Here is a 103,991-nt window from a genome sequence, read left to right as displayed (position 1 = left end):
GAGTTAGTGTGCATTGTGAGGGTGTGAGCGAGTGGTGTGTTTATTGTGAGTGTGGTGTGTGCATTGTGAGTGTGTGAGCGAGTGGTGTGTGTATTGTGAGTGTGTGAGCGAGTGGTGTGTGTATTATGAGTGAATGCTGTGTGCATTGTGAGTGTGTGAGCGAGTGGTGTGTTTATTGTGAGTGTGGTGTGTGCATTGTGAGTGTGTGAGCGAGTGGTGTGTGCATTGTGAGTGTGAGCGAGTGGTGTGTGCATTGTGAGTGTGGTGTGTGCATTGTGAGTGTGTGAGCGAGTGGTGTGTGCATTGTGAGTGTGGTGTGTGCATTGTGAGTGTGGTGTGTGCATTGTGAGTGTGTGAGCGAGTGGTGTGTGCATTGTGAGTGTGAGCGAGTGGTGTGTGCATTGTGAGTGTGGTGTGTGCATTGTGAGTGTGTGAGCGAGTGGTGTGTGCATTGTGAGTGTGGTGTGTGCATTGTGAGTGTGTGAGCGAGTGGTGTGTGCATTGTGAGTGTGGTGTGTGCATTGTGAGTGTGTGAGCGAGTGGTGTGTGCATTGTGAGTGTGGTGTGTGCATTGTGAGTGTGGTGTGTGCATTGTGAGTGTGTGAGCGAGTGGTGTGTGCATTGTGAGTGTGGTGTGTGCATTGTGAGTGCGGTGTAGATGATGCGGGTGTGCATTACATGGGGGGGGGGGGGGTGATGTAATGCGGGAGTGATTTTGAAATCGAGTCTGGGCCAAGTTCTCCTTCTCCCTCCCCCCGTCTACTCCCCCCCCCCGAATCCCTCCCACCCGGGCCCCCGGTGCCGCTGTAGTATATATGAACTCACACACGCGACTCGGGCAGCTGCTAGCGGCACAGTCTGCATGCGGCACAGACTCGGATTCAAGAGACTGACACACTGAGACACAGACTCCGAGACACTGACACACACTCAGAACCACTGACACGCACTTATCGACAGTCTGAGATACGCAGACTCGGACACAGGCTCAAAGAAGGCAGAGACGCAGAGACCGACTGACTCGAAGTGACTCGGATACCGGTACAGAGGGAGTCGGGGACACACTCATCCCGGCAACACACACTAAGACAGATGCACAGGGCCGACTCAGAGACACAAACTCACACACATACCCATCGACTTCGAGACAAACAAAAACACACACACATAGGCTTACACAGACGTACACGCGCATATATAGACCGGAACAACTGCAGACATGTGGGCGGTCATAGGATCCGTACATAGACACAAACACATCTGCACATAGACACACACCTGCCCAAAGCCATATGCATAGACTCAGAGAACACGCGCAGACCCGGCCCCTCAAAGCGTCCGTGAAGGTCAACAACAACAATAGCAGCAGCAGCATCATCATCATCAGCAGCGGCAGCAGCAGCAGACGCACCTGCCTAACCCGGAGTGGCGAGGAGACCTGTCCGCTCACCACCACGAGGAGCTCAGGTGAGCACCGCCCAGGTGAGAGAGACGCTGGAGGCAGGTCGCAGGGCGAGGGAGACGCAGAAGATGGATCTTGAACGAGGCATCGAAGACAATGTTGACTCGGGAAGGCCTCGCCGAGTCTCAAGGGCCATGTTCAGGAGGGTGCTGCGACACGGGGATGTCCAAAAGCTTTGCACAGATGGGTTCAAGAATCCAATGCTGCACTGCCATAGGCACGGGATCTGAAGTCTCAGATCTGCGACGAGTGATTTAGTGTGAGTCTGTGTGAGATTATTCATTTGGTGAATTCCAATGTTGTGGGGAGCGGTGGCGCAGTGGTTAGCGCACCTCGCTGAGAACCCTACCGTCCGAGTCCGCTTCCCGCTCACGGTCAAAAATCGGTGGCGAAAGTCTGAACCGATCCTGGGCCTCCACTGAGTCGACTCAGCCTTAAAATGAGTACCTGGTACTGTGTGTAAACATCAGAACTGGGAAGACAACCCCTCGTGTGCCGTGCCGCCTTCATCGGTACTCGCTTACAGCACTCGCCCCAACTGTTGAGGCTATAGAGGATATCATTGTCTTTGAATGTCAGTGTGTGTGTGTAATTGTGGGTTGTGATATATTTTATGAATGCGTGTTGTGCTGGGAGTGTTTTGAATGGGTGTTTGTGAGTTGGAAAGAGAGGCTGTGTGCGCGTGTGTGTGACTTCGTCTGAATGGGTGATTGTGAAAGGGGGACGTGAGTGTGTGGCTGTGTGTACGTTTGTGTGAGAGTGACTGTGAGTGTATTTATGGGGATCATTGTGTGAGTGTTACTATACTTGGAGTGTATGCATCAATCTGTGTGTCAGAGCGCATGTGAGTGGTGTGATTGTGCGAGTGTGAATCGGTTATTTTGAGCGCGTGTCCGTCTGTGAATCTTGTGAGTTTATCTCGGGGGATCGTTGTCTGATTGTATATGGGAGTGTGCAAGTGAGTATGTGTATGGGACTGTATATGTGTGCGATACTGTCTTTGTGTAGTGCCACTGGGGAGCCAAATGCGGCTGGGTGCTGTGCTGGCCACCCACCCCCTCGTGTGCCGTGCCGGCCTTCATAGCTGCTCGCTCACAGCACTTGCCCCAAGAGTCTGTTAAGGCTACACGGGGGATCTTTGTCTTGTTCGTGCAGTGCAGTGGCCAGCGCGTTGCGCTACGAACCCGGCGACCCGAGTTCGATTCCTGCTCGCGACAAACGTCCGTGACGAATCACTGTCCTGGGCCTGCCCTAGGTCGACTCAGCCTCAAATAAGCACCCCACCTGATAAAGTGTGGACACATCAGCACTGGGAAGACAAAGGCGGCCAGGCGCGATGCTGGCCACCACCCCGTCCGCCTCGTCCGTCTTAACAATGGGCGCTCCTGGCTAATGGCACTTGCCCCGGCAACACGCGTGAGCTACACGGGGCGGGGGGGGATCTTTGATCATTGCCTTTGTCTCGTGTTTGTATGCGTGAGGCTGTATGCTCGTGTGCGTTGAACCCGGCGTCCCCTCCCCCTTCATCGCCCCCCCCCCATTAGAGTTATTTTTAGCGCCGCCGTGAGGCTGAGATTTTACATCAAATCCCAGACGGTGGGGTGCGGAGTTGAGCAGAGAGGGGGGGGGTCCCAGAGAGAGGCACGGCGGTTGTTATGACTGCGTTGAGGGTGGGGGGCAGGAAAGGAGGGGGGGGCGGGGGGGGGGGTCTTGGAGGGGGCTGTCGGGGAGGAGGGGGAGCGTGAGGCAGCAGGGAGGAGCGGGGAATGTGAAGAAGGAGAGATGAGCCGATGGGATGTAAGATCGACGGGGAGAGACCGGGGGGGCGGGACGTGGGGGGCGGGGCTGTGGAGCTGCCTTGGATGACTCCCAACTCCACCCTCCGCTCCACCCTCCACTCCACCCTCCGCTCCACCCTCCGTCCCATTCCGCTCTCTTTGTCTCCTCTCCCTGACTCAACGCTCTTCATCTGCGGCGCGCAAACTCAGCGGTGGAACGCGAGATGGAATGTTTGGGGGGGGGGGCGGGCGGGGGAGGAGGAGGGTTGGGGATGGAGTGTAGAGGGGGCGGGGGTGCCTGTACCGAGTGGGGGGAAGAAGCGGTAGGGGGGGTCACCTATACCTGGACTAGACCACGTGACTCTTGTGTAGTGGGTGAGGAGGGGCGGGGTTCAGGGGCTGTGACCCAGCGCTGTGGAGGTGGTAGCGAGGGTTGGTGGATCACACACAGATGCCGTGAAACTCACTTCCCACGGAAAGGGCGCTATATACATTCGACATATAATTGAGGAGTCGCACCCTGGCTCTACCAGCACAAGGCGGTACAGTGAGCGTGTGCTCCATCTGTTCCGTCTGTACGGGATCGAGTGTTGCTCCCTTGCGCGCGTTGGGGAATTTCTCCCGGTGCTCCGATTTCCCCCAACATGTGAACGATCATCACCAATTGGCCGATAACTCCTTCATACGCAGAGGATCGCAGAGCGTGGGCAAGCGTCGATGGCGCCGGCTCCTCGCCACCGCGTGACTGCTGCTGCTGCTGCTTTACCCGTTCCTCGTCTGTCTCCGCCTCGCGCTTCCGAGTCGCCACCTTCCCTCTCGACTGCGAGCGAGGAGCGAATACCGCGACATGACGACGACGACGACGACGACGACGACGATGATGATGATGATGGGAGTCGTTGAAACCTGGGCAGGATTAGGGACCCCCCGTCGAGAGGTCGCCGGTTCTCGGATGAGGTTACGGATCTCGTCTCTGTCATTTGCCAGGAATGCGCGGAATGCGACCGCATTCACAGTCGCAGCGAGCGCGACAAAGACAAAGATCCCCCGTGTAGCCTTAGACGGGCTGTTGAGGCAAGTGCTGTGCAGGTCGGAACCGCACACGGAACGGGTCGTGTGGCGAATAATCACTCCCAGCCGCCTTTGTCTCCTCGGTGCTGATGTCGGACTCGGTGTGGTCATCCCGACAGACGTTGGCATCGCTGGGGAGCTTGGGTCAGGGCAGGGGGTGATGGTGGGGGCACGGGGGCCTGGAGGTCATGGTGGGGGCACGGGTGGCTGGGGGTGATGGTGGGGGCACGGGGCCCTGGGGGTGATGGTGGGGGCACGGGGGATGGGGTCATAGGTGGGGCATGGGGGGCTGGGGGTAATGGTGGGGGCACGGGGCCTGGGGGTCATGGTGGGGGCACGGGGGATGGGTTGATGGTGTCCTCGGGGATCGATGTGTGTCTGGTTGCGTTGTGCTCCCGGTGCGTCTGGTTGCGATGGGGGTGTGGTAGGGCTGTGCTCGTGTGTGTTCAGGTCATGGTCGGGGGGGAGCGGGGTGATAGTGGGGAGCGGTGGCGCAGCAGTTAGCGCAATGTGCTTCGAACCTGGCGACCCGAGTTAAATTTTCGCTCACGACCAATAACAATTGCGGAATATGCGAACCGGTGCTGGGCCTCCCCTATGTCGACTTAGCCCTAAATGAGCACCTGGTGTGGTGTGTAAATATCGCCGCTCGGGATATAAAGGCGGCCGGGCGTGGTGTTGGCCACGCGCCCCCCCCCCCTCATGTGCCGTGCCGGCTTTAATAAGTGCTACTCGCTAACAGCAATTGCCCCAAAAGGTTCTTAAGTCTATACGGGGGATCTTTGTCTTGTTCTGGTGAGGTTGTGGTAGGGGATGTGCTAAGGATGTGGTAGGGGTGTTGCTCATGGTGTGGCCGTGATCGTGGGGGTGTGATCTGGCAAGGCTGGGAGGGGACCCCGTGAAGGGGACCCTGTCCCTGACACCGCTGTCCCCGCGTCTCTGTGCCACCCTCCCCCGTCTCTGTGGGATTGGGGAATTGAAATTGACCCCGTGGCTGCTCGCACACGTCTCAGGGTGGGTTCGGGTTGCCACCTTTTCCACTGTAGACCAGACCCGTACAACCTCCTCAGTCGTCACTCGGTCTATTATATATCGTTCAATATGTAAAGACGACTTGACAGACTTCTCTTGAGATGGCACTTCATTGAAGACACGTTCACTTGACACAGGCGGAGACCCCCTCTACAACAGCCCCGAGTCTCCCACTCATCTCCCCCTTTTATACCGACACGAGGCCACGCCCCCCTTCCCGAACCTTCTCGCCGACTCTGGACGCTCGCTCCACCGGCAGATTCCTCCGTCCTCTTCCGTCGCCTGACCACGCTCCCTTCTCGATCATTCCCGTAGCCACCGGTCCCTTCGCACTCACAGCTGACTCCCCTGTCCTTACCTCCCCTGGCCACTAGTGCATTCACACTGTAGGCTGACTCCCCTGTCCTTACCTCCCCTGGCCACTAGTGCATTCATACAGTAGGCTGACTCCCCTGTCATTACCTTCGTGGCCACTAGTCCACTCACACCGCATGGTGACTCTGCTATAATTACACATCAATTCCTGCCACCTGAACACAAGTGCCATCACACAGATCAGAATTTCTGTCAAACCCGGCAGGTGGCAACCCTAATGTGGAACGATTCACTCTTGCCCCGCACCACCTCTCAACCGCCCCAGCCTCATTGGCGATTCAATTCATAGTCGATAATATAATCAATTTAATAATCGCGTTATATTGCATTGTTTAATTGTGGTCAATGTAGCGGCCACTAGTGGCTGCATGGTTCATGTGATATGATTGTGGCCAACGTCAGATTAATAATGTGAATCGGTTAATCGATTCATCCATCCAATACACAAAGACAAAGATCCCCCGTGTAGCCTATACGGGCTGTTTGGGCAAGTTTCAGTTTCATTTATTTGGTATAGCCCTGTGAGCCATTCGGCTCTTAAATCGGGTGCAATCGCAATAAACAACAAACAAAACATCAACAAGAAAACATCTTAAAGTGACTATGTGACGATGTGCAAACAGAAAAAAAATCCAGGAAAAGACAGCAAAATATTCCAGAAAAAGCACCGTACACCAACAATGTGTGCAAAAATCCCAGTGGGACGCAAGTCAAACAACAATAACAACCACAAGACAACTTAGATTAAGGCCATCAGTCTAACTCCGTACTACAACAAACTAACATGGCCAAACCAAAAAACTTTTCGAAATCACCAAAAAAAAGCCATAAAAGCAATGAAACAGTGATCATAGGAATTGTGACCGAATTTTCACAATAAACGACATAAAACAACATGTACCACCAAACCCTGCAGCCATAGCTGGCTGCATGAGTCACTCCACAACAGCAGGAGCATCAGTCGGAGTATCAAAATGTTTTCAATGCACCTTTAAGATCAGCACACTATGAAGGCCGGGGGATGGTGTTGGGTGGCGTGGCTAAAAGCACGACCGGTCGCCTTTGTCTCTCCAGCGCTGATATTTACACACCATACCAGGCACTCATATTTAAAGGCTGAGTCGACCTATGGGAGACCCAGGACCGGTTCAAATATTCGCTACTAATAATTGGTCGTGAGCGGGAATCGAACTTGGGTCGTTGGGTTCTTAGCGCAGCTCACTAACCACTTAGGTTTTTTCGGTAAAGTCACGTAGGTAAAACATTAAAATTAATAAAAGTAAAATAAAATAAAATCACGACGTTTCGGAGGCAACACAAGCTTCCGTCTTCAGGTGGAACCGTCACAGCCACGACAGCTGTATCAAGTAAATGAGAGATTACAAGAGCTACCACTCCGTATATATAATGGTTGGAGAGGGGAAGGGCCAAGTATGGCACACTTTTTGTTAATATGGTAAGGTGAGGCTTAAGACTAAGAATAGACTGCATAACAAAAGGCTGAGCCTTTGTTATGGAGAGGTACGGTTTGTGACTAAGCCTGGCCTACATAACAAAAGTGTGAAAAAAGAAACAACTAAACATGGTAAAACAAGCCTGGCTGTCTATCAATAACCTGTAATAGTTGTCTGTCAAATAAAATGGTCCAAATAAGTGTAGTTAAATCTTTTTTGCATGGTTAATCACATCTTTCCAATGATTACTCAGTTTGTAACCATCATCACGGTTTAAATTGTCTGTGTTTGTATATTTGTATGGCTTCGTGTACAAACCTTTGATGGTAGCCAGGAGGTTTGCAGAGCACCTTGGTCTCGGAAAAGACAATTTCATGAGAGCCCACAGAGTTGTAGCAATGATCGGCAACGGCCGAAGAATCAGTTCTGCCGTGTTTCAGATCTGACTTGTGCTCGAGGACACGATCAGAAACATGACGTTTCCTTTCTCCAATGTAGCAATCACCACAACTGCAACTCAATTTGTAGACTCCAGGATACTGTAAGTCAGGAACGACATCCTTCACAGATGGAATCAGATCACGGATTTTATGCACTGTACTGAATCGGACTTGGATCTTATGTTTGAATGAGGGTACCCCTATGGGCTCCCCCTTGTCACCAGTTATAGCCAACATGTTCATGGAAAAGTTTGAATCAGACGCCATCCAGACATCCACCCTGCGTACTTCCCTGTAGAAGAGGTATGTGGATGACACTTTCGTCATCTGGCCACATGGCCTCCCAGCATTGAACCACTTCTTGGACCACATCAATTCTAGACACCCATCCATCAGATTCACCATGGAAGTGGAGAAAGATGGTAAACTACCATTCTTGGATATTCTGTTTGAGAGGAGGCCTGACGGATCCTTGGGACATTCTGTCTACAGGAAAGCCACCCACACAGATTGCTACTTGAAACCGGATTCCCACCACCACCCATCTCAAAATAATTCTCTCATCAAAACGCTATACCACAGAGCCCATGGCATTTCTGACCAACACCACCTGGCCGGTGAATTAAGACATGTACATCGGGCCCTCAGGATGAACGGATACTCTGACTGCACTATCCGCCAAGCTGTTTCTCCCACCACACAGAAACAGCCACATGAAACTCCGACCAAAACTATCACGTTACCATACATAGCAGGCGTGACCAAAAAGATCTCCAAAATTCTAAACAAACATAAGATCCAAGTCCGATTCAGTACAGTGCATAAAATCCGTGATCTGATTCCATCTGTGAAGGATGTCGTTCCTGACTTACAGTATCCTGGAGTCTACAAATTGAGTTGCAGTTGTGGTGATTGCTACATTGGAGAAAGGAAACGTCATGTTTCTGATCGTGTCCGCGAGCACAAGTCAGATCTGAAACACGGCAGAACTGATTCTTCGGCCGTTGCCGATCATTGCTATAACTCTGTGGGCTCTCATGAAAGTGTCTTTTCCGAGACCAAGGTGCTCTGCAAACCTCCTGGCTACCATCAAAGGTTTGTACACGAAGCCATACAAATATACAAACACAGACATAATTTCAACCGTGATGATGGTTACAAACTGAGTAATCATTGGAAAGATGTGATTAACCATGCAAAAAAGATTTAACTACACTTATTTGGACCATCTTATTTGACAGACAACTATTACAGGTTATTGATAGACAGCCAGGCTTGTTTTACCATGTTTAGTTGTTTCTTTTTTCACACTTTTGTTATGTAGGCCAGGCTTAGTCACAAACCGTACCTCTCCATAACAAAGGCTCAGACTTTTGTTATGCAGTCTATTCTTAGTCTTAAGCCTCACCATACCACATTAATAAAAAGTGTGCCATACTTGGCCCTTCCCCTCTCCAACCATTATATATACGGAGTGGTAGCTCTTGTGATCTCTCATTTACTTGATACAGCTGTCGTGGCTGTGACGGTTCCACCTGAAGACGGAAGCTTGTGTTGCCTCCGAAACGTCGTGATTTTATTTTATTTTACTTTTATTAATTTTAATGTTTTTCCTGCGTGACTTTACCGAAAAAACCTAAGAATATGAATCCTTGCAGTCACGAAAGCTTCAAATCTAGAACTGTGAGTGTACACAACAACAACAACCGCCATTCGCCACTAAGTGGCGCTGACGTCACCACGACGCTTGTGCTAGGCTATGTGCACGTTAAGGCCACGTGAAGTGTTGAACGCCCGCTGGCAGGAGGTCAGGTGGCAGAACCTAGGTGCCATGGGTCGACTGACTCAGATGACTGGCCGATGTACCACCTGTGTCCCCTACTGTGCCATCTTGCCTCCAACTGCCCAGTAGCATCCTTCACGAGCCTCCTTTACAGAGGCCGATCTTGACACTGCTGGTACCTGTCATCGGCAAGTCTACTCAGCTCCACATCCTCTTGTACCACATCACTTCATCTCTTCTCTAGCCCGTGCCATGCCCGTTTAGCCCCCTCTATCCGGCCAAACAAAAGCTGTTTAGGCATGCGGTGGCTGGGCATGCGGGCTACATGACCCAGCTAAAGCAGCCTTGCCTTCTGGAGGCGCTCGTTGATAGGACTTTGTCCAGATCTTTCAAGGATTTGTAAGCTCCTCAAATAATCCAGCCTGGTTAAACCCAGGATGGATCGTAGGCAGGCAAGCCTACATATTTCTAACCAGCGAAGATGTTCCATTAGGGAGATCCACGTTTCGCAAGCATAGAGAAGGGAGGGCATGACCGTGGCCGAGAAGACATGAAGCTTTGTGTGGAGCGACAGACCAGGTAGCTTCCACACAGCGTTACGCAGCAGATGAAAAGATAATGCTGCTTATCTGAAACGGATTGAGACCTCTGCTATCAAACCGGAGCCGGTCATGAGCACAATGCCCAGGTATGGAAAACTCTCCACTCTCTCCACAACTACCTCATTACCAATTTGGAGATGTTGGGGTGGAATGTCTGATAGTGTAAAATACCTAGGCAGGTGCTTAGTTTTCATGGGACTTAGTGACACGTTCCAGTTTCAGCAGCAGCGCCTCCAACTCCTCCGAGTGAGCAGCAATCACGCAGATCATCGGCATACGTAACATGGTTGACCAATAGGCAGCCATCCTTTGACCACACCCAGGCATCGATCAGCCTCCCATTATATCTGTACCAGATGAAAATTCCTACGGTACACCCATCGAAGGCTTCACGAAATACGTGGTCGAAATAGATGTTAATTAATGTGGGAGCCAGAGGACATCCCTGTCGCAACCCAAGGTGAACAGGGATTGGCTCCGACTCCCGGTCACGTAGTTTTACCCGGGCCTGCTCACCATCATGAAGGTCCTTAATAATTTTGAGCAGAGGGTCAGGGACTCCGAAAGCATGAAGAACAACCCAGAGCCCAGACCTACTTATGGTAGCATAGGCCTTGACCAGGTCAATAAAGCAGAGATGTAGTTTTTGTTGGAATTTCCTACACCTCCGCTGTAGCAGATGGACAGAAAATATGGCATCTATGCAGGACTGCCCTTTCCTGAAACCATATTGGGACCGCCGCAAGCCTCTCCTCAACGTGTCTAGCAAGGCGATGTTGAATAATCCTTGCCAGTGTAATGTGAGGTTATATCCGGGTCGTTGACGGATTACAACTCGTCACGACGATTGGCTCTGCCAGTCCTGATTCATAGCCAATGGGGGGAAGCCTAGGGGCGTGGCCCTGACGTAATGGAAAGGTGACAGCTGGTTGTAGAGGATTGGTTCTGCTTGCTTTAGCCACAGCCAATGGGGAGACGAGTCAGGGGCGTGGTCCCGGGAGCCTCTGGAATATTCCATAGAGGCTAACCAGGATTGGTGGAAACGTACCACGTGACCCGGGTATTAAATAGGGTTGGAGACGAACGACACGTGGTCAGAACGGGAACGAACAGAGGAAGGGGGCCATGCGGGAGCGGGGCTCCGGGTTGCCACGTGGTGGTGCGTCTCTCTCTATCTATCCCTCTCACGCTGCCTGCCAGCAGTGTGAAGGGAAGCTGTAATACAAGTTGAATAAAAGACGGATTCCAGAAGTCGCCTCAACGACCTTTATTACATTGGTGTCAGAAGTATCTCTTGAGACCATTTGGACGATCATTTAAAATGTCCAAGCACCTCAAGAAGAAGAACCCACCGGACCCTCCATCGGAGGAAGAAGTTGAGGCGGATGAGGACGAGCTGCTGGGAGCTGCGGGTCCTCTGCCTCCGGCTGCTGCCGGAGGCAGGCTGGAGAGGCGACGTCTTCGACTGCGGATGAGGGATGGCGGCGATTGGCGGAGCAAATTGATTCGCTCCGTGCGATTTTGCTGAATCTGGTGACGGCGGTCGCATCTTCAGGGGCCCTCGGTCGGCCGCATGGAATGCAACCAAGAGCCGATGGCCAGGATTTTCAACGGCATTCGACGTCCGCCATTGCTCCGGCCGCGGAGGGAGAGGCCTCCATCTTAGGAGGGGCTGCTAACACGCGGCCGCCGGACGCCATCTTGGGCAGGGCTGTCGACATGCGGCCGCCGGGCACCATCTTGAGCGGGCGTGATGCCACGCGGGCGCCGGACGCCATTCTGACGGAGCCGCGAAATACGCGGGAAGCGGGATTGGGGACGCTCGAGGCGTCCGACATTCACCGCGGACATCGCCTTCCTCAAATCAAGGAATTTGTCGCAGGGGGCGATTGGAGTGCGTTCACGTGGCGCTTCGAGTCAGCCTTTCGGTCGGTGTGATGGACGGAGGCGGAGGCACTGGAGGCGCTGCCCACGCTGCTGGATGATGTCTCCTTGGCAGTCTTCCGATCCATCCCGGCGAGCAAGAAGAAGACGCTGTGTGACGCTTTTACGGAAATGGCGGAGTTTTACGAACCGCCAACGGCGGCTACAAGGAGATTGATGTCGCGTCGTCGAGGACCAGAGGAATCGCCCTTGGCATACCGAGGGGCGCTGTTAGCGCTTGCCATGGCTGCCTACCCCGACTCGTCCGCTGATCTCCTGGATCCTCTCATCCTTTCCAGAACGACTGAGCTGGCCCAGGAACTTAACATCTCATTGCCAGTGTGCGGACACGAACCGCTTACGTCGTGATGGGCGGCGCGCTGCATGGACGCCAAGTTCAACCTAAAACGCTGGGATCAGATGGCGGCATGGACGGGGAATCCCGAAATAGATGATCCACCATTGGGGTGGTCTCCAAGTCGAGTCATCCACGGCTCCAATGACTCCAGCGACGACGAGGTGATGGCTGCTGTTCCTCGCTGGGCCCCGAAACGCCGGCCGCGCGAGCGGCGTGATGGGGCCGGACGACCACGTACGGAGACCGGGACGAGCGACCGCCGGGTTTCAAGTGTGGCCGACGAGGCCATTTCGCCCGTGATTGCTGCTGCCGACCTCTGCCTTCTCAGCTCCCGTCGGGCCGGCTTCCATCTCCTCCACCGGACGCAGATCCACGGCACCCTCAGACAAGTCGGCACACATCGGACACCCGGCAGGTCTTGTCACATGACCCATCCACTCGCACACATGTTTGCACTCCGGACGGTAATTGTGGTGTACCTGTGTCGATGCCGCACTCTGCAACACAATGGAAAAAATTGGCCCGTAGGGTGGTGGCTGCCGCGTCGGGGTCCTCGACGGTACAGGGTACCATCGATGGCATCGATGTTCGTATTCTGGTGGACACTGGCGCGTCGGCCACCATCATTTCCGATGTTATTTTTCATCTCCTGTCCATTCCTACGTCACGGATCCGACCGGCTAATGATGCGTGCGTTGCTGCTAATGGGGGTGGCATAGGTATTTTGGGGCGAGTTGATGTGCGCATTGCTATCGGGAATATCACCGCGGAGGGACCAGTTTTTATCTCACATTCACTGGCCGTCCCATGCCTATTGGGCACCGATATCTTGCGCCGCATGCCAATTAAAATACTCGTCGACCAAGGTTGCTTGGAAATGCCAGGGGGCCGTAGGATGTCGTTCCTGCCGTCCCTGCTGGGCCGTTCGCCCCCAGGTAACGCTGTTAACGCGATTGTTGCTGCCACGGTGCAGGTGCCGTCGGGCTCGCAAATGCTTATTCCGCTGTGTTACCGAAAGCGTTTGGATGCTGCGGACGGTGCGACGGGTGTGCTGTTGTCCCCGTCGAATTCTGTGGCTAAATCCTTTTCCCTAGTGGCGGCTCAAACTATCGTTCGGCCTGGTCAGGCTCCGTTTATACAAGTGTTAAATGGAGGCCCGGACCGGGTCGTCGTCCCGGCTGGCTCGGTATTGGCTCACGCCACTACCGACTTCACCAGCTTTGAGGGTGAACCACCCACTAAAATGGCCACGATACGATCGTTCACACGATCGATGGATCGCGGAATTGTGCGGGGAAAATACATCTTTGTCGCACACGCAAAGGAGCGCCTTGCAATCATTATTGTCGGAGTGCGCTGACGTTTTCAGTAAAAACGATTTGGATCTGGGCGTTACCTCGCTCTTGTAGCACCATATTGACACCGGTGCGGCGGGACCGATTTGTATGTACCCGCATCGTATGAGCCCTGCTGAAATGGAACACGTGCGTGGCGCGGTGGACGACATGTTGATGGCCGATATAATTTCGCCGTCCAACAGTCCTTGGGGCGCGCCGGTGGTGCTGGTTAAGAAAAAAGATGGGGGGACGAGGTTTTGTGTGGATTTCCGCCGATTGAATAAGATATCCGTGGCAGACGCATACCCCTTGCCATGGATGGACGACTCGTTGGACGCTTTGTCAGGGGCAATTTTTTTCTCTACCCTCGACCTGTCATCTGGCTTTTGGCAGCTTCCCCTCAATGACGAGTCCAAACCAAAAATGGCGTTCCGCACGCCACAAGGCCTCTTTGAGTTTAACCGCTTACCTATGGGCTTGAATGCGGCACTGGCGACGTTCCAACGCCTGATGGAACTGGTGCTGGCGGGGCTGCAGTGGGAAACGTGCCTCATATATTTGGACAATATCATCGTTTTCAGCCGCACGTTCGAAGAACACCTCCAACGACTGGAGACTGTCTTTCAGAGGATGCGCTCGGCTGACATAAAATTTAAACCAAAGAAGTGCCACCTTTTGCAACGGTCCGTCCGATACTTGGGTCACATCGTCAGCTCTGACGGTGTGTCCATGGACCCTCAGAAAACGGCGTGTGTTCGAGAGTGGCCCACGCCCACTTCGGTGGGCGACGTACGGCGGTTTATTGGGTTCGCATCCTACTATCGCCGTTTTGTTAAGAACGTTGCGACGCTGGTTAAGCCACTGCATGTTTTGACGGGGAAAAATCAGAGATTTAAATGGGGCCCGGAGGAGGAGCGCTCTTTTCAATCTCTTCGGGATCACCTGGCCACCGCGCCGACGCTCGACTACCCAGACTTTTCCCAGCCGTTCATCCTTGACACGGATGCTAGTGATATCGGCATAGGAGCCGTTTTGTCGCAACGGAAAGACGGGGTCGAGCGAGTGGTGGCATGCGGCAGCAGGGTTCTGTCCCCTGCCGAGACGCGATATTGCATGACGCGACGGGAACTGTTAGCAGTCGTACATTTTGTTCATCAGTACCGGCCGTACCTGTATGGAAGGAAATTCCTCGTGCGCACTGAGTACGCAGCTTTGCAATATTCTTTGAAATTGGAACAACCATCGGGTCAATTGGCTCGGTGGTTAGAATCATTGCAGGAGTTTTCCTTCAATATCACGTACCGCAAGGGTACTCGCCATGGCAACGCGGACGCTCTCTCCAGGTTGCCCCCGACTCCTCCCTGCGCCTGTCTGACGGGTACGCACCGCTGTGCAGCGCTGCCTACCTCGCCCTGTCGGGTTATGGGGGCGATGTCGAACGATGAAGGCCAGGATGTACCCGTTGGCGCCGACGATACGCTGCATTTGCCGCACTCGGTGTGGCTACGCGAGCAGGAGGCTGATGCCTCTCTGGCTCCGCTGCGGGAACTGATCGGGAAACCGAGATCTCATTTGGCGGGATGGAAATGGCAGATGTTTCGGGGCCAGGCGGGATAACTGATGTGTACGGAGGGATTGTCTGACCGTTCACACCTGGTTGTGCCGACATCCCTTCGCCACGACCTGCTCCGTGCTCTGCACGCCAACAAGCTAATGCACCTCAGCGTGCAGAAAATGTTGCCCGCGATGCAGCAGGATTTCTTTTGGCCTGGCATGACAGCTGATGTCACTAACTTTATCTGGTCATGCCATGATTGTGCAAAGAGGAAACCGCCTCGTCAAAATTACGTCCCGCCACTACGTTCGATTGAGGTGTCCCGTATTAATGAGCTAGTTGCTCTGGACATCCTGGGCCCGTTCCCTCCATCGGCTAGGGGAAACAAATACCTTTTGGTCGGGGTCGAATCTTTTTCTTGCTGGCCTATGGCCTGGCCCTTGCCTGACCAAACGGCCTCGTCCATCACCGAGGCTTTCTTGAATGTATACGTCATGGATAAAGGAGCACCCGAAGGGCTGCTCACAGATCAAGGACGTAACTTCTCCAAATTGCTCAAGGATGTATGCTCTGCGCTGGGTACAAAGAAAATCCGCACTTCCCCTTACCATCCGCAAACGGATGGCATGGTGGAACAATTTAACTGCACCCTTTCGGCCATGCTTTGTCACACGGTGAGTGAAAAACAAACCGATTGGGACTTGCACATACCGGGCGTCCTGGCGGCATACCGCATGGTTCCGCACGCGTCCACAGGATATTCGCCATTTTTCCTGATGTATGGCCATGAGAATGTATCCCCGAATGATGTGCAACTGGGTGCAGCGGGGAAACAACCGTCCCCTTCCTTGCCTGATCATGTACGGGACTCGCTTAAATGGGTTACGGAGGTACGAGAAGCCGCCAGATGTGCGACGGCCCGTACGCAGGCAAGGAACGAGAGGTATGCGCGTCGATCGCGAACTGACATGCGCTGGTTGGTGGGCGATATGGCATGGCTCCATTACCCTCAGGTGCCAGTGGGTACATCCCCTAAACTGCACAAGCCTTGGCGGGGGCCTGTGAGGCTGGTGGACATTCGGAATCCCCAGAGTGTTCGCATCCAGTATGGCCAACGTCGTTGGTATGTCCATTCGTCGTGGCTCAAGCCATACGTTGACCTGCGTGCTGGCCCTTCATCTCCACTTGTTGACCTGCCGGGGTCTGGCGTGCCGAATGTGCCACTTGCCTCGCCGATTGAGCTGATTGATCCCCAGCGGGGCTGTGTTCTACCCCCCGCAGACGCACAGGTTTTGAAGGACGACGAGACCCCGGACGTTCCACCTCCAAAGGGGCCTGTCCCAGATACAACAGAAACCGAAACTTCTTCTCCACGGCAACCACCTCCTGCTGAACAGTCGGCGAGGCAACCACGAACGAAAGGAGGAGAGGGTCCGGCGTTGCGTATGCGGTCGAAGTCTCTCCTGTTTCGCTAATACTGCTTGCCTTGCGATCTGTCACCCTGGTGTTACTGTGCTCCAGGGGCGCCCTAATGTATGTCTGTTGTTTAATGTTTTACATTCCTCAGCGCGTTGATGCCTACTCCCCCTTACCTTGTTAATGCGTCTCAGACGCCCTAAGATTATTCACAGGGATTCGGCCTGTCACCCCTTTTCCCAGCCGAGACGGCTGACTTTTTACACCGGGGGAAGGGGGGGGTGTGATGAAATGTGAGGTTATATCCGGGTCGTTGACGGATTACAACTCGTCACGACGATTGGCTCTGCCGGTCCTGGTTCATAGCCAATGAGGGGAAGCCTAGGGGCGTGGCCCTGACGTAATGGAAAGGTGACAGCTGGTTGTAGAGGATTGGTTCTGCTGGCTTTAGCCACAGCCAATGGGGAGACGAGTCAGGGGCGTGATCCCGGGAGCCTCTGGAATATTCCATAGAGGCTAACCAGGATTGGTGGAAACGTACCACGTGACCCGGGTATTAAATAGGGTTGGAGACGAACGACACGTGGTCAGAACGGGAACGAACAGAGGAAGGGGGCCATGCGGGAGCGGGGCTCCGGGTTGCCACGTGGCGGTGCGTCTCTCTCTATCTATCCCTCTCACGCTGCCTGCCAGCAGTGTGAAGGGAAGCTGTAATACAAGTTGAATAAAAGACGGATTCCAGAAGTCGCCTCAACGACCTTTATTACACCAGGACCTTTCCCGGCACACTGAGGAGTGAGATGCCCCTGTAGTTGTTACAGCTTGCGCGGTCCCCCTTCTTAAAGAGGGAGACCACGAGGGCATTCTTCCAATCCTGTTGAACCCGTCCAGTGGTCCAGACTGTTGTTATGATGTCATATAGGGCAGTCTGCGCACAAACGCCACCCTCCCTCAGCATTTCGCTTGGGAGATCATCTCTGCCCGGTGCTTTTCCTGCTCTCTGACTCTGGATCACCCTCTGTGCTTCAACGGATGGCACCTCAGCCAGCCACTCACAGCGGGTAACTACATCTTCCAATATTCGAGGCACGGCAACCTCAGCAGGGTCATCACCACTTTGCCCCATGATATTTTCCAGGCTGAGAGATTTCCCTTCCCCCAAGACCTCACATAAATGCTCAGCAAATCTGCAAACCTGTTCCTGGGGGTCAGAGATTGGATCACCTTTCTTTCCCCTGATGATGGTGATAGCTGTGGGGCTGCAAGTTAATTTTTCGATGGAGTTAAAGAGTAATTTGTGATTGCGGGCCACTGAGGTAGACTCCATCTCCTCAGCAACCCGCGACCACCACCCATCCTTACAGCGCCTCACGGCTCTCCGAACCTCAGAGCGAAGGTTGCGGTAGGCCTCCTCATGCTCTCATGTGGGATGCTGTAAACGGCAGGAGTGGGCATGTGGCTTTTTCTCAGCCAGCGTGAACACCTCCTCTGTCAGTCAGGGTATCTGGGAGGTTTGGACCGTGTACCCAAAGCAGCCATTGCAGCCGCATGAGCCACAATCCTAAACCTTGCCCATTCCCCTCAACATCAGGAGGAGTGGGGAACAATACCAATCCCAGCTACAAGCGATGATGAAATTCTCGCTTGCAACTTTCATCAGCTAGCCGAGACCAGGCCACTGTGGGTTTTAATAGGGTCCTTGGTGTACACCCACCACCGGAGTGGAAGAATGGCAGGCGCATCTTACAGATGACAAGCCGATGTTCAGTGGGCCGATCAGCTCCACGGTAAGTCCTGGTGTCAAGGATATGGGCCCGCATCCGCTGTTCCTTCACTACATAGTCCAGCAGATGTTCTTGCTTGGACCCGGCGTGCATCCATGATGATGTGTGGATGCGCCGTTTCCCGAACAGCGTATTTGTAATTACAAGCCCATGGGCTTCACAACAGTTTAGCAGTCCCCTACCGTTGTTATTGAGCTGATCTAGTCCATGCCTTCCAATCACTCCAGACCAGGTGCCAGGATCATGACTAACTCGGGCATTAAAGTCACCCAACAAGTTGACTCTATCCCGAGGGTCCACTTTAGCTAGCACCTGTGACAGGAGGTCATAGAAGGCATCTGAGTCATCGGCTTTGTCTGCATCCCTCCATTGATCTTCGGTGGAGGCATACGTAACCACGACCACCACTCCTCGCCTCTGGTTAATGGGAAGGCGAGCCCAAACGGGTATGGGGCTTACAGCTTCCCACACCTCACCGCGACGCTCCCACGCTCCCTTCATTCTTTTGTTCAGAAGAAGAGCCACTCCCTGTTGTTTGGCAGTCTCCTGCCCCGAGTAGAGGACTGTCCACCCCTCATGGTGGCAGGAGCCAGAGCCGTCCACCGGATCTCCTGTACACACACATGTACATACACACATACTTGTACGCGCCTGTATACACACACCTGTCTGTACACACACAAGACAAATATCCTCCTATCCCCTTTTAACAGACTGTTAGGGCAAGTGTTGTAAGCGAACACATATTAAGGCTGGCACAGCACACGAGGGGGCGGGTGGCCAGACCCATGCCCGGCCACCTTTATCTCCCCATTGGTAATGTTTACACACCACACCAGGGACTTATTTGAGGCTGAGTCGACCTAGGGGAGGCACATTATCGGTTCAGATAATCGTTACTGGTGCTGGCTGTGAGCGGGAATCGAACTTGGTCTCTGGGTTCGTAGCGCAGCGCGCTAACGGCTACACTACCGCTCCCCATACACACACACATGTAGACACACCACACACACACCTGTACACACACACCACACACCTGTACATCACTCTGCATTCTTTCAGGTTCAGGGACGGAGTGTGTGCCTGTTGGGGAGGTTTGGCTGCGGCTGTCAGTGCACGGCAAGTGGGGCGATCGGGTGGTCCGGGGGGGGGTAAGGGGAAGGGCCAGACGGGTGCCCCCATGCCCCCACCCCCGGCACTCTCTTCCCCAGTGGGAGTATTATTATCAGGCCTAATCCCACTCACGTGCATCGTCACACATACACACACTCACGGCCTATATGGAGACAACGCGCACACACTCACTTGCTATATACAGATCACAAAGACAAAGAACCCCCGTATAGCCTTAACCGACTCTTGAGGCATCTATGAAAGGCCGGCACGGCACACGAGGGGGTGGGTGGTCAGCACCACGCCTGGCCGCCTTTGTCTCCCTCGTGGCAAATTAGGCTTAGTCGATCTAACGGAGGCCCAGGGACCGATTCAGACATCAATCGCCACTGATGTTGGCCGTGGCCGGAAATAGATTTGGGGTCACCGGGTTCCAAACGCAGCGTCCTACAAATGACGACAAAGATTCCCCCAAGTCGCCTTCCGCGTCTCTACTCAACAACATGAAATGCAGACAATGGGCGACAGACACGCACACGGCAGCAATTTCAGCCACACAGACACACTACGCATACTGTAGGCGGAAGCACAGAGCCTATGTAGACTGTGTACATTGATATAGATGCCCGGGTTCGTAGCGCGGTGGTGCACTAACCACTGCAGACAATACACAACACATAAATATAACAACAGCAACAACAACCTCCGTCCACCACTAAGTGGTCGTGACGTTCCCACGGCGCTTGTGCCATGCTAGGTGCACTTTGAGGCCACGTGAAGTGTCAAATTCCCGCTGTGACAGGTCACTGAACAGACCCAGGTGCCACGGGTTGACTGACTGACATATTGGACACACACACACACTGTGTGCACTGTGGACATGCAGTCTGTATGTCGACTGTAGTGGACAAGAGACCCTGGGGGACACTGGGCGGCTCTGTGTGCGCTCCCCTCTCGGCGCACGGCCCCGTGACGCGGATCAAGGCAGCATTGATGCGCCGCGCTGCGCGTCTCTTTGTGTACACGTGACGCGTGCCTGGGAGCGGTGGCGCGGTGGTTAGCGCACCGCGCTTCGAACCCGGCCTCCCGAGTTCAATAAGAGCGGCGCATAATCTGAACCAGTCCCCTGGGTCTTTCCTGGGCCGATTCAGCCTGACATGAGTACGTGGTGCGGTCTGTAGAAATTCGGTGTTGGGGAGACAAAGGCGGACGGGCGCGGGTTTATCCACATCGCCTTCTCGTGCGCCGGTTCTGCCTCGATAGGTGTTCGCTAACAGCAAAGTGCTGTTCGCGACCACCTTGTAGGTCTCAACAAGTCAGGAACTGCAATAATCATGCCACCTCTCTGGCCTCTCTATGCACTGTGGAGAAGGGCCATTGCGCGATACGTTTTCCATTATACTGCAGTTTGTTGTTTTAAGGTCACACGCACCCACGCAGTGTCATTGACGAACGTGTTGCGTTTGTATTATTATTAAAGTCTGTGCGATTTCTGGTTGTCCCACACGCGGTCACCTGCAAACGATGCGTATTCCACATGGCTGCCGCTAGAGGGCAGGCGTGTCACGTGATCAAAAAAATCACGGCGGACCTTGCACGACTGCACATCGGAAGAGCTGCGAGCAGCCGAAATTCGTCGTCGTTGTTATTGTTGTCATGGTTGTTGTTGACACTGCGGCTGCAGAGACCGAGGGGCACGTGTGAACGGGCGAAGCTGCGATGCAGCAATCGCTGTGTGCATCGCGGCGGTGTGCAGTGTCAATCGGTGGGCCGGCTGCAGTCAGAGTCAGACTCTTTATTTAGACTGCAGTCAGAATCAGACTCTTTATTTAGAGATTGTGGGAGGAATCCGATGAGCTGTGGAGCTTTTTTTCACGGATGACCAGCAGGGTCGGTCAGACACGACAAAAAAGCGATATGAGTGTAAGATAGATGAATGGTAAGCGAGTCACAAATACATAAATAATAAATATAGGTACAAATTGCAGTTTTACATAAATTCCTGCACATCTTTCAACACGCAATGGAAGCTTGGGCAACGCGGCATTCAGTCGCCAGGCGGTGAAGTGAGTCGGCTTGTCGCTGCACAGGAAGCTCCCAGGTCTTCTCGGCCACAGTTAGACGCCGTCCATAAATGACGTCACGCGATTTTGGACGGTTTATGACTCCCCCCCTTCGTCACACGGCTTCACACGGCGTCACAAAAAGTCAGACCCCCCCCTCAAGTATGACGTCACAGCTCTGCCCCTCCCCCCAAAAATATAACATGCTTTGAACTATTGTCATTGTAGTGCGTATTTAATGTGGCACTGTACTCTGATGTTGTAGGAGAAAGCATTTATTAAAAAGTCTATTTAATGAAGTAGAACGTGTTGTCTATATGTATTTAAAGTTGCGCATTTTGATGTAACGTCACATTTCTCAAACCCCCACCTCTCGTCACACATCGTCACAAATGTCTGACCCCCCCCCTAGGTGCGTGACGTCATTTATGGACGGACTCTTATGCCTTCCGTTCTCGATATTTTGCAACACGTGGAGCCCTCTGAAGGAACATCTGCGCCGGTTTCAAATATTTAGGCTGGCCTGCCTATGTTCCATCCTGGGCTTAACCAGGCTGGATTGTGTGAGGAGCGCACAAATCCTTGAAAGATGTGGACACAGTCCCATCGGTGAGCTCCTCCGACAGGCGAAGCTACGTTCTTGGGGTCACGTAGCCCGCGTGCCCAGCCACCGCATTCGCAAGCAGCTTCTGTTTCGTCGTATCGAGGGGGCTAAACGGGTGCGACACGGGCTGGAGAAGAGATTGACAGATCTGGAGCAGCGTGGACGTCCCGATTACCTGTACCAGAGGTGTCAAGATCGGCCACGGTAAAGGAGGCTCGTGAAGGACGCTGCTGCTGGGCAGTTGGAGGCAGTCGCTCTCCAGCAGTAATGTAGGGCGGAGGAGCGACGCTCACAACAACGAGCAGAGCGCCGGGCGACTAAACCGCTGTAAGTTGGCATCGTGGGGAGCACAGGCGGTGCAGTCATCCCAGTCAATCGACCCATGTCACCTGGGTCTGTCCCGTGCCTGCTGCCAGTAGAGAACCATCGACACTTTACGTGGTCTCACGTTGCACCTAGTCTGGCACAAGCGCCGTGGTTACGTCACCCCCCCCCTCCCCCAATTAGTGTTGTTGTTGTGTTGGTTACGTATCTACTCAACGTATAGTTCACGTGTTGGCAGCGTCTATGAATGCGCTTACCTGTCCAGTGTCCCCTCCACCCCTCCCCCACCGTGCTGCAGGAACTGAGAGCCCAGGTGGAGGATTCGCGATGCGGAGAAGAGGTTAGAGGAAGAGGTGGACGAAGAGAGAGAGAGAGAGTAAATGTGAAGACGAGGAGGGGAACAGAGGCACTCGAGAAGGAGAGGAGGAAGGGGTGAGAGGAGGGAAGGTTGAGTGAGAGGAGGAGTGGTCACGTGTCCCTGCAGCCATGAGACTCGGGTTTGCGCTCTGCTGGTGTCTCATTCACTTGGGCGCCTCGCGGGCAGGTGATGACACATCCTCATCACCACATCATTACACAGTGGCCCCTCATCACACACCTCATTACTCACATCACTGCTCATATCCCACCTCATCACTAAGCTCATCATCTCCATCTATACACAGTATCACCCCATCGCTCACGTCACCACACGCTTCACGTAAAAACCTTATCACCTCCATTATTTAGATCCTGTGTCTTGGTGTACATCTATATTGTTTAACCCGAACACGTCATCATCTTCATCTGAACACCTCACGATGTTTGTATTGATGATAATGAAGTTTGCATTGATGATATTTTTGATTATAACGATGATAATGTTTGTCATAATGTAGATGATCGTTCAAGTTTCTCGCCTTATCGCAGTTTGCCCGGACCGGGACCCGACGCTGATTGGCTGGAACCCGGGTCACAACCCCGAGAACCGCGTGCTGATTGGTCGAGGGAGGAGGCTGCTGCTGGTCGCCTCGGCAACCGTGCACTCGCTGCACATCCTGCACGGGGGTAACCCTGGCGACTACGGCCACGGAGCACCACGATGATGATCATATTTGTGATGTTAAGGCATTGTACTGTACCCGTGCTGCCCCGTGCTTGACTGCCCCACACTGTACCGTGCTGCCCCGTGCCTGACTGCCCCACACTGTACCGTGCTGCCCCGTGCCTGACTGCCCCACACTGTACCGTGCTGCCCCGTGCCTGACTGCCCCACACTGTACCGTGCTGCCCTGTGCCTGACTGCCCCACACTGTACCGTGCTGCCCCGTGCTTGACTGCCCCACACTGTACCGTGCTGCCCCGTGCCTGACTGCCCCACACTGTACCGTGCTGCCCCGTGCCTGACTGCCCCACACTGTACCGTGCTGCCCTGTGCCTGACTGCCCCACACTGTACCGTGCTGCCCCGTGCTTGACTGCCCCACACTGTACCGTGCTGCCCCGTGCCTGACTGCCCCACACTGTACCGTGCTGCCCCGTGCTTGACTGCCCCACACTGTACCGTGCTGCCCCGTGCTTGACTGCCCCATGTTGTCCCGTGCTGAACCCGTGCTTCACTGCTCCATGCTGCCCTGTCTCTGGCTGCCCAACGCGCTGCCCCCGCCTGCAGGGAGGCTGGTGATAGCGGACGGACTGCGCGAGCCGCTGGTGCTGCGTGCACGCCACGTGCTCGTGGAACTAGGCGGGGAGTTGCACGTGGGCAGCGAGGGCTGCCCTTACCGGGGCAGCGCCACCCTCGTCCTGTACGGACGGTGAGCGGCACCGGGGACGGGGTGGGTGTATGTACGTGTGTGTGTGTAGGCAATGCCTACCATCAGTAGTAGGAGCGACGCTCACAACAACGAGCGGAGCGCCGGGTGGCTAAAGCACAGCAAGTTGGCACAGTAGGGGGCACAGGTGGTGCATCAGCCAGTCATCTCGGTCATCTCAGTCGACCCGTGGCACCTGCTGGGTCTGCCCCGTGACCTCCTGCCAGCGGGCGTTCGATACTTCACGTGGCCTCAAGGTGCACATGGCCTGGCACAAGCGTCGGGGTGATGTCACCGCCACTTAGTGGCGAATGGCGGTTGTTGTTGGTCTGTATGTGTGTGTGTGTCTGTATGTGTGTGTGTGCCTGTATGTGTGTGGCTGTATGTGTGTGTGTGTGGCTGTATGTGTGTGTGTGTCTGTATGTGTGTGTCTGTATGTGTGTGTGGCTGTATGTGTGTGTGTGTCTGTATGTGTGTGTGTCTGTATGTGTGTGTGTAACAAGCTGAGTGGTGGTGTAACGGTTAGCGCTACGCTGCGCTATGAACCCGGCGACCCCAGTTCGATTCGAGTTCGATTCCTGCTCAAGGCTAACACCAGTGACGATGATCTGAACCGGTCCTAGGCCTCCTCTAGGTCGACTCTGCCTCAAATGAGTACCTGGTGTGGTGTGTAAACATCGCCACTGGGGAGACAAAGGCGGCCGTGCGTGGCGCTGGCCACCCACCCCCTCGTGTGCCGTGCCGGCCTTCATAGGAACTCGCTAGCAGCACTTGTCCCAACAGTCTGTTAAGGCTGTATGGGCGATCTTTGTTTTTGGGTGTGTGGGTGTGTGTGGGTGTGTGTGGGTGTGTGTGTGCGTGGGTGTGTGGGTGTGTGTGTGCGTGGGTGTGTGTGGGTGTGTGTGTGTGTGCGTGTGTGGGTGTGTGTGGGTGTGTGTGTGGGTGTGTGTGTGCGTGGGTGTGTGGGTGGGTGTGTGTGTGGGTGTGCGTCATGAGTGTATCTTGGGGGTGTGACCGCGTGGCTGGTTTTAAATATCAACTCGCACGGCACTTAGCTACCACGTGCCTGCGTGTGTGCGCATCACCCCATCACCACCACCACCACCAAAGAAAGAGATACCCCGTATAGCCTGAACAGGCTGTCGAGGCGAGTGCTGCTGGCGAGGGGATGAGTGGCCAGCACCACACCCGCCCGCCTTTGTCGCCCCAGTGGTGACTGCTATTTACGCACCGCACCAGGTACTCATTTAAGACTAAGTCGACCTGAGGGAGCCCCGTGACACGTTCAGATAATCGTCACTGATGTTGGCCGTGAGCTGAAATCGAACTCGGGTCGCCAGGTTCGTAGCGCAGCGCGTTACTCCACACCACCACCATCACCACCATCCCCATCACCACCACCACCATCACCATCCCCATCACCACCACCATCACCACCATCCCCATCACCACCACCATCACCACCACCCCCATCACCACCACCACCATCACCACCATCCCCATCACCACCACCACCATCACCACCATCCCCATCACCACCACCATCACCACCATCCCCATCACCACCACCATCACCACCACCCCCATCACCACCACCATCACCACCACCCCCATCACCACCACCACCATCACCACCATCCCCATCACCACCACCATCACCACCATCCCCATCACCACCACCACCATCACCACCATCCCCATCACCACCACCACCATCACCACCATCCCCATCACCACCACCATCACCACCATCCCCATCACCACCACCATCACCACCACCCCCATCACCACCACCACCATCACCACCATCCCCATCACCACCACCACCATCACCACCATCCCCATCACCACCACCATCACCACCATCCCCATCACCACCACCATCACCACCACCCCCATCACCCCCACCACCATCACCACCATCCCCATCACCACCACCACCATCACCACCATCCCCATCACCACCACCATCACCACCACCACCACCACCACCATCACCACCATCCCCATCACCACCACCATCACCGTTACCATCATCTCCCCCATCACCACTACCACTATTAACCCCACAATCATCATGTAGGGCCAAGTGCTGTTGGCGAGCACCTACGAAGGCCGGCACGGCACACGAGGGGGCGGGTGGCCAGCACCACGCCCCAGTGTCGATGTTTACACACCGCGCCAGGAACGCATCGCCACCACCACCCCCATTATCACCATCTCGTCACCCCCATCACCCTCTCGTCACCCCCATCACTCTCTCACCTCCTCTTTACCCCTCACATCCTCCATCACAATCTCACCTCTCCCAACCAACCTCCCTCACCTCCCTCGTCATCCCTTCCCCTCCCCCTGTACCCCCCCCCCCCCGCAGCTCGGATGAAGAGGCGGAGCCCGCTGACCCCCAGTTTGGCCGCAAGTTCGTGGGGGTGGGCCCCGGGGGTACCCTGGAGCTGCACGGCGAGAGGAAGCTGTCGTGGACCCTCCTCAACAGGACCCTGCTGCCCCCGCCAGGAGCCCCGGGGGACTCGGAGCGGGGCGCCGCGGACTACGACTTCGAGCGGAGCTGGGGCCACAGGGGCCTCGTGGTCCACGCCATCGCCCCCACCACGGGCGAGGTGCTGTGGGTGGACAGGTGAGCGGCGAGGTGACGGGCTGAGGTGACGGGTTGTGTGGGCAGGTGAGGGCGTGATTGGATAAGTAAGGGGTTGTGTGGGAAATTGGGTGGACAGGTGACGGATGGTGAGGGGTGAGTGGAGGGGTGAGTGGATAGGTGAGTGGTGAGTAGAGGGTCGTCTCTCCCGTGTGCGCACGTCCCAGCGACCCTGTGTCTCCACGCCGTCATCAGTCTCCCCGCGTGTCTCCCCGCGTGCCCCCCGCCGCGTGTCCCAGGTTCGACACGCACCGGCGCACGGAGGAGGGCAAGCGCCTGGTGTCGGCGCTGTCGCGCTCGCGGCCCGGCACGCTGCTCGCTGTCGCCGTGAACGACGAGGCGGCCAGGGACCTCGAGGGCAACGCCCGGGCCGCGCTGAGCGCCCTGGGGGCCCGGCACGCTGGCCAGCTGGCATTCAGGTGCGGAGGATGTTCCCAAAGATAGCGATGGCGATGGTGTTGATGATGGGGGACGAATGCGATGATGAATATGGTGATCCGGCCCAGCGGTTGCGCGCTCATCGCTTTGTGCAGCAGGCCGCCCTGGTAAATACTGCGGCGTGTGTAATGAAGTGTACAAACGCCTCGCGCCGTCTGCTTCAAAGATACCGTCGCGTCTTTCGCCATTCAGCTTGTGCCACACAGGGATAGCTGGCACTGGGGGTGACCTTTGAAACGTGTTGAGATGTAAGTGGCTTATCGCGTGAAAGAGGGCTCTGAGACGTCACCGGCGTGAAGGAGAGCCGCCTCTATCGAGCACACAAACTCATCGGCGTCATTACCATTGCGATGGTGATGCACTTGATGCTCAAGATCACCAAGTCGATCTCGAAGAGGAGGAGGAGGAATCTGATGAATTCGGTGATGATTGCTCTGATGGTGGCGGTGTCTCTGCGTGCGCGTCGCAGGAACCCGTGGGCGCTCGTGGTCGTGCAGGGAGACCCCTCCACCGCCGTGGAGGCTCACGCCACCTACCAAGGTGCGCACACCTGCACACGTGTACACACACCTACACACGTGCGCACACACCTGCACACGTGCACACACCTGCACACGTGTACACACACCTGCACACGTGTACACACACCTGCACACGTGTTCACACACCTACACACGTGTTCACACACCTGCACACGTGTGCACACACCTACACACGTGCGCACACACCTTCACACGTGTACACACACCTACACACGTGTGCAAACACCTGCACACGTGTACACACACCTACACACGTGCGCACACACCTACACACGTGCGCACACACCTTCACACGTGTACACACACCTACACACGTGTGCAAACACCTGCACACGTGTACACACATCTACACACGTGCGCACACACCTACACACGTGCACACACACCTACACACGTGTACACACACCTACACACGTGTTCACACACCTGCACACCTGCACACGTGCACACGTGTGCACACACCTGCACACGTGTACACACACCTACACACGTGTACACACACCTACACACGTGTACACACACCTGCACACGTGTACACACCTACACACGTGTACACACACCTACACACGTGTACACACACCTGCACATGTGTACACACACCTGCACACGTGTTCACACACCTGCACACGTGTGCACACACCTACACACGTGTACACACACCTGCACGCGTGTTCACACACCTACACACGTGTACACACACCTGCACACGTGTACACACACCTGTACACGTGTACACACACCTACACATGAGCACTCACCTGCATCAACAACAATAACCGCCATTCGCCACTAAGTGGCGGTGACGTTACCACGGCGCTTGTGCCAGGCTATGTGCACGTTGAGGCCACGTGCACTCACCTGCACACACCTACACACCTGCACTCACCTGTACACGTACACACACCTGCATACGGGCACTCACCTGCACAGTGCACACCTATACAGGTGCGGCAGGGGCGAGGAGGAGAGCGCCCTTCCATGGTGCGGAGGGCTCTCTGGAGTCTCGAGTCAAGGCGAGAGCTCACGTGACCCCGTGGTCCGCACACCGGTTTCCACACAGAGCACGTGGACCCCGTGGGTCCGAGTCAGTGGTGATGAAAACTCCACATTCGTGTGCCGAGGGCGAGTCCGGTCAACGAGAAAGTGTCCCCCCCCCACCCACCCACCCCAGGTGAGCGCACCCCCGTCTCGGCCGCCGTGTCCGCGCTGCTGAGAACGCGCGACGGAGCCGACTTCAGCGTGAGCGCAGTGAGCGAGTGGGCCCCAGGTGCGACTCCATCACTCACTCACTCACATGCTCACTCACACACTCACTCACACGTTCACTCACTCACTCACATGCTCACTCACACACTCACTCACACGTTCACTCACTCACTCACATGCTCACACACTCACTCACACACTCACTCACTCACACACTCACTCACTTACATGCTCACTCACTCACACACTCACTCACACACACACTCACTCACACACTCACTCACTCACACACTCACCCACACACTCACTCACACACTCACTCACACACTCAGTCTCTCACACTCTCACTTTCTCACACGCTCACTCACTCACACACTCACTCACACACTCACTCACTCACTCACACGCTCACCCACACACTCACTCACACACACACTCACTCACACTCTCACTCACTCACATGCTCACTCACACACTCACCCCGCGGACTCACCAGGAGCAGCAGCAGCAGAAGCGTGAGAAGCAAGGGCAGCTCGAGCAGGGGCGAGTCGCCGCGTGTCCCCACGGCTGATCCCACGAGTGACCTCACGAGTGACCCCACGAGCCCCCCCCCTCTCTCCGCGTGACCCCACCCCGCGCCCCCGCGCCGCCGCCAGGCCCCGAGGAGTGGAGTCCGTGGCTGGCGCGGCCCGGGAGGTCGCGCGGCCCCCAGCGGCTCTTCGAGCTGCAGGCGCTGCACCGCGGCCTGCTCTGCGACCGGCCCTCCCGGGTCGAGGTGACCCCTCCCCTCACCCCACACATCCCCCACTGCCCCTCCCCTCACTCCACACATCGCCTCCCCCACAGCCCCTCCCCTCACCCCACACATCCCCCACAGCCCCTCCCCTCACCCCACACATCACCTCCCCCGCAGCCCCTCCCCTGACCCCACACATCCCCCGCAGCCCCTCCCCTCACTCCACACATCGCCTCCCCCGCAGCCCCTCCCCTCACCCCACACATCCTTCGCAGCCCCTCCCCTCACTCCACACATCGCCTCCCCCACAGTCCCTTTTCTCACCCCACACATCGCCTCCCCCGCAGCCCCTCCCCTCACCCACACATCCCCCACAGCCCCTCCCCTCACCCCACACATCACCTCCCCCGCAGCCCCTCCCCTCACCCCACACATCCCCCGCAGCCCCTCCCCTCACTCCACACATCGCCTCCCCCACAGCCCCTCCCCTCACCCCACACATCCCCCGCAGCCCCTCCCCTCACCCCACACATTCCCCGCAGCCCCTCCCCTCACTCCACACATCCCCCGCAGCCCCTCCCCTCACCCCACACATCCCCCGCAGCCCCTCCCCTCACTCCACACATCGCCTCTCCCACAGCCCCTCCCCTCACCCCAGAGCCCCCCCCCCCCCCCGCTAGCCCTACAAAGATCCCCGTGTCGCCTGATCAGACATCTGGGGCCAGTGCTGTCAGCGAGCAGCACCGATGTCGGGGTGGGTGGGCAGCACCACGCCCGGCCGCTTTTGTCTCCCCGGTGGCGATGTTTACTACACACCGCGCCAGGTACTCATCGGAGGCTGAGTCGACCTGAGGGGAGGCCCGGGACGAGTTCAGACAATCGTCGTCGGTGTTGGCCGTGAAGGGGCACATCGAACTCGGGCCGTCACCACACCACTCAACCCACAACCTCCGCATGTGTAGCTCCACCTGGTGCCGCAGGTGCGTGTGGAGGTACAGGTGCAGTCAACAGGTAACAGGTAACAGGTGTGGACCCCCCCCTCCCCGCCCGTGCAGGTGCGCGCGCGCCACGGCGCCGCCGTGACGGAGCTGCAGGCCGAGCTCGTCCTCAAGAGCCTCAAGGTGTTCGGCTTCTCGTGCCGCCCCCGCGCGCGCCCAGACTCCCCCTGCCCCCCCTACCTCGTCAGGTTCCTGTGCCCCGGCCGAGGTGAGGGGGGCGAGGTGTGGTGGGGGGAGGGGTGGGGATACGGGGGGGGGGGTGATCTCTCTGATCCCCTCTCTTCTGCACCCCTCGGTCACCTGTGACCTCTCCTAGAGCCATGGCTCACGCTTCCCTGATCCCTTCTCTCTTGATCCCCTCTGCCGCTCCCTCTCTCCCCCCCCCCCTTTCTTCTTCCCGATTCCCCTCTCAGCTTTCTCCTCATCCCCTCCACATTCATCCCCTCTCCCTGGACCGCGTTTTCTCTGATCCCCTTTCCCTCGAATAAACTCTCCATCTCTCCTCCCCTGAGCTTCCTCCTCCCTCTCCCTCTCGCTCCCTCTCCTCCACCCCTGTTGCTGTAGGAGCACGATCATCATCACCGCAATGATCACACGACAGCCGTGGGAAGCAGTGGCCCTTGCACCCTGCTGACCCCCCCCGCCCCTCCCCCAGTGTGGCCCCGCGTGCGCGTGCGGGTGCAGCGGCTGCGTAACTGCTCGGTGCTGGAGGTGGCGGACGACGCGCGGTCGTGGCGCCCGGGAGACGAGGTGGTGGTGTCCAGCACCGACTTCTCCATGCACCAGGCGGAGCGCTTCTCTCTGCTGCCCTGCCCCGAGTGCGGCCCCCGCCAGCTGAAGGCCGCGGGGCTGCCCCGCTATGTGCACGTGGGCGGCGAGGTGGACGGGGTGGACATGCGCGCCGAGGTGGCGCTGCTCACGCGCGGAGTCGTCATCGCGGCCGAGACGCAGCCGCGCTGCTACGCCGACAACCTCTGCCACCTCTTCGCCTACGACACCTTCGGGGGGCACATTAAGGTGCCCACCCCCCCCCCCCCCTACACGTTTGCTCTCCCCTCCCCTGAGTCCTCTCTAGGGTATGGCGATTTGGGGCGATTGCCCCAGACCCCGCGCTTTGGGGGGCCCCGCGCTTTGACGTCATCTACCTCGCCTGCTGTGCAGGAGATCGTGGGTTCGATCCCGACTCTGATGCCTGCTGTATATTTGGAGTTTGCGTGTCTCTCTTTTTGTGGTCGCATGGATTTTTCTCCGGGTCCTCCGGTTTTCCCCTCCACATTTAGAATCAACATCACGCGTTTAGAGTATTTGGCTGCTACACTTTCCACGCGATATGCCGCTTCGTTGAGCTATCATTTGTGACCAGGTCGTTTCTGAGTGGGCCTTACCTGGTCAAATAAAAATAGTTTCGTATGGATGTGATACTTCTGGTTTAGTTTGAAGGCGTAGGGGGGCTCACACGGTGGGTGATTTGCCCCGGGCTCCGCCCCCCCCCCCCATCCTATGGACGTCTCTGCCCCTCCCAATCATCTGGCGCACGCACGCGGCCAGTGCTTCAGCGCGATAGAGGCGGCCAGCCAGGGTTGGTGGATCGCTCGCGGATGTTGAGAAACTCCGCACCCCGCGGGCATCGAGGAGGGGCCAAGCCCCCGAGGGGAGGGCGGTGCCGCAGGCACGAGGCCTCCACCTGCTCCGTCTGCACGGGGATCGAGTGTTTCTCCCTCGCTCATACGCGTGGGTTTCATTTTTCAGCAAACATGTTCGTATACAGAGGATCGCAGAGCTTGGGCAATTGTTGTTAGTGCCGGCTCCTCACCACCGCGTGGCTGCTTCTGCTGCTGCCTTCCCGCTCCTCGCCTGTGGTGCCTCCTCCTGGCGCCTCCTCTGAGTCGCCTCCTCTCCCTCTCTACGAGAGAGAGCGAATGAGCGAGCGAATTACTGTGCTGTGGTACAATGTGACATTGTCATCATCATCATCATTATAATGACAGCTGACCCCCACCCGGGGTTAACCCCCCCCCCCGCGCCCCGGCTGAGGGCAGGTGGAGGCCGGCTTCCGCTCGGTGCACATCGAGGGCGTGGAGTTGCGCCACATGGGACAGCAGCTGCTGGGCCACTACCCCGTGCACTTCCACCTGGCGGGGGACGTGGACGCGCTGGGGGGGTACGAGCCCCCCACGTACGTGCGCTCCGTCACGGTGCGGCACTCCTTCTCGCGCTGCGTCACCATCCACGCCACCAGCGGACTCCTGGTGAGCATGGGGGGCACGCTGGGGGGAGGGGGTGGAGGCAATGGGGAAGATTGCCCCCACCCTAATCCAGTGGGCTGTCACTCGCACCTCCGATTACCACGGTTGGCTACGTACGGTGTGAAAGAAGTTAAATATACATCTGAATCCGCTGGCTGTTACTGTCGACTCGCGATTCCGGAGCAGCTGATCACGACAGCTGATCGCAGAGCCAGCTGATCGTGACAGCTGATCGCTGAGCAGCTGATCGTGACAGTTGATCGCTGAGCAGCTGATCGTGACAGCTGATCGCTGAGCAGCTGATCGTGACAGCTCATCGCTGAGCAGCTGATCGTGACAGCTGATAGCTGAGCAGCTGATCGTGACAGCTGATAGCTGAGCAGCTGATCGTGACAGCTGATCGCTGAGCAGCTGATCGTGACAGCTCATCGCTGAGCAGCTGATCGTGACAGCTGATAGCTGAGCAGCTGATCGTGACAGCTGATAGCTGAGCAGCTGATCGTGACAGCTGATAGCTGAGCAGCTGATCGTGACAGCTGATCGCAGAGCAGCTGATCGTGACAGCTGATCACTGAGCAGCTGATCGCTGAGCAGCTGATCGCAGAGCAGCTTGCAGCAATAACGCGCGTTCACTCAAGCCGCACGACTCTCGATCCAAGCGTCTGCACCAGTTCCGCTGACCGCTTCCCACGTCCTTGCGGGGACCCCCCCCCCCTCTCTACCCCCTCGCCCCCCCCTCCCCCCCCCCAGGTGGAGGACGTGGTGGGGTACGACATTCTGGGCCACTGCTTCTTCCTGGAGGACGGCCCCGAGCAGAGGAACACGCTGCGACACTGCGTGGGGCTGCTCGTCAAGCCCGGCTCGCTGCTGCCCTCGGACCGCGACGGCAAGATGTGCCGCGCGGCCGCGGCCCTCGAGGCCTTCCCGGGCTACGAGCCGCGGCCCCGGCAGGACTGCAGGTGAGGCGGGGTGGGAGGGGACGTGGACTCCCGCAACGTGTCAGCTCTACTGCGGCCAATGCTGCGATGAGTTCGTCCGTTTCCATCGTTCCTCGGTAGCCGAGGTTTAACCGCGAGTTGGCCTCTCCCAGGCCACGCGTGGCCCTGCCTGCAGCAGCTCTAGCGACGAGTCCCACGCTGAGCCCCCTGTCCTCGCAGCAGCAGCAGGACCAGGAGCAGCGTCGTCAATCCCGGCCTCATCTGGGTCGGCCCCGGCCGTCTCCGGGTTTCCCGCAGGACGCGTCCGGGTGGACGATCGCCGTCCCGATTCACAATCGAGTTGTGAGTCGGGCCGCTGATTGGCTCCGGCCAAATTCCAAATGGGTTGTTCGGCTGCTGCTGCCGCTGCTGCTGCTGCGTCGGGTGGTGGAGGGTCTCACGACAAACAAAAAATGTTGTTGGCCCGAACGTCACATAGCCAAACTAAATATAATTCTGGATCAAGCGGATTGTTGTGTTCGATCGTGCGAGAGAGCCCGAGAGTGACCCGGCTGTGGGGTCACCGCACGGTGGAGAACGGTCAATCACGTGGTGGCCGTGGCTCAGGTGTCGGTGACGCGTCAGCCTTGACCTGCGGTCCACGTCATCTCTGATTGGCTGCCGTCCGCTGGGGGGGGGGGGGGGAGCGGGGGGATCGCTCGGAATCGCTGGGTGAGCACAGGACACACGGGGCTCTGTCGAGCTTGGGATGGGACCCGGACGAATCACTTGGGACAGAGTTGAACTCAGCGGGGTCAGCGGCGAGCGGTGAGCACGAGGCGTCTGGCTGGCTGGGTGTGTGTGGGGTGTGCGTGGGGTACGTGGGTGTGTGTGGGTGTGTGTGGGGTGTGTGTGGGGTTCGTGGGGTGTGTGTGGGGTGTGTGGGGTGTGTATGGGGTGTATGGGGGTGTGGGGGTGTGTGTGGGGTGCGTGGGGTGCGTGGGGTGTGCGTCTGCCCCCTCTGGCACGTGACTTCCACTGCCTCTCCCTCAGTCTCGCCCCTCTCTGCTCCCTCACCACCCACAGCGCCGTGTCCACGTTCTGGATCTCGAACCCCAACAACAACGTCATCGATTGCGCTGCTGCGGGGTCAGAGGTGAGGGACCCCCGAGACCACGGGGGGGGGGGGGGTAGGGTGGGGATCTGCCGTGCCGGACACGGGACGGCAGACCGCTGCCTCTCCGACCTGCCGTGACGTCGGTCGGGGTGCGCAGCGCGCCGCTGATTTCGCGGGCAGCGCGTGGCCACTCTGAACCGCCAGGCGCAACTTTCACGACTGCATTCGCCAGCCAGTGGCGTAGTGACCACCACGTGGTCAGCTCAGGGGCTGCGGCAATCCGTCAGGTGGGGCCACAGTATTTGATTTGTCTCGCATGGTGGCACCTAGGCTATTATACATCCTCTTGCCTAATCACATCATTAAGCATTTTGAAAACAAATTTTTTGGTGGTTGTCAAGGGGGCCCAAACTCGTAGCTTTGGCCACCAGGGGTAGAGGGGGGGGGGCAAGGCGCCCCCTGTCCCCCCTCCTCGTTACTCCACTGGTACCCAGGTGAAGCCCGCCGAAGTCTCAGTTGCTCATCGCAGCGGCCGATGTCGTCAGCGGCCGATGTCGTCAGCGCACGTGGGAAGTGATCGCATCATCTGAGCGGGCGTCGATTCTCAATGTGGAGAAGGGCAAAGCCGGAGAAGCCCGGAGAGCGATTCTCACGACCACCACAGGGAGAGAGAGAGAGACCACGCGGACTCCAAATATAGAGGGGTCAGGAGTCGGGATCGAACCTACGACCTCCTGCGCATCAGGCGAGGGAGGTGCACACACAGGCGTGCCGCGTGTACACGTGTTGAGTGACACGTGTACACACAGACACGTGTACACACAGACACGTGTACACGTGTTGAGTGACACGTGTACACACAGCACGCCTGTGTGTACACGTGTTGAGTGACACGTGCACACACAGGCGTGTGCGTGTACACGTGTTGAGTGACACGTGTACACAGGCCTGTGCGTGTACACGTGTTGAGTGACACGTGTACACAGGCGTGCCGTGTGTACACGTGTTGAGTGACACGTGCACACACAGGCGTGCCGTGTGTACACGTGTTGAGTGACACGTGCACACACAGGCGTGCTGCGTGTACACGTGTTGAGTGACACGTGCACACACAGGCGTGCCGTGTGTACACGTGTTGAGTGACACGTGTACACAGGCATGCCGTGTGTACACGTGTTGAGTGACACGTGCACACACAGGCGTGCCGTGTGTACACGTGTTGAGTGGCACGTGCACACACAGGCGTGTGCGTGTACACGTGTTGAGTGACACGTGTACACAGGCGTGCCGTGTGTACACGTGTTGAGTGGCACGTGCACACACATGCGTGCTGCGTGTACACGTGTTGAGTGACACGTGCACACACAGGCGTGCTGCGTGTACACGTGTTGAGTGACACGTGCACACACAGGCGTGCGCGTGTACACGTGTTGAGTGACACGTGCACACACAGGCGTGCCGTGTGTACACGTGTTGAGTGACACGTGCAGACACAGACACGTGCACACACAGGCGTGCCGCGTGCTGCTGTGCGTGCTGCGTGCAGGAGGTGGGTTTCTGGTTCATCTTCCACCACGTGGCCACGGGCCTCTCCGCAGGCTCCTACCCCCCCGGCTACACGGAGCATCTCCCCCTCGGGGAGTTCACGGGAAACCGGGCCCACTCCAACTACCGGGTGATGGGGGTGACGGTGTCTGGGTGTGTGATGGGCGTGACGGTGTCTGGGTGTGTGATGGGGTGACGGTGTCTGGGTGTGTGATGGGCGTGACGGTGTCTGGGTGTGTGATGGGGTGACGGTGTCTGGGTGTGTGATGGCGTGACGGTGTCTGGGTGTGTGATGGGGTGACGGTGTCTGGGTGTGTGATGGGGTGACGGTGTCTGGGTGTGTGATGGGGTGACGGTGTCTGGGTGTGTGATGGCGTGACGGTGTCTGGGTGTGTGATGGGGGTGACGGTGTCTGGGTGTGTGATGGGGTGACGGTGTCTGGGTGTGTGATGGCGTGACGGTGTCTGGGTGTGTGATGGGGTGACGGTGTCTGGGTGTGTGATGGCGTGACGGTGTCTGGGTGTGTGATGGGGTGACGGTGTCTGGGTGTGTGATGGGGTGACGGTGTCTGGGTGTGTGATGGGGTGACGGTGTCTGGGTGTGTGATGGCGTGACGGTGTCTGGGTGTGTGATGGGGGTGACGGTGTCTGGGTGTGTGATGGGGTGACGGTGTCTGGGTGTGTGATGGCGTGACGGTGTCTGGGTGTGTGATGGGGTGACGGTGTCTGGGTGTGTGATGGGGTGACGGTGTCTGGGTGTGTGATGTCGTGACGGTGTCTGGGTGTGTGATGGGGTGACGGTGTCTGGGTGTGTGATGGGGTGACGGTGTCTGGGTGTGTGATGGGGTGACGGTGTCTGGGTGTGTGATGGGGTGACGGTGTCTGGGTGTGTGATGGGGTGACGGTGTCTGGGTGTGTGATGGGGTGACGGTGTCTGGGTGTGTGATGGGGTGACGGTGTCTGGGTGTGTGATGGCGTGACGGTGTCTGGGTGTGTGATGGGGTGACGGTGTCTGGGTGTGTGATGGGGTGACGGTGTCTGGGTGTGTGATGGCGTGACGGTGTCTGGGTGTGTGATGGGGGTGACGGTGTCTGGGTGTGTGATGGGGTGACGGTGTCTGGGTGTGTGATGGGGTGACGGTGTCTGGGTGTGTGATGGGGTGACGGTGTCTGGGTGTGTGATGGCGTGACGGTGTCTGGGTGTGTGATGGGGTGACGGTGTCTGGGTGTGTGATGGGGTGACGGTGTCTGGGTGTGTGATTGCGTGACGGTGTCTGGGTGTGTGATGGGGTGACGGTGTCTGGGTGTGTGATGGGGTGACGGTGTCTGGGTGTGTGATGGGGTGACGGTATCTGGGTATGTGATGGGGTGATGGTGTCTGGGTGTGTGATGGGGTGACGGTGTCTGGGTGTGTGATGGCGTGACGGTGTCTGGGTGTGTGATGGGGTGACGGTGTCTGGGTGTGTGATGGGGTGACGGTGTCTGGGTGTGTGATGGGGGTGACGGTGTCTGGGTGTGTGATGGGGGTGACGGTGTCTGGGTGTGTGATGGGGGTGACGGTGTCTGGGTGTGTGATGGCGTGACGGTGTCTGGGTGTGTGATGGGGTGACGGTGTCTGGGTGTGTGATGGGGTGACGGTGTCTGGGTGTGTGATGGGGTGACGGTGTCTGGGTGTGTGATGGGGTGACGGTGTCTGGGTGTGTGATGGGGTGACGGTGTCTGGGTATGTGATGGCGTGACGGTGTCTGGGTGTGTGATGGGGTGACGGTGTCTGGGTGTGTGATGGGGTGACGGTGTCTGGGTGTGTGATGGGGTGACGGTGTCTGGGTGTGTGATGGGGTGACGGTGTCTGGGTGTGTGATGGCGTGACGGTGTCTGGGTGTGTGATGGGGTGACGGTGTCTGGGTGTGTGATGGGGTGACGGTGTCTGGGTGTGTGATTGCGTGACGGTGTCTGGGTGTGTGATGGGGTGACGGTGTCTGGGTGTGTGATGGGGTGACGGTGTCTGGGTGTGTGATGGGGTGACGGTATCTGGGTATGTGATGGGGTGATGGTGTCTGGGTGTGTGATGGGGTGACGGTGTCTGGGTGTGTGATGGCGTGACGGTGTCTGGGTGTGTGATGGGGTGACGGTGTCTGGGTGTGTGATGGGGTGACGGTGTCTGGGTGTGTGATGGGGGTGACGGTGTCTGGGTGTGTGATGGGGGTGACGGTGTCTGGGTGTGTGATGGGGGTGACGGTGTCTGGGTGTGTGATGGCGTGACGGTGTCTGGGTGTGTGATGGGGTGACGGTGTCTGGGTGTGTGATGGGGTGACGGTGTCTGGGTGTGTGATGGGGTGACGGTGTCTGGGTGTGTGATGGGGTGACGGTGTCTGGGTGTGTGATGGGGTGACGGTGTCTGGGTATGTGATGGCGTGACGGTGTCTGGGTGTGTGATGGGGTGACGGTGTCTGGGTGTGTGATGGGGTGACGGTGTCTGGGTGTGTGATGGGGTGACGGTGTCTGGGTGTGTGATGGGGTGACGGTGTCTGGGTGTGTGATGGGGTGACGGTGTCTGGGTGTGTGATGGGGTTCTTGGGCTGATTTCCATTGTCGTGGCCGTGACTCCTCGCCTTCCCCCCCCCCCCCCTGCTCTAGGCTGGGATGATCCTCGATCATGGAGTCAAAACAACGGAGCCGAACGAGCGAGACAAGAGGCCCTACCTGAGCATCGTGGGAGCCAGGTACCAGGGGTGGTGGGGGCAGCAGGGGGCAGCAGGGGGCATGGGGGTAGCTGATTAGTAGTAGGGGGGGGCAGGTTAGACGAACACCAATTTGGATGACAATTCCAAAGCAGGAAGTGGGGAAGAACACTGACCTTGTGACCCCATGTGGTGTGAGCGTGTGACACCGTGTGACCCCACGTGGTGAGAGCGTGTGACACCGTGTGACCCCACGTGGTGAGAGCGTGTGACACCGTGTGACCCCACGTGGTGAGAGCGTGTGACCCCACGTGTGACCCCACGTGGTGAGATCGTGTGACACCGTGTGACCCCACGTGGTGAGAGCGTGTGACACCGTGTGACCCCACGTGGTGAGAGCGTGTGACCCCGTGTGACCCCACGTGGTGAGAGCGTGTGATCCCACGTGTGACCCCACGTGGTGAGAGCGTGTGACCCCACCTGTGACCCCACGTGGTGAGAGCGTGTGACACTGTGTGACCCCACGTGGTGTGAGCGTGTGACACCGTGTGACCCCACGTGGTGAGAGCGTGTGACACCGTGTGACCCCACGTGGTGAGAGCGTGTGATCCCACGTGTGACCCCACGTGGTGAGAGCGTGTGACCCCACCTGTGACCCCACGTGGTGAGAGCGTGTGACCCCGTGTGACCCCACGTGGTGAGAGCGTGTGATCCCACGTGTGACCCCACGTGGTGAGAGCGTGTGACCCCACCTGTGACCCCACGTGGTGAGAGCGTGTGACACTGTGTGACCCCACGTGGTGTGAGCGTGTGACACCGTGTGACCCCACGTGGTGAGAGCGTGTGACACCGTGTGACCCCACGTGGTGAGAGCGTGTGATCCCACGTGTGACCCCACGTGGTGAGAGCGTGTGACCCCACCTGTGACCCCACGTGGTGAGAGCGTGTGACACTGTGTGACCCCACGTGGTGTGAGCGTGTGACACCGTGTGACCCCACGTGGTGAGAGCGTGTGGCACCGTGTGACCCCACGTGGTGTGAGCGTGTGACACCGTGTGACCCCACGTGGTGTGAGCGTGTGACACCGTGTGACCCCACGTGGTGAGAGCGTGTGACCCCACGTGTGACCCCACGTGGTGTGAGCGTGTGACACCGTGTGACCCCACGTGGTGTGAGCGTGTGACACCGTGTGACCCCACGTGGTGTGAGCGTGTGACACCGTGTGACCCCGCGTGTCACCCAGTTGAGAGTGCGAGCCCTCCCCGACCTCAGGCACGGAAGCGGTGACCCCATGACACCGCGTGACCCCAGGTACGGACCCCACGAGGACGCGGACCCTCGCAAGCCGCGCGTCCCGGCGCTCATCCAGGGCTTCACCGCTTTCAAGAACCAGCAGCACGGCGCGTGGCTCCGTGGCGGGGACGTCAGGCTCGACCACTGCCAGTGAGGACCGCGACCCGGTGACCCCCGTGACCCCTCTATGACCCTCATGCAGCCCTGCATCCGGCACCACGGGGAGTGATCAGAGAATGCTTCCCTGGCACGCTGCGTGGGGTCTGTGGTGCATCCGCGCATCGTTGCACGTGCGCGGATGTGGGGAGCGGTGACCCGAGTTCGATTCCGACTCACGAAAAATAATTGCTGATGACACGATGCTGATGATGATGTTGACGATAATGATGATGATGCTGGTGATGACGATGATGTTGGTGATGATGATGTTGACGATGATGATGATGACGATGCTGTTGGTGATGATGTGGTGATGATGGTGTTGATGATGGTGTTAATGTGGTGATGATGGTGTTAATGTGGTGATGATGATGTTGATGATGGTTTTAATGTGGTGATGATGGTGTTAATGTGGTGATGATGGTGTCAATGCTATGATGTTGATGGTGTTAATGTGGTGATGATGGTGTTGATGATGGTTTTAATGTGATGATGGTGTTGGTGATGGTGTTAATGTGATGATGTTGGTGTTGATGATGGTGTTAATGTGGTGATGATGGTGTTGATGATGGTGTTAATGTGGTGATGATGGTGTTAATGTGCTGATGATGGTGTTGATGATGGTGTTAATGTGGTGATGATGGTGTTAATGTAGTGATTATGGTGTCAATGCTATAATGTTGATGGTGTTAATGTGGTGATGGTGGTGTTGATGATGGTGTTAATGTGGTGATGATGGTGTTGTTGATGGTGTTAATGTGGTGATGTTGGTGTTGATGATGGTGTTAATCTGGTGATGATGGTGTTAATGTGGTGATGATGTTGATGATGGTGTTAATGTGGTGATGATGGTGTCAATGCTATAATGTTGATGGTGTTAATGTGGTGATGATGGTGTTGATGATGGTGTTACTGTGGTGATGATGGTGTTAATGTGGTGATGATGGTGTTAATGTGGTGATGATGGTGTTAATGTGGTGATGATGGTGTTAATGTGGTGATGTTGGTGTTGATGATGGTGTTAATGTGGTGATGTTGGTGTTGATGATGGTGTTAATGTGGTGATGTTGGTGTTGATGATGGTGTTAATGTGGTGATGATGGTGTTGATGATGGTGTTAATGTGGTGATGATGGTGTTAATGTGGTGATGATGATGTTGATGCGTGCAGATTCGCGGACAACGGCATCGGGTTGACCCTGGCGAGGTGAGTGACCCGGACGACGCCACAGCCCGGCCGGTCGGATTGCGTAGCGAAGCGTCGATGAATAACGCGTCATGAAGCAGGGCCATTGCCCGAAGCGTCGCCTCGACATTTGTCCTGCTAAGGGGCCGTCCATAAATGACGTCACGCACCTAGGGAGGGGGTGGGGTGAGACATTTATGACGATGTGTGACGAGGGGGGGGGGAGGTTTGAGAAATGTGACGTCACATCAAAATGCGCAACTTAAAAAAAATATAGACAACACATTCTACTTAATTAAAGTGTAGCGCCACATTGAATACGCACTAACAATGACAATAATTTAAAGCGATTTGAAGCAGGTTATATTTTCAATTATAGAAATATGGTTTGGGGGGGGGGGGCAGAGCTTCGTGACGTCATATTTGAGGGGGGTCTGACTTTTTGTGACGCCGTGTGACGAGGGGGGGGGGGTCAAAAATCGTCAAAAATCGCGTGACGTCATTTATGGACGGCAGTGAAGGCGACGCCAGTGCCGCCGTCCGTGCTGGGTCCGTGTCCCCCGGCGGCCACGAGCAGTCGCTGTGTCCGTGTCGAATCGTGCCGCTCGCGGTCGGACACTCGAGTTCGAACCCCGAGCGCGGCCAACATCGGTGACGAAAGTCCGAGCCGGTCCCGGGCCTCCCCCAGGGTGGACTCGGCTCCAAACGAGCGCCTGGTGCGGCGTGTCGACGTCAGCACTTGGGGGGGGGCAAAGGCGGTCGGGGCAGGCGTTGGTCCTGACCACGCCACCTCGCTCATACGCGCTGCTCGCGAACAGCACTTGCCCCAACAGCCTTCGTGGGCTACGCGCCGGGGCACCTTTGCCTGTGTCTGCGTAGCGGCGGGACGTTCCCGGATGACGAGGGCTCCATGCAGGAGGTGCGCAACTCTCTCTTCGTGGGGGGAGAGCGGCAACCTGGGCACCCCGGGGGGGCCCGGGGCGGTCGCCTGGGGCCCGGGGGGCACCGACGGCAAGAACCGCACCCTGCCGCGCGCCAGGCGAGTCCCCCCCCCACCCCCCCACGCCTGTCACCTGTCACTCACACCGCCTCCCCCCCACCCCCCACACCTGTCACTCACACCGCCTCCCACCCCCCCCACCTGTCACTCACACCGCCTCCCACCCCCCCCCCACACCTGTCACTCACACCGCCTCCCACCCCCCCCCCACCTGTCACTCACACCGCCTCCCCCCACCCCTCACACCTATCACCTGTCACTCACACTGCCTCCCCCCCACCCCTTCCCCCACCTGTCACTCACACCGCCTCCCCCCACCCCTCACACCTGTCACTCACACTGCCTCCCCCCACCCCTCACACCTGTCACCTGTCACTCACACTGCCTCCCCCCACCCCCTTCCCCCACCTGTCACTCACACCACCTCCCCCCACCCCTCACACCTGTCACTCACACCGCCTCCCCCCACCCCTCACACCTGTCACTCACACTGCCTCCCTCCACCCCTCACACCTGTCACCTGTCACTCACACTGCCTCCCCCCACCCCTTCCCCCACCTGTCACTCACACCGCCTCCCCCCACCCCTCACACCTGTCACTCACACCGCCTCCCCCCACCCCCCACACCTGTCACTCACACCGCCTCCCACCCCCCCCCCACCTGTCACTCACACTGCCTCCCCCCACCCCTCACACCTGTCACCTGTCACTCACACTGCCTCCCCCCACCCCTTCCCCCACCTGTCACTCACACCGCCTCCCCCCACCCCTCACACCTGTCACTCACACCGCCTCCCCCCACCCCCCACACCTGTCACTCACACCGCCTCCCCCCACCCCTCACACCTGTCACTCACACCGCCTCCCCCCACCCCCCACACCTGTCACTCACACCGCCTCCCCCCACCCCTCACACCTGTCACCTGTCACTCACACTGCCTCCCCCCACCCCTTCCCCCACCTGTCACTCACACCGCCTCCCCCACCCCCTCACACCTGTCACTCACACCGCCTCCCCCCAACCCCCCACACCTGTCACTCACACCGCCTCCCCCACCCCTCACACCTGTCACCTGTCACTCACACTGCCTCCCCCCCACCCCTTCCCCCACCTGTCACTCACACCGCCTCCCCCCACCCCTCACACCTGTCACTCACACCGCCTCCCCCCACCCCTCACACCTGTCACTCACACCGCCTCCCCCCACCCCCCACACCTGTCACTCACACCGCCTCCCCCCACCCCTCACACCTGTCACCTGTCACTCACACTGCCTCCCCCCACCCCTTCCCCCACCTGTCACTCACAACCGCCTCCCCCCACCCCTCACACCTGTCACTCACACCGCCTCCCCCCACCCCCCACACCTGTCACTCACACCGCCTCCCCCACCCCTCACACCTGTCACCTGTCACTCACACTGCCTCCCCCCACCCCTTCCCCCACCTGTCACTCACACCGCCTCCCCCCACCCCCCACACCTGTCACTCACACCGCCTCCCCCCACCCCTCACACCTGTCACCTGTCACTCACACCGCCTCCCCCCCACCCCCCACACCTGTCACTCACACCGCCTCCCTCCACCCCCCCCACCTGTCACTGACACCGCCTCCTCCACCCCTCACACCTGTCACCTGTCACTCACACCGCCTCCCCCCACCCCCCACACCTGTCACTCACACCGCCTCCCCCCACCCCCCACACCTGTCACTCACACCGCCTCCCTCCACCCCCCCCACCTGTCACTGACACCGCCTCCTCCCACCCCCTCACACCTGTCACCTGTCACTCACACCGCCTCCCCCCACCCCCCACACCTGTCACCTGTCACTCACACCGCCTCCCCCACCCCCCACACCTGTCACTCACACCGCCTCCCCCCACCCCCCACACCTGTCACTCACACCGCCTCCCCCCACCCCTCACACCTGTCACCTGTCACTCACACCGCCTCCCCCCACCCCTCACACCTGTCACCTGTCACTCACACCGCCTCCCCCCACCCCCCCACACCTGTCACTCACACCCCCCCCCCCCCCCCGCAATACCTGTCACTCACGCGATGTGCTGGGCAGCCGCTTCTGAAGAGAGAGAGGGGGAACTCGCTGCTGTGGTGAGCTGACCCCTCTCTGACCCCTCTCTGACCCCTCTCTGACCCCTCTCTGACCCCCTCTCTCTGGCCCCCGCCCCCGTCCCCGCGTAGGAACTTCCCGATGCGGGGCCTGCAGGTGTACGACGGCCCCATCCTGGTGCGGGACGTTCTGTTCCGCGCTTCGCGGCGCTCGGCTCGCGACTCGCCAGCGCCATCGGATTCCGCCTCAACAACTCGTGGCAGAGCTGCCCGCAGAACAACGTCACGGGCGTGCGCTTCGAGGACGTGCCGGTACACGGGGAGGGGTGCAGCAGGGGTACACGGGGAGGGGTGCAGGAGGGGGTACGCGGGGAGGGGTGCAGGAGGGGTACACGGGGAGGGGGTGCAGCAGGGGTACACGGGGAGGGGGTGCAGCAGGGGTACACGGGAGGGGTGCAGCAGGGGTACACGGGGAGGGGTGCAGGAGGGGTACACGGGGAGGGGTGCAGCAGGGGTACGCGGGGAGGGGTGCAGCAGGGGTACACGGGGAGGGGTGCAGGAGGGGTACACGGGGAGGGGTGCAGGAGGGGTGCAGGAGGGGTACGTGGGGAGGGGTGCAGGAGGGGTACACGGGGAGGGGTGCAGGAGGGGTGCAGGAGGGGTACACGGGGGAGGGGTGCAGGAGGGGTGCAGCAGGGGTACACGGGGAGGGGGTGCAGGAGGGGTACACGGGGAGGGGGTGCAGGAGGGGTACACGGGGAGGGGTGCAGGAGGGGTACACGGGGAGGGGTGCAGGAGGGGTGCAGGAGGGGTGCAGGAGGGGTACGCGGGGGAGGGGTGCAGCAGGGGTACACGGGGAGGGGTGCAGGAGGGGTGCAGGAGGGGTACACGGGGAGGGGTGCAGGAGGGGGTGCAGGAGGGGGTACACGGGGAGGGGTGCAGGAGGGGGTACGCGGGGAGGGGTGCAGGAGGGGTGCAGGAGGGGTGCAGGAGGGGGTACGCGGGGAGGGGGTGCAGCAGGGGGTACACGGGGAGGGGTGCAGGAGGGGTACACGGGGAGGGGTGCAGGAGGGGTACGCGGGGAGGGGTGCAGGAGGGGTACACGGGGAGGGGTGCAGGAGGGGTACACGGGGAGGGGTGCAGGAGGGGTACACGGGGAGGGGTGCAGGAGGGTGCAGGAGGGGTACACGGGGAGGGGTGCAGGAGGGGTACACGGGGAGGGGTGCAGGAGGGGTGCAGAGGGGTACACGGGGAGGGGTGCAGGAGGGGTACACGGGGAGGGGTGCAGGAGGGGTGCAGGAGGGGTACACGGGGAGGGGTGCAGGAGGGGTACACGGGGGAGGGGTGCAGGAGGGGTGCAGGAGGGGTGCAGGAGGGGTACGCGGGGAGGGGTGCAGGAGGGGTACGCGGGGAGGGGTGCAGGAGGGGTACGCGGGGAGGGGTGCAGGAGGGGTGCAGGAGGGGTACACGGGGAGGGGTGCAGGAGGGGTACGTGGGGAGGGGTGCAGGAGGGGTACGTGGGGAGGGGTGCAGGAGGGGTACGTGGGGAGGGGTGCAGGAGGGGTACGCGGGGAGGGGTGCAGGAGGGGTACGTGGGGAGGGGTGCAGGAGGGGTACGTGGGGAGGGGTGCAGGAGGGGTACGTGGGGAGGGGTGCAGGAGGGGTACGTGGGGAGGGGTGCAGGAGGGGTACGTGGGGAGGGGTGCAGGAGGGGTACGTGGGGAGGGGTGCAGGAGGGGTACGTGGGGAGGGGTGCAGGAGGGGTACGTGGGGAGGGGTGCAGGAGGGGTACGCGGGGAGGGGTGCAGGAGGGGTACGTGGGGAGGGGTGCAGGAGGGGTGCAGGAGGGGTACACGGGGAGGGGTGCAGGAGGGGTACGTGGGGAGGGGTGCAGGAGGGGTGCAGGAGGGGTGCAGGAGGGGTGCAGCAGGGGTACGTGGGGAGGGGTGCAGCAGGGGTACACGGGGAGGGGTGCAGGAGGGGTGCAGGAGGGGTACACGGGGAGGGGTGCAGGAGGGGTCGTGTACGCGTGGACTGGGGCGACACACACGGAGAGTGCCCAGCAGCGACTCTGGCGAGACTCCCGCCGTCTCTATCCCCAGTCTGGAGCGGCTTCTGCCACCCCTCACCCCTCCCCTCTACTCCTTCACCTGCCCTGTCCACTGCCCTCACCCCTCCCCCTTCCACTACTCACCTCCCCCTTACTCTCACCCCCTGCTGCTCCAACACCTCTCCTTTCCCTCTGCTCACCACGAACCCTCCTCCCCCCTCTCGTCCCCTCTCCCGTCACCCCCCTCTCATTCTCCCCCCCCCCCCCCCCCCGTAGCTGTGGAGCCGCGTGTTCTTCGGGCGGCCGGGCCCGTGGTTCCACCGCATGGAGCTGGACGGGGACCGCACGGCCATCTTCCGCGACGGCGACGGATCGGTGAGCGGCTTCCCCGGCGCCTTCCTCCTGCGCCACGACAACTTCCTGCTGCGCAACCCGGACTGCCTCGACGTGCCGGACTGGCGCGCCGCGCTCTGCAGCGGCCGCTACGCGCAGGTCAGCACGGGGGCCGGACCCCCCGCGGGGTGATGGCGGGGGTCAGGGCTCGGGCCGCGCCTGCACGCGTTGGGCGACGAATCGGGCGTGTGGACGGGCGAGGAGGTCACCCGAGGGGTCACCCGAGGGGTCACCCGAGTGCCCCCGCAACCCCCGTCGCGAGAAACGCCCCCCTCCCCTTGCTGACCCCAGCGCCATGCCCCCCGCAGCTCTACATCCAGGCGCGCAACCCGGCGTGGCTGCGTCTGCGCGTGGTGCGGAACGACTACCCGGGCCGGGGGATGACGCTGGAGGGGGCGCTGAGCCGCGGGGGCCACTACCAGCAGTACCAGCCCGTGGTGGCGCTGCGCCGCGGCTACACGCTGCACTGGGACGGGCCCGCGCCCGAGGAGGTCACCATCTGGCCCATCAACTTCGACAGGTGCCGGCACACGCGACCCGCCGGCCGTAGCCTCACGGCGCCGGCGGAGCCGCTCACACCGCCGGCGTGGACAGGGGGCGGCATCGTGCCGGCCGTCTGGCGCGCCGGGAGATAGGAGTCGAACGGCGCCACCCTCGGATCGCGGGCGCACCGTGCGAACCATTGCACCGCGGCACCACATCCACCACATCCACCACATCCACCACATCCACTACACCTCCCGCTGTGGCTGTGTTTGGCTACGGATGCTCTGCCTTCTCCAGGCGATGCCAGCGTGCTGGAGAATACGCCCACAACACGGCGCACGCACATCAAGTATACCCCCGGCTACAAGTCACGTGCCACGCACTCCAGCCTAGACCAGCGGCGACCCGGGAATAAAATGTTGAGCAAGAACAAAAATGTAAGCCCTCATCTTTGCCGAACGCAAACCACCCTCCCTCGCCCCCCCCCCCCCCAGGGCCGAGTGGGTGCTGCTGGCGCTGTGCTACCCGCGCGGCACGGCGTTCAGCGTGGTGCGGGACGTGCACGAGCGGCGAGGGCGCAGCACCAGGAAGGTCGGCGCCTTCTCACGCGCCGCCGCGCTGCACAAGCTCTCCACGCCGGCGCTGCTGCACGGGCGGAGGGACCTCTACTACTGGGACGAGGACGCCGGGTACACGCGGGGGGGGGGGGTACACGCGGGGGGGTGGGGGTACACGCGGGGGGGGGGGGTACACGCGGGGGGGGGGGTACACGCGGGGGGGGGGGTACACGCGGGGGGGGGGGGGTACACGCGGGGGGGGGGGGGGGGGTACACGCGGGGTGCAGCAGGGGTGGTACAAACGAGTGGGGCAGGGTCTCCGTGAATACTCTCGCGCTCACTCTCTCGATGCCCCAATGTACACAGGTGCCCCCCAGGGTAGACAGGTCCCCGTGAGTACCCACTCAGCCTTTCCACCCGTGCCCCCCCCCCCCCCTCCACCAGGCTGCTCTTCCTCCGCGTGCGCTCCCACTTTGCGCGCGAGGGCCACGCGTTCTGCTCGGTGCACGGCTGCGAGCGCGTCAAGGTGAAGGCTCACCTGCCTCACCTGCCTCACGCCGCCGTGGCCGTGGCCGACTGCGAGGCGCGCGCCTACCCCAAGTACGCGACGGTCCCCGTGGCCCAGCTGCCCATGCCGCGCCGCCTCGCCCGGCGCGACCCGGTACGGTGGGGGGGGGGGGCCCTTACGAGCGGGGGGGGGGGGCCCTCACGAGGGGGGGGGGGGGTCACTGTGTCATGGGGGTCATCCGGGGCTTGTCGGCTTCACTGGACGCACGTGTCGGGTTCACCGGTTACATCAATGAGTCGTCAGGGTCAATGAGTCATCAGGGTCAATGAGTCGTCGGTCACCGGGACACCATTCGAAAAGAGCTTCTTAGTTCAAGTTGGGTCTTACCTGAAATAAACCGACTGAACCGACCGATGAGGTCTCCGTGTCACCGTGGGACACCCGCTTCACTGGGGGGGTCACGGGTCACCCTGGCACTGGACCCTGCGCATTTAGCTTGTGGGGGAGACGGCTGGCGCTGCGCTAACAGCGCTTGCCCCAAAAGTGCGTACGTTGACCTTCTTTCGCACCGTACGTAGGCGAGCGTGCCAATCGGAGGCGAGCGAGTGGAAGCGTGGTGGTCAGTGCGCTGCGCTACGAACCTGGCGGCCCGAGTCTCCGTCGCGTGCCGTGGCGGCCTCCACAGCTGTGTCAAGGCGATGCGGGGGGGGGGCATCTTCTGTCGTTGTCAGGACGCGCGGGAGGAGTTTGTGGAGGTGAAGCTCGAGTCGCACTCGCTGCGCTACAAGCGGCAGTACGAGTACGCCGTCGCCGTGGTAACGCCTACACACCCCACGACGACACCCCACGATTACACCCCACGACGACACCCCGCGGGGTGTTGCCTCCCAGGCCGAACGAGGCGGAGGCGGCGGCAGCGGCTTTATTCATTCTGCGCTGCTTTCACTGCCAACATCTTCGCGCTGAATCTTTTTGATTCAATTTGCGAGGGGTGGGGTGCGTTTTGAGGTCCGAGGGGCTGTGGGTCACGCGGCCGCGTCTCGCGGGCCCTACTACGTACGTAGAACTTCTTTCGCACCGTACGTAGCCAATCGTGCTAATCGTGCTAAGCAGTGCCATCGCCACCGCCGCCCCCAGGTGGACGGCGTAAGCTTCGCGCACGCCGAGGACGGCCTGCAGCTGCTGGTGCTGGACGGCGGCACGGGGAAGGTGGCGGCGCGCAAGACGTTCGACGCGCAGGCGCTGCGCCACCACCCGGGCAGCCTGCAGCTGTACGTGACGCGCGGCGTGCGCGACGGGTGAGCGCCGGGGGGGGGGACACACACACACACACAGGCATCGCCGCAGTGCTACCCAGGCCCCTGCGTGTCCGTCACCCGCTGACCCTCTTGTGTGGGTGACTCCACCCCCCCCCCCCAACTCTACCTGTGTGACTGGGCAGCTCTGTGGTCCTGCTGACCTCGCGAGGTCACCTGCTGGCCGCCGAGGAGACCCTGAGGACCAAGGTGCTCCCGTTCTTAGGGGCGGAGGTCAGCAGCACGCGACTGCACGGTGAGAAACGTTCTCACCACCGCCACCACCATCGTCACTACCATCGCCACCACCATCATCACTACCATCGCTCCCATCACTTCCATGTTGAACGTTTTTCGCACCGCACGTAGCCACCGTGCTAATCGGGGGTGCGTGTGTTCGTACGTCCGTGTGCGTCTGTTTAAGCGTCTGGGGAGTGGTGGTGCAGTGGTTAGCGCGCTCTACTACGATCCTGGCACCTCGAGTTCGACTCCCGCTCACGAATATTTGAACCGGTCTTGAGTCTCCCCTATGCCAACTCAGCCTTAAAATGAGTATCCCTGGCACGATAAAATATCAACATTTGGAGAGACAAAGGTGGCCGAGTGTGGCGATCCTGGCGACTCGCCACCATCGTGCGAGGTGCCGACCTTCACGGATGCCACTCGCTCACAGCGCTTGCCCCAACAGTCCGTTAAAGGCTACGCGGGGCCCCTTTGTCTTTGTAGACCGGCTGGTGTTCGTCGGGTACAAGGGCCCCGTGCGGCCCGACTGGGTGCGTCTCGTGAGCGACCGCTACTCGGCAAAGCTGCACCAGCTCATCACCGTACCGCCGCGGCGCCAGTGATGCCCGAGGAGGAGACACGGGGGAGAGGAGAGACACGGGAGGAGACACGGGAGAGGAGACACGGGAGGAGGAGATACACGGGGGAGAGGAGACACGGGAGGAGACACGGGAGGAGACACGGGAGGAGACACGGGGGGAGGAGAGACACGGGAGGAGAGACACGGGAGGAGAGGAGACACGGGGGAGAGGAGAGACACGGGAGGAGACACTGGAGAGGAGACACGGGAGGAGACACGGGAGAGGAGACACGGGAGGAGGAGAGACACGGGGGAGAGGAGACACGGGAGGAGACACGGGAGGAGACACGGGGGGAGGAGAGACACGGGAGGAGACACGGGGGGAGGAGAGACACGGGAGAGGAGACACGGGAGGAGAGACACGGGGGAGAGGAGACACGGGAGGAGACACGGGGGAGAGGAGACACGGGAGGAGACACGGGGGGAGGAGAGACACGGGAGGAGACACGGGAGGAGAGACACGGGGGGAGGAGACACGGGAGGAGAGGAGACACGGGAGGAGAGGAGACACGGGGGGAGGAGAGACACGGGAGGAGACACGGGAGGAGAGACACGGGGGAGAGGAGACACGGGGGAGGAGAGACACGGGAGGAGACACGGGAGGAGAGGAGACACGGGAGGAGGAGAGACACGGGGGAGAGGAGACACGGGAGGAGAGGAGACACGGGAGGAGAGGAGACACGGGGGAGAGGAGAGACACGGGAGGAGAGGAGACACGGGAGGAGGAGAGACACGGGGGAGAGGAGACACGGGAGGAGAGGAGACACGGGAGGAGGAGAGACACGGGGGAGAGGAGACACGGGAGGAGAGGAGACACGGGGGAGGAGAGACACGGGAGGAGACACGGGAGGAGAGGAGACACGGGAGGAGAGGAGACACGGGGGAGGAGAGACACGGGAGGAGACACGGGAGGAGGAGAGACACGGGAGGAGAGGAGACACGGGGGAGAGGAGAGACACGGGAGGAGAGGAGACACGGGAGGAGGAGAGACACGGGGGAGAGGAGACACGGGAGGAGAGGAGACACGGGGGAGGAGAGACACGGGAGGAGACACGGGAGGAGAGGAGACACGGGAGGAGGAGAGACACGGGAGGAGAGGAGACACGGGGGAGAGGAGACACGGGAGGAGAGGAGACGGGAGGAAAGATACGGGGGGAAATAAACGGGAGGCGCAAGATAGAGACGGGAGAAGATGATGGCAGGAGGTAAACGAGAGTCGGGAGGGCGCCAAGGGGTGCAGAGACTGTGGCCTCACCCTGCTCGTGTCTCCCGGCGGCAAGGTGGGAGGCGCCGGTGGGACCGGGTGACCACGAGCCCCGCGGGACCCAAACCCCCGGGGGGGGGGGGGGGGGAAGCTCCGCAGAGAGACCGGCGGCACGGAGAGAGAGGAGAGATGGCGGGAGGGGACGTGGAGCAGGCGGGGGGCAAGCGATGCCGGTCTGACCGAGGGATGGACTATGACGCCCACGCCGCCACCCCACCACCATCCCGTGAGGGGCATTGCACGGGGGGAGGGGGGGGCATGTTCAGTGCCCTCTTCTGGTGAGTGCCTTGACACTCGACCTCGGACAGCAGCAAGGGGTCACAAGGGCGACTACAGTCGCACTTTAAGCATCGGTTTAGCGATACACTCAAGAGATGGTCGCCACGTGATGAGGTGACGTCACAATGCCGGATAGCACGTGACACTCATCGCATGGTGATGGCGGCCATCGTTTTGACTTTAATGGTGACGTGAGTGTGCCGGCTGTTGTCATGCGACGTCACTTGCCGGTCACGTGATGTTGCTGGTAATTACGTGACAACGCCGATTGGTCTGGTGACATTTCTGGTTGTCAAGCGACGATGATATTGGTTGCCATGCGAGGATGTTGGTCGTCGCATGGAGATGCCGGTTGTCATGGGAGCGCGTGGACACGGCATGAAGGACCGCGGTCGTGACGATGGCGGTCGTGTCCGGACGGTGTCCGCCGGGGTCCTCGGCTCGGGTCTCCTGCACCACTCGAGAGGCACCTCGTGCGGGGACCCCTCGTGTGGGGACCCCTCGTCGTGGGACCCCGAGTCCCGGGGACCCCGAGTCGCGGGGACCCCGAGTCCGTTGAGCTCTGGCAGTGCGCGGCGAGTCACAAGCGAGACGGGAACGGCCGCCGTGCTCGCAGCAGTGACACGGCACGAGCACTATCACAACAGCGTGGCGTTGGCAGTGACATGATGCACAATACTCGCACAGAGCACACGCCCCGTGGTACCAGCAGACTCCACACCGTAGACTACCGCTACACTGTGAAGTCACCAGGTTGTGTCTGTGTGCATGCCCTGTGTGCAGAATTCACTCCATAAGACAAGCAACGACAAAGATTCCCCGTATAACCTTGAACAGACGTTGAGGCAAGTGCTGTTAGCGAGCACCTATGAAGGCCGGCACTGCACACGAAGGGGGCGTGATGTGACTAGCACCCGCACCCGGCCGCCTTTGTCTCCCCAGTCCTGATGTTTACTACACACTGCACCAGGTACTCATTTCTTTATTCTGGGCCCATCTAGGGGGAGGCCCAAGACCCGTTCAGTGAATCACCACTGTTATTGTTTGCGAGCGGCAATCAATCACGGGGTTCGAAGTGCAGTGCGCTAACCACTGTGCCACCGCTCCCCACGCACACGACCCCGACACCGATCGCACAACGGCGCACAAATGCGGTTCTCCGCGTACACCGATGCGCGTTAACATTTTGCGAATAAAATTCAACTGTTGTACTTGTGTCTCCTGCGCATACTCAAGTCTCTCTCAAGGCCGCTTTCCTTCCGCACACCACACCCTCGCCACTCACCAAACCACACCCTCACCACAGAATTTACGGCACGTGCCCATCTTGATCCTGACGTTTATTGTCGCTCAAGAATCTCCCCCACCCACCCCCGACTGATCACACCCCTCGCCCCGCCCCCCCCACCCCCTCCTCCCTCTCCTCCCAGTCCCTCCCCTCCCACTGCCCCCGTCCTTCGCTCCCCGCGCCTCCCGAATTACCTCCCCCCACCATCTGCACCACCTCCCAGGGCCCGACCACCTCCTCCACATCGCACTCTGCAGGCCTGGCCCCCTGCCCCGGCCCGGCGGCCACCGAGCAGCGGAGGGGCCCGGCGGCCACCGCGGCTCCTCCCGGCGCCACCTCCCGGCAGCACGGGGAGGGCGACGGCTCCATTAGCCCCTCCTCCTGCTCCTGGTGTGCGCGCTGCTGCCCCGGTGCGCTCCTTCGCTCCGGCGATTCCCTGGGCGCCAGTTCCTCCTCTCGCTCTAGCAGCCCGCTGCCCTCTTCACCTGCGAGCACGCGCACACACGGACAACAATCCCCCGTGTAGCCTTAACAGACTCTTAGGGCAAGTGCTGTTAGCGAGCACCGATGAAGGCTGGCACGAGCATGCACACACACGTACACACACGTACACACACGTACACACACACGTGCACATGTGTTAGCAGTGACAAAGTGCACGGCGCTTCCTTATCCAGGTCGCGCCGACTACGACCCCCTGACCCTCCACTCGGGACACGAATGACTTCAGACCCCTTTTTAGACTACCCCTGTAACTCCTTCACTCGGGAACTGTTCCTAGCACCCCCTTGCCCCCCCCCCCCGGCCTCCAGTCCCTCGCCCCGACTTGCACGTCACCCCCGGAACCCACACCCGACCTCGTCCTGATAGTCTCACAGGAAGCGATTTCCACGACCGGAGAAAGTGAGGAGATATTTCGAGAAAGTAGAATTAACGCTGCTGCCGATGTTGGGTTCTGCTTGATAGTGACACCAGCGCTGATCTACGTTACCCAGCAACCCGTGACGTTACTCGGCTACCCAGGACACTGGACGTGACGTTACCCGGCTACCCAGGACACTGGACGTGACGTTACTCGGCTACCCAGGACACTGGACGTGACGTTACTCGGCTACCCAGGACACTGGACGTGACGTTACTCGGCTACCCAGGACACTGGACGTGACGTTACCTGGCTACCCAGGACACTGGACGTGACGTTACTCGGCTACCCAGGACACTGAACGTGACGTTACTCAGCTACCCAGGACACTGGACGTGACGTTACTCAGCTACCCAGGACACTGAACGTGACGTTACTCAGCTACCCAGGACACTGAACGTGACGTTACTCGGCTACCCAGGACACTGGACGTGACGTTACTCAGCTACCCAGGACACTGGACGTGACGTTACTCAGCTACCCAGGACACTGGACGTGATGTTACTCAGCTACCCAGGACACTGGACGTGACGTTACTCAGCTACCCAGGACACTGAACGTGACGTTACTCGGCTACCCAGGACACTGGACGTGACGTTACTCAGCTACCCAGGACACTGGACGTGACGTTACTCAGCTACCCAGGACACTGGACGTGATGTTACTCAGCTACCCAGGACACTGGACGTGACGTTACTCAGCTACCCAGGATGCTGGACGTGACGTTACTCAGCTACCCAGGACACTGGACGTGACGTTACTCAGCTACCCAGGACACTGGACGTGACGTTACTCAGCTACCCAGGACGCTGGACGTGACGTTACTCAGCTACCCAGGACACTGGACGTGACGTTACTCAGCTACCCAGGACGCTGGACGTGACGTTACTCGGCTACCCAGGACGCTGGACGTGACGTTACTCGGCTACCCAGGACGCTGGACGTGACGTTACTCAGCTACCCAGGATACTGGACGTGACGTTACCCGGCTACCCAGGACACTGGACGTGACGTTACTCAGCTACCCAGGACACTGGACGTGACGTTACTCAGCTACCCAGGACGCTGGACGTGACGTTACTCAGCTACCCAGGACACTGGACGTGACGTTACCCGGCTACCCACGATACTGGACGTGACGTTACTCGGCTACCCAGGACACTGGACGTGACGTTACCCGGCTACCCACGATACTGGACGTGACGTTACTCGGCTACCCACGATACTGGACGTGACGTTACTCAGCTACCCAGGACACTGGACGTGACGTTACCCGGCTACCCACGATACTGGACGTGACGTTACTCGGCTACCCAGGACACTGGACGTGACGTTACTCGGCTACCCAGGACACTGGACGTGACGTTACCCGGCTACCCACGATACTGGACGTGACGTTACCCGGCTACCCAGGACACTGGACGTGACGTTACTCGGCTACCCAGGACACTGGACGTGACGTTACTCAGCTACCCAGGGCACCGGACGTGACGTTTTCGTTCGCAGGGCGTGTCCAGCAGGGTGTGGACCGACATGTGCCACAGCAAATCCGCTCGACTCTGGACATGTACGGCTATCCAATGCTGGATGAGCAATGCAGGGACAGTGATGGGCACCTCATCACTAAACCAACAGAGGTGTCGCAATGATGACGATTAGAATGACGACGAAAGCGATGATGACGACGAGTACGCACAGAGTCTCCGGGAGAGTCGGTACGCGGACGAGAGGGAGATGCCGAGCTGCTCGGCGGCGTCGGCGACGGCGCGCCGCGGCCCCGGGAGGAGCGGCGCGCCGCGGCGCTCGTCCCCGGGGGTCACGGCCGTCTGCGGGCGGCCCGCGCGGCCCGCGCGCCGGTCGCGCACGCTGCCGCAGGCCTCGAACTTGCGCACGACCTTCCAGACGGTCTTGGCCGAGGGCGGGCGCCGCGTGGAGTAGTGGACGGCGAACGCGCGCCGCGCGGCCTCGAGCGAGCGGCCGCCCTCGTAGTAGGCCCGCACGCAGACCACGCGCTCCGCCACGCTGAGGAGCGTCATGGCCGCCCGCGCCGCCTGCACACGGGCGGGGGGGGGGATGGGGAGCGGGACGGACACCGGAGTGCAACCAATCATTGTTTCCTCAATGGGTATTTTCCAGGGGCCCGCCGCGAGACTGGAGTTGGTGGCACGCGACTGGTGGTAGTAGTAGTACACTGGATGTGGTGCGCATTGTTGTTCAGCCGATATGAAACCCCTGGGGTGCACCGGCGCTCCGGCGAGAACGATCCGACGTGCCGTCGGGGGTTTGCTGGTCGTGGTTCTACTCCGCGGTTCGCGTCCAAGCGGAACGCGACACAACTCCCAGAATCCACCAGTAAGTACCCCAATCCACGGAGTACCCAGGGTCCGCCGTGACCCCCTCCCCACCCTGTAAGCCACGTGAGCTGTGGATCGGGACATTCGTGACCGAAAAACAAATCACAATTATCTGGGTCTCTTCCCGGGAACAGCCAATTCCTCCCAGATTCCTTCTTGCGCGCGTCTCCAGCGTATCGTAATCACATTATGATGTTATAATCACGTACTTATGATATACATACACAAACGCAGGGAGAATCACCCAGCTGCAGGGAGAATCACCCAGCTGATTCCTCACGTTGGAGACTGGACGCGCGTGAGATGGGTGTGAGAATCGAGTTGAATCCGCGCAGCTGGCTCAGTACAGTCCATGAGGGCCACACCGGTGCACCTCAGAGGGGGTTGGGAGGCCTGCTTTTTAAGGCCGAGTCGACCTAGTGGAGGCCCAGAACCGGTTCAGAGAGTGTTGGTTGTGAGCGGGGATTGAGGCCGGGGTCGCCGGGTTCGTAGCGCGGCGCGGAGAACCGCTGCACTACCGCTCCACCACGCCCGGCCGCCTTCGTCTCTCCCGCGTACTCACGTTCACCGCACGCGCAACCCCCTCTACCCGTCCAAGGCAGTTGTCAACCTATCACGGTGGTGGTAGTCCCGTGAGTGTGTGTACGTGAGTGTGTGTACGTGAGTGTGTACGTGTGTGTGTACGTGAGTGTGTGTACGTGTGTGTGTGTGTACGTGAGTGTGTGTACGTGAGTGTGTACGTGTGTGTGTACGTGTGTGTGTGTACGTGAGTGTGTGTACGTGTGTGTGTACGTGAGTGTGTGTACGTGTGTGTGTACGTGAGTGTGTGTACGTGTGTGTGTGTGTACGTGAGTGTGTGTACGTGAGTGTGTGTACGTGAGTGTGTGTACGTGTGTGTGTACGTGAGTGTGTGTACGTGAGTGTGTGTACGTGTGTGTGTACGTGAGTGTGTGTACGTGTGTGTGTGTGTACGTGAGTGTGTGTACGTGAGTGTGTGTACGTGAGTGTGTGTACGTGAGTGTGTACGTGTGTGTGTACGTGAGTGTGTGTACGTGAGTGTGTGTACGTGAGTGTGTACGTGAGTGTGTACGTGTGTGTGTACGTGAGTGTGTACGTGTGTGTGTACGTGAGTGTGTGTACGTGAGTGTGTACGTGAGTGTGTACGTGTGTGTGTACGTGTGTGTGTACGTGAGTGTGTACGTGTGTGTGTACGTGAGTGTGTGTACGTGTGTGTGTACGTGTGTGTGTACGTGTGTGTGTACGTGAGTGTGTACGTGTGTGTGTACGTGAGTGTGTGTACGTGTGTGTGTGTGTACGTGAGTGTGTGTACGTGAGTGTGTACGTGTGTGTGTACGTGTGTGTGTGTACGTGAGTGTGTGTACGTGAGTGTGTACGTGTGTGTGTACGTGAGTGTGTGTACGTGAGTGTGTGTACGTGAGTGTGTGTACGTGAGTGTGTGTACGTGTGTGTGTACGTGAGTGTGTGTACGTGAGTGTGTACGTGTGTGTGTGTACGTGAGTGTGTGTACGTGAGTGTGTACGTGTGTGTGTACGTGTGTGTGTGTACGTGAGTGTGTGTACGTGAGTGTGTACGTGTGTGTGTACGTGAGTGTGTGTACGTGTGTGTGTGTGTACGTGAGTGTGTGTACGTGAGTGTGTACGTGTGTGTGTACGTGAGTGTGTGTACGTGTGTGTGTGTGTACGTGAGTGTGTGTACGTGAGTGTGTACGTGTGTGTGTACGTGTGTGTGTGTACTCGACTGTAATGAACACGAGAACCAAGGCCGCTACCGGCGGCCCCGGCAGGAGGACACGGACCTCGACTCGGTTGGGGGGTGGCGCTGCAGGCGGGTGGGGGGTGGGGAGGAGGCGAGTCCAGCAGTGGAGAGAGCGCGGCGGAGACGCCGCCAGCCACCTGCCCCCCCGCCTGGGGCTGTCCACGACGGCGCGCGCGCTCGCGACCTCCGACCTCCTCACGCGGGGCGCCACGTGACTGGGGCCGTGACGTCACGCGCTGCGAGCTGCCCACTGCTCACTCCCCCCGCGCTCACCCCCCCCCCCCGAGCTCACCCCCCCCTCTCGCTCACCCTCCCTCTCGCTCCCCCTCTCAACCCCCTCCTTTCTTCTGTTCCCCCTCACTCCCCCTCTCACCACCCCCTCCCTTTCACCTCTCCTCACCCCCATCTCCTCTCACTCCCCTCACCCCCCCTCTCACCCCCCCTCTCACCCCCCCCTCTCACCCCCTCTCAGCCCCCCCTCTCAGCCCCCCCTCTCAGCCCCCCCCTCTCAACCTCCCCCTCTCACCCCCCTCTCACCCCCCGCTCACCCCCCCTCTCAGCCACCCCTCTCACACCCCTCCCCCTCTCACCCCCCCCGCCTCTCACTCCCCCCCCCTCTCACCCCCCCCCCCCTCTCAGCCCCCCTCTCAACCTCCCCCCACTCTCAGCCTCCGCCCTCTCACCCCCCCGCTCACCCCCCCTCTCAGCCTCCTCTCAGCCACCCCTCTCACACCCCTCCCCCTCTCACCCCCTCCCCCTTTCACCCCTCCCCCTCTCACCCCCCCTCTCACCCCCCCCTCTCACCCCCCTCTCAACCTCCCCCCTCTCAACCTCCCCCCTCTCACCCCCCCTCTCACCCCCCCCTCTCACCCCCCCCCTCTCACCCCCCCTCTCACCCCCCCCTCTCACCCCCCCTCTCACCCCCCCCTCTCACCCCCCCCTCTCACCCCCCCCTCTCACCCCCCCTCTCACCCCCCCCCTCTCACCCCCCCCTCTCACCCCCCCTCTCACCCCCCCTCTCACCCCCCCTCTCACCCCATGCCCCTCTCACCCCCCCCTCTCACCCCCCCTCTCACCCCCCCTCTCACCCCCCCCTCTCACCCCCCCCTCTCACCCCCCCCCTCTCACCCCCCCCTCTCACCCCCCCCTCTCACCCCCCCTCTCAGCCCCCCCCCTCTCAGCCCCCCCCCTCTCAGCCCCCCTCTCAGCCTCCGCCCCTCTCACCCCCCGTTCACCCCCCCTGTTCTCGCCCTCTGACAGGCAACGCCGCCATTGTAAATCGGCGAGGAATCGATTACTGGAATATGAAAACCGGTTACTCTCCGGTGAAATGTTGTCATGCATTAAATTGGTGGAATCGATTAGTCAAATCGATTAATACATTGAACTGATGCAACCGATTATGGTATATTCGATTGGCGTGCTAAACCGGTGTAATATTTTCTTCGATTTTCGTTGATACTGTGCATTGTCCATTAATAGTATTGATGAACTATCGCCCATGATGAACTATCGTTCATCAATAGTTTAGAAACTCAGCGCGTTCCTCAATAACAATACTGCGCGCGTAGCCTTCTAATGAAAACTCTATAATCGGCGGCGTTTCGGGCAATGGCCCTTCAACCTATGTGCTGCGAAGAAAAAGGCCAATTTCTCGAAACGTCGCCTGTTATCGTCGTGTCTTTAGCGATGATTATGATTTTGTGTCACGTGTCTAATGGTGACAGCCCCCCTCCCAGGGCCCCCCCTGCCCCCCTCCCAGGGCCCCCCCTGCCCCCCTCCCAGGGCCCCCCTGCCCCCCCCCCCGCCCCCCGTGAAGTGCCCGCTCCGCTAATGAGGCCGCGCCGCGCGCTCCTCATTAGCGAGCGGGACGTGGCGCCCGGACCCCCCCGACTCCATTCACGAACGCAACCCGCCCCCTCCCTCCCGGCGGGGAGCCGAGAAGAAAGGGGATCGAGGTGGGGCCTAAGACGCGAGGGGGACCCCCCTCACCCCGCTGCCCCCCCCCCCCACCACGTAGACCCCTCTCGGGGTCCGTGACCCCGTGGCTCGGGGAGTCGAGGTTCGCGTGGCGTCACTGGGGAGCTTTGGTGGCACGGGTCGAAACACGTGGGGCGGGGTTGACACACACACACACACCTCTATCCACCTGCACACACCTGTACACGCCAGTGCATTCACACACACACACACACTATCACACACCTAAACAAATACCTGTGCATACCATCACAACCATACATCTACACACATGCATGTTGGTTCGTCAATGCATCGGTGGACGAGTGAGTAAATGAATGAGTAGGTGGGTGAGTGAATAGTTAAGTAGGTGGGTGTGTGAAGGGTGAATGAATGAGTCGGTAAGTGGGTGTTGCGGTGATGCTTGTGCGGGTAAGTGGGTGAGTGAATGATTGTGTGCAATGAGTGTGTAGGCGAGCGAGCGCCTGTGTAGGTGAGTGAATGATTGTGTGCAATGAGTGTGTAGGCGAGCGAGCGCCTGTGTAGGTGAGTGAATGATTGTGTGCAATGAGTGTGTAGGCGAGCGAGCGGCTGTGTAGGTGAGTGAATGATTGTGTGCAATGAGTGTGTAGGCGAGCGAGCGGCTGTGTAGGTGAGTGAATGATTGTGTGCAATGAGTGTGTAGGCGAGCGAGCGGCTGTGTAGGTGAGTGAATGATTGTGTGCAATGAGTGTGTAGGCGAGCGAGCGGCTGTGTAGGTGAGTGAATGATTGTGTGCAATGAGTGTGTAGGCGAGCGAGCGCCTGTGTAGGTGGGTGAATGATTGTGTGCAATGAGTGTGTAGGCGAGCGAGCGCCTGTGTAGGTGAGTGAATGATTGCGTGCAATGAGTGTGTAGGCGAGCGAGCGCCTGTGTAGGTGGGTGAATGAAGTAGGTGGATGAGTTCAGTGGGCGAGGCGGCGTGTCGTGCAGGTGTGCGCATCACGTGGTTTGTCCTTGCGAGGGGGAGATGCGGGAGCGCCGAGGGGGAGGGAGAGTAGGGGGCGAGGTTGGGATTGAGGGGGGTGGGGGAGGGGCTGATGGAGGGGGGTGGGGGAGGGGCTGATGGTGGGGGGTGGGACTCATTAGTAGCGCAGCGCAGTCATTAGCGGCGCTTTGTGTTGCGGGTTCGGGGCGGGTGGGGAGGGGGGGTGACGTGGTTGGGGGGCGGCGGGCAGGCTTGGTCCAAGCCGGGGTCATCCAGAGGGAACGGGGCGGGTGTGGGTGCGGGTGCGGGTGTGGGTGCGGGTGTGGGTGTGGGCCCGCGTGGTGAGTGTGTGGGTGAGCGATGCACCATGGGTGAGTGGGACCCAGGTGAGGGCACGCAGGTGTGAAGACGATGACGTGTTCCCTAAAGCACCGACTGGACACGCAGCCCCAAGCGTGAACCCAACTCTCACTGTGACCCCAAAGGCCATGATTCGCGTGGGCAATTCCAGAGCAAACACTGCCGGCAATCGTCACTGCCACTGTTTGCACGGCAAGGTTCGCATTGCTCCCCAAATCTGAACAATTCTGATTCAAGCCGCAAACCCTTGGACTGTGCATGGGAGAGGTAACTGGACGCCGTGGTGGAGAGATGTTAGCTCCCTCGCCTGGTAAGCAGGAGGGTTTTGGGTTCGATCCCGACCCTGGCGCCTGCTGTATATTTGGACTTTGCTTGTTTTCCCCGTAGTCGTGTGGATTTTTCTCCGAGTCCTCTGGTTTTTCTCTTGACATTTAGAAACACGCGTTTAGAGTATTTTGCTGCTATAGATTGCCACGTGATGAGCCACTTCGTTGAGCTACCATTTGTGGCCAGGTCGCGTCTGACAAAGCTCAGTAGGCCTTACCTGACTAAACAAAAAACATCCCATCAGATCGAAGACGGTGCAACACGTGACTGCCTAATGTCGTCAGGCTTACTTCATCTGAAGAAAATTGTGGCTTCCAAAATCCAGCTGGAATGGGATCTGCACGGATGGCAGAGACAGCTTCTGATTGTTTGTCGAGTAACTCAGGTACCGGTGTGGCTGGCTAATCGACTGGTAAACATGGACTGTCTTATGGAATTATTGGCCAGTTGATAGTCACCTAATTAGTGACTGGCACTTGGCCTACCCCATCACAAATCACGAGGTTAACTTACAATCTAGATCAACCATTCGGCATGCACAGTGTTCATCAAACCTTGCAACTTTTATTGGCTCGAGAGAGAACTCTGTCACTCCATTCCGTTGCCCACCCAAGTCGCCACAGTCGCTCGTGGTTCACGCGTTGCCCGTTGACGTGTTGCAGGCGATGGTTGCCCTCAAAGTGCCGCAGTGGATCATGGCCTTAACCCCAATCACCACCCGCGAGCCCTCATTCCCACCGGCCACCGCGAGCCACTCGAGCTGCTTCGCGGGCGACTCACGCGGCGATGGCGGCTTGGGGATAAGGGTTGGGGGGGAGATGTGGTTGGGACCCAGACCCCCCCCTCTCCCCAAGTCCCAGGGTCGCTTCGACTAATCGAGTTTATTCGATGCGGGGATCCAGCCACCCCGAACATACACCCGCCCACGCTGGCGAGTCCGACGTGCACCGGAAAGCGCGAGGCAACACTTATCCCAGGTGAGTAACAAACCTGTCCCTGATGTGTAGAATCATTTGCCCGCACGTGATGGACATATCTGTGCCCGTCTCCGTTCAGAGCTGGCTGTACGCCTTTAAACAATTCTGCGTAGCAAAATGAATGAGTCCCAGGTGTGAGATTAGCGAATCTCACCTGCCCCACCAGGTAAGGAATAATCCTGTACACTCGATCCCATGTGCGGCTGTCGCAAGGTGAGATACACGACGTCCACGTTTGCAGAACAATTTGTCCCAGTCGATTGACACGCGTGTCGCAGGTGTGCACAATCATTTTTCCCAGGCAAGGGGTGCACCTGCCATAGGTGTGTTGAATTGTGTCCATGGCCGATACGCACACCTGTACCTCTCGCAGTGGAATGAGTCGAGGTGAACAGACCTCACCCTACACCACCACCAGGTGAGCCCGACCGCCTGCCCTGGGGTCAGGCCCTCCACGCTTTCCCGATGCTCTGCAGGTGCTCCCGTGCCTTCATCCTGAGCGCAGCGATACTGGACGAGCGGCCCCCCACCCCCTCCCCACCGCCATCGCCCCCCACGGGGAATTTATCAGCAAACGCGGGGGGCCCGGGGTCCAATTCCATGCTGGCGTGAACAGCAACGGCTTGCTGCTGCTGCTGCTGATGCTGCTGCTGGTGGTGATGCTGTTGCTGCTGCTGTTGTTGTTGTTGGTGTTGATGCTGGTGGTGGTGCTGGTGATGGTGGTGGTTGATGGCGTGATGGTTGTGGAAACCCAGCGCCTGCATTGACGTGGGGCTGGTTCCACCTCCGCCACCACCTCCACCTCCTGCGCCACCGAGGAAGCCGGTGGTTCCTCCGCCGGTTGCGCCCCCCGGGAAACCGACTCCCAGCCCCACCCCCACCCCGGGCGGACCTCCGTGGGGGGTGACGAACCCCGGGAGGCCGTGCATGGCCGCCCCCGCGAGAGGGGAACCCCCCAGCCACGTGTCCAGCCCGAGGGGCCCCGCGTTGCTCCCCGTGGCGGCCACCACCGCGGCGGCCGCGGGGGGGCCCGGGGGGGGCGGGTGGTGGTGGGGGTGGTGATGGGGGTGGTGATGCGGGTGGTGGTGATGGGGGTGGTGGTGAAGAGCCGCGGGGAGAGAGGAGCGACCGAAAGCGAGGGGAACCGGCGCGGGGTCGTGGAGTTTCATGGCCGTGGCTTCCAGCTTCTCTTGACGGCGCCACTTGGCCCGGCGGTTCTGAAACCACACCTGTGGGCACACATGACTCGTTAAAACACCTGTAGACACACGTGACGTTAACACACCTGTAGACACACGTCACTCGTTAACACACCTGTAGACACACGTGACGTTAACTCACCTGTAGACACACGTGACGTTAACACACCTGTGGGCACACGTGACGTTAACACACCTGTGGGCACACGTGACTCGTTAACACACCTGTAGACACACGTGACTCGTTAACACACCTGTAGAAACACGTCACTCGTTAACACACCTGTAGACACACGTGACGTTAACACACCTGTAGACACACGTGACTTGTTAACATACCTGCGGGCACACGTGACGTTAACATACCTGTGGGCACACGTGACGTTAACACACCTGTAGACACACGTGACTTGTTAACATACCTGCGGGCACACGTGACGTTAACACACCTGTAGACACACGTGACTTGTTAACACACCTGCGGGCACACGTGACGTGGGCACAGGTGGGGAGAGCTGAGCTTTTGTTAATACTGCTGGATGCAAGCTCCAGGACAAATCAATTGGCATTTTCCCATCACGTGACGACTTAACTGGACTGGCTCTGTCGTTGGGTGGTGGAGGGTAATATTCGAGAATTGACGTCTTGCCGACACTACGACTCAACATAAGTAATCTATTAAGGATCTACCAGGGATATTTGTCTTGTAATACATAAATGTTCGCGTGTAATTGTGTATATGTTGTGTCTGTATTTTAGTGTGTGTGTTTGTAGAATTAACACACAGATGAGTGTGTGTGTTAATTACGTAGCGCGCGCGTGTGTGAATGTGTCTGTGCGTTGAAACGCAATCGCATTAAAGCCTCGCGTCGGTGTGTTCAAGCACGCTCAGATGTATACACATAAAGACGAAGCTCCCCCGTGTAGCCTTTAACAGACTGTTGGGGCAAGTGCTGTTAGCGAGCACCGAGGGGAGGCCCAGAACCGGTTCAGGTAATCGTCACTGGCGGTGTCGGCCGTGAGCGGGAATTGAACCCGGGTCACCAGGTTCGTAGCGCAGCACGCTAACCGCTACACCCCCCCCACACACACAAAGATAAAGATCCCCCGTATAGCCTTAACAGACTGTAGGGGCAAGTGCTGTTAGCGAGCACCTATGAAGGCCGGAACGGTACACGAGGGGGTGGGTGGCCAGCACCACGCACGACCGCCTTTGTCTCCCCAGTGGCGATGTTTACACACCGCACCAGGTACTCATTTAAGGCTGAGTCGACCTAGGGGAGGCCCAGGACCTGTTCAGATAATCGTCACTGGTGTTGGCCGTGAGCGGGAATCGAACCCGGGTCACCAGGTTCATAGCACAGCGCGCTAACCGCTACACTACCGCTCCCCACACACACATACACACTCGCACATACACTCTTACACCCGTTCCCTGTATGCACATGTACACACCGGTACATCTCGGCCATCATTCACATTTTGATGAACACAGCAAAATTACCAGATCCTCAGCATACACTGCATGGTTGGCCAATAAGAAGCCATCTATTTACCGCACCCGGGCATCCAATAACCTGCTGTACCAGATGGAAATTCCTCAGGTATAGCTGTAATAAAGGACTTCACCACGCTTCGCGTGGTCTCCGTCCACTCTTTATTAGGTCAACACCCGCAGCCCGCTGGTCCCAACACCGGACCAGCTGTTCCTCGCGATGCGCCCCGCACGCGCTCTTCCGTCAGTCTTTCAGCTTCCCTCGCTCCGCACACCGCTGGCCGACGGTGTGCTGAGCCCATGCAGCCACGTGGCTGATGGCGCAGAATCCCTCCGGCCACCCAACGTCGTCCCGCTTCTTCACTCCAACAACTGACCCGGAGCCCTTCTGGGCTCCTACCTATATCCCCTTCACCACGTGACCCTGTCTCCTCTCTCACACCACGTGCCTTCGAACCTTCCAGATCTCGCCCCTCCATCGCGCCCTGCTGGCTCCGCCCCTAGCTTCTGTCCGATTGGACCTGAGGTAAGCGGGGACCTTCACATACGCCCCTATACTGGCTCCGCCCCTCAATACCCTGGCCCATGTGATTGGCCCAAATGCCAGCAGCGAACCCCGCTTGCGCTCGCATTACACAGCCATGGAAGGCGTCTCGTATTGCGTGGTCAAAGAAGACGTTCAATGGTGTAGAGGTCAGAGGGCATCCCTGTCGCACCCCAAAGTGAACAGGGAATGGCTCAGACTCCCGGCGACGCTGCTTTACCTAGGCCTGCCCACCATCATGAAGGTCTTTAGTGATTTTGAGCACGTGGGAGAGGACCACGAAAGCACGACGAATAACCCAAAGCTCTGGCTTCTGAATGATATCGTATGCCTTGGTCAGGTAAATAAAGCAGAGGTGTAGGTCCATACATCTTTGCTATATCAAATGGACAGAATATGGCATCTGTGCAGGACCGCACTAAGCCTGAAACCACATTGAGGCTACTCAAGTCTTTCCGCAGCGTGCCTGGCAGGGCGAAGTTGAATAATCCTTGCCAGGGCCTTTATAATCGGTGTGATGACAAGCCAATGGTCAGCGGGAAGCTCAGCTCACGGTAGGTCCTAGTGTCAAGGACATGGACCCATATTTTGCTGTTCCCTCACGAAATAGTCCATCAAATGTTTTTGCTTGTACCCGGGGTGTATCCATGATGTTGTGTGGATGCGCCGATTACGGAACAGCATGTTATTGAGCTGGACTAGCCAATGCCTTCCAATTACTGCAGCCCACACGCAGGCATTACAGTAACGTTATAAGATGACTTTATCCCAATGACCCACTTTAGCCAGCTCCTTGGACTGGAGGTCATGTGAAGCATCTGACTCACAAGCCTTGCCTGTGTCCTCGCGCAAATGTTCATCTTTGGTGGTGGAATGGGCAACCACCACCATCCTTTCCCTCCTGGTGATGGGGACGTGATCTCAGAGCTTCCCGCCACACGCCTGTCAGTGTTGTATTCAGAAGAGCCACTCCCTGCTAACTAATGGTATCCCGTCCCAAGCAGAGGTCTGAGTGGAGGACTGTCCACTCCTCGGTCCACCTGAGCTGTATTCCACAGAGGTGCCGGCGGTGCCAGTCGAGCTCCCGACAGGGAAACGACAGCCTCTCTTTCGTCCCCAGCCGTAGCGATTCACAGTTGCTTCTGGAGACTCCCTGAAAGGGAGGGGGACGGGGCTCAGTCCCTTGACCAGGGGACGTCATAGACCCCTGTCCCCTTGGGGGCCTCTGGTATATATTCTTACATCGATGGATCCTTGGGTATAAGAATGTGGGGTGGAGGAGCTTGGAACCATTCCACCCATCCAGCGCCCCCGTTGGCCACGGTGGTGGAAGTGAGCCCAGCCACGAGGTGAACGGCTGACGGCCTCTCCCCAAGTGGCATTCCTCACGGCGCACGGCAACGTTACCGTCTTCACCATCAAGGAGGTGGGGGTCGTTTAGCCAGGCAAATACAAAGATCCCCCGTATAGTCTTAACATGATTTTGGGGCAAGTGCCACTAGCGAGCACCTACTAAGGCCGGGACGGCGCATGAGGGGGTCGGAGGCCAGCACCACGACCTTTGTCTCCCAGTGCTGATGTTTACACACCGCACCAGGTACAGTAGTCATTTGAGGCCGAGTCGACCTAGAGAAGACCCAGGACTCGTTCAGATAATCGTAATTGGTGTTGGCTGTGAGCGGGAATCAAACGCGGGCGGCCGGGGACCGTAGCGCAGCGCTAACCGCTACACTACCACACTCACACGTACTCACTCACACACGTACTCACTCACACTCACACACGTACTCACTCACACACTTACTCACACACACGTACTCACTCACACTCACACACGTACTCACTCACACGTACTCACACACTCACTCACTCACACACACGTACTCACTCACACACGTACTCACTCACACTCACACACGTACTCACTCACACACTCACTCACACACACGTACTCACTCACACTCACACACGTACTCACTCACACGTACTCACACACTCACTCACTCACACACACGTACTCACTCACAATCACACACGTATTCACTCATACACGTACTCACACACACACGTACTCACTCACACACACGTACTCACTCACACACACGTACTCACTCACACTCACACACGTATTCACTCATACACGTACTCACACACACACGTACTCACTCACACACGTACTCACTCACACTCACATGTACTCACTCACACACTCACTCACATGTACTCACTCACACTCGCTCACACCCACAAACGTACTCACTCACACTCACACACGTACTCACATACACGTACTCACTCACACACGTACTCACTCACTCACACACGTACTCACTCACTCACACACGTACTCACACGTACACACTCACACACGTACTCACTCACACACGTACTCACTCACTCACACACGTACTCACTCACTCACACACGTACTCACACGTACACACTCACACACGTACTCACTCACACACGTACTCACTCACACACGTACTCACTCACACTCACACGAAGTCACACACACGTACTCACTCACTCACACAAACTCACTAACACACTCACATACACACACACACTCACCACAAACTCCCACACACACAAGCTCACTCCCACACACGTACTGACTCACGCACGTACTCACACCCACACGCACGCACACTAACACACAAATTCACTCACACACTCGCAACACTCACACACACTCACTCACACGTCCTCACACACGTACTCACACTCACGTACTCACACACTCACTCACACACGCACTCACACTCACTCACTCACGTACTCACACACGCACTCACACTCACTCACGTACTCACACACGCACTCACACTCACTCACGTACTCACACACGTACTCACTCACACTCACTTACACACGTCCTCACACTCACACACACTCACGTAGTCACACAGTACTCACACACACTCACTTACACAAGTCCTCACACTCACACACACTCACGTAGTCAAACACTCGCACACACGTCCTCACACGCGTACTCACAGACACGTCCTCACAGACACGGGATTAGTGTGTACAGTAATCACCGCTTTGCGGATTCACCGAGGGCCGGGATGCGATTATGGGCCCTGATTTAATCAAATTTGTCCGACATTGACTTAAGGACTCGTCTCGCTCGCATTGTGGGGGCCCGGGCCCCTCGCTTGTCCCGGGACCCCAGGGGACCCCCTCTCTTCCCCCCAGCTCCGCACATCCCTCTCCGCGCGGGCTCACAGCGGCGTCTGCTCCGTGATGCAACTCGCACGGTCACGCTCGTCCCGTTGGAATAATCATCAGTGTCTCAGCGACCACAGTCAGCAGCAGCAGCACAATCATCGTCAGCGTCGTCATCACGAGCCGTACACTCATCATTAGAAACACCACCGCCACCATCTCATCGCCAACAACAGAACCGCCAATTATATTATTAATCATAATAATTAATAATAATTACATTTATATAACTCGGTCACTACCCCCGATCATCCCCTCCATCCAGCAGTGGATGGAGTGGGCGGTGATGGAGAAGATGTGGGGCTGACGTTATAGCAATACCCCCCCCCCTTTGCCCCCCCCCGCCCCACGGTCACCTGCAAGATCTGCAGGTGTGGTCCCTCCACCCCTTTCTCTCTCAGTCCCTCTCCACCCCTCTCTCTCTCAGTCCCTCTCCACCCCTCTCTCTCTCAGTCCCTCCACCTCTCAGTCCCTCTCCACCCCTCTCTCTCTCAGTCCCTCTCCACCCCCCTCTCTCTCTCAGTCCCTCTCCACCTCTCAGTCCCTCTCCACCCCTCTCTCTCTCTCAGTCCCTCCACCTCTCAGTCCCTCTCCACCCCCCTCTCTCTCTCAGTCCCTCCACCTCTCAGTCCCTCTCCACCCCTCTCTCTCTCTCAGTCCCTCCACCTCTCAGTCCCTCTCCACCCCTCTCTCTCTCTCAGTCCCTCCACCTCTCAGTCCCTCTCCACCCCTCTCTCTCTCTCAGTCCCTCCACCTCTCAGTCCCTCTCCACCCCCCTCTCTCTCTCAGTCCCTCCACCTCTCAGTCCCTCTCCACCCCTCTCTCTCTCTCAGTCCCTCCACCTCTCAGTCCCTCTCCACCCCCCTCTCTCTCTCAGTCCCTCCACCTCTCAGTCCCTCTCCACCCCTCTCTCTCTCTCAGTCCCTCCACCTCTCAGTCCCTCTCCACCCCCCTCTCTCTCTCAGTCCCTCCACCTCTCAGTCCCTCTCCACCCCTCTCTCTCTCTCAGTCCCTCCACCTCTCAGTCCCTCTCCACCCCTCTCTCTCTCAGTCCCTCTCCACCCCTCTCTCTCTCAGTCCCTCCACCTCTCAGTCCCTCTCCACCCCCCTCTCTCTCTCAGTCCCTCCACCTCTCAGTCCCTCTCCACCCCTCTCTCTCTCTCAGTCCCTCCACCTCTCAGTCCCTCTCCACCCCCCTCTCTCTCTCAGTCCCTCCACCTCTCAGTCCCTCTCCACCCCTCTCTCTCTCTCAGTCCCTCCACCTCTCAGTCCCTCTCCACCCCCCTCTCTCTCTCAGTCCCTCCACCTCTCAGTCCCTCTCCACCCCTCTCTCTCTCTCAGTCCCTCCACCTCTCAGTCCCTCTCCACCCCTCTCTCTCTCAGTCCCTCTCCACCCCTCTCTCTCTCAGTCCCTCCACCTCTCAGTCCCTCTCCACCCCCCTCTCTCTCTCAGTCCCTCCACCTCTCAGTCCCTCTCCACCCCTCTCTCTCTCTCAGTCCCTCCACCTCTCAGTCCCTCTCCACCCCCCTCTCTCTCTCAGTCCCTCCACCTCTCAGTCCCTCTCCACCCCTCTCTCTCTCTCTCAGTCCCTCCACCTCTCAGTCCCTCTCCACCCCCCTCTCTCTCTCAGTCCCTCCACCTCTCAGTCCCTCTCCACCCCTCTCTCTCTCTCAGTCCCTCCACCTCTCAGTCCCTCTCCACCCCCCTCTCTCTCTCAGTCCCTCTCCACCCCTCTCTCTCTCTCAGTCCCTCCACCTCTCAGTCCCTCTCCACCCCTCCACCTCTCAGTCCCTCTCCACCCCTCTCTCTCTCTCAGTCCCTCCACCTCTCTCTCTCTCTCAGTCCCTCCTCCGGTCGCTCCATCTCTACGTCCGTCCCTTCGTCTTTCCGCTCTGTCACTCCGCTCTGCTCCCCCTTCCGCTGCTCCTCGCCGCTGCCTCCTCTGCTCCGCCCGTTCCTCTCTCCCTCCAATCTTTTCCCTCCTAAATTCCTCGTAAATTCACCTCTCCGTCCGTCCTTCCAGCCACCACCACTCTAGCTCTTTGGCCTTTACGTGATGTGAGGAAGGGTTATTGACCGAAACGTCGCCTATTATATGTGTATGGGCCTCTTTTCCAGTATCAAAATGATGAAAATACTAAGACTAGCCGTTACCCTTTCTGGCGATAAAACAGGAGGTGTTACGGTGTTCCTACACCAAATAGATACATCTTGCAAGGCACCAAGTCAGCATGAACCACACGTACCTGTGACAACACATGTAAACCAACATGCTCTCATAATATATGCAATGTCTTCGAACATCTGAACACCTAAACAGCTGTGCTAAGATGTTAAAACACCAAACTGAAACCTATTACAATAAATCATGTCTGCATTAACCACAATACTTGTGGTCAGAATGCGAAGAAAAACACACTGATAATAGATGCATTGTCCTTGAAAATGATTGGTCCACACCAGAGACAGCTTTCTTTCGAGCCTAGTCTCAAACTACGTCCTTGTAAAAGGTTTCAGTTTGGTGTTTTAACATCTTCACGCGAGAATTTTGACTTAAAACTTTTGTGACTGCAGGAATTCAAACTCTTTGGGTCTTTCGGTAAAGAAAGACCCAAAGAGTATCTTAACAGCTGTTTTGTTGCCAGAAAAAAGGGAAAACCTATTCTCATATTTTGGTACTGGCAAAGGAGGTCCCATGACCTGAACACCGGTTTTATCGGCAGAATGGGTAAAGCCTATTCTTACTTTTTCGCCTTTTATATTCATATTCCTTTTAAGGCTACACAAATGGTGTTGTTATCGAGGAATGTGTTGACTTTATATTGGTGGTTTTTGTGCTGGTGGAGGTGGCGGAGGCTCGTGAAGGCCGCTGCTACTGGGCAGGTGGAGGCAGTCGCCCTCCAAAAACAGCGAAGAACGAAAGAGCGACGCTCACAACAACGAGTAGAGCACCGGGCGCATACAACACAGCAAGTTGGCTTCTGCCAGTCATCTCAGTCAGCCAACCCATGGCACCTGGGCCTGTCCCGTGGCCTTCCAGCGGGCGCTCGACACTTCACGTGGCCTTAAAGTGCACATAGCCTGGCACGAACGCTGTGGTAACGTCACCGCCACTTCGTGACGAATGGCGGCAGCTGTTGTTTCTGCTTGTACTGGAATCGGTCTCAACGCGATCGGCTCGAGGCGACCCGCGCTGCGGGGAATTCATTATTGTACACCGACTCGTTCATAACAGAGGTTTCTTAGTTAGATCGCGTAAATATAACTGTGTCGTTAACCCACCACCACCCGACACAGCCAATTAGTACGTGCCAATTAGTTAACTAGTTCAGCACACCGCTTGTGTGTTGGAGAGTAAACACACCGCAACATTTACAATTCCAGTTGACGACGTTTCGCTGATGATCACAACAACCACAACCAGGGTCATCAGTCGTGTTTGTGCTCGATCCATTTTCAATGTTTCATGTCGATGGCGCAGTTGCTCTGATCGCTATTTGAGACTCTCCCATCCCCATCGCTCTTTGAGACTCCTTTGCTGATCGCAAATTGCTTCATTGTTATAACTTCTATTATTTTTTTCTTCTTCTCTTGTCGTTGTGGTTACCCCGGGCCACTCTTGCAAATGAGACTGCGATGATCACCTGTAGAGTTGTCACGTGGTCGCAGCTAAACACACGAGCCACAGGGTCGCGACTGTGGCCATGCAACCCAAGCTCTGGCCCGCACGGTAAACCCGCGGTGGCAGTCTGCGCTCCGTCAACGCAGCAGCAGGAGGAGGAACAGACGACACGAACTCTCTCTCTCTCTCACTGCTCAAGCCCTCTCGTGGTGGCCAGCAGTGGCACTTAGCTCCCGAACATCTTGCTGCCATCATATCGCTCGAGATTAGAACCTGGTTCAAACGAAACCAACCTGAGATATGAACTCACTCACTCACTCTTGCGAATGAGACTCTATCCTGGTCCCTTGAGTTCTTACGCGGTTTAATACAATTAACGTCACAGCCTTCTGTTAATCTCTCATGCCCCCCCCCCCTCTCTACCCCCCACCCCACCACCTTCCTACCCCCCCCCCCCCATCTCTCCGTCTTCCAAACGAGACTCATCCTGGTATTTTGAAGTCCCCACCTGGTGACACAAAACCAACCTGAACCATTGAAACCCCCCCTTCTCCCTCTGCCCCCCTCCCTGCTCCCTCTGCTCCCCCTCCTTTCTCCCTCTGCACCCCCCCCCCCTGCTCCCCGCCACCTCCCCAACCCCCCCACCCGTACCTGCACGCGGACCTCGGGCAGGTTGACCTTGAGCGCGAGCTCCTCGCGGCTGTAGACGTCCGGGTAGTGCGACCTCTCGAAGGCGCGCTCCAGCTCGTGCAGCTGGAAGGTGGTGAACGTCGTGCGGTTCCTGCGCGGCTTCTTGCGCGGCTCCTCCGGCCCGCACGCCCCCCCTCCTCCTCCCCCTCCCCCTCCTGCTGCTGCTGCTGCTAACGACGCCTCTGACGCCGCCGCTGCCGCTGAAGATGTCCCACTGACGACGCCGTCGTCTTCGTCGCCACCCATGGATGTCCCGACCACCGCCGCCATCATCATCATCAACACCCCGCCGTCGCCATCGTCACCGTCTCGATTCGCGCAGTCGGCCGCTGCCAAGGCTGGACACGCAACCCCACAGGCGCCTGGGCTGGAGGGCGACAGCTGCTGCTCGTGATGGTGGTGATTATGTTGCTCATGATGATGTTGTTCCTGAAGTTCCTGATGCTGCTGCTGTTCATGATGACGATGATGATGCTCTTCCTGGTGCAGCTGATGCTGCTGATGTTGTACTTCCTGAAGCTGATGATGATGATGCTGCTGGTGATGATGGCTCTGGTCCTCTTCGTTCTCCGCTGTCCCCGAAATGAAGTCCGTGCCTGCGATCGGGGTCGTGGGAGGCGCAGAGGTCAAGTTCAGTGGGTCGAGTGGGGGGCAGAGTGGCACAAGGCGCACGTCCAGATTAAACCTCTCATTCGAGACCCAAACATCGTCGCACCTCCTGGCTCTGACATTCCACTTCCTCCTCGAAGGCGAGACCATCAACCAGGACGATGCGCACATCTCCATCGTCGACGGGAAATTAGAGACACGATCCACACACAATAGTGCGACTGTGGCCATGCAGCCCAAGCCACGCGGCGCCGCACGGCGAGCCGCTGTCGCCTGCCTGCCGTCAACACAGGAGGAGGAGGAGGGACAGCAAAGCGACGCGGGCTCCCTCCTGAAGCCCTCTCGTCGTGGCGAGCAGCAGATCGCGACGTTGACGCCGTGCTCCTGCAGAACGCGACATTGACGCAGCCATCACTCGCGAGAAGAAGCATTATCGAGCTGTGTGATTATTTTCTCTGAAGCACTTTCAGCCTCCTGCCCTCGCCTCTGTAAATGTCACAACAGAGTCCCCCTCGCCACTCCTGCTGCTGCCTTGGCAGGGAGCACAACCAACAACAACAACTCTACAGGTTCCGTGTCAATAACACCGCGTGTGTGTGGCCTTAAAAAAAACCTTTACATATTAAGCGACGTTTCGGGCAATGGACCTACTTCACAGGACACACGCCCCCCTTCATCTATCTTTCATCCGTTCGATGACGGTCCGCGTTCAGTGATGTGTACCCATCACGCGGCGTGGCTGGTGACGATGATGATGGGGCAGAGATGGACAAGCCCAGGCGGGGGCCCTGCCACATGTCGAGCTGCCGCCGCCTCCTCCGATCGTCGTTGAGCCGATCTAGGCCGCGTGCCTCCCACTCACTCGTGCCCGCGTCACGACCCACTCGGGCATTACCCGCACCTAATAGGATAATTCTCTTAGGAAGGGCCAATTTAGCCAGCACCTGGGAAAGGAGGTCACTGAAAACATCCGACTCATCGGCTGTGCCTGTGACCCATCCACTGATTTTCATCTTTGGTGGCGGCGTAGGCGACCGCCACCACCACCACCGCCACCACCGCCACCTCCACCACCACAATTCCTCGCCTCCTCGCCTCCTCGCCACACTCTCACGCCCCCATCATCCCTTTATTCACTGCCTCGTGTCTAATGTTGTCCTGTTCCGAGTCGAGGACTGGATAGAGGACTGAGTCGATCACAATCCACCAATTGTTGTGAGAGGTGCCCGAACCAGGCATTCCACAGAGCTTCAGGTGGTACCAGTCCAGCTCCCGACAGGAGTTTGGCAGCCTCTCATCATCCCTAGCGAGCGCTCGGGCATTCCACGTGGCATATCGCGATTGCCTCGCTTATGGAGACGCCTCGAGCTTCTGGCTCCAAGGAATGAAACATCACAGACAGCTGTCTCAACGGGGCCCCCCATTCAATCCAGTTGGGTTATCACACAACAGCAGCCAACATTCGCCACTACGTGGCAGTGACGTCGCGCCGGTGCTTGTGCCAGGCTAGGTACACCTAGAGATGTTAACTGCCTCGCCCGGTACATAGGAGGTCGATCCCGACCCTGACCCCTGTATATTTGGAACCTGCGTGTCTCTCTCTCTCTATCTCCCCTTAGTCGCGTGGATTTTTCTCTGGGTCCTCCGGTATTCCCCTCCACATTTAGAAACGTGCGCTTCAGAGTATTTGGCTTTGATACATTTCCAAGTGATAAACCACTTTGTTGAGCTGCCATTTGTGGCCAGATCGCTTCTGAGAAAAGAGCTGTATAGCTCAGTGGGCCTTACCTGGGACATTAAAAAAATAGTTTAGAAGTGTGGAAGGTTCGCTGCTGGCAGGAGGCCACCGTGCAGACCGAGATGAAATGGATTGACTGAGATGCACCAACTGTGCTCTTCACTGTCCCAATTTGCTTCACGATGGTCGCCCGGCGCTCCGCTCGTGGTAATGGGCGTCCAGACACAACGGCCAAGTACGACGTTTTCCAGTACAGCCGAAATGGAAATGTTCGAACAAGTGCTCTGAGCGAGCACCTATGAAGACCGTCACGGCACACGAGGGGATGGGTGGCCAGCACCACGCCCGGCCGCCTTTATCGCCCTAGTGGCGATGTTTACACACCGCACTAGGTACTCATTTAAAGCTGAGTCGACCTAGGAGAGGCCCAGGACCGTTTCAGATATTCGTCACTGGTGTTGGCCGTGAGCGGGAATCGAACCCGGGTCGCCAGGTTCGTATCGCAGTGCGCTACCCACTACACTGCCGCTCCCCACTGACACAGACACTCACAGACGCGGACCTGACCCTAAGTACAATCGCGGTGATTGCTACAGATGGGACGCAATACACACGGCACGTGTCGGACACGGAGGCGCTTGGCTGAGTGAGCGATGTCGACTCTAATCGTGGGCTGCTGCTGTTGTTGTTGTTTCACTCGGCTCGGGGAGCTCGCAAATTCTGCACCCCCCCCCCATACAGTCAACAACTTTATCCGCGCTGCTGTCGCTGCGTTAGCAGTGGTGCACAACCAACAACAACTAAACTCGCTCCGTGTCAACAACAACAACTCCACTCGCTTTCCTGTCAACAACAATAACAACTAAACTCGCTCCGTGTCAACAACAACAACTCAACTCGCTCCGTGTGCACAACACAGACAACACTATACAATTGGCGACCTTGTCGTGGGCAATGACCCTCGTGCACGGCCCCCTTCTACGCGCTGTAAAGAAATGCCATCGCGCCCAACTCTTCGGCCTCTCTAAAGACAACAGCAGCACGTCGTTGGCGACGTTCCGGGCAATGGCCCTTCCTCACGCCCTCTCTGCGCCGCGATGAAAGGCGCTCGGTGCTCGAGACGTCGCCTGTCACGTCGCTCTCCCTCCTCACGGCCGCGCCGCCAATCACGGGCAAGCCGCCGCCGACAGCCCGCCAGGTGGGGGCCATCCACCCAGTGCGCATGGAGGGGGAGGGGGGCTAACCCAAACGCGTTCACTTGCGTATGGGGGCTCTACTGACAATGTACGCATAGGATACGGGGGGAGGGGGAGTGGAGCCTCAATAATGTGTCTACATTGGCCTTCAAATGAGTTAGATAGTCCGGCGGTGGACTTATCTGTTTGCGTAAGCACGTTAATATTATTCATCCTGGATCGTTTCTGCGTGGATGAAATATCGGCCGTTCTATAGGATTCGGGGGGGGGGGGGGGTGCGTCAGGCTGTACGTACGCAGCTGGGGGGGTGTATGAAGTCCGCGTGAGCACAGGGAGGGGGGGAGGGGTCAAATTTTGACAGATTTTTTGCTACTTAATGTATGGCCCCTAAGCTCGCTACCGCTCACGACCTACAAAAACAAAGATCCCCTGTGTAGCCTTCACAGACTGCCGTGGCAAGTGCTGTTAGCGAGCAGCAACCTTTGAAGGTCGACACAGCACTCGAGATGGCGGTTGGCTAGCGCCACGCCTGGCCGCCTTTGTCTCCCCATTGCTGATGTTCGTGCCGCACCAGGCAAACATTTCAGGCTGAGTCGACCTAGGTTTAGGCCCCACGACCGGTTCGGATATTCACTGTCACTGGTCATGGAATCGAACTCGGATCGCGTGGTTCTTAACACAGCGCCCTAACCACTGCACCACCGTTCCCCACACACATAGACCGTACATTCAAACGTAGACACACAAAGAAAAAGATCCCCCGTGTAGCCTTTACAGACTGTCGGGGCAAGTGCTGTTAGCGAGCACCTATGAAGGCCGGAACGGCACACAAGGGGGTGGGTGGCCAATACCACGCCCGGCCGCCTTTGTCTCTCCAGTGGCGATGTTTACACACCGCACCATGTACTCAATTAAGTCTGAGTCGACCTCGACGAGGCCCAGGACCGGTTCAGATAATCGTCACCGGTGTTGGCCGTGAGCGGGAATCGAACTCGCCGGGTTCATAGCGCAGCGCGCTAACCGCTACACTACCGCTCCCCACAACACAAAGACACACACACAGACACGCACAACACACAGACACGCACAACACACACAGACACGCACAACACACACAGACACGCACAACACACACAGACAACACACACAGACACACACAACACACAGACACGCACAACACACACAGACACGCACAACACACAGACACGCACAACACACACAGACACGCACAACACACAGACACGCACAACACACAGACACGCACAACACACACAGACACGCACAACACACACAGACACACACAACACACACAGACACACACAACACACAGACACACGCAACACACAGACACGCACAACACACACAGACACACACAACACACACAGACACACGCAACACACAGACACACGCAACACACAGACACACGCAATACACAGACACACGCAACACACAGACACACGCAACACACAGACACACACAGCACACAGACACACACAGCACACAGACACACGCAACACACAGACACACGCAAAACACAGACACACACACAGACACGCACAACACACAGACATGCACAACACACAGACACACACACAGACACGCACAACACACAGACATGCACAACACACAGACACACACAGACACGCACAACACACAGACACGCGCAACACACAGACACGCGCAACACAGACACACACAACACACGCAGACACACACAGCACACAGACAGACACACACACAGACACACACACAGCACACAGACACACACAGCACACAGACACACACAGACACACACAACACACAGACACACACAACACACAGACACAGACACACACAACACACAGACACACACAGAGACACACACAACACACAGACACACACACAGACACACACAACACACAGACACACACACAGACACACACACAGACACACACAACACACAGCCACACACAGCACACAGACACACACCCGATGGCAGGCCGACGGATACACGGTTGGTTGCAGCACTGCGTCCCGCCATAGACACGTGGAGTGTCTACTCTTGGCTCAGGGTCACGCCACGCTGCTGTTTTGCGGGTGCAGAAAGAGAGAAAGACGCATGGAGTCTCTGTGGCGACGGTGAACTTTAGAGGCGGCTTTGAGCCGTGGTCGGGAGGGGGGGCAGAATGTGACTTTCCAGTCTAAGAGTTGGGGGGCATGTGCCCCCTAAAACCCCACGCCCATGAATGAGATTGCTGCTGCAGCTGCTGCTGCTGATGACGATGACGATGCTGATGATCATCATGACGCCGCAATCCAAGCCGTTGCTACTGCGAACGTGGCTAATGGTGCTGCTGATCATCATGACGACGATGCCCTTGATGATGATCATCATCATCATAATCCTACGCCTGCTGATGATGATAACGACGACGATGGGTCTCTCATCCTCACCGTCCATGTCGCTGTGTGCGTTCGCGCCCAGGTAACAGCGCCCAGCAGGAGAAGTGTCGTCGTCGGCGCCGCTCTGTAGGAAGGGCGGAGAGTCTGGCTGCTGCTGCTGAAGGTGATGCTGATGACTCTCGTCTCGCTGGAAGCCCAGGATCGCCTCGATGCTGTGCGCCCGAGAAGCTCCCGCCGAAGCGAAGCCGCCAACGGGACTGGGGGGGTCTCGATCCGGGGCACCGTGGGGACCCGACGCGTCCAGCAGGACCCCGTCTAGGTGCAGGGGGCCCCCCTCGAGGCACGAGGGGTCCCGGCCGGGGTCTGGGGACAGCGCCATGGGGTCCCGCCGGGCCCGCGCATCCGAGCCACGTGGCCCGGGGTGGTCGAGGGAAGGAGGTGGTGGTGGTGGTCGAGGGAAGGAGGTGGTGGTGGAGGTCGAGGGAAGGAGGTGGTGGTGGAGGTGGTGGTGGAGGTGGTGGTGGTGGAGTTGGGATGAGGAGAGGAGGAGACGTGACGTGGTAAATTTGAAGTTAAGGAGGAGATGGGGAGGGAGCTGTAAGTGGGAGATGGGGGGGGGGGCTGTCAGGAGGACTGCCCACGTGTTGTGATGATTTTCCCTTCCAGACAGCAGCGACAAAGAAAGAGCGGGGGGCGGCGGTGGGGGGGCTATGTTGAAAAAAAACCAAACAACACAAATAAACCACAAGAACCAACAAACAACAACCACAACAACAACCAGAGGCTCGCTGCGCGTACCCGGAGTCCAACTCAGAGCCCCTTCCCCGTGGCCACGCGACGCGGCCTCCAAGCCAGGACCCCTGGGGAACGCCTCCTCGTCCTGGCGCTCCGGCGAAGGGGATGAGGGAGATGCTGGACGAGACTCTGGAGTGTTGGTGGCTCTTGGAGCTGTTGCTGGAGATGCTGGGAGTTGATTAATTATTCGAGGCACCGTTATCAATTCGCGAGTTCCTTGCCTGGAGTCGTAGCAGGAAGTGGAGTCGTCTGCTGGAGTTCTTGATATTTACTTGGCTTCCGAGAGGAAGTGGGGAGTTTGCTAAAGGTTGTGAATGGAGGAACTGCAGTTGCTGGATGAATTGGAGTTGCAAGACAAAATTGAGTTGCTGGAGGAACTGGAGTTGCTTGGGAGCTGGAGTTGCTAGAGGAACTGGAGTTGCTAGGGAACTGGAGTTGCTTGGGAACTGGAGTTGCTTGGGAACTGGAGTTGCTAGGGAACTGGAGTTGCTGGGGAGCTGGAGTTGCTTGGGAACTGGAGTTGCTTGGGAACTGGAGTTGCTAGGGAACTGGAGTTGCTTGCGAACTGGAGTTGCTTGGAAACTGGAGTTGCTTGGGAACTAGAGTTGCTGGGAACTGGAGTTGCTGGAGGAACTGGAGTTGCTTGGGAACTGGAGTTGCTTGGGAACTGGAGTTGCTTGGGAACTGCAGTTGCTGGAGGAACTGGAGTTGCTTGGGAACAGGAGTTGCTGGGGAGCTGGAGTTGCTTGGGAACTGGAGTTGCTTGGGAACTGGAGTTGCTTGCGAACTGGAGTTGCTTGGAAACTGGAGTTGCTTGGAAACTAGAGTTTCTGGGAACTGGAGTTGCTTGGGAACTAGAGTTGCTGGGAACTGGAGTTGCTTGGGAACTGGAGTTGCTTGGGAACTAGAGTTGCTGGGAACTGGAGTTGCTTGGGAACTGGAGTTGCTGGAGGAACTGGAATTGCTTGGGAACTGGAGTTGCTTGGGAGCTGGAGTTGCTTGGGAACTGGAGTTGCTTGGGAACTGGAGTTGCTTGGGAACTGGAGTTGCTAGGGAACTGGAGTTGCTTGGGAACTGGAGTTGCTGGAGGAACTGGAATTGCTTGGGAACTGGAGTTGCTGGTGGAACTGGAGTTGCTAGGAAACTGGAGTTGCTTGGGAACTGGAGTTGCTTGGGAACTGGAGTTGCTTGGGAACTGGAGTTGCTTGGGAACTGGAGTTGCTGGGGAACTGGAGTTGCTGGGAACTGGAGTTGCTTGGGAACTGGAGTTGCTGGGGAACTGGAGTTGCTTGGGAACTGGAGTTGCTGGGAACTGGAGTTGTTTGGGAACTGGAGTTGCTTGGGAACTGCAGTTGCTTGGGAACTGGAGTTGCTGGGGAACTGGAGTTGCTTGGGAACTGGAGTTGCTTGGGAACTGGAGTTGTTTGGGAACTGGAGTTGCTTGGGAACTGGAGTTGCTTGGGAACTGGAGTTGCTTGGGAACTGGAGTTGCTAGGGAACTGGAGTTGCTGGGGAACTGGAGTTGCTGGGGAACTGGAGTTGCTGGGGAACTGGAGTTGCTTGGGAACTGGAGTTGTTTGGGAACTGGAGTTTCTTGGGAACTGGAGTTGCTTGGGAACTGGAGTTGCTGGGGAACTGGAGTTGCTGGGAATTGGAGTTGCTTGGGAACTGGAGTTGCTGGTGGAACTGGAGTTGCTGGGAACTGGAGTTGCTGGGGAACTGGAGTTGTTTGGGAACTGGAGTTTCTTGGGAACTGGAGTTGCTGGGAATTGGAGTTGCTTGGGAACTGGAGTTGCTTGGGAACTGGAGTTGCTTGGGAACTGAAGTTGCTGGGGAACTGGAGTTGCTTGGGAACTGGAGTTGCTTGGGAACTGGAGTTGCTTGGGAACTGGAGTTGCTGGGGAACTGGAGTTGCTTGGGAACTGGAGTTGCTTGGGAACTGGAGTTGCTGGGGAACTGGAGTTGCTTGGGAACTGGAGTTGCTTGGGAACTGGAGTTGCTGGGGAACTGGAGTTGCTTGGGAACTGGAGTTGCTTGGGAACTGGAGTTGCTTGCGAACTGGAGTTGCTGTAGTCGCGCCCTGTGGCCCCGCTTCCCCGCGGGTTGTGATTGCGCGTGGCCGTGCGCGCTCCGAGCCCCGGGGGGAGGGGACAAGGGGCGGGGGGGGGTTTGTGGGGGGGGGGGTTGTGGGGGGGGGGGGTGTTTGTGGGGTGGGGGTGTTTGTGGGGGGGGGGCAGACTGGTGTGGAGACGGGGGTGGGGGGGGTCGCTCCACTGCGTCCAAGGCTTGAGTGACCCCCCCCCCCCACAGCGCATGCGCCACGTCGCCCCCTAACACCAACCTCCCGTGTGTGGGAGATGAGGAGCGGGGGGAGGGGTGAAGATGAGAGGGTGGGGTAGGGGGGTTGAGGGGCGGGGTTGAGGACAGACTCACCCCCCGCCCCCGCCCCTCGCCTTGTCCGGATTAGAGAGGATTACGCGCTCCCTTATGGTTGAGATGTCTCTAAAGTAATTGCTCTTAATTCTGGTGTAAGGCCCTGACAGGGGGTCGCGCGCGTGCCCCCCCCCACTCCCACCCCCCAAGCCTTATCCCCCTCTAGCCCCACCCCTCCAAGCCCCCACCCCCTTCCCCGTGCCGCACGCGTGGCCCCCCACGGCCCCCCCCCAATCCCTTTCACGTGCTGACGTCAGCAGGAGGCTTCCCAGAGAGACACGGAGATGATTCATTCGCTCGTTCATTCGTTACGTCTTCATTCACTTATCCATTCACTCATTCACTCCATCGCACTGACTCGCCTATTCACATTACCTCCATTCATTACGTTATGCCCTGATTCATTCACTCATTGTTTATATTAATATGCGTTCGTTGGTTCTCTTTCACTCATTCCATCATTCATTCATTCTTTTTCCTTCTTGCTGGAACTTTCCCCTCGCTCGCGTGAAGAATCCGTCCTGGGCCACCACCTCCACTCCACAGCAGTCACTCGCGGCCTGGCCCACCTCATCAACCCCCACCTCTTCAGCCCCCACCTCTTCAGCCCCCACCTCATCAACCCCCACCTCATCAACCCCCACCTCTTCAGCCCCCACCTCTTCAGCCCCCACCTCATCAACCCCCCACCTCTTCAGCCCCCACCTCTTCAGCCCCCACCTCATCAACCCCCACCTCTTCCTCACCTCTCGCCCTCCGCCCTGGTGCTCCCAGAGCCGTCGTCGCCGTCTCCCCCCTGCGACGACGGTGGCGGCGCGTCCCCCCACTGAGATGGAACCACACTCACCCCACTCACCCACCCCACTCACCCACCCACCCACCCAGCCACCCATCCAGCCACCCACTCAGCCACCCACTCAGCCACCACCCACCCACCCAGCCACTCAGCCACCTACCCACTCAGCCACCTACCCACCCAGCCACCCACCCACCCAGCCACTTACCCACTCAGCCACCCACCCACTCAGCCACCCACCCACTCATCCACCCACCCAGCCACTTACCCACTCAGCCACCCACCCATCTCAGCCACCCACCCAGCAACTCACGCAGCCACTCATCCACCCACCCACTCACCCACCCGCTCATCCAGCCACTCACCCAGCCACCCAGCCACTCACCCAGCCACTCATCCACCCACCCACTCAGTCACCCACCTACCCAGCCACTCACCCACCACACTGCAGGCCAGCTCACTCCTCTCTCCTGTTGCTTCCATTCGCACCGCTTCTGCTGTGGAATCCCCTTTCTCGTCATCGTCTCTTCCCCCCCCCTCCCCCCAGGATCACGACCCTGCATCCTCGTGCATCACGACCTGAACGGTGCTGCTTGTGGCTGGCGGCTTGGCGTTGTTGGCATTTGGCCACCGCGCCCGGCAATGGTGTTCAACCCAACAAGCATCACGCGCACGTCCGCCCATTCACACAACTCGTGTTCCGTCTCGCCGTGTCCGCAGCTGAGTGCCGGACACCGCGAATGATGCACACGGTTAACGAGCGGTGGTGGTCCAACTACAGGGGGTAGGGTGGACTTGGTCCCGGCACGGGAACGTGGAATTCCCAGGGCTCAACGCCTCTGCGGGTCGGCTCACCTGGCGACGCGCGGTGACGTCACCAGGTGATGCGAGTCGCGGTCACGGCACCGATCGAGCGTGTGCGCGGATCTCCATGGGGTGGGGGGGTTGGGGGGTCATTAGGGGGGGGGCTATTAGGGGAGGAGGCGAGCGGATGACACCGAGGGGCGGGGCCCATTAGCGCCCAATTAAGCGCGCGCAATCAATTAGGGCGCGTGGGGTTCAGGCCCCGAGGGGACCGCCCCTCCCCCTCACCTCCCCGGCCCCCACAACCCCCACCACTGCCTCCCTCCAGCAGCCCAATTAGCGATGCCCGAGGAGGGGGCTGGGGGGACGGAGCGAGGTGGGGTGGGGGGGCTGTTTAAGGCCGAGAGGAGAATGGAGAGAGAGGAGGGGGGGTTACCCCACCCCCCTGACGATTCGCGGCCTTTAGGCTCCGTGGCCTCCATTGTCTCCGCGCGGCGCTCGCTAATTGCCGGTCGCCATGGCAACAGTCGCTCACCGCCCGCTGCCGGGGGCGGGGCCACAGCACTAATTGACACGAGGGGCGGGGGGCGAGGGGCGGGGGGCGAGGGGCGGGGGGCGAGGGGCGGGGGGCGAGGGGCGGGGGGCGGGGGGCAGCAGACGAGTTGAGCTGTGTGAGTCTGTGTCTGAAAAGTTGTGAGTTTACGTGAGTAAGTGTGTTTGTTAGTTTACGTGAGTGTTTGTGAGTGTGAGTTTACGTGAGTTTATATGAGTTTGTGAGTGTGAGTTTGCGTAAGTTTCTGTGAGTTTATGTGAGTTTGTGAGTGTTTGTGAGTATACGTGAGTTTATGTGAGTTTTTGTGAGTTTATGTGAGTAAGTGAGTGTTTGTGAGTTTATCTGAGTTTTTGTGAGTTTATGTGAGTTTATGTGAGTTTTTGTGAGTTTGTGAGTGTGAGTTTACGTGAGTTTCTGTGAGTTTATGTGAGTTTGTGAGTGTTTGTGAGTTTGTGAGTATACGTGAGTTTATGTGAGTTTTTGTGAGTTTCTGTGAGTGAGTGTTTGTGAGTTTTTGTGAGTTTGTTAATTTATGTGAGTTTGTGAGTTTCCGTGAGTTTGTGAGTGTGAGTTTTTGTGAGTTTGTGTGCGGGGTCTTTATCTCGTGAGTCTGTGTTTGTAATGTTTTTTTGTTGTTGTTTAGGAGCGGTGGTGCAGCGGTTAGCGCGCTACGAATCCGACCACCCGAGTTCGGTTCCCGCTCATAGCCACCAACACCGGTGACGATTCTCTGAACCGGTCTTGGGCCTCCCTAGGTCGGCTCAGCCTCAAATGAGTACCTGGTGCGGTGCGTAAGCATCGCCACTAGGGAGACAAAGGCGGCCGGGCGTGGCGCTGGCCACCCACCCCCTCGTGTGCCACAGTGCCAGCGTGCTACTCGCTAACAGCACTTGCCCCGTACAGCCTCAACACTCTGTTAAGGCTGTACGGGGGATCTTTGTCTTGGAGTTTGCGTGAGAGTTTCTGTGTGTGAGTCTGTGAGTGTGTGTGCGAGAGGGTATGTGTGTGTGTGAGAGCATGTGTGTGTGTGAGAGCATGTGTGTGTGTGAGAGAGTTTCTGTGTGTGAGTTTGTGTGTGAGAGAGTATGTGTGTGTTAGAGTATGTGTGTGTGAGTTTGTGTGTTTGTGTGTGAGGGTATGTGTGTGTTTGAGAGTTTGTGTGTGAGAGTATGTGTGTGTGTGAGTATGTGTGTTTGTGTGTGAGAGTGTGTGTGTGTTTGTGTGTGTGAGGGTATGTGTGTGTTTGTGTGTGAGAGTGTGTGTGTGTTTGTGTGTGAGAGTGTGTGTGTGTGAGAGTGTGTGTTTGTGTGTGTGTGTTTGTGTGTGAGAGTGTGTGTGTGTGAGAGTGTGTGTGTGTTTGTGTGTGAGAGTGTGTTTGTGTGAGAGTGTGTGTGTGTTTATGTGTGTGTGTGAGTATGTGAGTGTGTGAGTATGTGAGTGTGTGTGTTTGAGAGTTTGTGTGTGCATGACGGTGGGAGGGCTGGTGTCGTGGTTTGCACATTGAGCTACGAACCCGGCCACCCGAGTTCGATTCCCGCTCACGACCAGCAACACCAGTGGCGAATACCTGAACCGGTCCTGGTGCAATCTGTCAACATCGCCACTGGGGAGACAAAGGCGGCCGGGCGTGATGTTAGCCACCCACCCCCTCGTGTGCCGTGCCGCTCTTCATAGGTGCTCGCTTACAGCACTTGCCCCAACATTCTGTGAAGGCTATGCGTGGGATCTTTGTCTTTTTGTGTGATGGAGTTGTCAGTTCATTATTGTGTTAAACAACACGGTCGCTCAGTAGGGGAAGGAGAGAGTGGAGGAGGGCGAGGGGGGGGGGTCACAGTGGGGGGAGAGTTTGGTGGTGCGGGGGCAGGAGGTGGGGAGGGCCTGCCCCGCCCACCGCCCTGAACCCCATGGAGAGTGAATGACGCTAAACGCTTCCGTGACCCCACGGGGATCGGGCGCTGGGGCCCCCGCAGCGAGGGGACCCCTCGACCCCCGGGACCCTCCAGAAACCGCGGTGTCCCTGGGCCCTGGGCCCCTGATTCCCTCGAATTCCGGACCCCAGTGCCGTGTTTAGGAGACCCCCAACGCGATGTGGTGGGGGGGGTAGAAAGACGATGGGGGGGGGGGGTAGAGAGACGATGGGGGGGGGTAGGGAGACGATGGGGGGGGGGGTAGAGAGACGATGTGGGGGGGGGGGGTCTCGCGACCACAATTAAAGTGATTAATCACATCGAGACGAGCAAAGCACGAGTAAGCGGATGCGAGTGTGACGACGTGAGCGTGTTTGAGAGTGTGTGTGCGTGATGTTGTGTGTATGTGAATATGTGTGAGAGAATGTGTGTGTGTTTTTTTATGGGGAGCGGTGGTGTAGCGGTTAGCGTTACGTTGCGCTATGAACCTGGCGAGCCGAGTTAGATTCCCGCTCATGGCCAACACCAGTGACGATTATCTGAACCGGTCCTGGGCCTCCCTTAGGTCGACTCAGCCTCAAATGAGTACCTGGTGCGGTGTGTAAACATTGCCACTGGGGAGACAAAGGCGGTCGGGCGTGGTGCTGGCCACTCACCCCCTCGTGTACCGTTCCGGCCTTCATAGGTGCTCGCTAACAGCACTTCCTCCGACAGTCTGTTAAGGCTATACGAGGGACCTTTGTCTTTGTTGTGGTTGTGGTTACGTATGCCCCCAGGAGGGATGCAGGCAAGGCCGATGAGTCAGATGCCTTCTATGACCTCCTGTCACAAGAGTCATCTTGTTGGGCGACTTCAATGCCCCGTTGGTAAATGACCTCCCGTGGAGCTGATCTGCCCACTGACCATCGACTTGTCACCTGTAAGATGCGCCTGCCCTTCTACCACTCCGGTGGTGGGTGTACACCCAGAACCCCATTCAAACCCATAGTGGCTTGGTCTCAGCTAGCTGATGAAAGTTGCAAGCGATAATTTCATCATTATTTGCAGCTGGGGTTGGCATCGTCCCCCACTCCTCCTGATGTTGAGAGCAAATGTGCGTGGCTCATGCAGCTGCAATGGCTGCTTTGGGTACACGGTCCAGACCTCCCCAGAGACCCTGGCTGACAGAGGTGTTCAGGCTGGCTGAGAAAAAGCGACAGGCCCACTCTCATTGTCTACAGCATCCCACATCAGAGAATGAGGAGGCTTACCGCAGCCTTCGCTTGGAGGTTCGGAGAGCCGTGAGGTGCTGTAAGGATTAGTGGTGGTCACGGATTGCTGAGGAGATCTGTCTCAGTGGCCCGCGATCACAAGTCACTCTTTACTTCATCAAAAAAGTAACTTGCAGCACTACACCTATTACCATCATGAGGGGAAAGAATGGTGATCCAATCTCCGTCCCCCAGGAACAGGTTTGCAGATTTGCTGAGCATTTATGTGAGGTCCTGGGGGAGGGGAAATCCCTCAGCCTGGAAATACATCGTGGGACATAGTGGGGATGACCCTGCTAAGGCTGCGGTGCCTTTAACATTGGAAGAAGTAGTCACCCCCTATGAGTGGCTGGCTGAGGTGCCATCTGTTGAGGAAGTACTGAAGGCGATCCAGAGTCTTAGAACAGGAAAGTCACCGGGCAAAGATGATCTCCCAAGCAAAATGCTGAGGGAGGGTGCGTTTGTGCACAGACTCCCCTACATGACATCATAACAATAGTCTGGACCACTGGACGTAGGATTGGAAGGATGCCCTGGTGGTCCCCTTTAAGAATGGGGACCGCACAGACTGTAACAACTACAGGGGCATCTCACTCCTCAGTATGCCGGGAAAGGTCCTGGCAAGAATTATTCAACATCGCCTTGCCAGGCACGCTGAGGAGAGGCTTGCGGAGCCCCAATGCGGTTTCAGAAAAGGGCGGTCCTGCACAGATGCCATATTTTCTGTCCGTCTGCTACAGCAGAGGTGTAGGGAATTCCAACAAGACCTACATCTCTCCTTTAATTGACCTGGTCAAGGCCTATGAAACCATCAGTAGGCATGGGCTCTGGGTTTTTCTTCGTGTTTTCGGAGTCCCTGGCTCTTTGCTGACAATCATTAAGGACCTTCATAATGGTGAGCGGGCCCGAGCAAGACTACATGGCTGGGAGTCGGAGCTATTCCCTGTTCACCTTGAGGTGCGACAGGGGTGTCCTCTGGCTCCCACATTATTTAACATCTATTTCGACCACGTAGTTCGTGAAGCTTTCGATGGCTGTATCGGAGGAATTTCCAACCAGTACAAATACAATGGGAGGCTGATCGATGCCCGGGTGCGATCAAGGGATGACTCCCTATTGGTCAACCATGTTATATGTAGTGGCATATATTGAGCCACTATGGCGTTTAGCGCCAGCTACTGAGAAAAGGGTGGAACTGTGTATTGTTGACTTTCTCTCTGGCACCAGAGTATGTAGGACATGGAAGGGGTCCCTAGGGGGCATGGTTCTGGTGACGGTCAGAAAGAGGGCAAGTGAGAACGTGACAGTCTGGGTGAACCCGAGAGGGCACGTGACCAGGTGAGGGTAGCGAGAGGGGCCAAGGGGTGGCGAGAGGGACATGTGACATGTGGCCTAGAACCTGCTGGAAGGATCCAGAAGGGGGCATGGCTGAGGGTGGAGCCAGGCCACGCTCAGTGGCATAAAAGGGAGGTCCCGAGAGCTGATCTGGGCTGTCTTCAGGAATCAACCCACGGTGCTACGTCTCCTCGCTCTTCGGTCTTCGGTCGTCACGTTCAGCATCGTGAGTCAGGCAGTACCTTACTGACCTGACTGAGTTGATTAGTTATCCTATTGGGGTCTGAGTTAACCATGGCAGTTACCACCTATGTCGTTATCCCGTATGTGTTATGTAGTACCCTGTTGGGGTGTTGCCACCATGTTCAAATGTGTGCCTCCGTGGAAACTACTACATCTGGCATCAGAAGTGAAAAATAATAGCTAGGTGGTAGCCTTAGTGTAGGTAAAATGTTTACGAGACGAAGACAACTCACCAGGGCGTCTTCTGATGAGGAGGACGGCAAAGGGGTGATTCCTCAGACAGCCCCAGGAGTTGCAGCCCCGGAGATTGAGTGCGGGGAGATTGGCCGGCGGAGCGGCATGAGGAGCCCGGCCTCGCATGGCCGCCGTCGTCGGAGAAAGTGTGCCGATCGCGTGGCGCCCATTTTGTCGACTTATTGGCCGCCACGGCAGCACTGGCCGCTGAGATGGAGCTGGGAGAGCCGGTGATAGAGGTCAGAGTGTTGGAGCCGCGAGGAGACGAGCTCGCCGCTGCTGAGTCCCGCGCGCAGGAAATGGCGGATGTTCAGCCCGCACACGCCGCCGCCATTTTGGTGGACGGGTGGGACGGGGTTCCCGCCAAAATAGACCTCCCGCCAAAACTGCGGTCCGAAGTGCCAGCTCTACAGAAAAGGCTGCCTTTTGTAATTAATGTACTGCTGCGGAGTGTGACTGGGCGGTGTTCCACCGCCGTTTCACTGCTTCCTGTGACCTGGCGGGGTGAACTGAGGTGGAGTCGCTGCGGGCGCTCCCCACCACGTTGGACAACGACGCCTTGGCGGCGTTCTATGCCATTCCGCCGGAGGACCGGGTAATGCTGCAGCAAGCCCTCGCGCAGATGGTGGGAATTTTTGACCCGCCATCCAATATGCGATACAAGTTTGCTGCGCGAAGGCGGGGGGAGGCCGAGACTTCCCTTGCCTTCTGCAGCGCACTTATGGCACTGGCACAGGCTGCATACCCTAAAATGGACAAGGACAGCCTGGACTCCTTGGTCCTGGAATGTATGTTGGGGCTGGCCCAGGAACTGAACATTATTCTGCCAGCCACGGAAGATGACGACTCGTCTTCGCGAAAGATTGTGCGGCGCACTTTCATTTGAAGCGGCTCGCAACGGTGGCTGTGTGCGCCGGGCCCTCCGAGATGGCGGGAGCACCCAAAGGCGCCGAGCCTTTGCAAGTCTACGCGTCGCTCGATGGCAACAGATGGAGGAAGGACGATGCAGGGTGAAAAAAACGGCGAGTCTTCCAGAAAGGGACCTTCTCTCATCCAAGGAGCACCCCAGTCGTCTGCGAGAGGTTAGGAGTTCACAATGTGTGCGGATCCAGTTCGGTCGCAGGTGCTGGTTTGTGTATCCGACTGAAGCAGTTTGTCCCGTCTGGCGGCGTCCCCTCATCTCCACTACCCAGGGGCCGGGTGTCCGGTGTGTCCGACGAGCTGGGGCGTGCGTCCGCTGAGGTCGTGCCTCAGGGGAGTTCTGTTGTTCCGCCCACAGGATGCGAGCACCTGACACCCTCGACGTCACCTGTTGCGCCGACCCGAAGTGGCCTTCAGTGAGCTCCTCCGACGTGGTCCCATCAGTGAGCGCCTTCGGCAGGCAAGGCTGCGTTGGCTGGGAGCTGAGTGGACTTGCCGATGACTGGAACCAGCGGTATCAAGATAAGCCTCTGTAGAGGAGGCTCGTGAAGGACGCTACTGGGCAGTTGGAGGCAGTCGCCCTCCAGCAACAACGGAGGGCAGAGGAGCGACGCTCACAACAACGAGCGGAGCGCCGGGTGGCTAAAGCACAGCAAGTTGGCACAGTAGGGGGCACAGGTGGTGCATCGGCCAGTCATCTCGGTCATCTCAGTCAGTCGACCCGTGGCACCTGGGTCTGCCCCGTGACCTCCTGCCAGCGGGCGTTCGACACTTCACGTGGCCTCAAAGTGCACCTAGCCTGGCACAAGCGTCGTGGTGATGTCACCTCCACTTAGGGGCCGTCCATAAATGACGTCACGCACCTAGGGGGGGGATCAGACATTTTTGACGATGTGTGACGAGGTGGGGGGGTTGAGAAATGTGACGTCACATCAAAATGCGCAACTTTAAATAAATAAAGACAACACGTTCTACTTAATTAAATCGACTTTTTTCTCCTACAACATCAGAGTGCAGCGCCACATTAAATACACACTACAATGACAACAGTTTAAAGCGATTTGAAGCATTTTTTTGGGGGGGGGCAGAGTTTTGTGACGTCATATTTGAAGGGGGGGGTCTGACTTTTTGTGACACCGTGTGACGAGGGGGGGGGTCAAAAATCGTCCAAAATCGTGTGACGTCATTTATGGACGACCCCTTAGTGGCGAATGGCGGTTGTTGTTGTGCTCGTAAAAGTGATTGCGTGTGAGTGTGTTTCAGAGTGTGAGTGTGTTTCAGAGTGTGAGTGTGTTTCAGAGTGTGAGTGTGTGTGAGATTGTGTGTGTACTCGTGAGTGAGTGCGCGCGCGCGCGCACCAAAGTGTTGTGGGGAGTGGGAGTGATAGAGACACGGGTCGCGTAGCGGTTAGCGCTACGCTGCGCTTCGAACCTGGCGCCCCGACTTCGATTCGCGCTCACCGCCAACACCAGTGACGATTATTTGAACCGGTCTTGGGCCTCCCCTAGGTCGACTCAGTCTCAAATGAGTACCTGGTGCGGTGTGTAAACATCGCCACTGGGGAGACAAAGGCGGCCGGGCGTGGTGCTGGCAACCCACCCCCTCGTGTGCCGTACCGGCCTTCATAGGTGCTCGCTAACAGCACTTGCACCAACAGCATGTTAAGGCTACACGGGGGATCTGTCTTTAGGCTCATGACAGTGTGTGTCTTTATGACGGACGCTGCTGGGCAGTTGGAAGCAGTCGCCCTCCAGCAACAACGGGAGAGCAGAGTAGCGACGCTCATAACAACGAGCGGAGCACCGGGCGGCTAAAATGCAGCAAGTTGGCACAGGAGAAGGCACAGCTGGTGCATCTGCCAGTCGCATCTCACTCAACCCATGGCACCTGCAGGGTCTGTGCCGCGACCTCCTGACACCAGCGAGCCTTCGGAATTTCACATTTCACGTAATAGCCTCAAAGTACACCTAGCTTGGCACAAGCGCCGTCACCGCGCCACTTCTTGGCGGCTATTGTATGAGCGTGTGTACGCGTGTGTACGTGTGTGTACGCGTGTGTGCGTGTGTACGTGTGTGTACGCGTGTGTACGTGTGTGTACGCGTGTGTACGCGTGTGTACGAGTGTTCGAGTGTGTACGTGTGTGTATGAGTGTGTACGTGTGTGTATGTGTACGTGCAGACACACGCACTCTATGTGCGTCTCTGGGTCTCTGTGCGTGCATACGGATGTCTATGCTAGTCTATGGGTCTACAGTATATCTATGGGTCTACAGTATAAATCTATGGGTCTACAGTATATCTATGGGTCTACAGTATAAATCTATGGGTCTACAGTAAATCTATGGGTCTACAGTATATCTATGGGTCTACAGTATAAATCTATGGGTCTACAGTATATCTATGGGTCTACAGTATAAATCTATGGGTCTACAGTAAATCTATGGGTCTACAGTATATATATGGGTCTACAGTATAAATCTATGGGTCTACAGTATATCTATGGGTCTACAGTATATATATATATATGGGTCTACAGTATATCTATGGGTCTACAGTATAAATCTATGGGTCTACAGTATATCTATGGGTCTACAGTATAAATCTATGGGTCTACAGTATAAATCTATGGGTCTACAGTATATCTATGGGTCTACAGTATAAATCTATGGGTCTACAGTATAAATCTATGGGTCTACAGTAAATCTATGGGTCTACAGTATATATATGGGTCTACAGTATAAATCTATGGGTCTACAGTATAAATCTATGGGTCTACAGTATATATATGGGTCTCTATGTTAGTTCGCCCAGAGCTTAATCTCAAGCGGGAAAAAAAAATGTCCACACCCGGCACACCACTTCGAGTTACATCCACCTCGTACCCCTCCCCCATCCCCCCCATCCCCCCGACCCCACAGCTCCCCTCACCCCGCCGGGCCCCCAGTCGCGTCCCTTCCGTCACGTGGGGGGGGGGGGGAGCCGATTTATCCGCTCTCATCGTCGTCATCCTCGTAATCAGTTAATGTCAACCGCAGCGAGCGACGTCGCGCTAATTACCCTAATGGAGCGTTCGCCACGGTGCTGGGGGGGGGGTATGGATTGGGGGGGTGGGGGGGGGTATGGATTGGGGGGTGGGGGGGGGCTGATGCGCTTAGATCTCAGATCGTCTCGCGCGTCGATAATGATGGTCGCCGTGATGAAGTTAATTAATTAATTAGGCAAACACCACCACGACCATCACGACAACCACCACTACAACCACCACGACCATCACGACAACCACCACTACAACCACCACGACCATCACGACCACCACCACTACAACCACCACGACCATCACGACAACCACCACTACAACCACCACGACCATCACGACAACCACCACTACAACCACCACGACCATCACGACAACCACCACTACAACCACCACGACCATCACGACAACCACCACTACAACCACCACGACCATCACGACAACCACCACTACAACCACCACGACCATCACGACCACCACCACTACAACCACCACGACCATCACGACAACCACCACTACAACCACCACGACCATCACGACAACCACCACTACAATCACCACGACCATCACGACCATCACGACAACCACCACTACAACCACCACGACCATCACGACAACCACCACTACAACCACCACGACCATCACGACCACCACCACTACAACCACCACGACCACCATCACAACCACCATCACAGCCTCCACCACAACAACCATCACAACCACCATTACAGCCTCCACCACAACCACCATCACAGCCTCCACCACAACCACCATCACAGCCTCCACCACAACCACCATCACAGCCTCCACTACAACCACCATCACAGCCTCCACCACAACCACCATCACAGCCTCCACCACAGCCTACACCACAACCACCATCATAACCTCCACCACAACCACCATCACAGCCGACACTACAACCACACCACATCACGACCACCACAACCTCCACCACAACCACCATCACAGCCTCCACCACAACCACCACCACAGCCTCCACCACAACCACTATCACAGCCTACACCACAATCACCATCACAGCCTACACCACAACCACCATCACAGCCTCCACCACAACCACCATCACAGCCTACACCACAACCACCATCACAGCCTCCACCACAACCACCATCACAGCCTACACCACAATCACCATCACAGCCTACACCACAACCACCATCACAGCCTACACCACAACCACCATCACAGCCTCCACCACAACCACCATCACAGCCTCCACCACAACCACCATCACAGCCTCCACCACAATCACCATCACAACCACCATCACAGCCTACACCACAACCACCATCACAGCCTACACCACAACCACCATCACAGCCTACACCACAACCACCATCACAGCATCCACCACAACCACCATCACAGTCTACACCACAACCACCATCACAGCCTCCACCACAACAACCATCACAGCCTCCACCACAATCACCATCACAACCACCATCACAACCTACACCACAACCACCATCACAGCCTACACCACAACCACCATCACAACCTACACCACAACCACCATCACAGCCTACATCACAACCACCATCACAACCTACACCACAACCACCATCACAGCCTACATCACAACCACCATCACAACCTACACCACAACCACCATCACAACCTACACCACAACCACCATCACAGCCTACATCACAACCACCATCACAACCTCCACCACAACCACCATCACAGCCTCCACCACAACCACCATTACAGCCTACACCCACAACAACCATCACAGCCTACACCACAACCACCATCACAGCCTACACCACAACCACCATCACAGCCTCCACCACAACCACCATCACAGCCTCCACCACAACCACCATCACAGCCTCCACCACAACCACCATCACAGCCTCCACCACAACCACCATCACAGCCTCCACCACAATCACCATCACAGCCTCCACCACAACCACCATCACAGCCGACACCACGATCACCATCATAGCCTCCACCACAACCACCACGACCACCACCAGCACAGCCTACATCGAGTGCGCAGTGCAGGCAGAGCCAGTGTTGTATTGTACTTCTAACACGTCTATGTTACCACCTTCCATCCCCTGCCTTCATCAACCCGCGCTCACCAGCGTGGTGAAGTATGGTCAAATAGCCCCCCACGACCGGTACGGCGAGAAGGAAGGCCTTGATCATCCAGCAGTGGAGTGACAAACTGCAGCACGCGCACAGCACGCGCACAGCACGCGCACGCACAGGTCAACTCCAGGGACGGCCACGCGCAGCCCAACCCACAGGCGACCCCCACCACAACCTCGACCTGCTGAACACCGCCTACAGCAGCCCACAGCCCACACCGCGTGAACACACACAACGTACACACGTGATCACAATTGTACACACCTGTACGAGCGCACACACGTGCACACACACACGTGTACACACTTGTACGTGCACACACGTGTACACACACACACGTGCACACACACACGTGTACATACACAAGTGCACACACACACACACGTGTACACACTTGTACGTGCGCGCACACACGTGTACATACACACACGTGTACACACACATGTGTACACACGTACACGTGCACACACACGTGTACACACACGAGTACATACACCTGTACACACGTGTACGTGCACACACAAGTGTACACACACCACGGCGCTTGTGAAGTATTGGAATGACGGCAGGAAACCACTTGACGGGTAGCACACTTTTTATTAAACCTTGACTTGTCACGATACAACGTGTGGTCACTATTCCTCTGACTACACACACTTCACTTGACACGTGTAGTTACTATGCCTCTGACTACACACACTTCACTTGACACGTGTAGTTACTATGGCTCACACTGCATGCTCACACTGCACTCCGCCCCGTAACGTCCGTGGAGCCTACAGGCCCACCCCAGCTTGGGCGTGGGCCACAACCTCTGAGTCCCAAGGGCCGGCCCTCTCACGGACGCTCGGCCCCGGGTCCCAGGGTTCCGCCTCTGGGTCACACAGAGCCCCGGCCCCTACAGGACAGCGGGGCTAGGTGCCGCAGGGCCCTATCTCTTCCTCCTCCGTCTTCAGTCTTCGCTGGTCACTCGCTTCCCATGCGCCTGTGCGCACCACCTTATATAGCCCCCACTCACGGGAGACGGAGCGTATCCGGACCTCGACGTGAGCATCCCCCTTAGTTGACCAATCCCCGCGCGCTTGCCCCAGGATCCCATCGCTGTCAGCGCGCGTCACTTGTCCAGGACGTAGCCCTGGACAAAGGCGTCCGTCACAGCCGCCGCCGACTGGTTGGCGAGTGGCCACGCCATAGGCCACCGGGTAAAGTATTCAACACCAACCAACAGGTACTTATTACCCCTAGGCGTGACTGGAAAAGGCCCCAAAATATCGAGCGCAACGAGCTCGTTAGTGCGCGAGACCTGAATAGATTGCAGCGGTGGATTTGATGCCATGGGCGGCGGTTTCCGTCTGGCGCAATCAACACACCCCTTTAGAATATTCACCACATCACTCCCCATCCCCAGCCAATAATAGTCACGCTGAAGCAGAGCAAGCGTTTTGTTTACTCCCAAATGCAAGAGGCGTTCATGTGCGGCCAGGACAACTTTCCCCCGCACAGCGGAAGGCACCATGAGTGCGTGCCGCTGTCCGGACCGTAAAGTGACGGCCATAGAGATACGGTCTAAATTGCTGTACAAAAAAAACAATAGCCAGCAACTCGCGACGGGTGACGCAGTAGCGCTGCTCCGCCGGCGACAAGACCCTGCTACCATAGGCGACCACCCTTTCGACTCCCCCAACGACCTGTGAGAGCACCCCCCCAATGCCCGTGTTGCTAGAATCCGTGTCTAGCAAGAAGGGACTTGTAAAGTCAAGATAACGCAAGGGCGGGGCACCCACCAAGGCGTCCCGGAGGGAGCAGAACGCGGCCTCCTCCTCTGGTCCCCATCGGAACTTGACTCCTTTTGCCGTTAGAGCGTGCAAGGGTTTTGCAATGGTGGCGAAATGCTCAACGAATCGGCGGTAGTAAGAAGCAAAACCGATGAAGCTGCGCACGTCCGAAACCGACGTGGGCGTTGGCCATGAACTGACACAGTCCGTCTTCGCGGGATCGGTAGAGATCCCCGAAGAATCGACAATGTGGCCCAAGTATCTCACGGACTTATGAAGAAGGTGGCATTTGGCCGGTTTAAACTTTAATTTAGCCGATCGCATTCGCAAGAACACCCCTCTCAATCGCTGGAGGTGTTCCTCAAACGTTTTACTGAAAACAATGACATCGTCAAGGTAAATCAAGCAAGTATCCCATTGCAAGCCCGACAAAACCAATTCCATAAGGCGCTGAAACGTCGCGGGAGCGGAGTCCCATGGGTAACCGGTTAAACTGGAATAGGCCCCCTGGAGTCCGAAATGCTGTCTTAGGTTTAGACTCGTCGTCGAGTGGCAGCTGCCAGAATCCCGATAATAAAGCAAGAGTAGAAAAATATCGCGCACCAGACAATGCATCGAGGGACTCGTCCATTCTGGGGAGCGGATACGCGTCAGCCACGGAGATTTTATTCAGGCGACGGAAATCTACGCAAAATCGCAAGGACCCGTCTTGCTTTTTAACCAGCACAATAGGTGCTCCCCAAGGACTGGAAGAAGGCGAAACAATGTCGGCCGCCAGCATATCGTTGACGGCCGACTGAACGTGTTCCTTCTCAGCAGGACTCAGCCGGAAGGGATTTAGCCTGACCGGTGCCGCATCGCCTGTTTCAATATGGTGGCGCAACAGGTCCGTGCACCCAATGTCATATTTATGCTTACTGAACACATCAGAAAATTCTATCAGCAACGCACGCAGCGCACCCAACTGTACCGTTGACAAATCGTTCGAGTCCGTGCACAGCGAATCGACCCATTCAAGGTCCTCCCTCACTGGATTGTTCTGCGTCGGGCTTGGATCAACATGCGCAACCAGCCGCTCTTCCGCAGGGACCCGTGCCGCGTGAGCTAGCACAGTGCCCTGCTGAATAACGGCCGGCCGCGACCCAGCATTTAAAACGATCACGAACGGGTCCTTGTCAGCCCGAACCAAAGTGTGAGCCACCGACAAATTGAGACCTCCGACAGCCCTATTTGAAGGACCCAAAAGCATGCTCTGTTCCGAGGTCTCCCCCACCCATGGTTTCCTCAACCGGAGGAGAATTAACATCTGTGAACCCGGGGGCACGTGCACGGTCTGTGTCGCCAGCGCTTGTATCGTAGCGCACGCCGTCCGAATTTCGGTAGGGTTCGTCAAAAATGAAATACGGCGACCCAATGGTAGTTCAATGCAACGCTGATCGATGAGAATTTTAATGGGCATTTTAGCCAAAAAATCTGTGCCCAACAGACAAGGAACCGCCAAGGAAGAAGAAACGAAAACGGGTCCCGACAATTTGATATCTCCAATGCAAATGGACGCCCTAATCTGACCGACAATGCTCAACGAGCCCCCATTAGCCGCGTAAAATGGCACGTCCACCGGGAGCAAAGGTCGACATTGGACGGGGAGAATGTTGGAAATGAGGTCCGATATAATAGTCGCCGACGCCCCCGTGTCCACTAACACCCTGACCTCGACCCCGTCAATGAATCCCGTAACGACCGATGATCCCGCCGACGCAGCCACTATCCTGTGCCCCAACTCCGACCATTTAATGTCCCCTCGGTCCCGCACGAACCCCCCTCGCCGAACCGAATCCCCGATCCCTAACCGGCTCACCTCTGCCGCAACGCGACGGCCCATGTGTGTCGTGCATGTAGGCCGAGCATGTGAAGCACCGCGACTTGCCGGGGTTAGTAGGGATGACTTGGGGCCTTGGTCGTCGTCCAGCCGAGGTCCCATGGTGCGCTGACGTGGAGCACGGCAACCGGACGCCACGTGGCCCCGGAGGCCGCAGTTGTAACACGTGATGAGGGTCGTCGGAGATCTCGGTTGCTCCAGCTTGCGGGCCGATCGCAGAGGCGAACGACCCCCCGACCTCCAGTCCCCCGGTCGTCCCGCGGTGAACGCCTCCTCTCGTGGGCTGACGACTTGGGGCTCGGTGACCACCGGGCCCGGAGCTGAGGCCACGGCAGCATTGCAGACGACCCCCTGTTTACGCTGGAGGACCTCGTGCGCCTGTATACTTGTTGCGACCCGCAAAGAAGAAATATCGACCTCGTCGGCCGTGTTGATGGGGACCCCCAGGTCCTGCGCCAACTTGAGCAGTTGCTCCAAGACCATCGCATCCTGGCCCTCCTCGTCCATACGAGGGAACGCGGCGTCGGCGAGAGCCAACAACGCCGTGCGGTAGGCGAGTGCGGTCTCCGTGTCCGCCTTCCGCCGGGCGTAAAAGTGATGGCGACACGCCGAGGGAGGTCCATAGACCTTGGCCATGAGACCCAGCGCAGCCTTAAGCGTGGAGCGGTCCGACCTCTGTGCGGACGTGAAGGCCGCGAGCGCGTTGTCATCCAACATGGCAGGCAGTGCCCGCAGCGCCGTAGCGTTGGACCAGGCGGACATTTCCTGATGCGCCAGAAACCTGCGCTGGAATGCGCCCCGTTCCCCGCCTTCCGCCTTGAAGGCTGACAATGTGGGAAGGCGCTGTTGAAAGATGAAGTCGTCATCTGCCTCGTGGTTCCTCTCCGCCGCACCGTCGGTGTGCGAGATGGCGGCCCCAATGGCGGGTGGCTGATGGCGGTCCGCAGCGCGCGTTGATGACGTAAGCGGGCGCGCTTGGAGAACCGCCGCCACGTGGTGCTCGCCGTTCCCGCCAAAAGATGTCCGCGCAGTTGAAATGGCGGGAATCGCCCAGTCATTTTGGCGGGAATCTGCGGGGCGACCCTGTTGAATGTCCGCCGACGTCCCCGCTCCTCCCGACGTGCTGATTTCCGCCAGGATGGACGCAGCGGCGAGCAGCAGCTCTGCCAGACGGGAGTGCGCCTCGCGGAGTACGGCATCGGTCCCCAGTCGCTCGTCCGGCGCCCTCGGCGGATCCTGCGGCGTCGGAATTTCTTCGTCCTCTCCCCCCGATGCCAGCTGGCCCGAGTCGTCAAGGTTATCCTCGCGGTCAATCCCGTGAGTCCGACGGGTCTTCCTTGTATCCATGCCTGGAAGACTGTTTCACTTCTGACGCCAGTTGAAGTATTGGAATGACGGCAGGAAACCACTTGACGGGTAGCATACTTTTTATTAAACCTTGACTTGTCACGATACAACGTGTGGTCACTATTCCTCTGACTACACATACTTCACTTGACACGTGTGGTCACGATTCCTCTGACTACACACACTTCACTTGACACGTGTAGTTACTATGCCTCTGACTACACACACTTCACTTGACACGTGCAGTTACTATGGCTCACACTGCATGCTCACACTGCACTCCGCCCCGTAACGTCCGTGGAGCCTACAGGCCCACCCCAGCTTGGGCGTGGGCCACAACCTCTGAGTCCCAAGGGCCGGCCCTCGCACGGACGCTCGCCCCGGGTCCCAGGGTTCCGCCTCTGGGTTACACAGAGCCCCGGCCCCTACAAGACAGTGGGACTAGGTACCGCAGGGCCCTATCTCTTCCTCCTCCGTCTTCAGTCTTCGCTGGTCACTCGCTTCCCGTGCGCCTGTGCGCACCACCTTATATAGCCCCCGCTCACGGGAGACGGAGCGTATCCGGACCTCGACGTGAGCATCCCCCTTAGTTGACCAATCCCCGCGCGCTTGCCCCAGGATCCCATCGCTGTCAGCGCGCGTCACTGATACCCAACCAATCACTGCCTCATAACCCCCGACCCCGCGCTGACCCCTGATCCTTCACCGTCAGCGCGCGTCACCAACACACACAGCCAATCACTACGCGCTGGCACACGATCCCTACCCCAGCTTGTATCACCACTACACTTGTGCCAGGCTATGTGCACCTTGAGGCCACATGAAGTGTCGAATGCCCGCTGGCAGGAGGTCACGGGGCAGACCCAGGTGCCACGGGTCGACTGACTGAGATGACCGAGATGACTGGCTGATGCACCACCTGTGCCCCCTACTGCCTGCCGGAGGAGGTCTTTATCCAGATCTTCGAGGACTTGTGAGCTCCTCACACAATCCAGCCTGCAGGTTAAACCCAGGATGGATCGTAGGCAGGCCAGCCTAAATGTTTCTAACCGGCGAAGATGCTCCATTAGGGGGTCCACGTTTCACAAGCGTAGAGAAGGGAGGGCATGACTGTGGCTGAGAAGCTTCGTGTGGAGCGGCAGACCAGGTAGCTTCCACGCAACGTTACGCAACCGATGAAAAGATAATGCCCTCGACTGATTGGGAGTGAGACCTCTGCTGTCAAACCGGAGCCGGTCATGAGACACTGCCCAGATATGGGAAACTCTCCACTCTTTCCACAACTGCCCCATCACCAATTGGGAGTTGTGGGGGTGTAATGTTCGATGGTACAAAATGCCCAGGCAGGTGCTTAGTTTTGGTGGGGCTGATTGTAAGGCCCCACCTTTTATTAACAAGCTCCAGGTTCAGCAGCAGTGCCTCCAACTCCTCCTCTGAGTGAGCAGCAATTACCAGATCATCGGCATACATAACATAGTTTATCAATAGGGAGTCATCCCTTGACTGCACCCGGGCATCGATCAGCCTCCCATTGCATCTGTACCAGATGGAAATTCATCCGGTACAGCCATCGAAGGCTTCACAAACTACGTGGTCGAAATAGATGTTAAATAATGTGGGAGCCAGAGGACATCCCTGTCGCACCCTAAGGTGAACAGGGAATGGCTCTGACTCCCGGCCACGTTGTTTTACCCGGGCCCGCTCACCATCATGAAGGTCCTTAATGGTCGTGAGCAGAGAGTCAGGGACTCCGAAAGCACAAAGAACAACCCAGAGCCCAGACCTAATGATGGTATCATAGGCCTTGACCAGGTCAATAAAGCAGAGATGTAGGTCTTGTTGGAATTCCCTATACCTCTGCTGTAGCAGACGGACAGAAAATATGGCATCTGTCTAGGACCGCCCTTTCCTGAAACCGCATTGGGGCTCCGCAAGCCTCTCCTCAGCGTGCCTGGCAAGGCGATGTTGAATAACCTTGCCAGGACCTTTCCCGGCACACTGAGGAGTGAGATGCCCCTGTTGTTGTTACAGTCTGTGCGGCCCCCCTCTTTAAGAAGGGCATCCTTTCAATCGTGCGGAACCCGCTCAGTGGTTCAGACTGTTATTATGATGTCATGTAGGGCAGTCTGACGTGCACACAAACGTACACACACACACGTGTACACACACGT

General features: G+C 58.0%; 2 protein-coding genes across 2 annotated transcripts; one reads left to right on the top strand and one right to left on the bottom strand.

Annotated features, from left to right (window-relative positions):
- The first annotated feature begins 862 nt into the window (after nucleotides 1-862).
- LOC144935380 (cell migration-inducing and hyaluronan-binding protein-like) lies at nucleotides 863-51,289 on the top strand. Its single transcript, XM_078861954.1, is given in 30 exon segments — nucleotides 863-1,467; nucleotides 22,773-23,018; nucleotides 23,384-23,521; nucleotides 24,125-24,266; nucleotides 26,638-26,898; nucleotides 27,156-27,335; nucleotides 27,824-27,894; nucleotides 29,068-29,163; nucleotides 29,759-29,877; nucleotides 30,894-31,044; nucleotides 31,492-31,853; nucleotides 32,876-33,085; nucleotides 33,833-34,041; nucleotides 35,086-35,155; nucleotides 36,663-36,791; nucleotides 39,297-39,382; nucleotides 40,652-40,783; nucleotides 41,963-41,998; nucleotides 42,857-42,917; nucleotides 42,919-43,016; nucleotides 45,184-45,248; nucleotides 45,251-45,363; nucleotides 47,378-47,593; nucleotides 47,803-48,014; nucleotides 48,475-48,669; nucleotides 48,982-49,198; nucleotides 49,777-49,860; nucleotides 50,183-50,343; nucleotides 50,487-50,596; nucleotides 51,067-51,289. Coding segments are annotated over 29 exon segments (4,101 nt in total). The 5' UTR covers nucleotides 863-1,467; nucleotides 22,773-22,960; the 3' UTR covers nucleotides 51,186-51,289.
- Nucleotides 51,290-54,126: 2,837 nt separating this feature from the next.
- On the bottom strand, nucleotides 54,127-59,318 carry LOC144935601 (uncharacterized). The gene is made up of 3 exons (XM_078862426.1): nucleotides 59,126-59,318; nucleotides 56,652-57,006; nucleotides 54,127-54,518 (listed from the first exon to the last, which is right to left on the bottom strand). The coding sequence occupies exons 2-3, from the start codon at nucleotides 56,989-56,991 to the stop codon at nucleotides 54,127-54,129; spliced, it is 732 nt and encodes a 243-aa protein (XP_078718552.1). The 5' UTR covers nucleotides 56,992-57,006; nucleotides 59,126-59,318.
- Between the last annotated feature and the right edge of the window lie 44,673 nt (nucleotides 59,319-103,991).

The sequence above is a fragment of the Lampetra fluviatilis genome, chromosome 13 (assembly GCF_964198595.1).
Source record: "Lampetra fluviatilis chromosome 13, kcLamFluv1.1, whole genome shotgun sequence".
Classification (NCBI taxonomy): domain Eukaryota; kingdom Metazoa; phylum Chordata; class Hyperoartia; order Petromyzontiformes; family Petromyzontidae; genus Lampetra; species Lampetra fluviatilis.
This window is presented reverse-complemented; position numbering and strand designations above follow the sequence as displayed.

What these genes read in the sequence shown, in the direction of transcription:
- LOC144935601 (XM_078862426.1), bottom strand. Translation starts at nt 56,991, where the DNA reads ATGACGCTCCTCAGCGTGGCGGAGCGCGTGGTCTGCGTGCGGGCCTAC. An exon ending in CCGACTCTCCCGGAGACTCT is followed by an intron (nt 54,519 to 56,651) that starts GTGCGTACTCGT and finishes GCGTGCTCGCAG; the next exon opens with GTGAAGAGGGCAGCGGGCTG.